General features: G+C 44.3%; 2 protein-coding genes across 2 annotated transcripts; one reads left to right on the top strand and one right to left on the bottom strand.

The window, feature by feature from the left end:
* Nucleotides 1-39194: 39194 nt before the first annotated feature.
* Nucleotides 39195-72854, bottom strand: CYB5A (cytochrome b5 type A). Its single transcript, XM_005904308.3, has 5 exons — nucleotides 72601-72854; nucleotides 48352-48480; nucleotides 46254-46283; nucleotides 42746-42780; nucleotides 39195-40879 (listed from the first exon to the last, which is right to left on the bottom strand). Exons 1-5 carry the CDS (start codon nucleotides 72727-72729, stop codon nucleotides 40798-40800), a joined length of 405 nt encoding a protein of 134 aa, XP_005904370.1. The 5' UTR covers nucleotides 72730-72854; the 3' UTR covers nucleotides 39195-40797.
* Nucleotides 72855-86611: 13757 nt separating this feature from the next.
* On the top strand, nucleotides 86612-115308 carry C24H18orf63 (chromosome 24 C18orf63 homolog). Its single transcript, XM_070361492.1, has 13 exons — nucleotides 86612-86745; nucleotides 89002-89080; nucleotides 92228-92284; nucleotides 95548-95659; nucleotides 96374-96415; nucleotides 98760-98836; nucleotides 101353-101462; nucleotides 102356-102452; nucleotides 102632-102717; nucleotides 103629-103812; nucleotides 109666-110670; nucleotides 113576-113610; nucleotides 115191-115308. The coding sequence occupies exons 1-13, from the start codon at nucleotides 86612-86614 to the stop codon at nucleotides 115306-115308; spliced, it is 2136 nt and encodes a 711-aa protein (XP_070217593.1).
* Nucleotides 115309-136813: the final 21505 nt, after the last annotated feature.

The raw sequence follows: 136813 nt of genomic DNA, 5'->3' as shown, positions 1-136813 counted from the left end.
ACGCCTGCCAATGAAAAGGACGGGTGCTGGCCTTTGTCCCACTCGCCTCTGCCCCAGGCTCAGGGCCAGCTCCGATCAGAGGGCAGTCAAGGCAGCTCTGAGCCCTGAGAGGTATCGGCTTACCTCTCTGTCCCCAGGAGCTCCCAGCATGGCAAACAGGGGCAGGGGAGCCTGGGGGTGCAGACCCCCTTGGAAAGCCATGTCTGACGCCAGGCTGTGGCCCTCAACTGTCAGAGCCATGGTCTGGGGTACCTCCCCACCTCCTGACCCTGCTGAGATTTGGGTTCTCAGCAGAGGGAGAGAAGGGCAGCAGCCCCTCGAGGCGGGGGTGAGGCCTCCGATCCCCTCAGGTCCTGCTCCTGAAGACTGCACAGGGGCAGGAGTCAGTCCAGTGATGAGAATGGGAGGGATCTAAGGGCACCAAGCTGAAGAGGATGAAGGGGCGTCCTCAAGGGGGGCTGGCTTCGGGCGCACTGTCCAGCTCCGTGAGTGCTGGGCCCAGCGCACTCCTCTCAGTGTTCAGGCTTGAAATCCCCATGTCCTGGGGAGCAGGGACTGGGGACAGTCACCTAGATACGCACACAGCTTTAGTGCTCAGTGGCTTCCCAGGTGACTGAGACAGTAAAGAACCCTCCTGCCAATGCAGGAGACATGAGTACCATCCTTGGATGGGGAAGAGCCCCTGGAGGAGGGCAGAGCAGCCCACGCCAGTGTTCTTGCCTGGAGAATCCCATGGACAGAAGAGCCTGGAGGGTTACAGTCCAGGGGGTCACACAGAGTCAGACACACCTGAGCACACACACAGTGCTCAGAAGACAGCGGTGACACAAAGAGCCACTGCTCCCAGCCCACAGGGACCCCAGGACGCCAGTGCCGCTAGAGGCACAGACCCCAAGTGGTCCAGGGGGTCAGACAGAATGACTCAGTCTGGCAGAAAGCGGTTCCTAGGGGCCAGCGGACACCACGTGGTGGGGGGGGCTGGGAAGGGACCCCTCCCACCCCCGCCACGAGGTACCCCGGCCTGCCACAGAGACCACTCACACCCTCCAGAACCTGCAGACAGTCAGGTGCTCTGGTGAGAGCTGGAGGGCCTATGTGAATGGGGGTCGGGGAGGGGGGTGGCAGAGGGGGCCAGGAAGGCCCAGGTGACCTATGTCCAAGGGGATCTCTCTGGACACAATGCAGAAGATACGCTTCTTAAACTCGGGATCCACGTGTTGTCCCTTTTGTGTTCCTTTGTCACCTTATGCAATTGCGCAGAGAGGAGACAGGCAAGGAGGCTGCTCCTCGCGCGGGCGGGGTCTGGAGGGTCGGTGGGCGGGACAGGAGGGGAGATGAGAGGGGAACGTGTGTCGGGAGGGGTGGTGGGCGGGGCTGGAAGGGCGGTGGGCGGGGCCGGAAGGGCAGTGGTCTGGAGGGTCGGTGGGCGGGCCGTAGGGGCAGTGGGCATGACCGGGAATAGGAGGTGGGTGGGGTCGGGAGGGTCGGCGGGTGGGGCTACCGTGGAGACCCGCCCCCAAAGAGGAGGTGTTCCTCAGCTAAAGGAGCAGGATTTGGTTTCTGAGAGAGCAGGAAGGTTGAAGGTTAATTTTAAAATGTCAGCAAGTTTTTGAATTTGGACAAGAAGGACAGATTGTGAACGAGGAGTCTGGTTTGGGAAACACTGAAGGCAAAGGACTGGACAAAAGATGATATGAAGCAGTAAAAAGTCGGAGAATGATAGTGACATATGTCAAGCACACATCCAGGGTGATCACTATCATTTATGTCTATATGCTCAGTCACTTTGGTCGTGTCCAACTCTTTGTGACCCGTGGACCTTAGCCCATCAGGCTCCTCTGTCCATGGGACTCTCCAGGCAGGAATACTGGAGTGGATTGCCATGTCGTCCCCCAGGGCTCTTCCCCACCCAGGGATGGAAGCCAGGTCTCTTGAGTCTCCTGCATTGCAGGCGGATTCTTTACCTGCAGAGCTGTTGGGAAGCCCTATGTCAATTACCTATAATAACTAAAATCAAGGTATGCCTACCAGTAGAGCTGCAGGAGACTGGAGCTGATGAGTACAAGTGGCACCCCATGATAAACTATGCTCTGACACCCTTGAGGGCACTTGCAAACATTCCATTAATCTCTTCAGTGTTAGAAACACCTTTGAAATTGTATTTACACCATTAGCGTGTTCTGTTGATGTTGACACTCTCCTAAAGGAAGCTCAGGTTACCTCATCCCATGAACGAGTTCATGATGGTTGAGTGTGACTGTCTAATACTCGACAGGCATCTTAATAAGGATGGTTCCAGGGCTGCCAGAGGTAAACTTTGGTGATGGAGCTAGGTGCCAAAGAGATAAAATGGAGATTGCTAGAAGCTACATTCCAAGGTTTAAAATAGCATCCTTATCCCTCTAACGATGGGCTCTTTGTTCCTGGGATTATTTTTTAATATTTCATCTATTTCTACTGCACTTTGGGGCAATCAAGTTCTAAAAAGAGAGACTTCCCTTGCAGCCCAATGGTTAAGACTCTGAATTTCCAATGCAGGGTGCATCAGTTTGATTCCTGGTCAGGGAACTAAGATCCCACATGCTTCGCAGTGCAGCTAAAATTTTTTTTAAAAAATGTTCCAAGAAGGGAACCTCCAAATATTTGAATTAGAAAGTACAGAGCAGAACTGGAAAAGCCTCATGCCCACCTGGGGCAGCCTTCAGAAGCATTTCCAGTCCATCGCTGTGTGGCTTTCCAGGTGGCGCTAGTGGTAAAGAACCCGCCTACCCATGCAGGAGACATAAGAGATGCAGGTTCAATCCCTGGATGGGGAAGATCTCCTGGAGGAGGAAATGGCAACCCACTCCAGTACTCTTGCCTGGAGAATCCCATGGACAGAGGAGCCTGGCGGGCTACAGACCCTGGGGTCACAAAAAGTCAGACGTGAGTGACGGAATGGAGCAAGCACTGAGCTGAAGAGGTTGCAGAACAGTAAGAGGACCAGAGCCCTCACTTTTACATGTCTGTCCTGCCCGCTTCCCACAAAGCTGGCACGCATGCCACTGATTTGAGAACTCTGGACCCACTGACCACTGTCTTCTCTCAAATCCAAATGCCCTGGGGTCAGGGGGAGGCGGGAAATGTCGCCTCTTCCTCTAGATTGCTCCCTCTAGAGCTCTGAGCTGGGGTTTTTATTGTCTGGATGGAGAACGAGAAGGCAGAAATGAATACAGGAAAAGGCAAACTCGACTGGTGTGCCATTCTGGAAACCTTCAGACAACCAACTCTAAACATCCCCTCGTAATTATTTTACTGGAGTGAGGAGGAGAGTGAAGCAGATGTCACCTCAGAGTTTGGGAAGATGTCACCTTCCTGCACGAGGAGCCTCGTACTCTTGTGACCTGAGAAGCTTGAAACAAGCTCCTCCGTCTCTGTTTCCTCATCTCTGAGCCAGGATGCTTACAATCCCTTCAAATCCTTCCGGGAGGAGGACGAGGACGGAGCAGGTATGCCGCAGTCAGAGGACGCCCAGCACAGCAGGTGCTAGCAATCACTGTTATTGTTACTTTCTCCCTGGAGAGAGAAGTAAAAGTCATCCCAGTCCTGTGTGCTGAGTGACAGTTGGCAGAAGGAGACAGGAAAAACGTGTCTTGGTGTAATAATCTTATTTCACAACAACCACATTCTGTGCCAGCAGTGCTCAGGCGCCTCAGACAGGCTGTGAAAGATATAAGCCCCTGATACTGGGGAGAAATGCTGGGAAAGAAGCAGGTCCAACCCCGTGGCCCAGGAGCAGGCGGCGGGTAGGGGCGCTCCATACAACAGCAGAGGCTGGGCGGATGGGACGGAGCTCCGCCTTCCGCTCTGGGCAGGATGCTGGCAGGTCTTCCTGCAGCTGGGGGTCTGGGGGGAGGCAGGAGGTGCCACTTCTATCTTTGTCCACAAAACTCAAATGCATAGATCTCCTGATTTTCTTCCTAAGTGTCTAATCTAAGTGAAGTGAAAGTGTTAGTCGCTCAGTCGTGTCTCTTTGTGACCCTGTGGACTGTAGCCCGCCAGGCTCATCTGCCCGTGGAATTCTCCAGGCAAGGATACTGGAGTGAGTAGCCATTCCCTTCTCCAGGGGATGTTTCCAATCCAGGGACTGAATGTGGATCTCCTGCATTGCATGTGGATTCTTTACCAGTGAATCAGCAGGGGAGCCTTCAGAGGCTTACTCACCTGTAAAATGATGGTAATTGTTGAGGTTAGTTGTGTCTTCCAAAAGGATATAGCTTTATATAGAAATGGAGTCTCTGCAGATGTAATTAACATGTAAATTAAGATAGGTCAGGCTGGATCAGGGACAGCCCTGTATCCAATGACTGGTGTCCTTATGACAAGAGAAGATGAGAGACATGGGGAGGAGGAGGCAGAGACCAGAGTGATATGTCTACAAGCCAAGGATCACCCAGGATTTGCCACCAAAAGTGGAGGAGTCAGAAAGTATCCTCCCCAGAGCCTTTGGGGGAGCCTGGCCCCGAGACACCCTGATTCGGGACTTCAGCCTCCAGAGTTGTTAAAGAGTGAGCCTCCCTGGGACACTTTGTTATGGCAGCTGTGAGAAACTGATGCAGTGACCTGATTCACAGGCTGGGTGGGGAGATTAATGGCGATTGCATAATTAAATGTTTACTGAGTGTCAACTTCCCTTTTCTTGCCTGTTCCCCAGGGACTGGGGCTCTAAATGCTTTCAGGGAGGGCTTTGATAGCCTTGAGAGCTCAAAGGTGAGAGCTCCAGGCTTGGAGCAATCTCATTCAAAATGCACAAGTTACATACAGCTGCCAGCTGCTTCTCCCCTGCCTCTTTCCCTACAGAAGAGAGTCCAGGTTAGAGCTGGTGGCCGAATGTTTCTATTGGCCCAAGTCCTGGCCAGCTTGGTGGGGAGTTTGGAGATGAGCAGAAGGAAGCTACTGAGCTGACTGTCCTCTCCTGTGATGGCAGAGGGACCTGGGGCCCATCCCCTCCCAGCTTCCAGTGACAGGTCTGTAAGACAAGGGATGCTGGCCTGATGATCTCCAAGTCCTCTTCAAGTGCTGGCTTCCAGGGCAGCAGGAGTCCAAGACTTGGGGCTTCCCTGGTGGCTCAGATGGTTGAGAATCTGCCTGCAGTGCAAGAGACCCGGGTTCAATCCCTGGGTTGGGAAGATCCCCTGGAGAATGGAATGGCAACCCACTCCTGTATTCAAGCCTGGAAAATCCCATGGACAGAGGAGCCTGTCGGGCTACAGTCTACCGGGTCGTAAAGAGGGAGACACAACTGAGAGATTAACATTTTCACACAGGAGCCCCCAAACACCACCGCCCCCGCAAACTGATGGCAGTTAAATAGTTTATAATTGTGAAAGTTTCCCCCAAAGAAAAGTTATTTTGTGAACAAAAGTCATGAGACAAAAAGCCACCACTGTGAGGTTACTGAAATTCAGGCCACAGGCAAATCTCTACATGAAGCAGCTTAACTTTGTGGATCTCGTGCACTGATGAGGGCAAGAGTCCTTCTATCGAGTTTCTATTAAAGAATACATCCAGATAAGTTGGAGTTTTAGATCCCTTTGCATTTGGAAGTGGTTTAACCATAAATCAATCTGAGAAGAAAGTTAGCATGTAGCTACGTATCAGGAAAAAGATCAAGTACCTTCTGAGAATATTTCTGAAAGAAAACTATCCAAGAAAGATAAGTTTAACATCTCCTTATATATCTTTAGGAAGCAATCATCTCACTTAAAATGCAATTTAAATAGTTGAATATAAAAATATATATTTTCACAAATTGCAGGATTTCCTTCTTTCTCATGCTTGAATAATATTCCATTATTTATGTATATAATGTATATTATATATGTACTATATTTATTATATATCATGTATATGTGTTATGTATACATTATATATAACATGTGTTATTATACCTCTCATGGCTCAGATGGTAAAGAATCTGTCTGCAGTGTGCGAGACCTGGGTTTGATCCCGGGGCCAAGAAGATCCCCTGGAGAAGGGAATGGCAACCCACTCCAATATTCTTGCCTGGAGAATCCTATGGACAGAGTAGCCTGGTGGGTTACAGTCTATGTGGACACAAAGAGTCGTTCAAGACTGAGCAGCTAATACTTTCACCTCACTTTTCATGTTATATATTATATATGTTATGCAATGTTTATATATCATGTATATGTTCTACATTATGTGTATGCATATCGTGTATGCATACATATGCGGTGTGCTTAGTCAGTGAGTTGTGTCCGACCCGTTGCAACTCCTTGGACGGTAATGGAATATTGTATGTATATACATGCCACATTTTCTTTATCCATTCATCCCCTGACAAATAGGTTTCCATTTCTGACATGTTGTGCATCACCCAGCATGAACATGGGGTGCAGACAATTCCCCCGTACCCTGTTTTCATTTCCTGTGGGTATATACCCAGAGCTGGGGCGGCAGCTCTATCCTTGTTTTTGAGGAAACTCCACACTGTTTCCGAAGTCGCTGCACCGATCTACATTCTCGCCAGCAGCACACCAGCATTCCCTGCTCCCTACATTCACACTGTCACTTGTTCCCTCTTTTCTCTCTGATAGTATTCATCCAAACAGGTGTAAGGTGATGTCTCACTGGGGTTTGGATTGCATTTCCCTGATGGTTAGTGATGCTGAGCACCTTTTCACGTACCTGTTGGTGACGACATGGATGGATTTTGAGGGCATTATGTTAAGTCAAGTCTAAGCCTAATACTACATGGTATCATGTATATGTGGAATCAAAAATGAAAAAGTCAAACTTACAGAAACAGAGCAGAAAAGTGGTTGTCAGGGGCTGGGGGTTGGGGGAAATAAGAAGAGGTTGGTTTTAAAAGGGTACAAATTTTCAGCTAATAAGATGAATGAGCTCTGAGGATCAAATGTACAAATGCTGACCACACTAAACAACACTGTTGTATAATTGAAATGTGCTGAAAGAGTAGGGCTTAAATGGTCTCATACACACAAAAGATAAATACATGAGGTGGTGGTGAATTAACTAGATGAGGGATGCCTTTCACAGTGTATATGGATATCAAGTCACTACTGTGTACACTTTAAATATCTAACAATTCTGTTCGTCAACTACACTGCTATAAAGCTGAAAAAAATTTAAAGTATGTTTGAAAAATATGTCTAAATTAAGAAGGCTGTGGTTGCACTAGGAAACGTGCTTAGGAGGGTGGTGAGCGGCACAGATTCTAGAGAAAGCCACACTGGAAGGTGAGAAGCGACGCAGGCCTGGGAACCACGGTTATCAGAGGCCCCGCGGCCGGGGTGCTGCACAACGCAGACCCCCCGCCCGCTCCCAATATCAGCTCACCTCCCAAGTGCTAACTTGTTTCTTGAGTGTTTGGATGCGTGCATGGGTGCTGCTCAGGAATAAACTGACACTGTGTGTAACTAATCTTGTGCAAGTCAGGCTTTAGGTTCGAATGTCTGGAACCAGATCAGCAAGCTTAGGCTCAAAAGAAACTGAAAAGGCCGTGCAATCCAGGCTTGAACAGCCAAATGATAGGGAGGTCACGACCCCTCCCACAGGTGACGGCTCCTCCTCAGCAGAACATCCTAGGACATGGCCTAGGCTTAGCTCAACATTCAAAAAACCAAGATCATGACATCCGGTCCCATCAGGGGAAAAATTGGAAGCAGTGACAGATTTTCCTTTCTTGGGCTCCAAAATCACTGTGGATGGTGACTGCAGCCATGAAGTTAAAAGACGCTTGCTCCTTGGAAAGAAAGCTATGACAAACTTGTTGGTGTATTAAAAACCAGAGACATCACTTTGCCAACAAAGGTCCATATAGTCAGAGCTATGGTTTTTGCAGTGGTCACATACAGATGTGAGAGTTCAACCATAAAGAAGGCTGAGCAGTGAAGAACTTATGCTTTCAAATTGTGGTGCTGGAGAAGACTGTTGAGAATCCCTTGGACTCCAAGGAGATTAAACCAGTCAATGCTAAAGGAAATCAGTCCTGAATATTTATTGGAAGGACTGATGCTGAAGCTGAAGCTCAAACACTTTGGCCACCTGATGCAAAGAACTGAGTCCTTAGAAAAGACCATGATGCTGGGAAAAATTGAAGGCAGGAGAAGGGGATGACAGAGGATGAGATGGTGAGATAGCATCTTCGGCTCAATGGACACGAAGTGGAGCAAACTCCGGGAGCTGGAGGGCAGGGGAGGCTGGTGTGCTGCAGTCCATGGGGTTGTAAAGAGTCAGACATGACTTAGCGACTGAACAGCAATAACAACAACAACAACAGTCATGTGTGGCCTTAATGGGAGCCCAGCAATTCTGCCAGAGACATTTGGTTGGAATGGGAATGGCACGGGAAAGGGGACCACCTCCAAGTAAGTGGCAAGTTGTTGGGTGATGGTGGGGATGGTTCTCACCTGCAAGACACAGACATCCATCACATGGATATCCAAGTTGCAAGTAAGCAAGCTGATTTGGGGGGTTATTTTTTTAAGACAACTTCTGGTGGTCAGATCATACATAACTCAGTTTTTTGTACCTTTTACTCAAGAGTATTCTATGTTGAGACCAGGGATTCAAAAACATCTTTCCTTCAACAGTCATTTAAGGCATGCCTATGATGAGCTTATGATCAGTGCTGAGGATCCATTGCTTATGATCAGTGCTGAGGATCCATTGCTCAGAAGACCTGGTCCTTTTTGGGAGCCTTCTTATACTGCCATTGGGTGACTTTGCCATTCAGAACTTCAGTTTCTTCCTCAGAGTGACTGAGACAGTTGACACCCAGCTTCTCCTTGGTAACAAGGAGACACATGGCATAATACCCATACTCTAAAACATCCAAGATCAGTTATGTTCTATTAACTGGTGATATTAAACATGTATTGTGAAAGAGTGTTTTAGTCGCTCAGTTGCGTCTGACTCTTTGTGATCCTATGTACCATAGCCTGCCAGGCTCCTCTCTCTCTCTGTCCATGGAATTCTCCAGACAAGAATACTGCAGTGGGTTAGCCATTCCCTTCTCCAGGGGATCTTCCTGATTGTAGGATCAAACCGTGGTCTCCTGCATCTCCTGCATTGCAGGCAGATTCTTCTTCCCATCAGGGAAGATCTAAGTCTTTGTACGTGAAGTTAAAGAGAGTCTTAAATTCGTATTTTAAATATTTTCCAGTTTTTTAATGTGAGTAATGTCACTCAAGAAACTTTAGATGAGGTGCAGTGAGGTAGAGTTTGACCTTATTGATATGTTATTTTTTAGATGAAACTTATTAAGCAATAGTTGGTCATGGTTTTAAGCTTTAAGAGCACTTTTAAGTTTCCTGGAGATTAAAAGCTCACATGCTTAAGTGAGTGAGCAACTCACTTTTTCTCAGAGTCATGAGACTAGTAAAAAATTTATCTTTCACTGGCTATGACTGAGTAGCTGGGAATCCATTCTATAAAATGCTTCCATGCAAAGGGCAGCAGGGTTGGGGGAATGGGAGGAGGAGGCAGAGGACAGTAGCAGGTTCACTGACACCAGGGTGTTATCAGCAGGAGTTGACTTGTGAGACGTTAAGTTTTGCTTTTCCAAAGAGCAATTGGCTTAAGATCTTGAGTATTGTCAACCAAAAATAAATCGGTATAGAAGAGTGAGAAATGGCATCTATCAGAAAAAATATACCATTTGTGTGATATAGGAATATTATTTCTAAGTCCATGACATATAATCAAAAGAGAGCAGCATGTCATTGAAATGGCAGAAATTAAAAAGCGGGAAAGATGAGACCCATTAGTTTGGTTCAGTGAACTGTGAAATCGTCCCTATTCATGTCTGTTCAATTCCACTCAGTGCTAGAAGCAAAAGTGGCTTCAGAAAATGAATACCCACATTTGATCATAAAAATGCTGAATGTTTAATAATTATTTTACTTAGTTTCTTATAAACATTCATTGGGAAGGTGATATAATTGTATTATGCTGTGTTCGTGCCAAGTTGCTTCAGTCATGTCTGACTCTTATTTGACCCCATGGACTGTAGCCCCCCAGGCTCCTCTGTCCATGGGATTTTCCAGGCAAGAATACTGGAGTGGGTTGCCATTTCCTTCTCCAGGGTATCTTCCCGACCCAGGGATCGAACTAGCATCTCTTATGTCTCCTGTATTGGCAGGCAGGTTATTTATCACTAGCATCACCTGGGAAGCTCGATTATGCTGCAAGCAGTCAGAAATAAAAGATCTTCATAGGAGAGATATAAAGGTGAATTACTACAAAATGTTTAATTGAACTAGTGCTTGCAGTGTAATTCATGTTACTTTGAAAATGCAATTATATATCAAAATAACCAGACATAGTTCTAACTGTGGGAAATGATATAGAAAAGAAATTCTATTTTTAGATATGCATGTCTGATAACAGTATTATTATTGTGATCTTAGCCAGGACTCCAGATTTAGAATATTTTCCACTCTCGAAATAGAACACCTATTGGCATGTGAACTATATCTCGATAAAGCTGTTAAAACAGGGCGTGTACCACGTTCAGAACACACATGAACAAAACTCACAGGTAAATCATGTATACTCTCAAGGACTATTTTCTAAACTATGATTCATTATTTAGATTTCATCAATCTGAACATGTTACAATTCTAGCCCAGAATCTGTGCCTATGTGAACATTACCTTACTACCAAAACCCAGGTAAGAGCTAACATTTATTGAATACCCACTAAATACAATAAGATGCTCCAAACACATTACATGAACTCACTCACCGAATTCTCACAGTGACATTAGGAAGTAGGAGCCGTCACCACCTCTGTTCTATCAGAGAGGAAACTCAGACGCAGAGTCTGTACAAATCGCCTGAGCTCACCCACTGAGAGACAGGGCCAACTTCTGAGCTCAGGCAGCCTGGCTCCAAGCTATTTAGTTGTTGTGTTTGCCTCTTTGCGACCCCGTGGACTGTACCCCGCCAGGCTCCTCCATCCATGGGATTTCCCAGGCACGGATACTGCAGTGGGTTGCCATTCCCTTCTCTAGGGGTTCTTCCCGACCCAGGGATCAAACTCAGGTCTCCCGAACTGCAGGTAGATTGCCTCCCTCCAACCCTAAGTAGAAACATGAACCAATAGAAGTGCCCGCCTTCTCCCCATTTCTGCTCTAAACACCAGCTGCTGCTAATTACTAGTTAACCTGCTTTCTCTTTTGCATTCAAATATTTTCATGTTAAGACTTATTAATAGTTTTCGTAATTTCAACCCTCCTCCCCAGGTGATGAAAACATAGTGTTAATCCACCTTCAAACCTTCTCAGGTGATGAATGGGCAGATAAAGGAAGTTTATCTGGAATCTCTCCTGTAAGGCCAGATGCGGGGGAGATGTGACCTACAGCCCTGAGTGGCACAAGGAATCAAGACAGTTGGGTGGCGATTAAGGTAATGTCCAATTTCATGCAGCCCACCTTCCTTTTTTAAAAAAAAATTGTATTGACTTCTAGTTGATTAGAATGTTATGCTAAACCCACAGCAAACATTATCCTCAATGGTGAAAAATTGAAAGCATTTCCCCTAAAGTCAGGAACAGGACAAGGGTGCCCACTCTCACCACTACTATTCAACATACTTTTGGAAGTTTTGGCCACGACAATCAGAGAAGAAAAAGAAATAAAAGGAATCCAGATTGGAAAAGAAGAAGTAAAACTCTCACTGTTTGCAGATGACATGATCTTCTACATAGAAAACCCTAAAGACTCCACCAGAAAATTACTAGAGCTAATCAATGAGTATAGTAAAGTTGCAGGATATAAAATTAACACACAGAAATCCCTTGCATTCCTATACACTAACAATGAGAAAACAGAAAGAGAAATTAAGGAAACAATTCCATTCACAATTGCAATGAAAAGAATAAAATACCTAGGAACAAATCTACCTAAAGAAACAAAAGAAAAAAAAGAAAGAAACAAACAAAAGACCTATATATAGAAAACTATAAAACACTGATGAAAGAAATCAAAGAGGACACTAATAGATGGAGAGATATACCATGTTCACGGATTGGAAGAATCAATATAGTGAAAATGCTTATACTACCCAAAGCGATCTATAGATTCAGTGCAATCCCTATCAAGCTACTAATGGTATTTTTCACAGAACTAGAACAAATTATTTCACAATTTGTATGGAAATACAAAAAACCTCGAATAGCCAAAGCAATTTTGAGAAAGAAGAATGGAACTGGAGGAATCCACCTGCCTGACTTCAGGCTCTATTACAAAGCTACAGTCATCAAGACAGTATGGTACTGGCACAAAGACAGAAATATAGATCAATGGAACAAAATAGAAAGCCCAGAGATAAATCCAAGCACCTATGGACACCTTATCTTCCACAAAGGAGGCAAAAATATACAGTGGAGAAAAGACAATCTCTTTAACAAGTGGTGCTGGGAAAACTGGTCAACCACTTGTAAAAGAATGAAACTAGAACACTTTCTAACACCATACACAAAAATAAACTCAAAATTGATTAAAGATCTAAACGTAAGACCAAAAATTATAAAACTTCTAAAGGAAAACATAGGCAAAACACTCTCTGACATAAATCACAGCAGGATCCTCTATGACCCACCTCTCAGAGTAATGGAAATAAAAGCAAAAATAAACAAATGAGACCTAATTAAACTTAAAAGCTTTTGCACAACGAAGGAAACTATAAACAAGGTGAAAAGACAGCCTTCAGAATGGGAGAAAATGATAGCAAACAAAGCAACTGAAAAAGAATTAATCTCAAAAATATACAAGCAGCTCCTGCATCTCAATTCCAGAAAAATAAATGACCCAATCAAAAAATGGGCCAAAGAACTAAACAGACATTTCTCCAAAGAAGACATACAGATGGCTAACAAATGCATGAAAAGATGCTCAACATCACCCATTACCAGAGAAATGCAAATCAAAACCACAATGAGGTTCCATCTCACGCCGGTCAGAATGGCTGCTACCCAAAAGTCTACAAGCAATAAATGCTGGAGAGGGTGTGGAGAAAAGTGAACCTTCTTACACTGTTGGTAGGAATGCAAACTAGTATAGCCACTAAGGAGAACAGTGTGGAGATTCCTATATAACTGGAAATAGAACTGCCATACGACCCAGCAATCCCATTGCTGGGCATACACACCAAGGAAACCAGAATTGAAAGAGACACATGTACCCCAATGTTCATTGCAGCACTGTTTATAATAGCCAGGACATGGAAGCAACCTAGATGTCCATCAGCAGATGAATGGATAAGAAAGCCGTTGTACATATACACAATGGAATATTATTCAGCCATTAAAAAGAATACATTTGAATCAGTTCTAATGAGGTGGATGAAACTGGAGCCTATTATACAGAATGAAGTAAGTCAGAAAGAAAAACACCAATACAGTATCAGTTCAGTTCAGTTGCTCAGTCATGTCCAACTCTTTGAGACCCCATGAATCGCAGCATGCCAGGCCTCCTTGTCCATCACCAACTCCCAGAGTTCACTCAGACTCACGTCCATCAAGTCAATGATGCCGTATACTAATGCATATATATGGAATTTAGGAAGATGGTAATGATGACCCTATATGAGAGATAGCAAAAGAGACACAGATGTATAGAACAGTCTTTTGGACTCTGGGAGAGGGCGAGGGTGGGATGCTTTGAGAGAATGGCATTGAAATATGTATATTATCATATGTGAAACAGACTGCCAGTCCAGGTTCCATGCATGAGACAGGGTGCTCAAGGCCAGTACACTGGGATGACCCTGAGGGATGGGATGGGGAGGGATGGGGGAATGCATTGCACCCAGGGCTGATTCATGTCAATGTATGGCAAAAACAACTACAATATTGTAAAGTAATTAGCCTCCAATTAAAAACAAACAAACAGAAAAGAATGTTGTGCTAATTTGTACTGTACAGCAAGTGACTCAGTTATATATATCTATGTGTATTCTTTTTCATATTCTTTTCCATTATGGTTTATCCCAGTTTATCACTTGTTGTTGGAAGTTTTCCTCTCTTGAAATAAGAACTGAAGCATCTAAACCAGCAGGTTTCAAAGCTGTGAGAACAGAAAGCAAGAACTCTTCTGTGGGTTATTAGGTCCCACCCTGTTGTTCCCAGACAGAGGGCCAAAGAGCATCATCAACCCATCTACTGGCTTAAGACATCGCCATGTCCTGTGGGATGGTACCCAGCATCCCTAGGGGCTGCCTGCCAGGCTGCTCTGTTCTTTCAGGGCCACTGATGGGGTGCGTGATAGTTGGCTGGAGGGTGAGAAGAAAGGAGCCCAGGGCTACATGTCTTCACCAGGAAGGAGGATGGTCCCCATGCAGGGCTCCAGGACCTTGGGCAAGGGGTGTCTGAAGTTCACACAAGCATTTCATTCAGGGAGGACAAATCCATACCCAGAAAGGATGCCTTTCCATTCATGAAGAACCAGTCGTGATGAGAGGAGCACGACATCAGTACCTCACCGCTAGGTTTCCGGCAATGCCTCTCATCTCTGCCCCCACAGTTACCATGCAATAGCATCCATCCATGGTTGTCCTGCTGGCAGACTGGGCCCTTGGCGGTGGTGGTACCCAGGTTGCCTTGAGAAAGAGGATGTCTCTGCTGAGCAGTTGAAAACCTCCATCTCTGTTCCCATGATGCAATGAGCCTCCATGGAGCTGGAGGAAGATTCTGGTCCACAGCATGGACCATCTCATCCATTGACTACTGAGTCTTCTCTGCAGTAGAGACCCTTTGACAAGCATTTACAGGGAACAAAAATCCTGGGACGCCCCGGGGTTATAGGTCTAGGGGCAAAGGCAGGTGATGAGAACAGACCTCAGCACACAGTCCTTATGCAGGAAAGCCTGCTTTCCTCAGACAGGGAGAAATCTAGTGAGACAGGCTGGAGCAATCGGAGTAGGGGTTGTCCGGGTTCTTAGTTGAGTCCACTCAGCTGTCTCCCTCCCAAATCCCCAGGTCCCTCCTCTTCCCCGCTAATGCCATAAATTTAACATAAGGGACTTACTGTGGTTGTCATTTGGTTTTCTTTTTTAAATATATTATTATTCACTTATTTTTGACTGAGCTGGGTCTTCATTGCTGCTCACGGGCTTTCTCTGCTTGTAGCGAGCGGGGGCTGCTCACTAGCTGAGGCTGGAGGGCTTCTCATCGCAGGGCCTCCTCCTGTTGTTGGACACGGGCTCTGGAGCTCAGGCTCAGTAAGTTATGGCTCACTGTTTTAGCTGCCCCCTGGCATGTGGAATCTTCCCAGACTAGGGATCTGACCCATGTTCCCTGTGTTGGCAGGCAGATTCTTAACCACTAACCAACCCCCCCAGGGAAGTCCTGGTTATCATTTCTTCTGGCCGCACAATTAGATACTGGGCCTGATCCACAGCCAGGCCCGCCTTGTGGCTACAAGAAATAAACCGTTGTTTTGACGCTGACCTCTGAGTGACCTCTTGGATTTGTGCCTAACCCAAGACTTCCAGCTCAGAACTGGACGGCTGTTTCAGAAGCTTTCCAGCACCATCTGCGTGATCATTATTACTGCACATCAGTGGAATGTAGCCTCTAGTTTGTATCCCAAACCCCTGAAACCCAAACCCAAACCCTTGAGCATCCTAACTCAAACAACAGGTGACGGTTTAGCCCAGAGAGGTGGGAGCCATGGCAGGCCTGTCCAACAGAAAGCCAGCACCAGAAAGTGCAGCCACTGCCTGAGACCCAAGGAAACATGGGGAGAAAAGCCCCTGTGGCTTGTCCCTTCTTCCTGCTCAGTCCTCCGACCCTGGTCTCCATTGACTGAATCACCTTTCTGCTGTTTTTGTTCAGTAGCGTAGTTGTGTCTGACTCTTTGAGACCCCATGGACTGCAGCACGCCAGGTTGCCCTGTTCTTCACCATCTCCCAGAGCTTGTTCACACTCATGTCCACTGCATTGGTGATGCCATCCAACCATCTCGTCCTCTGTTGTCCCCTTCTCTTCCTGCCTTCAATCTTTCCCAGCCTCAGGGTCTTTTCGAATGAGTTGGCTCTTCGCATCAGGTGGCCAAAGTATTGGAGCTTCAGCTTCAGCATCAGTCCTTCCAATGAATATTTAGTGTTGATTTCCCTTAGGATTGACTGACTAGTTTGAGAGTCTGGGAAATGGAGTCAGGGTCAGCCCCAAGTGACACAGAGCCAAACAGGGGACATATGAGGAAGAAATCTGAGGGCACAAACTGCCAAGGACCCTGCACGGCAGGCTTAGGGTGAGTAGAACCCAGGTACATAAAGCAGGTCATGCTCACAAAACGGGCTCCGATGGGCAACAACCCCAAGGACTCACCATGATGCATCTGAATGAACTCTTGTGACTTGTAAATAGAACTACTGAATGTGAATAAATGTCAAGGGCAAAGAAAACACAACAAAGGTAAAATCGAACAAGCAAATAACCATGTCAGATAAGGAGGTCACCACTCCCGATGTGAGGTTCTGGGTCCGGCGGATCCCTGTAGTCCACCTGGGAGGGGAGTGTGGACTTGCTCCGGGCAGAGCTGGAATGAGCTGGCCCCCTCGCCCACACACCTTCCAGATCACAGGTGCATCCAGAACTCTGCCCTGGCAAGCAGATTTCAAGCACCTCTTTTGCATCCCTCTACATATCTTTTCAAGACATACCAAGTATCTCAAGGAAGTCAAAACCATCGCTACTACCAGAGGTTAGACTGCGGGCTGGGGGTGGGGGAAATCAAACTTTTCAAGCTGCAAGAAGTCTTAGGGTGACCTCACCTAATAAGGAGCCACCTACAAGTGACATACCGTCTATCTTCAGGAGAAAGACGTCTCGAATGTTACATTCAAAGGCTGATGCAGCGTTGCGATTCCTGATTTTAAGTTGCCGTTTCTTCCATTTTGCAGAGGAGACCTGTTAACCCTGTTTTCCCTACAGAGGCCCTTCTGCAACAAAGTGTACTCATCACCACCCAGGGCTCTGCCACTGAAGAAATCTGCACCCAAAGAGGGGCGTGGCTTGCTGCCCAAGGTCACACAGTCAAGGGCAAAGCCCACATTGAAAACCCACCTTTCCTTGCTCCTAAGCCCAGCGCTCCTTCCTGTTTCAACCGGTGCCGGTTGCCAAGAAAAAGATGTGAGCTCTCACTTGAAGCCCAGGAGATTACGATGAGGCAACAGACCTCTAGCCCGGCCCGATGGCCCCCGAGGCCAGGCCGCCCTGCAAATGATCGATTGCACCAGCCCCAAGCTGTGTCGCAAGACGGCTTGAAATATCAATCCCAACTGTGACATATGGGACTTCAAATGAAAAATTTGAGAGGAAGCCAGACTTGGGGCAACCCAGGCTCTCATTTGGGTAGAAAGCACACAGTACTTTGAATCCTACATGTCACGCACATTTATTTATCTCTTGTCTGGCTCTAGTCCTGGGCTCTCTCGGAACACGGGGCAAACATCTGTGATGGCAGGGGTCCCACGCCCTCCCTGCCTGCACCTGCCCACCACCTGTGCTAAGTGCTCACAGCTCCAGGTCTCTAGAAACGAGTGGTTCCAACAGGGAGCAGCACTTGAAAAATACATGCTCAATAGATGAAAGCGCCAATGAGGAGAAGGTGCTGGTCAGTCATCACGCTTTCTAGAGACTGACGATTCCTATAGTTCCAAAGGTGATGTGCCACGTGCTCAAGTTCTGCTGGCATCTTCCATCCACCAGGCAATATATGTGAAGCAGTCACAAATTAATAGTCCTTGAAATCGATTTCTAAATAACCCAACAGCTGAGAAGTATAACTCCTAAAATATTTGTTGGAAGAATATTTACAGATGGCTTGTCATTGTCATAAAATAATATTACATAGCATTATGCCTTAGCACTGTATAAGGGCTAATATGAACATTCTGGCTTTATTTATTTCTTTTTGGCTGTGCTGGGTCTTGGTTGCTCTGTGGGCTTTTCTCTAGTTGCAGTGAGTTGGGGCTGCTCTCTAGCTGCAGTGAGCAGGCTTCTCACTGAGGTGGCTTCCCTTGTTGCTGGGCGTGGGCTCGAGGGCACACTTGTGGCACATGGGCTCAGTGGCGGTAGCTCCCAGTGCCCTGAAGCATGTGGAATCTTTCCAGACTAGAGATCGAACGCATGTCTCCTGCGTTGGCAGGTGAATTCTTCACTCCTGAGCCACCAGGGAAGCTCCCATCCTTGCTTTTAACTTCAGAGATGTTTCTTAAGTAGGTTAATATGAGCAATGATATCTTTTTAAATATGAATTAAGGTTTTATTGAGTGGTTTCCTTAGAAGACTATTCTGAAAAGGAAAATGAAAAGATAACTCAGTGAACATTGGCACAGACACAGATTGGATGGAACTTGAGTTCGTGAGCTTGGGTTTTTGCCATTGAAGCCTGTGATCTGAAACTGGGCTAGGAGGTCCCAGGAGGTCGATCCTGGGACAAGCCCACGAGAACAAGCAGTGCATGTGGGGGGTGAGCCAGGGAAGGGCAGACAGGCAGCCAAGGTTCTGACAGTGAAGCAGGGACAGGGCGCAAACATCAGGGCTCAGCGAGGGCATGGGGCACACTTCAGCCCTACCGAGAGGAAGAAGGGGAGGCGCTGGCCCCCCACTCCAGCCCTCACTGATGGAGCTGCTCCTAGGAGATCGCCTCCCAGGCGCTTTAAGCCTGCCCACCAGCTGGCCAGCCGCAGTCCAAGGCAGACCCAGAGAACATTCCAGAGGCAGAGAACGCAGGGAGCCGACAGCTCCAAGGAGAAGCAGCCAGGGAGGCTAGGAGGATATGGCCAGCTACTTGCCCTCTGCCCTCTGCTCTTCCTAGGCTTGGGAGCCCCAGGCCTCTACAAAGACTTGGTATCATGGAGGCCTCCTCACCGGTGAATATCTCCTGTGATGCCCAGTCATTCTCCAGAAAGTACAGGCCCCAGCTTCCCTGGACGGGTGTGGACACCCTAAGTGAGGGGTGCTGTAGCCTGGTCCAGTGATGACATTGCTGAAAGACAACCCTTTTATTAATGAAAACCACACGCTCCGATTATATACACTTTCTGCATCAGAAATGCCATTTCAGAAACAAATATGTTGAGAACCCAGGACACCGAAAGAAGAGACTCACTCATAAAAAACAAAGCCAGGGAAGCAAGTCATTACTCACCAAAGAAATGTCAAATGTGCTAGAAGAAAATATCCTCTAGCTCACCAACTGGCGGCCGATCTGCTAGGTAAGAGTGAGCAGTTTGCACCTTTCGGTGGTTCAGGGAGTCCTGGAGAAGAAGAGCGGCCCAGCTGGGGCTTGGCTGGGAACAGAGACACGACGAGGGGGTCAGAGGAGGGGAGCGTGGGGTGCAGACCTGGGCTGGGCAGGGCTGTCCTGGCTCCTGGCAGCAGCTCCGGCAAGCACAGGAGATCCAGTGCAAGCGGCATTCCCAGGCCCACCGTGACATCCCGCAGCCGCCGGGAGACACAGTGCATTCTCACTCGCCACCTCTCCTGCCAGGGCGCCATCCGGGTTCTGATTTTGCCAACAGACCCCTGACACCTTTTACCGCACTTTTCCCTTCAGCACAGTGAGCACCCAGGATCTGGTACTTCATTCATCTACCGTGTCTCCTTAGTCACCGTTACCCTGGAACATTCCAGCAGCTTAAAAAAAAAAAAATCTTTTATGGTATTTGGTTTCTGAAGAATAATTTCCTCCTCCCTTTTGAATAGAATTGCTCTCATTTAGGGCTGGACACCTTTCTTGCCTGTGAGCCACATAAGCAATGCTGTGTTCCCTGCAGACCTGCAGTGGCCTCTGGACCCTCTCTGACAATGCCCATCAAGCGTCACCCAGTTCCTATAGCGTGGTTCCTCTGTGGGCTTCCCAGGTGGTGCTAGTGGTAAAGAACTTGCCTGCCAGTGCAGGAGACACAGGAGATCCAGGTTTGACCCCTGGGTCAGGAAGATCCCCTGAAGGAGAGAATGGCAACCCACTCCAGTATCCTTGCCTGGAGAATCCCACAGACAGAGGAGCCTGGGGGCTTTGGTCCATGGGATCACAGAGTCGGACACGACTGAGTGACTTAGCACATACACATGGTCCCACTGGTTCCCCTGCAAAGGGTGCACGTGTGCTGATCTTCACAAACCTCCCCTGAGACTCAGCATCCAGCAGGAACTCTTGCCTGAGTCCATCTTTACCGTGACGGCTGCACATGATGCCACGGCTGACACTCCTCACACGTCACCAGCCAGCACTGGGCATTCCTGTAATCCTCCTTTCTCTCCTGTTTATTTATCGTGTAATTATCATTATGGACTGAAGGTTGCTATTTTTTAAATAGTCAATAAGTCTCTACTGTGCTTAATTGGCTGCTGAAATTGAGCTAGATTTGGCCAATGAAATCCCATCAAGTCGGCTTCCGTGTCCTTTCAACACGCCCCATCTTGATTTTTAATCGCTCCTTATTTTGTGGCATATGCCATCCCACACTCATGCAGTCTACGCCGTCCTAGCTCTGACATCAGCCATCTCTACGAGGAGTCCGCCTGGCTCCTTTTGGTGGGAAATAGTACTCGACACCAAGGTCTGGGTGCGGGTGTGCTCATTGCTCCGAGGCGTACTTGCTTCTAGGTCCTTCGATGGACACAGCGCTCAACAATGTCTTGAGTGACTGGACAAATTCGTGCATCCCTGTCTTAGGGATGTCCTTTCCAAGGGTCAGCTTTTATCAGAACCGGCATCATAAAACACAGTTCTCTCCCAGGAACAAAGGGTCCTAGAGTTCAGATGAAGAGAAAATCGATACAGACACCGTGATAAAGGACTGGGTTTCCGGTGCAAAGGGTGCGGCTCTGCGTAGGTATTGCCAGGATAAAACGTCCCTCCAGGATGGAGCTGTCAACATCTGAACCCCCGTACGGGTCACTAGGGTTTGAATCTTTCCCGTGACCTTGGACAGCAAGCCACCAGCATACTTTAACTAAAAAACAGAGCAGTGAACTTTCTGGGACCTTCATGGAAACCACGGGGGGCGCTCTGCTGTCATGTTGATGAGATGAATTCAAGGATGCCCACGCACACTCTGCGGCAGCCTGGCACCAAAGAGCATGTAGCCCTTGTCCACAATAAACATAGATACTTTACAAAAAGGCACACACAGGCCTATGGTTGCAGCCGTACACTGTCTTCTAGATGTGGGAATATTAGCCAAGAGCCCTTCCCCTCGCCTTCCTCTTACCCCTCCTCCAGCATTTCAGAGAGTAAGGACTGGACTACATCTAGCTCCAAGAGTACTCTTGGTTATCAGGATACTCATAGCTTTGGGGCTTTGAGATGGTAAATATTCATGATATGTGAAGCAGCATGATTCATAACTGTATGGTCTTAATTACATAAAAATGGATGCTTTGCTGTGAAAATACGCAAGTGAGACCTAGAGGGACACACCAAACGGTAAACTGCTTGTGCTTATGAATGAGTTCGTTTTTTGCTTCTTGTATTGTTTGGTTTCCTATTGTGCATGTGTCAACGTCTAAGAAATAAATGTCATTTTGAAAACCTTAAAAAAAAATCACATGGCTCATTGTGCTTTTTAAACCACTGTCTTCTGAAAAATTTCAAGTGCACACAACCACGCAAGAACCCGTGTGGCCTCACCCACCGTTCTTGGTTTGTTCACACCCCTTGCTCCCCCATACTTTCTGGCAAGAGAATTTTAAAGCAAACTTTAGACATTTTTTCATATGCATCTCCAAAATTGAGGACAACACCATTATCATCTCCAACAAAATAAAAAGCAATAATCTAATTATCTGATAGTACCCAGCTGATGGGAAGCTCCCTTGGAGGAGGGCATGGCAACCCTCTCTAATGGACACAGGAGCCTGGCAGGCTACAGTCCATAGAGGTTGGACATGACTGAAGAGACTGAACACAGCACACATGCCCAGTCTATGCTTAATCTTCTCCAGTTATCTCAAAAGTGTCTTTTCACACTTGATCTAAATTAAAATCTAAGCGAACATGACGGGTCTATCTCTTACGAGTATTTTAACCCATAATAGTTCTCCTTCCTTTTTGATCCCATTTAGTTGTTGAAGAAACTGGGTTCTTATAGAAATTCCCATGTCTTGGATATGGCCGATTGCCAGATTAACTCTTAATATATGAGAAACATTTAGTCCAGGAGAAATTCCCCAGCAACCCAGTGCGTGGTTAACCCAGTGGGTGACATGGTGATAAGAAGTGTGATTGAAAGGGCCCGTGGGGGCCATTCAGCAGGTGAGAAAAGCCCAGACAAAGGGGCAGGAAGAAGGAGGCATTCCTAACTCAGGAAAATGCCTCTAAGAATTTGACCTGGGTTCAGCTGACAGAAGGAGGTCCCCGTGGGTAGTTGACAGGTGGGGACCAAGGAACTGGTGTACGTTGGTCACAGGAAAGCCCAAGTCCTCTTTTCCAAAGCTATGGAGGGAGGGCCTTTCCATGGGCATCCACCATGAGGCTGCCAGCCTGCATTTCTGATCCTCTGCCCTCTCTGCACTGGTTCATATTACGGAAAGCATCACATTACCACCATTCTTATCGCCAACAAATGAAAACACGCCTCAGTTCATTTTACAACCATTTTACAAACAAACCTGAATGCACTTTTGATCTTTTAATGTGCACTTATTTAATTAACAGGCTTACTTGAATCTTTCCTACTGTTTAAATATCTGTGTATGCTATGAGGCCAAGGTCCACGGGCACACAGACATGCATGACCTGTGGGAGAACCAGGGCGGGTCGGCCTCTCTTAACCCGGCGTCTCACACGGGGCACCGCCCCATTTCTCCCCTGATCTAGTTTTCTGGAGATGCTGGTCACAAGAGGCCACACACCAAAGGGGCTGAAAACAACAGACACGGACTGCCTGGCAGCACTGGGGGCCGAAAGTCCAAAACTGAGGTGTGGGCAGGGCTGGGCCCCGTCTGAGCCCAGCAGGGCAGGGGCCCGCCTCCCAGCCCGGGAGGCTGCAGCAGCCTTTGTCTTCCCCGGCTTACGGTTGCATCGCTTTCTCTCTGCCTTCACCAGCACAAGGCATTCTCCCTCGGTCTGTCTCCCTGAGAGCATCTTATAGGGACACTGATCATACGCTTACGGTTGCATCGCTTTCTCTCTGCCTTCACCAGCACAAGGCGTTCTCCCTCGGTCTGTCTCCCTGAGAGCATCTTATAGGGACACTGATCATACGCTTACGGTTGCATCGCTTTCTCTCTGCCTTCACCAGCACAAGGTGTTCTCCCTCGGTCTGTCTCCCTGAGAGCATCTTATAGGGACACTGATCATACGCTTACGGTTGCATCGCTTTCTCTCTGCCTTCACCAGCACAAAGTGTTCTCCCTCGGTCTGTCTCCCTGAGAGCATCTTATAGGGACACTGATCATACTGGATTAGGGCCTACCCTGCTCTAGTAGACCACATCTTAACAATGGCATCTGCGACCACTCTATTTCTGAATAAAGTCACATCCTGAGGTGCTGGGGCTTTGGACTCCAACATGTCTTTTCCAGAGGACATAGCTTTTAACCCATCACATTCTTCTCACACATATAATTTCAATATAGATAAGCACACAGGTGTAGCTACAACAAAGTACAGATTATCCTGCCCCCCACAACTGAAAATCATACATCTGCCCTATCCAGACCGACCTATGGAATTCTCCAGGCCACCAGCGTCTGGAGACCTTTTGTTGTTGTTGTTCAGTCGCTAAGTCACGTCCGACTCTTTCACGTCTCCTTGGACTGTAGCTCTGGAGGTCTTTACGATGCCACTATTCTAGAAAGCAGTTCACCACGGTTCCTTTACCAGTAAAGAATAAGTGTACGAGCTCCTATGAGCCAGGACAGGGTGGAAGGAGCACAGAGATACCGGGAACCGGAGGGGGCAGGATGCCGAGAGCAGAGCCGGGTCCAGAAGCCTGCACGCAGCCAGAGCAGTGATTTAAGACACACACGCGTGGGTCCTCCGAGCTGAGTGACCTTCTGCAAGTCCCTGAGCTTTGCTGAGTCTCCTTGTCCTTCTCTGTGAGAGGCTAAGTGGGCTTGCAGGGTTGCTGTGAGGCTGAAGTGAAAGGATGGAGGTGTGATGCTCAGCAGGCAGTGGTCAGGAAACGGCAGCTATGGCTGCCTGCTTCCGCCAGGCACAGACGGCACAGAGGAAATGCTGGAACCCACCCCAAGGACTTGCACGCCCGGGGACTGTCTGAGCTCCCGCCTCCTTGCAGGCTTGTCAGGGTGACTCGCGCACTTCAGAGGCAGGCTCTGGGGCGGCAGAGGGGCCACCCCGCAGGGCTGCCCCATCAGGGACGCCTGGGGCTGAGAGAACCGTCGTGGGTGGTTTGAACCTCAAACCAACAGGAAGGAAGTTTGTGGTTCACAGAAGCAGCTCCTCGACCTGGTGTGCACGGGGTAAACTTTGACACAAACTCTGCTCTGTGGAGAGATGTGGAGAAAGGAAAGGTGACCCAAGGGTGCGCCTGTGGCATTCCCGGGGAGGCGAGATGACCAGCAGTGATATTCCTGCCAGCCAAGAGTCTCGTCACCGGGGCAAGGAGGGGAGGAATCGAGCATTGTCCTCGAACAGCTGAGAACTGGAGGTGCAGGTGTCCGCTGGGGCTCAGGGACGGGGGTCGTCACAAAGGGGCGGGGGTGCTCAGTTTAGGGACTGACACATGTTGCCCCATAGAATCATTGCCCCAAACACACAGAAATGAGCGAGAAGGCTCTGGGAATGCAAATGTGAGAATGCCATGTAGCAGAGGGACGGAATTCTGCACGAGATGCGTCCGCGGCTCTTCCCCAGTCCAGCAAATCACACCACTCTGAACCAGAGGTCATGATAATGTGTGACCAAGGGTTCTATCCAAGGTCTAGATGACGGAGCAGAAATCCAGAGCAAATAAACACCTGGCTGATAAGATAAAATCAAACGGGTATGCAGTCTCTGCCAAAGGCTCTTGGCTCACCTGGCTCCCCGGGTGCAGTCTTCCCCACTTGAGCTCAGCAGAGTGGCTACAAGGAACTTGTCTCACATCCCACACCTGCACCTTTCATCTGCACCCACTGTGCAGGAACACGGCTCACTACTTCCGTGTCGATTCTGGTGGAAGAGTCTCCCCAAAACCTGACAGGCGTCTCAAAGTTAGGGTCAACATAGGAAATATAAGGAAAGATGCAATCGTTCTTTGGAATGAAATGATTTATATTTATATGTTAGGAGACATGGGAGTTACAGGTTCTCAATGCTATCAGACCCTAAGTTGTTGTTTTCATTGCTACATCATGTCCAACTCTTTGCAACTCCACAGACTGTAGCTGCCAGGCTCTTCTGTCCATGGGATTTCCCAGGCAAGGCTACTGGAGTGGGTCACCATTTCCTTCTCAAATCAGACCCCATATGCACTCTTTTAAAACTAAGATTTTGTGATGCTATCCTAGTCTGAAATAATTCCTAGATGATAGCACTTACACACTCTTGGAAAGAATCATCATAACAACCTCAATCTAATATGAAGGGAAAATAAAATGGAAGCAGTTAATAATTAAACAGTAACATTTATTTCAATACATTGAATGCTTGAGGACAGTTTTGCCAGAAGACAAAAAGGGTCCACGCACGTGTCCAAAGTACCCGCAAGGCGGCAGTGCGCCGCCGCCAAGACGCACTGGGGCTGCGCTCTGCGACCAGGGCCACGGTTTGGACACAGATCCCCCGACCCAGGAGGGCTCATCCAGGAGCTGCAGAGTCGGTAGCCGACAGTTAGCAGACGCACACAGGTCCTCCCGGCATCTGTACTGGAGAACGCAAAGCAGACCGTCCAGAAGTCAAGACAAGGTCTGGGGACAAACTCACTGGGCAAATAATGGCACAAAAGGAGACAACGGTCGGAAATAAACAGGGAGCCGCGGTCCCCTAGAGACGTCTCTGATCCTGCCCCAGGCTCTCTGCCCGGGTTCCATCATGTGCACTCACTCCCATGCCTTCTCTTTGACACGCTCTGACTCAGCTCCTGCCCCGCAGAGTCAGCCTGGAGTGGAAAGGAAGTTTTGATGAGGCCTGTTTGTTTGAGTCTGCTCCAGTGCTGGCCTCAGAAGTGACAGTGCCAGGGGAGCTCCAGCTGTGAGGAGATGTGACTTCTAAATCTTTGTTCATTACAGACTCGACAGAGAGCTTGAGGCTCTATTTACACAGCGTCACATCTATTGCAAACGCCCCTTCTTCCCAGGTAAAGACTGAAAATTAGATCACTTGACTAGTGACCTTGGGACTGGAGCTGACACAAGCCTGTACCACACTTGCACAGAACAGATGTGCCCACAGGCCTGCCTGACTCCGCCCACAAGCCTCGCAGCACCTTTGGCCAAGCTCTCCTTCCAGAAGGTGCTGAGTCATGTGCACTGGGAAGGCAGGGAAGGGCACTGCCAAGCAGGGAAGAGGTTTTCAACTGAGAAGGAACAGCAGACCCTGACGAAATCACCTGAGGCCGAAACTATCCATGACAGTCACAGGGTTTCGTTCTGGGCTCCCATCTACTGTCAACCAACATTTCAGAAACTGAGACCTGATGGAAATAAAAAGGTGTTTGCTTTTGGAGTTTGTTCAGGCCATGGACTGCAGCCATGGACACACAAGTTCAAGAAGTACCTGGATCGCATTCTGCCAGACTAAAAACAGCGTGGGAAGTCTATAAAAGCAAAACCCACAAGATTTCAGTTACAAGAGTTATTTATCAAGAATTATCACTGGATCTGGCAAGAAGTGAGGGTACTTGTTAAGTCAGGGTTGGTGGGGGGCTGCAACGGTTGCAGAGTTACAAGAGGGGACTTTGAGACTGTCAGGTTGCAGCTGGCAGGTGTGACTGGTGGTGTCCTTGGTACAGGTCATAGAAGATGGCTTAGGCTCTCAGCAGTGCAGAGATGTGTCTGAGTCCGGATCCTCAGGGGCACGTCTGAGCTGTGATAACTCTGGTATAACTTCACTTTGTCATCACTGCCAGGTCCTTGCGCTTCACGTGCAAAACACACAGTGCTCCTGCTCGCCCGGGAGCCGCTTCTCCACCACAGCTCACGTCAGGCCCTGTGCTTCTCCTGGCCTTGCTCTTGGCTTCCCTGGCTTTCGTGAGGACATACATGTAGGAGCAGACAGAGCCCAAGGAGTCGGATAACCCCCGAACTACCCACATTAAAGAGGCGACATCTGGACCGGCTGCCTCTGGCCGTGTCCCTGCACGAGCTGGTTCTGGACGCTGCCCCAGTGCCACCTTCCCAGGACAGATAAGCCCATCTGGATCTAGTAGTCATTTCATTTTAATCGCTTTTCTTCCCCCAACGAGAAGTAAAACCAATTTCTGGCACATTACTTTTCTGCTCTAAAAAGTTAAAAACGTGGGCCCTGGGTCACAGTTTCCCTGAAATTCTGGCCCAGTGTTAACGTTACCAGCAGGTCGGGGTGCAGTGATTTCTCCCCAACTTCATATATTGAAGTCCTAACCCCCAGCGTGAACTTGTTTGGAAATGAAGCAACTAGCCAAGGCAAGGTCAAGCTGGAGCAGGCTGGCCCCGCATCCGGTTGTGGCTGCTGTCCTCACCAGATGGCCTGGGAGGACACACCCATGGTAAATACTGTGAAGACAAGGGCGGAGACGGGGTGATGATTCTGTGGACCAAGGCCATGGGAGCCAGCGAGCCCCCAGAAGCTGGGAGAAAGAAACACACGTATATACATCACATTAATATACACTTATTTAAATAAATAAATAAATAAAAAAATATATAGGATCTTTCCTGGTGGCTTAGTTGGTAAAGAATCTGCCTGCAATGCAAGAGACTTGGGTTTGATCCCTGGATCGGGAAGATCCCATGGAGAAGGAAATGGTAACCCACTCAAGTACTCTTGCCTGGAGAATTCCATGGATAGAGGATCCTGGTGGGCTACAGTTTGCAGGGTCACTTTATTATTTTCTCATTTGGTTATACTTAAGGACAACTGTTAAATCAGGCACACTGGGTATTAAATACATCATTTTCTTCTCTTCTGCCCACACAAGAATCAAAGGCAGCTTAAGCAGTGCAAGGGAAGGAGTTGGTTCCGCCTTTAAGGAGAAAAGATTACAATGAAAAGACTCATCTCATGTGACTATCAAACACTGCTGAATTCTAGGAACCTGTCTCCACTTCAGAAAGGGGAACACTGACAGATGCTTGGAATCTGACTCTCACTGTAACAGTATAATTCTTTGCAATTCTTTGTTTTGACTCCTTAGGAATAAACTGGGCTTCCCAGGTGGCGCTAGTGGTAAAAAAAAAAAAAAAAAACTTGCTTGCCAATGCAGGAGACATAGGAGACACAGGTTCGATCCTTGGGTTGTGAAGATCCCCTGGAGAAGGAAATGGCAACCCATTCAAGTACTTTTGCCTGGAGAATCCCATGGACAGAGGAGCCTGGCGGGCTACAGTCCATGGGGTCACAAAGAGTCAGACACGACTGAGAGACTTAGTACGACGCACAGGAATGAGGTGGTTAAAGACTTTAATAGTCCCCTGGTTGTCAGCCCTGGCAATGCAAGAGATTGCCTAGCAGGAAGTACACCAACAAGCTGAGCTGTCTCCTGTGTGTTTTGTCTCAGTAAGGAACATAGGCAAATTTTTTTTGAGACAGAGTGTAGAAACGACAACCTGATGTCATTGGGGGCAAGGGGACCATCTTCGACTAATAAACGAGTTTAATTCAATTTCCCTGCCTTGAGGGAAAGAACCATGAAATCGCAAATCCAAAGAATTCTTGATTTGAAATGTTAGGGCTCGGAGCTTTTGTCAACAATGCGTTTCACCCTGTGGTTGGGTTCAAGCCACCCTTTGACGACTGGGAGAGCAAGAAGTGCTAGAGCCTCCACAGACCTTGGCTGGACCAAGAAAAGCCCAGGACTTGCCTTCTTTGGCTTATGGAGCAGGCGTCATCCCTCCTGGACATCAGCTCCTACCCCGGCAAGGGGCAGGAGTGAAGAGGCCAGGGTGCAGTGCCCCACAGGGTACCCCACCTGCCCAGGGCCCCATCAGCTCAGCCAGGAATGGAGGAGGCGCTGTCAGGAGAAATCAGTAAAACAGACACACGTGACGGAGGAGCAGGAGGTGTGTAGACTCTGACTTACTAATTACTCTTCCCCTAGTTAAGCAAATGCTTGTTCCCTGAGGAAACACCATAGGTTAATAATACTAATTAACTACGGTCTCAAGTTAGTGAGCAATATGAGGAGGAAAGATCAACTGTCTGACGTATGCATGGTCTAACCCACAAAACCTTCCTTCAGCCAGCAAGTTTGCTGTTGGTCCGACTTACCTCACTGCACCGAAATCCCTTCTGGCTTTTCCCAAGTATTAACTTAGAGTTGAAAAAGCTGCGGGCACCTGGAGGCCCCGCCATCCATCCTAATACATTTCCAGAAGGCACTTGTTTTCAACTGGGCTTCCCAGGTGGTGTTAATGGTAAAGAAGCAGCCTGCCAACACAGGAGATGCAAGTTCGATCCCTGGGTCAGGAAGATCCCCTGGAGGAGGTCATGGCTCCCCACTCCAGTATTCTTGCCTAGAGAATCTCATGGACAGAGGAGCCTGGTGGGCTACAGTCCATGGGGTCATAGAGTTGGACACGACTGAAGTGATTTAGCACGCATGCACGCTCGTTTTCAGCCACGTAGGTGCTTAAGAGGAGGCAACGTGCATGGCAGATAGCTGTTGTCCCCCTCACCCTCTGAGTCTGAGGACGTTCCCCAAATGGAGGAGGACTCTTGCCAGTGAATTCACTCCAAGTCGCTGAGCTGGGCTGAGATCTGCTCTGAATCAAATTCTCCCAGGCAGGGACTCTCAGAAACCTGGGGTCGGTTAGTCCGAGCCTGCCCCTCATCTGCCCACCTTGGGCGTCCGCCAAGCAGCCTATGGCCATCGCTGCTGCTACTGCTACTGCTAAGTCGCTTCAGTCGTGTCCGACTCTGTGCGACCCAATGGACGGCAGCCCACCAGGCTCCCCCGTCCCTGGGATTCTCCAGGCAAGAACACTGGAGTGGGTTGCCATTGCCTTCTCCAATGCATGAAAGTGAAAAGTGAAAGTGAAATCGCTCAGTCTTTCTGACTCTAGCGACCCCATGGACTGCAGCCCACCAGGCTCCTCTGTCCATGGGATTTTCCAGGCAAGAGTACTGGAGTGGGGTGCCATTGCCTTCTCCGTGGCCATCGCTGCTACAGAGCAAACCGGTGCGTCTCTGTGTCACCTGAGTGTCAGCAGCAGGGGGCCCAGTAGCAGCAACAGTGCCACAGAGGCGTGCTGGAGTGGTCAGCGCCCGGCTTCTCCTCGGTGCGAGGCTCTGAGTTCCAGCCTGTCTTAGCCACAGCTCACCTCAGACCGACTTAGACATTCAAAGGGATTTACGAATGTAAACTCTCAGGATGAACCAAAAGAAACTGCCATTCTTATAGGTCAACATCTGTCAATTTATAAGCAGTACCATAGGCTTCTGACCTCAAGAAAAGCCCCATGATAGATCTGAAAGAGAGGCATGATCCTGCAGCTCAGCCAGTGTCTCTAAGAATGCAGATTTTCTCGGTCTTTTCAATCTCTCTTCCATGGGGACAGGCTCATCTCCAGACCTCATGAGTCTCCACCCTAGTAGGACCCAAGATACCTAACGATGCCAAAATGGCTACAGCAGCCCATGACATCTACTTTTACATCTATCATTCAGGAGAAGAGAAAGTCTCTTCTGACAGCACACACAGAGGGGGGAAGGAGTTTCACTTCCCCATTATCACTGGCAAACAGCTCTTCTGCCTCTTTGGTTCTGATAGTGCAAAATATTTTCCCACTGTGGCCAAGAGATGGGATTTTTTTTTTTTTTTTAGCTCAAGAAAATTAATCATCTTGGATTTAGGAGTTGGGTCAATCCTACCCATATCACATTGTGGAGAAGGATGAGGCTGGTCTCCTAAGAGACAGATCTGGGTTGTGTTACTGGAAGCACTTGAATTGTGTTTCCCAGGGCTATAGTTAAAAGCATATTAAAAGACATTTGCTTCTTGGGAGAAAAGCTATGACAAAGCTAGGCAGTGTATTAAAAAGCAGAGATGTCACTTTGCGACAAAGGTCTGAATAGTCAAAGCTATGGTTTTTCCAGCTGTCATGTACAAATGTGAGAGTTGGACCATCAAGAAGGCTGAATGCCCAAGAAATTATGCTTCCTAACTGTGGTGCTGGAGAAGACTCTTCAGAGTCCCCTGGACAGCAAGGAGATCAAACCACTCAATCCTAAAGGAAATCAGTCCTGAATATTCATTGGAAGCACTGATGCTGAAGCTGAAACTCCACTACTTTGGCCACCTGATGCGAAGAACCAACTCATTGGAAAAGACCCTGATGCTGAGAAAGACTGAGGGCAGGAGGAGAAGGGGATGACAGAGGATGAGATGGTTGGATGGCATCACCAACTCAACAGACATGAGTCTGAGCAAACTCTGGGAGACGGTGCCACAGTCCATGGGGTCACAGAGAGTTGGACATGACTCAGCTTTAAACGGAAGGGGGACATAAGTGAAGAGAGCTACACACTGACTCTGGCGGGAGCAGGTTCATGAGGAGAGAGATGAAAGTGTTACGGAATCCAGTTTGAACTTGAAAAGTAAAGAACCAATTAAGAATGGGCATAATGAGCAGAAGAGATGATTCTGAAACATAATAAGCAGTCACGGCATTGGAGATAAAGGCAATGATTTCCCTTAAAGCGTTTTGTTCTAATTTATGAAAAGTGAAAGTGTTAGTTGTGTCCAACTCTTTGTGACCTCATGGACCGTGACCCACCAGGCTCCTCTGTCTATGGGATTCTCCAGGCAAGAATACTGGAGTAGGTAGCCATTCCCTTCTCCCTTTCTCCAGGGGATCTTCCTGACCAAGGGATCAAACCTGGGTCTCCTGTACTGCAGGTAGATTCTTTACTGTCTGAACCACCGGGGACTTTAGCCAAAAACATTGAGCTGTTCCCAGTTGTATCTGTTGGGAATTCTCCTATGAGATATCCAGTGTTTCACTGTCTAAGTCAGTGACCAATCTCACACCAAGAGGAAAGAGAAATATGCTTTCTCTAGTTATCATCGGCCTCAGTGGTAAGTCTTGAATACTCAAATAATCAGTTTCCCCAGAAGGAGAGTGTCACTCGGAGCCCTTAAAACCTACAGCTTTTTGTTAAAAGGAAGGATTTTAGGGAGGGCTTACTGCCAAGTAAACTTTACCAGCTTGGAAGAGTCTACAGGCTTAGGTCTGGGGTGGCTTTGCTGAAGTCATGAGATACTGCAGCTCAGCATAGATAAACAGTAACTAGCAGAAGTTAATCAAACTCAGCTCCAAGAGCACAGAACTTCCCTGACCTCTGGGTGTGTAAGCAGCCTTGCCCTCCTGTTGGCACCTGATAACCTTCCAGCCTCCCTCACCCTCCATCTTTTGGACAGGCTCCAGGGCTAGGTACTAACCTCACTGGCCAACTGGTTCTGACATGCTAAGAATATCAGTGCTTTGTCAGATAACACCTTTCTCCACCTCTTGTCATTGCTGAGAAACTGCTAGAGCCTAAACATACCTGGGCTCCCCTGGTGGCTCAGTGGTAAAGAACCTGCCTACCGATGCAGGAGATGCGGGTTCGATCCCTGGGTCAAGAAGATGCCCTAGAGGAGGAAATGGCAACCCACGCCAGTATTCTTGCCTGGGAAATCCCTTGGACAGAGGAGCCTGGCGGGCTACAAGTCTCTGGAGTCACAAAGAGTCGGACACGACTGCACACCTGAGCAAAAATGCACCTGGGCTCCAGTATACAAAACTGGGAGCCTTCTGGCTGCAGCTCTTAAAGTTAATATCCTTACAGGCTGAAGAGCAGCCCTGCCAGGTGCCTTCAGCACTGCCTTAGACTTAGCGCCATCACTAAAGCTTTCGTGCAAGAGTGACATCAAAGTGGTATTTTAGAACAATATAATAAAGCAAACAAAAGATTAGAAACAGAGATGTGAGGTGGGAGACCAGCTAACGGACCTCAGTCATTTATTAGTTTAGTTAATCAGTCAACAGACACCTCCTCTGTCCGATGAATTGGACAAGGCTTAAAGGATACACCATGGAACAGAGCTAGTAGCGGGAAAAGGCAGGGAGCATTTGCAGCTGACGTTCAGAAGAGAAGAGCTGAAGGCCTGCGCTAAGGTGGGGACACTGGAGGTAGAGAAGGGAGGTGGCTTTGAGTAGAGAACAGACCGACCAATAGAGCTGTTTCTTATTTTTAACTGCACAAGTTATACATTTTCATTCAAAAAACATAAGAGAACACAATATTAAGTAAAAAGAAAGAGTCCTTTCTCTGTCTTCACACCCCACATCTTTCAAGAGGCCACTTCTACCAGAGTGCTGATTTCAGGAAGTGATGCAGTGTGTGAGTGCGATGCGAGTGACTCCCAAAGCTGGCATGACCGGATGGATGCTTCCAAGACGACAGACACGTGAAAGGACCAATGTCTTGGAGGCAGAAGGTGTTTGAGCTTCCCTGGTGGCCCAGCAGTAATGAAGCCGCCTGCCACTGCAGGAGATGCAGGTAGATGTGGGTTCAATCCCTGGGTGGGGAAGATTCTCTGGAGGAGGAAATGGCACACCACTCCAGTGTTCTTGCCTGGAGAATCCCACGGACAGAGGAGCCTGGTGGGCTACAGTAAATTCTTTACAGAATTAGTAAAGAGTTGGACAGGACTTAGCGACTGAACAACAACAGGGGCTGTTTGTGCTGAATTTTTTTATAATTTTATTTATTTTTGGCTGTACTGGGTCTTCGCTGCTGTGCGGGCCTTCTCTAGTTGCGGCGCATGGACTTCGCACTGCAGTGGCTTTTCTTGTGCAGCACGGACTCAACAGGTTGGCTCACGGTCTTAGTTGCTCCACGGCATGTGGGATCTTCCCGAATGAGGGATGAAATCCATGTCTCCTGCATTACCCATGTCCACGGGATTCCTTCCCACGGACCTACCAGGGAAGCCCCGCGCTGAATTTTTATAACAGCTTTATTGACCTATATTATAATCCCACACCATACAATTCACCCATTTTAAACCGCATAATTCAACGTTTTTTAGTACCGATACATTCACAGATATGTGTAGCTATCACCCTAATCAATTTTAGAACATTTTCATTACCCCCAAAAGAAATCCCATATGCATTATCAGTCACTCCCCACTTCTCCACAGCCGTAGGCAATCCCCTTCTGTCTCTACAGATGTGCCTGTTCTGAGCACTTCATATAAATGGAGTCGTACACAGTAGGGCCTTTTGTGGCCACTTTCACTCGGCGTACTGTTTCCAGGATTCAGCCATGTTGTAACACACATAGCACTTTTTATCATCCAATAATCCTCCATTGCATGGATATAAAACATCTTTTATCCATTCATCTGTTGATGAACAAATACTCGGGTTGTTTCAACTTTTTGGCTATTATGAACAACGCTGCTGTGAACATTTATGTACAAGTTTTTGTATGAGTTTTCTGTTGTTTTAGTCGCTAAGCTGTGTCCTACTCTCTTGTGACCCCATGGACTGTAGCCCACCAGGCTCCTCTGTCCATGGGATTTTCCAGGCAAGAGTACTGGAGTGGGTTGCCATTTCCTTCTCCAGGGGATCTTCCTGACCTAGAGATCAAACTCATGTCTCCTGTTTAGTAGGTGGATTCCTTACTACTGCGCCACTTGGAAAGTCCCTTTGTATGAGTACCTGTTTTCAATTTTATTGAATATATTGAATTTTGGGGTCATAGGTAATTCTATGTTTAATTTCTTTTAAACTGAAGTATAGGGTGGTACAGTGGTAAAGAGTCTTCCTGCCAGTGTTGGAGACGCAGGAGATATATGTTCAGTCCCTCGGTCAGGAAGATCCTCTGGAGTAGGAAATGACAACCCACCCCAGTATTCTTGCCTGGAAAATTCCATGGACAGAGGAGCCTAGCAGGCTACAATCCATTGAGTCCCAAAGAGTCAGGCATGACTGAGCACACACGCACATAATTGACTTACGATGTGTTAATTTCTATCATACAGCAAAGTGACTCAGTTATATATACATTCCCTTTTTAATATTCTTTTCCAAGATGATTTAGCATAGGAATGTTTTAACTTTTTAAGGAACTGCCGTCTTGTTTTCATCAGTGGCTGCACCATTTTACATTTCCACCAGCAATGCACAAGGGTTCCAATCTCTTCATATCTTTGTCAACACTTGCCACCATCAGATTTTTTATTATGGCCTTCCCAGTGGGTGTGAAGTGGTATCTCACTGTGGCTTTGACTTCCATTTCCTAATGACTAATGCTGGTTGAAATCAACTCATTTATGTGCTCATTGGCTTTGTACATCATCTTTGGAGAAATGTACACTCAGATCCTTTGCTTATTTTTCAATTGAGTTATTATCATTTATTGCATTGTAAGAATTCTTTCAGTTCAGTTCAGTTCAGTTGCTCAGTCGTGCCCGACTCTTTGCGACCCCATGAATTGCAGCACTCCAGGCCTCCCTGTCCATCACCAACTCCCGGAGTTCACTCAGACTCACGTCCATCAAGTCAGCGATGTCATCCAGCCATCTCATCCTCTGTCATCCCCTTCTCCTCCTGCCCCCAATCCCTCCCAGCATCAGAGTCTTTTCCAATAAGTCAACTCCTCGCATGAGGTGGCCAAAGTACTGGAGTTTCAGCTTTAGCATCATTCCTTCCAAAGAAATCCCAGGGCTGATCTCCTTCAGAATGGACTGGTTGGATCTCCTTGCAGTCCAAGGGACTCTCAAGAGTCTTCTCCAACACCACAGTTCAAAAGCATCAATTCTTCGGTGCTCAGCTTTCTTCACAGTCCAACTCTCACATCCATACATGACCACTGGAAAAACCATAGCCTTGACTAGACGGACCTTTGTTGGCAAAGTAATGTCTCTGCTTTTGAATATGCTATCTAGGTTGGTCATAACTTTCCTTCCAAGGAGTAAGCATCTTTTAATTTCATGGCTGCAGTCACCATCTGCAGTGATTTTGGAGCCCAAAAAATAAAGTCTGACACTGTTTCCACTGTTTCCCCATCTATTTGCCATGAAGTGATGGGACCAGATGCCATGATCTTAGTTTTCTGAATGTTGAGCTTTAAGCCAACTTTTTCACTCTCCACTTTCACTTTCATCAGGAGGCTTTTTAGTTCCTCTTCACTTTCTGCCATAAGGGTGGTGTCATCTGCATATCTGAGGTTATTGATATTTCTCCTGGCAATCTTGATTCCAGCTTGTGCTTCTTGCAGCCCAGCGTTTCTCATGATGTACTCTGCATAGAAGTTAAATAAGCAGGGTGACAATATACAGCCTTGATGTACTCCTTAGAAGTCCCTTATTAAATATATGATATGCAAATATTCTCCCCCATTCTGTGTGTAGTCTTTTCACTTGCTTGATGGGGTCCTTTAAAACACAGAGTTGTTAATTCTGCAGAAATTCAGTTTATTTCTTCTTTTGTAGTTTGTGGTTTTGGTATCACTATCTAAGAAATGATCACCTACTCCAAAATCATCAAGAACTATGCCTATGTTTTCTTCCAAAATAATTATGAACCTTGTACTGTGTTTTTGAACTGGTTAACTGAGAAAGTGAATGTGAGAGCAATGCTATGACTTGTATTAAATATGTCCATCTGACAATTCTCAGATGACTTCTTCCTGAAGAGCTATAACATGACAAGCATAATCATAAAGGTGAAATAAATTCAGTTAGGAATAAAATATAAGGACAATGAAACAAGAGTTTTCAAAGTGATTGAATGTTCACCACAGGATCAATGTTACTTAGACATATCATGTGAATTTTAAATTCTTTCTACCAGAACTTTTCTAATTGTTCAGTTATTACCACAATTCCTCCATGGCTCTAAGAATATCTAAAAAAATAGAATTTTCTTATCTAAAATGTCATTTTAATGGTTTCTTAAATTATTTGGATTGAAGGTAAACAATTTTTGCAGTTGTACCTTTTGTATCCTTTTTTTGGAGGCTGTTAGCTGCAGATATAAGCAAGCTTGTTTCACTTGAGGGCTTCTCCGGTGGTCCATTGGCTAGGACTCTGAGCTCCCAATACAGGGGGCCTGGGTTCAATCCCTGGTCAGGGAACTATATCCCACAAACTCCAACTAAGATTTGTTGCAGCCAAATAAATAAATATAAATAAGTGTTTTAAAATTTTGTCTCCAAGCATCCTTGGGATTGGTGCACTGGGATGACCCTGAGGGGTGGTATGGGGAGGGAGGTGGGAGGTGGGTTCAGGATGGGGAACACGTGTACACCCGTGGCAAATTCATGTTGATGTATGGCAAAACCAATACAATATTGTAAAGTTAAAAAAAAAATGAATTGTACTTCCCCTTGACTGAATATTTTTATTGTCTATGTATTGAACCTATAGATAAATGCAGAGCATGCATTCACCATTAATTTTAGCATTTTTGCAGTAACAGAACTAAAAAACAAATGAAACTGTCAAAAAAAAATTTTTTTGTCTCACTTGTTTCTTTCTTCTTTAAGGGAATGGTGCAGTCCACTCACAGCCCTACCCCAAAAGTATAACTGTTCCACCGCCAACCTGAAACATTGAGCCAACTTTAGTTGGAAAAGCCAAATACCACCAGGCGCAGAAACTGACCATGGGATCAGAAAGACCTGCTGCCCATTCACCCTCCTTAACAGCTAACCTTTATTTAAGAAATTCTGCCTCCGAAGTTCACAGGGGTGATTATCACGACTTAAGGGTTCTTTGCATCAGCAACCTCACTAGGAAAGTGGAATAACTAGGAAGATACTTAGGCATGAGGCAACAGCAGACAGAAGCAAAATGCAGGGTTACCTATTTCTCCATTTTTTTAGGACTTTCCTTGAGAGATGCATCATTGCCACCCACAACTTGGATTTGTTTTCTATCTTGATGGAAAGGTTCATGTTTGACTTTCAAAAAAACAAATTAAGACTGTGATTTATGTTTTAGAATTTAGAGAATGACTGCGAGATCTTTCAGGTTCTCAAACAACTGTTGATTACAAAACATGCCTCCAGGTGAGCCCCCCGCCCCTCCTCCAGTCACCATGGGAATCCCTTGAATCGCTTTCTACAGTTTCTAGAGATTGAGGCCAGGCTTCCTGCATAAAACAGCTTCCTCTCCGGTTGCCCTCCCCCCAAGTCAGTCCACCCTTGTGGCAGCTGGACACAGCAGACGGAGAAATCCAGCCCGATGCCTGCCATCACGTCTTCTCTTCCATGCCCACTCCTCCTAGGGCTGTGATCAGGCTCGCAGAGGGCAGGGGTGATATGAAAGCTTGTCTTTGCTAATGCTGGTGGCACAGGAGTGGACCCTGATCTCTAAGGGCGACTGTGGACTACCCCCAGTCCCAGAGCTCCCCACCCTGATATGGAGCCAAACCAAACTGGGCTTCCAGATAAGGTGACAGTGAAGACACAGCAGCCAGGGCAGAGCAGAAAGAGGCGTCTAGAGGCTGGGGCGACCCAGCTTCACAGATTCTGCACACGGACAGGACACGGCTTTTAACTGTAAATACTGCAATCACAGTCACTCTGCCCAAATTTCCCATTCCAAGTATCTCATCCTCATCCTAATTTAAAGCAAGCTTCTCTCTAAGTGATCCAGATGAGGGACATACAAATAATTCACTGGAGTGTGAGTTTGGTGGTCATTTCAAGCTTCACAGGAACCAGCTATGGGGCTGGGGGCCGGGGATGGGGGTCCTGCCTCAATCGCTTTGGTTATACTGTTTATTTCCAGACACACCATTCGTGATCATGCTGAAAACCACATCCGGAGCCGTGAACCAACTGCTCCACTATCCCAGAGGAAGAACTGGGGGACTCGACATGGAAACCCTTGATAGGTAGCATCAAAAAGCAGGGTGAAGGTCCACGGTTACTTTTATTTAGCTGACCTATTCATGACTATACAGTAATGACGGCACGTTACAGCAGAGCCTGCTGACTTGTCTGTGGATGTACCAACATGCAGAGGGAGGCGGGCGCTTCAAGTCCATCACGAGAGGCATGAGTTTTGTTCCAGGAATATGTTTATTAAAATCTGAACAAAGGAGTCCTCTGCCAGGCATTTTCCCATGTGATACAGACACCTCCCCCACCGCCCTCCAACACTCACTCTAACCTCCAGTCACAAAAGAGGCAGAGGGTGGTACATGTCGTTGATTATAAAAATCTATGTATGTTCTGAAATTTAAACAACGTCTTTAATGTGCTTTAGATATTTCTGATGAATGCCGTGGCTCGTCAGTCGGCTAGCACGCCAACGGACAATCATCGCTAACTATGATGTATTTCGAGTCTATAAATTCATCTCTCAAGTTTTTTGAGAGGGGAAAAAAAAGCACAGGGTAGAGAATAAACAAGAATGGGATGGTTGAATCAGAGTCACACCAGAGTTCCCTCGGGCCTGTCACTAGAGCTAAATTTCTTCAAAAATCAAGACTCCGAATGTCCCATAATCTCATGTGTGTTTGTACAAATTAGTGAATCACTAGTTCAAGACATTTTAAAAATTGTCTGGGACCTCTTTGACCCACATGCTATTTGGCAGTGTGTAGTTCCACCTGCAAATATTTTGATATTTCCAGCTTTTTTTCTTTTTTCCATTACTGCCTAGCTTCATTGATTTGCAGTCTGAGAAAATGCTTTGTAGGATTTCTTCTCTTTGAATTGTGACCCATAATGTTGTCTACCTCAATCAAACTTTCGTCTGAGCTTAAAAATGTGTATTTTGATGTAGTAGAAGAAAATATTCTATAAATGCTGATTAGATTCCCGCCCCCCGCCTCCCCCCGCCCCCCCCCAAAAAAAACCCAGACTCGGGAATCAAGATTTCATTATGGGGGCAGAAAAGCAGTTTTCACTTCCGAAGGAGAGTCTGTATAACCTGAGAAACTGTTAGCTGAGAATCTCTGTGCAATCAAAACCTTTGTGCAAACTGTTTAAGCTCAGAGATGGGCCAGCGGCAATGTTCTCTCATGGTTCTTAGGCTTCTTGTTGACATTGCTGGTGTTTTTAATCAAAGACGAGATAGAGTATCTTTTCTAGGTCTTGGAGGCCACTTTCTCTTTTTATCATCTATCTGACTGTTTTTTTGTAGAACAATTATTAGAAATCTTTAAGCTATTATTTCTGGGCCTTCTTAAAAAAAAAAAACAACACTAGAAACATGCAAAATCTGATGATTCAATTAGATGAAGCAGCACAAGAAACGACCCAAGGACACCCCTCCTTACCTCAGACAACTTGGGTCTGAAAGATGAGTGCATTAAACGACCGCCAAGTAATCAGATTCTAAACATTAAAGACAATCATATACCCAACAGACAGCTCAGCATGGTGGTATGTTTTAAAAGATCATGTCCACAATAAGCAAATGATGTAGTGATGGAACAGCAAAACAAAGTTGGTGAATAAGAAGGCACACTTTAGAAGTTCAATAGTCCAAAGAATGGAACAGTTATGGTTTGTTTTGTGTCTAATGTAGGAGGAAAGGAAAATAGGTGTATTCAGATTATTTTCAGGTGAAGGGTTTGTCAGTTGAAGTTAAGAGTGGTGGCTTCTTTCTCCCTGGATCAAAGCAGTCTTTTCTTCCATTGGCTTCTGAGAATGTGTTTAGTTCTCCGAAGTGTAGAGGTGATATATCAGGGCTACAAACAGCGCTGAGATAGCTGGGATCAGCCAGTTGGTCCACCAGCTGGAAAGAAAGAGCAATGACGCTTGCGTGATGTTCCATGCAGGAGACTCAAAACTCTGCTCCGTCTCCTTACCATGACAGTCACCATGGAGTGTTCTATTACCCCTCTAACCTTTCTGGATGAAAAGCTCACTCTAAATTGCTAAAAGGGAAGTGAGTACAACATATGTCCTGGTATAACACATGTCCTGGTATACCAGGACAACGGCTCCACCCCTCCAGCCTTATAAGAAACTGAATGCCCTTACAGTGCCACTTAGATCTATTTCTATAATTTTACACAAACAGCTATGAATCACTCCCTCAACAGATGCCACCAAGGACTAGTGACTTATCCAAAGGACATCAATTCTGGGTTTCATATCACAAGTTCAGAAAAGTAAACAGGTATTGATCTAGATACGCCCGTAAGTTAACAATGGCACTGAACTGTGAAGCAGAAGAGCAGGTTTCTCATTTAAAGAAAGCCATCAGCAGGCTCCACAGCCAAGGGCAAATTGTGTGCCCTGAGCTGCAAAGCTAAGGGATGTGAAGCACACGGTTACTAAGGTTGCTACCAGCACCGCAGCTCAACATTCTGTGATTCTGGTTAGAAAATCTAATTGCCACTTGTGTGCAGTAGGTTTAATGTGTTAGGAAACAGCATGCCCAAATGACTGAATCTGCAGTCCATAGATGTGAATTCACAAAAATCCTAATTTATATACTGTTCAGTCCCAATACATTGATCTACTATAAATGACAGATTAATCAGGGGCAGGGCTGGAAAGATCATTAATACAGATATGAACTTTTAGAATCCGGAGAAAGAGCAGGTAACAGCTGACACACACGTGACGGTTTCTGTCATAAACTTCCTGTCCTTTAATACTCTTCACAAATAGCAAGTTCTAAATCAAGATTTAAATTGCAAAAGGATTACGAGTGTAATTTGGTAGGTTTTCAGTTTCCATTTAGGAGGAGACGGACATTTCAGGGTAAAGCAAGAGGAAATACTGCGGGGAATGTACCAGAATATGAGCAGCCTGGGGGCAGCAAACTTAGGGCAGAATATAACAGGCAGGAGTGTGTGGCTTCGAGCTTGGGTCCAAAAAATTGTATTTGATGGCAGTCCATAAGTCAGGATGGTAGAACAGCCAAAAACGTCAGGATGATCTTGTGCATGCTAGGTCGCATCTGACTCTGCAACCCCGTGGACTGCAGCCCACCAGACTCCTCTGCCCATGGGATTTCCCAGGCAAGAATACTGCAGTGGGTTACCATTTCCTCCTCCAGGGGATCTTACCGACCCAGGGATCGAACCTGAATCTCCTTCTTTGGGAGGCAGATTCTTTACCACTAGGCCACCTGGGAGCTATCAATATGATCTTAAACTATATGAAGAAATCAAATGCCTAGAACAAGTGACTCAAGCTATTACTTGGATCACTGGGTTCAATTTCAGGACAGACTAGAAAAGGGACAAGGGGAAAACCGAACCATGCTTAGGGAGATATAATCATGACAATTTAAGAAACTGGCCACATATCAAATGAGGAAGGATATGGAATGTTCGCCTAAATAGAAAGGTTGTCCAGCCCACAGAGGGGAGAAGGAGCCTCCGTTTGCTCTGCTCCTCCAGGGAGGTATGGCAGCAGGGTGAGACGTGGGGTTGTCTGAAATGTCTGAGCCATCTGACAGTTTAGGAAGGAAGGCCCTGGGCAGTCTGGGTGCTAAGTGGAAAGGACCCCGACCTGTCCACAGAGAGGAGCATGGCGGGAGCTCAAGCAACAGAGATGCCTCAAGTGTGGGGAGAGACCCTCTAGCCCAACTCTGATTCTAGGAGCCTTCTGATCGGTCATACTTTTAAAGAAAACTATCACATACCTGGGATTTGAATCAATGGTAGTAATAATACTTTCCTGAAACACAAGAAAAGGTAAGTTAAAGGGAATATCTGAACGTTCATTCAATTGACTATAACCTGCTTTAAAATAAGATCATAACAGTTTGTTCAATTCATTAGTCTTATTCAATGCATTCTTCAAAAAAAAAGTCTGAAGGGAAACTGACATCATAATCTTCACTAATACACCCAAACTCACCATTTTTTCTGAAGAAAAAAAAATTTAAGAAGGGTCTCTATTTAAATTACTTATGAACATAACCTCAAAAATTTGCAAGAAAATGTTAAAAATTAATAGGCTACCTAATTCTGTACCTGACAGACATTTAAATGCTTAATGTAGAAACTGAACACAGGTATCACTTATACATACAAAAAATGTATCATTATCTTTAAGGAGACCAGTTTCATTCTTCAAAAGCAGGAATGAAATGTTCAATAAAACATCAGTTATTTCATCAAATCTCATAGAAGTAAAAGCTTACCCAGATTATATTAAAAAAGTGTCAAAAAAAAAAAAAGAAGTGGCATTTAAATTGTAACAGTCTGGACCACCTTTCCTGGTCTTCTTTAACTCTGGCAGGTTTTTTTTAAAAAAAAAAAAACACAAAAAAAAACTGGCGGCCTCGCAGGCTGACATCACACCCTCACCCACCAAGAAATCCTCAGATGCCAGGGGCATTCACAGCTGCCTCCTGGTTTACCCTCCAACACCTTCTGAGAGAGGTCCTTCCTATCAGTACCATGAAAATGAGCTGCAGATGGCTCTGGGAAGACACAGTCTGCCCCAAACAATGGGGTAACCAAGGCCAAGTAGGATGTAAGCTTTTTCGGGCTTGAAAAGTTGTTAAGAAGCACTCCTGAAGCTCCACACCAGCAAAGCATTAGTGCCTCACAGGAGGGTAGACGGAAATAATGCAGCTGTAGTTTCCCAAAGCACAAATAAAAAAGCATTAGCGAACATTCACTGATCTGCAGCAAGGCAATGCTACACACAGCAAAGCGCATTAAAGACATTCCCGTAAAAAGGCAGAAACCTTCCAGGGGAAAATCAGGCAAAGCAGTTATGACACCCACCAACCTGGAGACATGGCCTTTAAGATTCCTGACACAGGAGGAGGGAAAAACACAGTCATTCAAATAGAAAACTTCACAGTCATTATCTTTTGAAACAACATTAAATCTCAAGAGACTACAAAAGTATTCATAACTACTGCAAGATTAGTTTTCACATTTTGTATAGGCAAATAAAATGAACAAGGATTACAAGAGGTAACTGGACAATGTGAAAATATTATTTAGCTATTAGAGACATACAAAGACGTAATCAGTTCTGAAACAAATGCAATAGTCCATTTAAGGTGAAGTGTTATTGGCACACTAGAAAGCTAAGCCTGAAACAGTGAACAGAGGTTATTCTGTCACGCCCAGCACATGCACTGCACCAAACGTGCTAACAACTCTGCATGGAAACTCGCTGGCCTGCCTTCCTCCACCTTCGTTGCTACCATGAGTGGAATGCACTACTCGGGTGTGGTGACCACCAGCAACAACAAAGATCCTCCAGAGAGCTGCACTGTAAAAGACAATACGCACTTTTTGATGGCTTATTATCTGTTAGATAATAACCCAGGGATGCTTCAGCATTAAGACAAGTCTGAGTCACCACTTAGCATTGGGCCCCAGTTGGGTTTTAGTATGGAACTGACTAATCTGTCAAGGAAGATGGGGGAAAGCCTGCGGTCTTTATTACAGGCTGTGCCTCCTGTTCACACAGTGAACTTGAGGGGTTCAGCTTCAGGTAGGAAAAGGGGAGTGATGAAATCAACACGTGATAAGCTCTCATGCAAAGCTCATCCAAGTCATTTATAAGTTCATCTGACTAAGCCCATTCCTTCACTGGAAGGCTTCCCTAAAGATACTGCTGATGGAGTGATGCCTTTTATGCAAAGGTCGGAGCCTACAGAGGCTTGAGAGACTCACGAGCACTATGCCTTAAATGGTGCTAGCAGTGGTTCTACAGTGTGTGACCTTGAACAAAGTCAAAGCTTGGAACAGGTGGAATTTCATTCTTTACATTCTGGTAGGTCCAGGAGCTCCCCTATGATACCTTGAGAATCAAATCAACTCACTTACATAGCAAAGGTTTTAAGACGGCAACCATAGAAACCTATCAGTAGGTACTGCCATTACTGATACCCTCCATGTCAAATTGATAGATCTGGATTTGCTCACTTAAAACTGCACTGTCTCTGTATTTATTAACACAAATAGCTTAACTTGGTAACTCAATCTGTTTCCCTCTGGAGGGTTCAAGCTAATACTTGTTGGTACATCTTATTTCACAATTCAGTTTAAGCAGGCAGCATTTCAAAAATTCAGACCACAGTGTATGTTTATCAGCCTGGAAACAGATGGATAGTTATACAGACACAACAAAGAACTCTCTTCTCCTAGTAAGCTACAAGCACAAGAAAGATACACCTAGAAAAGTGTCCATGTGTTTGCTTCTGGCCTTGAAAACCAGCAAGTTCCAGCCCCGCACTCCCCCACTTCTGCTCTGCAGTAAGCAAAGCCATGTATGTTCTAGAGGAGGAAAGAGTGCGTCTCTCGGGAGTAAAGCGATTGTGTGGGAGACCTTAGCTCTGACTGGTGCTTTCTGCTGGCAGGAATCGTGGTTCAGGACACGGTTGGCTCTATATCAGTTCTAAGCTCAGGTGATGAGCCTTATCAAATCCTCATTTTACTATAGCTGAACGATATGTGCCAAGATAACATACTGAACACCTAACAGGAGAAATTACACTTATTCCCTGACAGACTTTGAAGAAAAAGCAAAAGACTTGAAGCACCAGAGAATTTCAGCAGTCCAAAAGGGAGCCTCAAAGAAGGCACTAGGTCATATAAATGAGCTGATCAGTTCAGAGAGAAGGCGGGTGAGCCTGGGCATAAAAGGAACATCACTGGAATTATTTCCTTTCCTAAGGAAAAATGCATCAAAAAGTTATTTAATTAGCATTCAATTCAACCAGTAAATATTTATTGAACACCTACTATGTCCCAGAGATGTGGAGATGAAGAAGACATTGACAGACACCTTAAAGGTTTAAGTATGAAGACTCTACTGAGATTTTAAGTTCTCTGAAAAGAAGACTTGTCAAATGTTTCAGTTCAGAAGCACAATGCTACTTATGTAAATAAAAAGTAGAAGTAGCCCTTCAAAAGTTATCTGCTGATAATGATGATGGAAATGTTATTTTAAGTATTGACAATCTTATGAGGAGAACATAAAGCTATCCTAATAAAATATACTGATGGATCTAAACAGACAAAAAATTTTGCTGGAGCCAACAGGGTACATATTCATCTAACTTAGAAAGACCTGTGCTGGTCTCAGGTAAGTAAATGACCTTTGCCCTCCAGTTTGACAGGTATGAAATACAATGAAGATAATGTAGCCACCGAGATACCAGAGATGGTCACACATACCGAAGGCTTGGTTATCTTTGATCTGTCATCCTGCAATAAAAAAACAAAGCCCATTACGAATGGAAAAACATCTACAAAATTACCATTTCTGAAGTGTTCGCTTTTACTGACATTTAAAACACTGCTATTCAATAATTAGCATTTTAGGTTCTACCCAAGTTATTAAATACCCAGTTTGATCCATCCGACTGCAACAATTTAAAGTGCTGAGACGTATTGTGATCTAGAGTTCCAAAATTTAAAATAGTGTTTTTGATAGTCATATTTATATGCTGATCTGTATATACATTTATTAGACTCAGATTCTGATCTGTAATTCAGGGAGCAGCTGAGATCTAATTAGATTTTTCCTTTCTTTCCTCTGAAACTGCCTTTCAGTTGTGTGTATATACGTGTATGGGTGTGCAATCTGTGTGGTATACTCAGTGAATTCCTGCAGTCTCTCAATTGTAGGGTCATAATCTACTCAAACTTCCATCTAAAATAAAGTGCATTAAAAGGGTGATTGGCTCAGTGGTAAAGAACCCGCCTGCCAATGCAAGAGATGAAGATTTGATCCCTGGGTCGGAAAGACACCCTGGGAAGGAAATTGCAGCCCGCTCCAGTATTCCTGCCTGGAAATCCCATGGACAGAGGAGCCTGGCGGGCTGCAAGTCCACAGGGTCACAAAGGGTTGGACATCACTTAGCAACTCAACAACAAAGGCTGATTACAGGTGAGGCAAACACGCTACAGCCACAGCCTGAAAACTCACCTGCTCCAACCCCAGAAGCTTCGGAAGGGAAAGAATAAGGACAGGAGGGAACATTTAAAGGGCAGGCCTCTCCGATTACCATAAAACTACATCACTTCGGTAAAATATGAAGATAAAGATGAAAACATGTGGGTGAATAAACTTTGCTGGGAAATGAAGATGCCTTTCTCAAAGTACCGAAAAGCCCACCTCCCCACTCAATGGAAACCACTCTAAGACAGCTCCAGGCCCTCCCCAGAGAGCCTGCTTCAACCCTCCTTCAACAGCGGCCATTACGAGAAGCAGCAACCAGACACAACACACATCCTCACGGGGTGTTTTTCATAGGGTTTCTCGGTGTGCTCCCTGGGGTCGAGGCTTCTTGCTGTGTTATTTCCTCGTTGGGGCCCACTTCTAGCAGCCCCTCCACCCCTTCAGGTGGGCCACTGGTACCATGTCCAGAGATGGGGGAGGAGATAGGCAGGCACCAGCTCAGAGGGGAGATCCACACCCTCGTGGAGGTGCAGGGTCCCCGGCTGCCTGCTCCACACTCCAGGTCTGCACATCTCCAAAGTTCCTGGCAACGCTGGCTGATGGGTGAGTGCAGCCACACGTGCACAGTTCAAAATGCTCCACAAGGGCCTCAACTCCTATTACACCCCTGGGTTTATAGAAAAGCTGAAATAAGCCTCTGTTTCCCCAAAGTCAGTCCATGGACTAGCACCAAGGGAGATGTTCTCAAAGGTCTCAGGTAGAGTGAGAAGGATGAGGACTGCGTGTGGGTTTTACAGGAGGCAGGGTTTATTCATTTAACAGCTGATCTTTTAAAAAATTTCTAAATCACATTTTAGAATTAAAATATCCTCAAACTAACAAAAGTAGAAAGGAGTTTCTTTTTATATATTTATTTTTCAAAATTTAATTTTTCATTATTTTATTTTTTAAAACTTTTATTTATTAAAATTTTTTAAAAATAAATACAAAGAAAGAAAAAAAAAGAAGCGAGCTTCTTAAGAAAGATATTTTGGTCCAAAAAAAAAAAAATTAAAAATAACACTGCTCTGGGCCAGCACCCCACCTTCTAAAATCCGCTGCTCAGGGGACTTCAGAGTCTGGGATGCACTGTCACCAGGACATGTCCCTGGATGAGAGGGTTCTGAGTGCTCATGAAAAATGCAACCAGGGAGTGCAAAGAAGTTTCTGGTCAGTTTACTTTTTGATGAAATGGTGTTCTGAAGTCAGGAGGAATTGCTTTTTGCTTTATTCCTTGTTACACTTTGTAATATGCAAGTCTAAAGGTTTGAGTAAGGTCAAGCCATAGCCTTAAAGAGAAACAAGGCCGCCCCCCCCCCAAAATGTACTTACCGGGTGCAGCTCCCCAATGATGAATGTTTTGGACAATTCTCGAGCATCTGTAGAGTGTCCAACATCCTCAAAGTTTTCAGTGGCATCACCTCCAGCTTGTTCCCTTAAGACTTCCTCCCCACCAGGATGCTGTTTGAAGAAGAGAGAGAAAAATGAATATTTTCCTCCAGGCAAATGAGTTAAAAGGAAGTGGCTGGTTTACTTAACCAAAAAGGCTATTCTGGCAGCCACAGTGTGGGAGTGTAACTTGTTCCTAAATGAAGCAATTCCTTTGTATTCAGTTTCCTACTTGTAAGTACAGAAAAACTTCCTCCAACAGTAAGATGTTCATTTCTAAGTTATTCACATGGCAACCAAAGCATTAGGCACACATTTGTATCCTTCGAGAATGTCCTCTTTGCTTTGCCATAAAACTCTTCTCAATCTTCAAAAGGGAAAGTATTAGTTTCTCAGTTGTGTCTGACTCTGTGTGACCCCGTGGACTGTAGCCCACCGAGTTCTTCTGTCCATGGCTTTCTACAGGCAAGAATACTGGCATGGGTTGCCATTTCCTACTCCTGGGTATCTTTCCAACCCAGGAATCGAACCCAGGTCTCCTGTATTGCAGGCAGACTCTCAATATTTAGCCAATCTATTTTCAACGTGTTCATATACCTTCAAGTTTGACTTCTTTTGCCTAATCATGGACTTACTACATCCAAGACAATTCATCTCTGAAAAGTGCTCTGTATGCCTGGCAAGTACAGCAACGTCCAGTCAAGCAGATCCCCTGCCTCTGGACAAACTCACTTTCTAGAAGGAAGAAAAAGCAATGCAAACGTGTGTAGGAGAGACCTGCTCAAGGTGGTGCCACGGGGACATATGACTGACAGGGAACAACAGAGGCAGAGAAGAAAGAGCCCAGCTCTACAGGGGGCAGGGCGGACAGAGCCTCCTAGGGAATCTCAGCAGCCCAGCTGCTTTAACTGGTGCAACCCAGGACGGCCGCCACGCAGGGACCGAGGACTAGCGGGGGCAGCTGGTCACAGACACGGACTCTCGGGTTGGGGAAGAGGGCTCTCAGACAAAGAAGAGGAGGTGCTTGCTCACGTCATCCTGAACACTTCTGCAGGGGGAAAAACCTTCTTAGATCAAATCCACCCTGCCCTGAGCCAATCACCCACAAGTGCCCAGTTATAGAACAAGAGGGTTCTCCCTTACCTAACTGACTACAGGCTGTTCTTCATCTCTCCCACTAACAGAAGGTGCAGAGGCACAAAGGCTGTAGAAGGTGGACTCCTACCATTTAGACATATCTAGTGCTACAGAAATTTACTTAATTTTTTCTCTACTACTTGTAAAACCTATCCATCTACAGTATAGAAACACTGGAAAGCACAAGAAAGAAAATAAAAATCACCTAAATCACCCATAATCTCAGCATCTAGAGAAGACTGGATATACACACACATGTGCACGCGTGCGTGCTAAGCCAATTCAGTCGTGTCCAACTCTGTGTAACGCCATGGACTGTAGCCTGCCAGGCTCCTCTGTCCATGGGATTCTCCAGGCAAGAATACTGGAGTGGGTTGCCACGCCCTCCTCCAGACATATACATATATGTATGAATAATTTTTAAAAGAAGATCATGATCATTACCTAAGGCATACAGTTTTGTTAGATTAAAGGAGACTATAATCAGAGACAGTACTGCCTAGCGTTGCTATGTGAACTTGGGAAAATAGTGTACTTATCTCATATAATTTTTGAAAAATAAGTGTGTTACTGTATGTGTTAATATAACCAATAAATATTATCCAGCATTTTTATTAAATACTTTGCAATGTCATTGACTATCTTTTCTTAATATGACTGTTTAAATGACTAATAACATTACATCTTGTATGCATTTCCACACTTATTTAAGTCTTCCACTGGGACACGGGATACTAGAATCCACTCAGATGTGGGAAGCTGCCCTGGAGGTAAAAGCTAGCTCAGTCTGAAAGCCAACCTGAAGCTTCCTCATGCAACTCCAAGGTTGTGACAGTAACAAACACGGCTTGTTAATCCTCAGTCTTTTTAGTCTTGGGCACAGCCTGAGAGGTACAGAAGCAACAATGTGGGAGACACAAAATGAGAAATTATGCAAATTCACAGACTGTTTCTTCCGTGTGGGTGGCTTCACTCATGAGTTCCTTAACTTTTGGGTCCTGTTAAGGATATGGGAAGAATTGATGCTTTCAAACTGTGGTACTGGAGAAGACTCTTGAGAGTCCCTTGGACAGCAAGAAAATCAAACCAGTCCATCCTAAAGGAAATAAACCCTGAATATTCACTGGAAGGACTGATGTTGAAGCTGAAGCTCCAATCCTCTGGCCATATGATGCAAAGAGCTGACTCACTGGAAAAGATCCTGATGCTGGGAAAGATTGAAGGCAGGAGGAGAAGGGGACGAGAGAGGATGAGATGGCTGGATGGCATCACCGACTCGATGGACATGAGTTTGAGCAAGTCCTAGGAGATAGTGAAGGACAGGGAAGCCTGGCATGCTGCAGTCCATGGCGTTGCAAAGAGCTGGACACGACTTCATGACTGAACAAACAAAAGTTAATTCAAGTGGTGCAGTGGTAAAGAATCTGTCTGCCAACGTAAGAGACATGGGTTTAATCCCTGGGTTGGGACAATCCCCTGGAGAAGGAAATGACAGCCCACTTCAGTTTTCTTGCCTTGGAAATCCCAAGAGGAGCCTGGCACGCTACAGTCCGTGGGGTCACAAAGAGTTGGACATGACTGAGCACACGCGCACAAAGTTAACCGACTCCACATACACATCCCGAGTGTCCCCACGTGCCAGACACCAAGGTATGCCAGACACCACAGTGAGCAAAGGAGACCAGGTTTAGGGGGTGGACTGTTTCCTGAAGCACCTCCCCCTGGCCCCGTACTCACTGTGTCCACATCTGGGAAGCCATAACTCCATATCTCCTTCTATGAAATCACTACTTATTATCAGGTCACCAGGTACCACCATGCACCGATAACATAGGAGAATCTCCAGATACAAACCAGGGAATATCAATAAAACAACCAGAATAGCTTTTGGGTTTTTGCACCCTTTTTGTCTTTAAGAGTTATTTGCAGGGAAATAAATACAAAATAGACTTTAAAAGATGAAAGACCGGCATAGTCCATAATTCAGAAGACATCAATCATCACAACCTTTACCCGTTCCTAAGGACACTTTCACAAAGATGTGGTGAATTCTTGTGGGATAAACAGGATGGTGGCTACTGGCACTGAGATCACCACCGGCTTCCTATCACTCACAGCATCAATGCTTCTGGGGACGCCAGCAGTGGATCTCTGCTCCTTGAAATGCTTTGTTAACGTGGCTTCCAGTACAACAGGCTCTCCCAGTTCCCCTTGAACTCTGCTGGCCACTCCTGACCTTCTTGGAGTCTCAGCCCCAACACTCAGTCCTTGGCACTCTCCCATCCTACCTGGATATGTTCCCCTGGTGATCATACCTGTTCTCCAGTACGTGTAGTACATCAGGCTGCTCCTGAGTCCAGACTCCTCCCACCTGCAACAGCCTTCTTGCCCGTGCACGCAACATCTAGGGAGCACCCTGAACATAACGTAACCCAAGCTTAATGTTGCCCTTTGTCCCCAGACACACTCCTCAGTCTTTATTCTCAGTGAACGCTGCCACCATGTATCCAGTTGTGTGTATGAGCTCAGTTTCTCAGTCGTGTCTGACTCTTTGTGATCCCATGGATTGTAGCCTGCCAGGCTCCTTTGTCCATGGGATTTCCCAGGTGAGAATATTGGAGTGGGTTGCCATTTCCTCCTCCAGGGGATCTTCCTGACTCAGGGATCAAACCCAGGTCTCCTGCATTGGCAGGCGGGTTCTTTATCATTAAGCCACTTGGGAAGTCCTTCTATTTGATTGCTGCAGCCAAAAACTAGAAATCAAACTTCATTCCTCTTTCCTTCTCATTCCCGTCGTCAGCAAATTCAGTTGGCTACCTTCAAAGCATACTGAGAATCTAACCTCCCCTCCCTACTTCCACCGCTACCATCTCAGACCAAAGCACCAGCACCTCCTGAACAGACGACCACAGCTGTCCTCTGCCTGGTCTGCTGCTGCGTCTTGATTCTTCCCACAGTCCACTCTCCTGACACCCTCACGCCATGAGGATGCTCAGATGTTAGCTAAGTGCAGGGGAGCTGGTCAGAGTAGAAGCGGGAGAGGTAACGGGTAAAGTAGAAAAGCCACACAGACACCTTAGTGACAACCTGAGGATGACACCGCCACCACTGCACTCAGCCACGTCTTCCCACAGCCTCCAAGGGACGCACCTGAGTCCTAGCCACACGGCCTGAGGACCGGCTCTCAGACTTGCTAAGACGGTTCCCCGTCTCAGAAACTCAAAGCCGCCTCCTGTGGAATGCTCGTCTCCCAGACCTTGACGAGATTCCTTTATCTCTGCTCACGTCAGCCTTCCACAGACCTTCACCAAGCTGCCCGTCCAGGAAGTCCACCCTGTCCCCCCAACACCATGGCCCCAGCCCCTCCCTGCCCCCCCACACCATGGCCCCAGCCCCTCCCTGTCCCCACACCACGCCCCCAGCCCCTCCCTGTCCCCCCACACCGTGGCCACAGGCCCTCCCTGTCCCCACACCGTGGCCCCCAGCCCTTCCCTGGGCCCCCCACACCATGCCCCCAGCCTGTCCCTGTCCCCACATGGTGGCCCCAGCCCCTCCCTGTCCCCTGACACTGTGCCCCCAGCCCCTCCCTGTCCCCCCACACGTGGCCCCAGCTCCTCCCTGTCCCCACATGGTGGCCCCAGCCCCTCCCTGTCCTCTCTACATGTGGCCCCAGGCCCACCCTGTCCCCCCCACACCATGGCCCCAGCCCCTCCCTGTCCCCACACTGTGGCCCCCAGCCCTTCCCTGTCCCCCCCACACCATGCCCCCAGCCCGTCCCTGTCCCTACACGGTGGCCCCAGCCCCTCCCTGTCCCCACACCGTGGCCCCAGCCCCTCCCTGTCCCCCGACACTGTGCCCCCAGCCTCCCTGTGCCCCCCACACCGTGGCCCCAGCCCCGGCTGCATTTTCCTGCACAGCACTTCGTAATCCTCATGCTCTATTTTATCAATCACTTGCAGGATCCAGGAGGATGGAGGCTTTTGTCTGGCTCACTCATCACTGTTGCCCATACCTAGTTCAGTGCCTGACACCTGGCAGATACACAGAAATACTTGTAATTTTGAAGGAAAGCATATGCACAGCTGATTACACACTGGTCTTAGAACTAGTATATACAACTGGTTAAGTGACCACAACTTTCCCATTGCAGCTATTCTCATTCACACAGCTTTCCTTTTTCTGAACTATACAATAGTTCATACCATTCAGAAAACATATAATTTCATATTCACTTGCTGTTTAATTCACTTTTAAAATTTTTATTTGGAGGATAATTGCTTTACAATGCTGTGCTGGTCTCTGCCATACAACAACGTCGTCCCCTCCCTCTCGAAGCTCCGGTCCACGCCCCGTCCCATCCCACCCCTCCAGATCATCCCAGAGCAGTGGCTGAGCCCCCGTGTTACACGGCAGCTTCCCACCAGCTGTCTAGTTCACACACGGCCACATGTGTCTCACATGACCCTCTCCTTCCCCCGCTGTGTCCACAGGTCTGCTCTCTTTGTGTCTCTATTCTTGCCCTGCCAATAGGTTCGTCCGTTCAATCAAAATATTTATGACTACCATGTGCAAAGCATTGTGTGCGACACCCAAAAGTGCACGAAAAATCGACATGATTGGACTCTGAAAAAGCATACAATGAATTTGAGGCTGAAGGAGAAAACATAGGAAAGACCTCGGCCTTCACTGATAAAGCCTCAGAGTTTTGACTATTCCTGAGTGACCCAAGCAACCCGACGGGGCCTACGCACACAGTAGCAAGCATCACTGCTGAAGCAGGAGTCTAACCACTTTCCCTGAGAGGCGGGAGTGAACGGGCACCCTGCTGCCGCCAGTGTTTCCCCAGCTCCCCTCGTTCACGTCACAGAGCAGCGTGCTAATTCTCAACCAACTTCTGATGCCGCGTCTTTTCTTACAACTGTGATGAAAGCTCCGTTTTCGTGTGAGTGACAGATGGCTTTTTAAAGTCACATTTGGTGAAGAAAAAATCAAGAAGTATAGTAGAGCAGGGCTTCCCTGGTGGCTCAGTGGTAAAGAATCTGTCTGCAGTGCAGGAGACCTGGGTTCAATCCCTGGGCCGGGAAGATCCTCTGGAGAAGGGAACTGCTACCTACTCCAGTATTCTTGCCTGGAAAATCCCATGGACAGAGCAGCCTGGCGAGCTTCAGTCCATGGGGTCGCAAAGAATGAGACACGACTGAGCGAATAAACAACATAACAGAGCGTGGTTTCGTTGGCATACATTAGAAATTCGGTTTCCAAGCAGATGTGAATTCAGAAGTGGCTGGGAGTTACAAGGTCAACAACCCCACCGATGTCATAGCTGTATGGACACAAGCCCACAAAAGTGCAGCTGTTCACGAAGGCTGCTCCAGCGGGCACTCCAGTCTGTGCTGTCCGCGATGGAGACACTCTAGGTCTACACTGTCCATACGGCAGCCACTACTCACAAGTGGCTACTGAACCGTTGAAATAGAGCTGAGAAACAACATAAATTGTATTTAATTCATTTAAACTTAAGTTGGGCTTCTCTTGGAACTTCCCTCATACCTCAGCCAGTAAAGAATCTGCCTGCAATGTGGGAGACCAGGGTTCGATCCCTGGGTTAGGAAGAGCCCCTGAAGGGGGGCATGGCAACCCACTCCAGTATTCTTGCCGGGAGAATCCCATGGACAGAGGTGCCTGGTGGGCTACAGCTCATGGGGTCACAAAGAGTTGGACATGACTGAGTGACTAAGTGCAGACTTAAGTAGCCACTTTTTGTCTATTAGCTATCATATCAGAAAGTGTAGCTGCGGACAATGCAAATATTTTTCAAGAGACAGGGACAGCCTAGGTGGAAACTGAAAGGGATTTCATTTGCAGTGAAAGACATGAGCACTTATTCATCGTGCGTGTGTGTGTATGAGAGACAGAGAGAGGAATGATGAGCTCTGTACATCAAGAAGGGTGCTCCTCTGCATGGTGATGATAGAAGAAGCGATGGCATGAGGGGCGCCCACAGCCATGTCAGCACCTGGTTTCAAGGTGGGGAGGCCTATAGTGAAGGGTCGCTGGACAGAGGAGGAGCTCAACACAAACCAAACTGTCTTGCAAGAAAAAGCTTCTGTCAACAGACTCATTCAAGGAGAGGCCACTGCAAAACTGAAGATGATCACGGACCAAACCACTCTTCTTCCCTGTGGCAGGTTTCAGGATCCAGAATGACCTGTTTGACCACTGTACCAACCTTGGGCATAACAGGGTCAGAGTAGGAAGCTCTTATCTGTATGATGACAGTGCAATAAAAACTGTCATCTCATACAGAACTGTGGTTTGTATTCATTTAACAAATGTTTTATGGCTTTAGCCTTCAATTTATAATCACTAAAGGTCGGAAGTGGTCTCTTAGGCTTTTCGGTTACACTTTACCTAATAACATAGTTGTAACTGTACTTTTGGATTTGAGGATGTATCAAAGTCAAGGGTTTGCCAGATGTACAAAAATGAGAGGAATGCAAATAAGGCAGAAAACAAAAAGTGTTAAATGAATACCAAGGAAACGACAGCTCATTCCAGTTGGAGGACAGGTGACAAGGGAACCCTCAACATGTTAATGTGACACGTGATGGCCAACAGAAAGCAAAGGGCACCCTTCCCCGTTACCTGGTCACCTGGCAGAGTCTGTACAGTACTCAATGATCTAAAAGGGGCATCCCTTGATTTCTAAAGAATGAACTCAAAAAGGAAGAAAATACTATGAACTTGGTAAACTTTTCTTCACTGGGCTCCAAATATCCATGATGAATTAAGCCTTATTTATAGTCTTTTGCACGTCAAGGCTGTATATTATCACCCTGCTTATTTAACTTATATGCAGAGTACATCATGAGAAACGCTGGACTGGAAGAAACACAAGCTGGAGTCAAGATTGCCGGGAGAAATATCAATAACCTCATATATGCAGATGACACCACCCTTATGGCAGAAAGTGAAGAGGAACTAAAAAGCCTCCTGATGAAAGTGAAAGTGGAGAGTGAAAAAGTTGGCTTAAAGCTCAACATTCAGAAAACTAAGATCATGGCATCTGGTCCCATCACTTCATGGCAAATAGATGGGGAAACAGTGGAAACAGTGTCAGACTTTATTTTTTGGGGCTCCAAAATCACTGCAGATGGTGACTGCAGCCATGAAATTAAAAGACGCTTACTCCTTGGAAGGAAAGTTATGACCAACCTAGATAGCATATTCAAAAGCAGAGACATTACTTTGCCAACAAAGGTCTGTCTAGTCAAGGCTATGGTTTTTTCCAGTGGTCATGTATGGATGTGAGAGTTGGACTGTGAAGAAAGCTGAGCGCCAAAGAATTGATGCTTTTGAACTGTGGTGTTGGAGAAGACTCTTGAGAGTCCCTTGGACTGCAAGGAGATCCAACCAGTCCATTCTGAAGGAGATCAGCCCTGGGATTTCTTTGGAAGGAATGATGCTAAAGCTGAAACTCCAGTACTTTGGCCACCTGATTTGAAGAGTTGACTCATTGGAAAAGACTCTGATGCTGGGAGGGATTGGGGGCAGGAGGAGAAGGGGACGACAGAGGATGAGATGGCTGGATGGCATCACTGACTCGATGGATGTGAGTCTGAGTGAACTCCGGGAGTTGGTGATGGACAGGGAGGCCTGGCGTGCTGCGATTCATGGGGTCGCAAAGAGTCGGACACGACTGAGCGACTGAACTGAACAGAACAGAAACAAGCTCAGATTCTCACTTCATTTTTTTTTTAATTGAAATATAGTTGATTTGCAATGTCGCGCTACTTTAGAGTCTCACTTCACCTTTAATTAACAGTGCCACTCCAGTGTTTCCAGGTAAACACCACTGATTACCCGCTGTGAAAAACCCACACACTTAAACCAGATGACCAGCATGTCACCCTTCACTTACAAAGCCAGACCAGCCATGATCCCATGCACCCTACCTCTTTCCAAATACTCCCACTGGTAAGAATTTGTTTTGATCTGAAAAAAGTGCTCAGTGCAGGTGGAGCTCAAGTGTTCGTGGGACTACTTCTCTTAGGAGAGATAGCAAGGCTATCAGGGTTACCTCCACACTGACAGAAACTACACAACCAGCTTCATTCACAACCAAAGTTCCAAGAATCTCACCAAGAAGACACGTGGCCTGGTTAAAGCTGCGGAACTCCATGGCTTATTCCAAGTATGTGATCAGTCGTGTGTGCTTTGCCCACAGGCTGTAGCACACTGTAGCCTATCAGGCTCCTCTCTCCATGGGATTTCCCAGGCAAGAATACTGGAGTGGGTAACCATTTCCTTCCTTCCTTACCCAGGCATTGAACCCATATCTCCTATGTCTCCTGCATTGGCAGGTGGGTTCTTTACCCACTGAGCCATCAGGGAACCCACCTTCCTCGGCCTCACCAACTAAGGAAGCCTACAAAGACAGACCTGCTTCTATCTCAGGGCTCCATCTGGCTATGAGGTTTTCCCAGTAAAAAAAAAACCCACAAGGTATGTAGACTCACACTGCAGTACCAGTTGGGTCAAAGTCATTGCCTTTGAGGACTCGCTTATCTGAGAACAAACAAACACAACAGCAGCAAAACCCTTTCCATGTAAATGTAATGTTATGTGGATCCAAAGTCCACCAGTTCTGGAGTTTTAAACAAGACCTTTCAATCCAAACACTTAACACTGCCAGAAAAGATGGCACAAACAGACCATCTATAAACAATGACTAGGCAAAAAAAAAAAAAAAATTATTTAAAGAGATTGTCCGTTATCTTCAATAGTTAAGCCAAAAATGAAAACAATCATTTGGAGTGCAATCAATTTATATAGGATTTAGAAAAAAAATAACAAGATAGCTGAATGTTCCCTATCATTTCTAGATGTTTTTCTGAGAGGGCAGAGGGTGATGGCCTTCAAGCCGGTGGGACCCTCAGACCTCTGTGCGGCTCTGCTCCCTGGGGACTGAGGCCTGTGCAGCTTCTCACTGCAAAGCCCCAGGCCAGAGGCTCACAGGCATCATTTGAATTCAGTCAGTTCAGTTCAGTCACTCAGTCATGTCTGACTCTTTGCAACCCCATGAACTGCAGCACGCCAAGCCTCAAACCCATGTCCATCAAGTCGGTGATACCATCCAACCATCTCATCCTCTGTCGTCCCCTTCTCCTCCGGCCCTCAATCTTTCCCAGCATCAGGGGCTTTTCAAATGAGTCAGCTCTTCACATTAGGTGGCCAAAGTATTGGAGTTTCCGCTTCAGCATCAGTCCTTCCAATGAATATTCAGGACTGATCTCCTTTAGGATGGACTGGTTGGATCTCCTTGCTGTCCAAAGGACTCTCAAAAGTCTTCTCCAACACCACAGTTCAAAAGCTTCAATTCTTCAGTGCTCAGCTTTCTTTATGGTCCAACTGTCACATCCATACATGACTACTGGAAAAACCATAGCCTTGACTAGACAGACCTTTGTTAGCAAAATAATGTCTCTGCTTTTTAATATGCTGTCTAGGCTGGTCATAGCTTTTCTTCCAAGGAGTAATTCTCCTCATTTCACTCTGAAGATGAGAGATGAAATGTAATACAAACCCATCTTTGCATTCACCCGGCTGGCTTATGAGACGTGCCTGCTCACTCAAATATCTGCCAAGCGCCATGCCAGGCTCCGTCCTTTCCAAGGCGGGTAAGTCACGGCCCCTCCCCTCAAGGAGTCACACCGCAGTGATGTGCAGACAGGGAGAGCTAAACACTGTAAGCGCCAGGTGCCGAGCCAGGACACAGGGAGGGAGGGCTGAGCGCTCCTAGACCTGAGGCGAGAAGCGGGGGGCTTCTGCACTCTGGAGTGGAAGGTTCTCTGGTGCGAGGGGAAATGGGTGGGGAATGGTCCATGCAAAGAAAACGGAGAACACAAAGGCCCAGAGAGAGACACAGCAGCACTTGGAGGAACTGCAGGTACTGTAAGTAACTGGATTCTGAATAAAGACACCCTGTGTGACAACCTTCTCATTTGTTTTTGTTATTGGATTGGGGGGGGGGCGGGGTGCAGGCAATTAGAAAGGAACTCAAGCACGTCACCTCCCAATCACTTTATAAGTAACACTGCCAAGTCCCTCGTCAAAACGTTAAGTCAGACCCTCCCGCGGTCCCCTGTTCGTCCACAAGCCCCGGCACTGTGGCTGTGGTTTGGTCTTCAGCTGTCTCAGCCCCTAAGCCCAGGCAGGCAGTATATGCTATGGAAGGACGCCTGGGCTGGAAGCAGAGGAAGCCGGATTCAAGGTCCAGCCCTGCCAAGTCTTGGTAGAGCGACCCAGGAAAGTACCAGCTCTTCCTGAGCTGCCTTTTCTCCATCGCAAAATGCCTCTCCCACTTAAACTTCAGAGATTAAATCACATAACCAGCAGAATGCCTGGCGTGTAACAGGCATTCACCACACCAGTCAATGCTGCCAGAAAGAGCCTCGCACAGACCTCACACAGGACCCAGACCCTGCAAACTCAAGTCCAGTAACAAACCCCAAACCCCAAAAGACCCCTTCTTTCCATCCTGCCTTTCAAGAGATTTCCGCGGAATAATTAACTGACTTGATCCTACTGAGCCACAGAACCAATGACAAGAGTTCACAGAAACAACATATCGTAAGGACAAAGAACACTTTCTGCCTGAAACAATTCTTAAAGGTCAGCAGGATGAGGAGAGATAAGCAATGCAGCTGTGAGCTGCAAATATAATGCTATTAGTTTCTCTCCTCGAAAAAATGAAAAGAAAGCAAAATCATTCATGGTTACTTTTAGCATTGAGACAGGAAATGTGTGGCTCCAAATTTACCATGAATCAGAGGTAACTTGGCATAACTTGACATCGGTCAGTGTGCCTGGACCGATATTTTTAATTCTACCATCACTAAACATGTCTCAGTAGGAAATATAAGTGAGTTCACTGGAGACACAGCAACTCCTTTGGCCCCTGAAGGGAACGTTAAGTCCCTGATGGAGAGGTCATGATCTTGGACTAGAGGATGGGGCAGGGCACATCTGCCTCTGAGAGACAAGAGCAGGGGACACTGAGACATGGAGAGGGGCTGGAACACACACCACATGCCGCGTGAGCTGACTCAACCCAGCGTTCCCCGTAAGAACAAGCAAAGCCACTGAGGCTGAGAGCCCAGCGGCAGATGGGTCACGATCTAGAAGGGGCTGTTCCTCTGTTTCCTCTGGGATCCACCTGGACTTGGAACGGCCAGAAGATGAGAGGACAGGACAGGCGACGGCTGAGACCCAAGGCGGACAGAGAGGGGGCCTGAGGGCGGAACCAGTCCTCCTCAACACCAGATCCTCAGGCTGGTCTTTCCTTTTACAGCTAGCATAAAAAAAATTTTTTTTTAATGGCTACAGCAGGCAACTAGAGGTAAGAGAGAAATAAAACAAGCTGTCAGGAAATTATCCAAGCTAGAACAACAGCCATTCCACATTGATTTTCTAATATTTTACACTTATAAACTTCTACTTATTCATTCAATAAATATTTATTGTGCCAGCATTGTTCCGGTTGCTAGGATATAACCAGGGAATAAAGCAGAAAGAAACTCCTGTACTCACAAGTATACATTCCAGAGGAGGGCGACAGATAAGCCACAAACATGATAGGTAAATTATACAACATGTTAGAAGGTGATAGGGAAAAAGAGAAACCAGAGCAAGGTGGTGGGGTCAGGAACGCAGGGGGCTGGGGAGATGGCCAGTGGGAAACAGAGGTCAGGAGAGGCCTCTCAGAGCAGGTGAAGGAGGAAGCCTGCTGGGATCTGGGGGATAACTTTCCATATGGGGGGAGGGGTCCTGACAAGTTCACAGAAGAGCAAGGGCATCAGCATGTGTGATGCAGGATGTGCCGGCAGCCAGAGGAGACACCAGAGACAGAAACAGGTGCAACTGGGTGCCAAGTGACGCAGGGCCTTGGAGATGCCTTGGTGGTGGTGGTGTATTCACTCAGTCGTGTCTGACTCTTCGCAACTCCATGAACTGCAGCCCACCAGGCTCCTCTGTGCATGGGATTTCCCAGGCAAGAATCCTGGAGCGGGTTGCCATTTCCTTCTCCAGGGGACCCTCCCAACCCAGGGATCGAACCCGCATCCCTTGTGTCTCCTGCAGCAGCAGGTGGATTCTATAGCACTGAGCCACTGGTTGCTTTGTTCCCTTTTTATTGCTGAGTGGTATTCCCTCCATGCATCAACCAGTCTAACCAGGAACCCACCAAGGAACATGTGAGCTATTTCCAGTTGGGGTATTCCCTCCACAATCTACCAGTCTAATCAGGAACCCAATGAGGAACATGTGAGCTGTTTCCAGTTTGGGGCTTTACAAGTAAAGCTGCCAGCCCAACAGCCATTCTGTATCTATTGTCTGACATTGTTTATACTTATCGACTTTTAATTATTCATTCAATTAATCAGTGTCAACTCCTCTTTCTGTGCCAGCATTGTTCTAGTTGCTGGGATCTGCATATAGGCTTTTATGTGGATGTAAGTTTTCCTTTCTCTAGGACTACTGTCAAGGAGGCCTACTGCTGGGTCACATAGTAAGTCTACATTTAGCATAGATTTTAAAATGTGTACACTGATTCCAATGTGTCTGTATCACTCTGTATTCTCACTAGCAATGCAAGACCAGTTTAGGATTTCCACGTCCTCACCGGCATCCGGGTTACCTGGAGTTTTTTTTTGTTTACTGTAGCCAATCTAACAGGTATGTTGTAGTAGCTGTGGTTTTAATTTGCATTTCCCTAACAGCCACTGACGGAGAAGGCAATGGCACTCCACTCCAGTACTCTTGCCTGGAAAATCCCATGGACAGAGGAGCCTGGTAGGCTGCAGTCCATGGGGTCGCTAAGAGTTGGACATGACGGAGCGACTTCACTTTCACGCACTGGAGAAGGAAATGGCAACCCACTCCAGTGTTCTTGCCTGGAGAATCCCAGGGACGGCAGAGCCTTGTGGGCAGCTGTCTCTGGGGTCGCAGAGTCGGACATGACTGAAGCGACTTAGCAGCAGCAGCAGCAACAGCTAGTGATGTTGGACATCTTTTCACGTTGACATTTGCCATTCATATGTCTTCTTGGAGGAAATGTCTGTTCAAGTCTTTTTCGCCATTCTTCTATTTGGATTATTTGTTTCCTTATTGTTGAGGTTAGAAAATTCTTTATATATTCTAAATATATCTTCTGTCAGATATGAGATTAGAAAAAGATTTCTCCTGGTCAATGCCTCTGTCATTTCATTCTCTTAACAGCGTCTTTTAAAGAACAGAAGTTTTTCATTTTTATGAAGTCAAATTTATCCACTTTTTCTTTTATGAATCATGCTTTCCCTGTTATGTCTAAGAACTCTTTGCCTAATCGTAAGTCTCTTGAAAGTTTTAAAAATTTTATACTTAGATCTATGATCTACCTGGGGTTAATTTTTGTACAAAGTGTGATGTTTGGGTCAAGATTTATATTCTTGACTACTGATGTCCAATTGTTCCAGCACCATTTGTTAAAAAGGCTGTCCTTCCTGCATCAGATTGCTTTTGCATTTCCGTCAAAAGTCAAAAGCATCCGTGTGCATCTATTTCTGGTTTCTCTACTCTGTTCCACTGATCTGTGTACATGTCTCTCTGACCAGCACCACACTTTTTTGATTATTGCAGCTATATCCAAAGTTGTAAACTGAGTGGTGTAATTAGCCCCTGAAGATGTTTAAACAGGAAAGGGACATGATCTGACGTCTTTAAATAGCACTCGACTATAAGACAGTAAAAGTCAGGGGCGAAGGCCGCCAAGCGGGAGGTGATGGTGCTCAGAGCCGGGAGACAGCACAGGGGAGAAGACAGACCAGTCAGATCTGACTTCATTGTAAAAGCTGAGCACACAGAATGTTCTGGGGAAAGTGCGGGTGTGAGAGAGACAAAAGGATCAGACAGGACGCAAACAGATGGGCCTGTCATCACTGAGATGGGGAAGGTGCCAGTGGAGCACACCGTGAGAGGAAAGGTCAGCTCGGTCTTTAACACGCTGGGTCTGAGAAGCGTGTCAGAGATCCGAGAGCAGACATGAAGGGGGTTTCGGATGCAAGAATCCAGAGTGTAGGAGGGAGGGAGGTCTCTGTAACCTAGAGGTAGAAATCCAGGAGCTGTCAGCACAGCTGAAGTCGTGACCCTGGCTGAGTCAGCAGAGCCAAAGTGGAAAACACAGAGCCCGGGACTCTCTGACACTGCAGGCTGAGGCAGGAAATCCCTGTGTCAGGAAGAGACACTGGGCGGTGACCTGCAGTGTGTGATGAAGGAGGGCGCACCAGGCAGAGGGAAGCCGCACGAAGTCTCTGGGCAGAAACAAGCCCCGCTTGTTAGGGACACAGAAAGGCATGGAGGGCGAGGTGGTGGTAATGCAACAGCTGAGGTTCCTGCACCAGGAGAGGGGCGGCACCTTATTCTACATGCACTGGGAAGAGAAACGACAGTCTGTTTCCAGAAAATGAAGCTCTTTACGTCCTTCCAGAAATTATATCCTTTCATATAATAACAACCTAATAATTATCTGAACTGAAAACTCATAAAGCAACAACCAATGTGATGAAAGTGAAAGTGTGAAAATGTTAGTCACCCAGTCATGTCTGACTCTTTGTGACCGTACGGACTGTAGCTCGCCAGGCTCCTCTGTCCACGGAATTCTGCAGGCAAGAATACTGGAGTAGGCGGCCAGTCCCTTCTCCAGGGGATCTTCCTGACCCAGGGATTGAAACTGGGTCTCCCGCATTGCAGGCAGATTCTTTACTGACTGAGCCACGAGGGTTGCAGGACACGTGCTCTGAAGGGGAAGACAGTCTAAGAACTAGAGTCATAAGAAAGGAGGATGAAGACAGGAAATGGCATGAAGGAAGGAGGGAGAGGCCTGCCCGAGGCGCCCAGGAGCCACGTGTGTGTGGGGGAGGCGCTGGCAGTCAAGGAAACACGGTGCCACCCAGAGCACAGAGGATCAGCAAGCGGGTGGGAGGGGCGGGCAGGGTGTCCACTGAACCCACAGAAGGGCTTTATCAGAGCAGAAGCCGCATCCGATTTCCATGCAGGACAAGCCCTTCCAGGCCAGTTATTTAAGAGGGCGTCCAGAGAACAACAATAACCCTCTGCACCCGAGCCCAGCAATCTCCTTCCTGACTGAAATTATACGGCTTCTTAAGATCATCCTGAAGTCATCTGTGTGAGGAACAAATCCTAACACGAGGAGTCATCCTTGAAGACTCCCCCAGAATCTACTAAAAAACTCCCCTGAGGAAACCTGGAACGGCTGGTTTCGCCACCTTCTAGAAGGCGACACTGTAAAATGACAGCAGGGGTGGAGAGAAAAGCACACTTTTGCCTTTTGCCTTACAAAGGTTTTCTTTTTATTCTTTCACGACTTTCCTTCACTTTCTCCCTGCTTCCTACGGAGAACGCCGGGATGGCGGTTGCTGCGGAGGAAATCTCAAGCAAATAACAGCGACTGTGTACCACCTGGATGGCTCTTTTCCTTTAAAGCTGTACTAGTTACCTTAGTCCTCACACCCTAATCACAGAATTAGCAAAATCCCTGAGTCCTAGTCCCAGATTTAAACCCTGGCTGGATCGTCACTGGTGGAATGTCTTGAGCAGGTTACTGAACATTCCAAGCCACCTTTTTCTATCCTTTAAAAAGGTGAATACCACGACCACCACCACCACCAACCTGCTTTAAAAAGGTGAATGCCACGACCACCGCCACCACCAACCTGAAAAGATGGTTTCGAGGAGTAAAAGTATCAGTGTGAAGGAGGGGTGTACACACAAAGAGCATTTAGAGTTCTATCAAGCACACACTGAGGGTCAGCCAACGTTCGCAAAGTGTCCACTCCGTCACTGTTAACCCACTGAGGACTTCCACCAGGGGAAGGCGTGTGACTAGCATGACTTAACGCTTTCTGAGAGCAGGCTGGATCTGTTTGGTGTCCTGGCCAGTTTGTGACAGAGTTGCATGAAGCTCAGTCAACAGCCTGCCCATGGTTAGCAAGAGCAGGCTCTCAAAGAAGCAGGTAGACGCTGGACAGGCCAGGGCCTTCACCACAGAAGGGCCGCCGGTTGCTGGCCTGCACGCCAGGCACGGGGACGCCTGACACCTTAGGCAGTTAGGCCGCCCACTCCCTGAACCACGCAGCTTCCAGATCCTCCCAGCATCAGCACAGGCCACCTGCTCCCTGCCCAGCACAGACTGAGCCCCACCTCTCCAACTCACCCTCCTGGTCCCAGCTCACGACTCTGTGCAAGACACAAGCAGCTCTCAAATAAACACAGGGAAGCAAATGTTTCCAAGAAAACCGACTTCAAAACTGTGGCTTTGAGCCACTGCTTCTTAAATCCTGAGCTAGTCTGCTGTTACCTCAGGCCAATACTTTGCTCCAATACTTTGGCCACCTGATGTGAAGAGCTGACTCACTGAAAAAGACCCTGGTGCTGGGAAAGACTGAGGCACAAGGAAAAGGGGGTGACAGAGGATGAGATGCTTAGATGGCATCACTGATTCAATGGACATGAGTTTGAGCAAGCTCTGGGAGATGGTGAATAACAGGGAAGGTTGATGTGCTGCAGTCCACGGGGTCCCTAAGAGTCGGACATGACTGAGTGACTGAACGACATACTTCTAGTGAATATTTGTATTTTGAACCATTTCTATTTACTGGCTAACACTGCAATTTCTGTATATGTGCTGCTGAAGCGAGCACATCATTGTAGATTCTGAGATGTGTTCCTACGAAGTAAATATTGGTCCTACCGCAGAACAAAAAGTAATTATGACACTTATTTCATAAGAAAACTTTAAGTGAAATATTAACATACTTTTCCAAGTGTTTTCACACACATTCTTCTTCCAGTGTTCACAAATCTGAAGTATAGGCAGGTGCAGGATATTCCCCACGGAGGAATGAAGAAAACGATTTAAAGTATTCACCTGCCTTGCCTGAGGTCACCTCAAAAATAATACTAGGACTAGATCTGGCTTTCCTCACCCCCAACCCCCCACAATACATCCCCATGAATGTCTAATGCGACAAGGGCTGTTCTGACTCCATGATAATAACTGGTACTTACTGGCTGTCTTCTGTGGCTTTCGAGGACTTTTAATAGATATCTGTACTAAGTAGAAATGACCATTATTTATTCTTTGACTTATCTAAACTGGCGGGCATAATCTGTTCTCCCTTAGTCAGAACTATCCATCTTAAAGATAAACAAAAACCAGAAGTCAACAATGTTAAATGTTTGATTTTTTTCTTTTTACTGTTTCAAAACAAAGTAGCCTCACAAGCACTCTTGGGCCCTCTTCTCAAAAGCACCAGAAAGTTCCACAGACACAAGCAGAAACTATACAGGAGGCCCTGCCCTCAGGCTCACACCACCATGTGAGCTGAGGCTCTGATGCCCGTTTACCAAGAAGCCTACGCTACCTTTACCACCAGGGCTCCCTTTTTATTTTCCGCCTAAGGATTTCACATTTTCTGAGTTCTACTTACTAAACTACATATGTTGAATAATAATAACCTTTCTGTTTCATACTCAAAGACATAGTTGCAACTGTAGCTTTTTAATAGTATAAGATTCAGAGTATTATCAAACTTCCTTGAAGAAAGGCAAAGGCATTTCGGATTTTAGTACTAAATATGACAGTCCTACCAAGGGTAAAGATGTAGGGTCTTTTGTGTTTTTCAAAATTAAAGACACTGAGTTGTAAGCACCCACACCCACACTCTGTTCCTGGACCCCCCAGGCCTGGAACCATTTGCCTCTGCAAAGTGGGTAGCCATATTCGAGGAAAAATCACAGAAAGTAAGTCCCTAAAACAAAAACTGCTATAAAGTACACTGCCTAAGACTCCAAAAGCAGAAATGAGTCGGGGACCGATAGCTCCGTGAGGCAGAAGCTGTGAAAGGACATCTAAGGTGCAGAAACAGAGCACCAGAGCCCCAAGCTCACCAGAAAACATTCTGTAGAAATGTTTCCATTTTGATCATATAAAGGAAGGGGTGCAACTTGACACTAAGTATTATGCTTCTTAATATTTTTCAAGATGCTTGTTTTACAAATGAAACATGTAATGACTTGAACTGAAAGCAATATTACTGCAATCTATTAAGTCATACTTTCTTCTCCTACAGTACTGGTAAAACCTGGATAAATGCTATTGCCTCAGCTGCAGAAAGGGGAAAGCAAATCATTTCTCTCCCTGGCCCCAAAGTTCTATAATCATTAACCTTGCTAACAACACAATCAGAAATGACAAGACTCAACTTCACAAATATGAATTCAAAAACTAGAAATCAGAATTGAAAAAACACAAACCACCTTTTTCAAAATACGTGGGCAATGAGGCTCACAATGTGGTAGCCAGTGTCAGATAGTAACTGAACACCTGCTGCTATTCAGATTGCCAGCAAACGCGAGCCAGTCTTCCCTCTCAGGTGTCTCCTCTTCTCTGGAAAACAAAACAGCCTTATAAGACTATTATTCCTGGAGATGGAGCTCAATGCACAACTTAGAAGCTTCACTGGTATTCTTGACCAGACGGTATAACTTTCGTAACACTCTCTTGTTTCAACTCAGTGTCATGTGCCAAATTTACACCTTCACCTACAATCTCATATTCTCACTCAGCTACGTATGGTGCTACAGAATCCATGCCCGTCCGTGACTTGCGCAGGTACAGGGGTTTGCATTCACTGTGCAGACCACACGCTTGCTGTCGTGCTGTTTGTTTAGCCAGCATTATTTTAATTCTTATCTTAACCCTTAGAAATTGGTACCATTGTCATCCTGCTGTTTTACATTAAATAAGGCACATGAGGGACAGAGAGCACAGGCACAGACTAGGACTCCCTTCCACGCATCGCAGTACATACTTTCTCAACTGGAATGCACACGTGCCTATAAAGCTATGATATATAAGGAGATCTAGCCCATAAAGACTGAAAGTCCACTTTAGCGGTAGGAAGGCAAAAAACAAAAAACAAACTTCTTTCATATTTGGGTAAATTAGGGAGAGCAAAATATTCTTTGATGGAACTAAGTGGTAAAGAATCCGCCTGTCAGAGCAGGAGACGCGAGATACAGTTTTAATCCCTGGATTGAGAAGATCCCCTGGAGGAGGAAATGGCAACCCACTCCAGTATTCTTGCCTGGACAACTCCATGGACAGAGGAGCCTGGCGGGCTATGGTCCATGGGGTCACAAAAGAGTTGGACGGAGAGACTTAGCAACTGAACACACACACAGAGAATATTCTTTAGTTAGCATGCAGAACTTTGATGAATTTCTGGAGTTTTAAATGACAAAGAAAGGGAGCAGGGCAAGCAGGGAGAAACAGATCTGCCGGGCTCTTTGTTTCAGAAGAAGGGATGGAATTAAACAGCACTGGAATAATAAAGTGATGGAACAGGAGGAATCTAGAAGAAGTGAAACACCAGCAGGGCACCCTGCAGGTCTCTGAATGAGATGTGTGTTTAAGATGCAGGAAGTCACGGGGAATCTTAGGATGGCTGTGCTAGGGGGCAGGAAGCCAGAGACTGACACGGCATTAATCAGAGATGGATACAGAAGGGAAACCAGTGGTAACAGCAAATAGAACAGCTGGCCCCTCCAAGGTTCTGGGAAGGCCGGCCTGCCGATGACCAGCTCGAGCAGGCTGGTGAGCCTCTCTCCTCGCTGCATGCCTTCACCCTTCTGAGAGCTCCCACTGCACAGCCACTGTCCTGGTTCTTACCTTAACCCAGACCAGGTCTGGGAGCCCATCTGTTACCACTGACATTAGGCCCCACTCACCAGAGCCCAAGCCTGACACCTCACACAGCCACTCTGGGTCTACTCCCCATCACTGAACCAGACTCTGGCTGATGGAGCACAGCTTTCTGTGCTTAAATCCCCGCCCATTGCATTGTTTACTGTGTTATTCCTGCTTCCTCAAACGGAAGCTTTTGAGAATAGAAATGGTATCTCTTTCCTCTCAGGTTCCACAGTCTCCATGATAAGAACTCAGCAGATTCTGGACCACTGATCAAAAGGAACAGTGTTAGTACCAGAGGGTAGTGGTATTCCAAACTCAAGTTAAGGTAGGCTAATTTTTTTTTTTAATTGGAGGATAACTGCTTTTTGATGTTGTGTTGGTTTCTGCCACACAGTGATGTGAATCAGTCATAGTATACATATGTCCCCTCCCTGTTGAACCTCCCTACCACCTCCCACCTCATCCTCTAGGTTATCACAGAGCACAGGTTTGAGCTTCCTGTGTCAAAGAGCAAATGCCCACTGGCCATCTACTTTACATATGGTGATGTGCATGTTTCAAGCGGCTCTCTCAGCCTGTCCCGCTCTTTCCCATTCCCGAGTGCCCACAAGTCTGGTGTCTGTCTGTGTCTCCATTCCTTCCCTGCAAACAGGTTCACCAATACCACTTTCAAGATTCCATATATACATATATATATATATGCATTAATATACAGTGTTTGTTTTTCTGACTTACTTTGCTCTGTATAACAGGCTCTAGGTTCATCCACCTCACTAGAACTGACTAAAATGCGTTATAGGTAGGTAATACTCTCTGAAAGAGCACTTTACCAAGTAGCAATTAAGAAAAGTTTGGTATACATGAAACGCTAAAAATTTGTTTTTATTTATCTCACTACAAACAGTAGTTTTGAGTTACCTAGCTACAAGTATTAGTTATCAAATATTAGTGATAAATGTGATTCATCACATTTTTTTTCTTGAGAGATGTTCTCCCCAAGCTCCTTTTAAAGAGGGTCTTAAAAACTGAGTGAGAAACAGAATCTGCTGTCAGCTGATTCACCCACTGAACAGCTGGTCTGCATCTCTTCCGGTTTTGTTTAGAAACTTTGTGCAATTCCTTTTCTGCCTCATAAGAATGAAATATAAGAGTAAATGGTTTATAGTACAGTTTAATAATCTCTTATCTTCTGAGAAATGTTCCATAAAAAAAGCCATGCAAGATATACCTTAGGGCAGTGATTCTTGACTGGGAGTGACTTTGTTATCCCCAAGGGAACATTTGACAAGAGTTGGAGACATTTTTGGTTGTCTTGCGGAAGGGGGTGAGGGGGTGGAGATGATACTGACATCTGGTGAGCGAGACAGTAATGAACACGACAGACCCCACAAAAAAGAAAAAATGTCAAATGCTTCATCAAATAAAATATCCTGGTGGCTCAGACGGTAGAGTCTGCCTGCCGTTCGGGAGACCCGGGTTCAATCCCTGTGTCAGGAAGATTCCCTGGAGAAGGAAATGGCAACCCACTCCAGTACTCTTGCCTGGAAAATTCCATAGATGGAGAGCCTGGCGGGCTATGGTCCATGGGGTCGCAAAGAGTCGGACACAACTGAGCGACTTCACTTTCACTTTTTCACTTGATAAATACTATTTTATAGACACCAATAAAGTATGTACACATTGGATTTTAAAATCCCACAATTATACATACCCTGGGAATGGGGATGGAACAGTTTTAAGTAGACATCTGGCATCAATTAGGCCTGATGTTATGATACAAGATTGTTCAAGAAATTCTAATAGCAAATAAGCTCTGTCGCTCAGCAGAAGGGATAGGACAGATCTGACCCTCTGCTATAAACCACTCTTGACCACATCAAGACACTATTTTACCTTCTGGTACATCACCTGGTAACAATTTAACAGTAAAATATGTTACTAATAAACAACTTCAACCTTTAAAAAAATTAAGCATTCTCTGCAAAACAAATGTCTTTTGATACAAATTGTGATCCAGCTCAGATCAGGCCTCTATCTTCATTTTTCTCACAAACTATGTAAAGAATTCCCATCACTAAACATTCCCATTTATTGTCTGGGGGAATGAAGGAGAGTGTTACATGTTGACAGAAAACAACAAAATTCTGTAAAGCAATTATCCTTCAATTAAAAATAAATTTAAAAAAGAAGGAGGGGATGTATGTATACATATAGCTGATTCACTTGGTTGTACAGCAGAGACTAACACAACATTGTAAAGCAATTATACTCCAATAAAAAATTGTTTAAAAAAAATTTTATGACTGAACCCCGCCCTCACACACACACACACAAAGTAGCAAACAAAAACCCCTTAGAATTTATTGCAAAAAAGTATAATCAATGCAAAGAATCAAGGCTAAGGATTGCTTTCCTCTAAGTTACCCAGCTACTTTACAATTCCCAAAGCTGCCTAAGGGTGAAGTCGCACTGGCTCTTTTCACTTGTCTGTCCCTCCCCCCTTCCTCACTGCCACTCGCCCCTCACCCCCGACCCCCACCCCAGCCGCTCGCAGGAGTCCAGGACTGCGCCTCACTGAAGTCAGCACTGGATACCTTAAATATCACTGGGCGCCTTCTAGGTGAACAGCAGGTGACTGGACGTGGATGGTGGAGTGGCACCGGCTCCAATTAGGAATCCACTCCAGGAATAATAAGTGGCACGACCCTGGTCCTAGATGAAGACCTGGCCTATGCAAACTCAAGATAAAAAGGACCTTCAAAAGTCCTCCCTGGTTGCGCCCTCAATTCCACGTGCGACTTTGCTCCCCACTAAGTGCGAAGCGCGGCTCTCCCACCTGCCCGCGCAGGGTCCGGGGAATCTGCTCCCGCCCCATGAGGGCGTGCCGCGGTCTGCCAAACTGGCTCACCTGGCCGCAGCACCTATGCACCTCCGGTCGCCCCCAGGTGTTCGCACACGAAGGTGCAGCCTCCGGGGACAAACACGCGGGCGCACAGACTCAAGGGTACAAACTCGGGGTCCGCTCCCAGGTGTGCACTCAGGCAGCGCGCACACAGAGGGAGGCAGAGACACAGGCGTGTGGATGAGGGGAGTGCTCCCAAGTGTGCAGAGCCCGGTGCTCCCGCGCGGGTGAGCACACTCAGGTGTGCACGAGGAGTCGTGCGCAGATCAATCCTGCCCCGCAAGGTAAGTCTCGGCAGGGAGCCCCGCAAGCCCCGATCGGCATCCTGCCTCCATCAACTCACCTCCTCCAAAAATTTGGTCAAATCGTACACTTTGTAGTGCAGGATCAGCCAGGTGCTCTTGCTGTTGTTGTGCTTCTGGATCTCTTCCAGGGTGTAGTACTTAACGGCTTTGCTGGACTCCTCGGCCATTTCTTAACTCAGCGAGCCTAAGGCCCTAAAGGCAGCAGGAGAGCTGGACGGAGAAGAGCGGGCGTCTCTGCGAACTCGTCCTGGGACATTCCCCGCTGCCCGGCTCGGCTCCGCTCCTGAGGAGGGCTGCCCGCACGGAGGAGGGGAGCGGCCGAAGCACGGCCTCTGATGATTGGCCAGAATTCCTGTCGCTCAAGGGCCCCGCCCCCGCCCGACGCTCTCCACCAACCCGGCGGGCCCCGCCCAGTGAGCGGGTGTTGATTGGCTGCAGAAGATGCCCTTCACAATCACTGTTAAGGAGAGCGCGGGGGGGCGGGGTTTACTCGCGTCTGCGCCGAAGGCGGTGGCCCGGGGTCAGAGCGTCCGGGATCGCGTGGACCAGACCGGGTGACCAGCGCAGAGTCCACCTTGTGCAAGGCAGCGACCCTACATCAAAATCGCCGCGGTTTCCCAATCCGGTCAGACCTGGGCGTTCGTTAATTTGTAACAGAGTCCTTCCGCAGCGAGTGTAGGCGTTCACTGCGAGGCTGAGCGATGCAGAGCAACCTGGTGGACGTGGCCGGACGAGTGTGCTGCCCGGAGCAGGGCTCTGTGACTGCCTGGCCCATCCCCTCCCGCCCCAGAACTAACCCATTCTCTCAAGAGAAAAAAAGAACAAAACAAAACCCGGAAACTGTTCCAAAAAAGCAAAAGCGGCCTCAAGTGTAGGTTCTGAGGACGTCGGTGGCTCTGAAGTTATTCTTTCTTCACCCCTGACTAGGCGAGTACTTGTATTAGTGTCTTATGTCTTTTCTCACCAATATATTGTTTAAGGTAAATTCTAAATGATTGATAGCTCTTGGAATAGAGTCTGGAGCAGGGCCTCCCCAGCTGAGCATCCATAGGAAGATTTACAAATGTTCCATTTTTAAAAGGCGGGGGAGAGAATTCCAGCACGTTAAAAAAAAAAAAAAAGACTATGATTTTTGTTAAGGCCTTTTTCAGCAATGGTATTTACTTCCAAAAAGAACGACACAGTGGATTACACATGTAGGTCATCCTCCAGGAAACAGCACAGTTCTTTCCACTCGCTGCTGCTAGTGTTGGTTTCCTACCCCCTTGCTTACCTCCTCCGTAGGAATGCAAGGCCAAGAAGACAAGTTCCCAAACATTCCAAATACTCTTTATCCATTTCACATGATGGAATGCTTTGGTTTTCAAATACTGCACCAGCCTTGCATCTCTGGAATAAGCCCTACTTGCTTATGATATGTAATTCTTTTTGTTTTTTTCCAATGTGCTTTTTAAAAAAATTACAAAGGAGGCAAAAATATACAATGGAGAAGAGATAGTCTGTTTACAAGTGGTGCTGGGAAAACTGGTCAACCACCTGTAAAAGAATGAAACTAGAACACTTCGTAACACCATAACAAAAATAAACTCAAAATGGATTAAAGATCTAAATGTAAGACCAGAAACTATAAAACTCTTAGAGGAAAACATAGGCAGAACACTCTCTGACATAAATCACAGCAAGATCCTCTGTGATCCACCTCCCAGAATAATGGAAATAAAAACAAAAATAAATAAATGGGACCTAATTAAACTTAAAAGCGTTTGCACAACAAAGGAAACTACAAGCAAGGTGAAAAGGCAGCCTTCAGAGTGGGAGAAAATAATAGCAAACAAAGTAACTGACAAAGAATTAATCTCCAAAATATACAAGCAACTCATGCAGCTCAATACCAGAAAAATAAATGACCCAATCAAAAAATGGGCCAAAGAACTAAACAGACATTTCTCCAAAGAAGACATACAGATGGCTAACAAACACATGAAAAGATGCTCAACATCACTCATCATCAGAGTAATGCAAATCAAAACCACAATGAGGTACCATTTCACGCCCATCAGAATGACTGCCATCAAAGAGTCTACAAACAATAAATGCTGGAGAGAGTGTGGAGAAAAGGGAACACTCTTACACTGTTGGTGGAAATGCAAACTAGGACAGCCACTGTGAAGAACAGTGTGGAGATTCCTTAAAAAAAAAACAAAAACAAAATAGAACTGCCATACAACCCAGCAATACCACTGCTGGGCATACACATCAAGGAAACCAGAATTGAAAGAGACATATGTACCCCAATGTTCACTGCAGCACTTTACAATAGCTAGGACACAGAAGCAACCTAGGTGTCCATTGGCAGACAAATGGATAAGGAAGTTGTGGCACATATACATAATGGAATATTACTCATCTATAAAAAAGAATGCATTTGAGTCGGTTCTAATGAGGTGGATGAAACTGGAGCCTATTATACAGAGTGAAGTAAGTCAGAAAGAGAAACAGCAATACAGTATATTAATGCATATATATGGAATTTAGAAAGACAGTAACAATGACCCTATATGGAAGACAGCAAGAGAGACACAGATGTAAAGAACAGACTTTTGGACTATGCAGGAGAAGGCAAAGGTGGCACGATAAGAGAGAATGGTATTGAAACATGTATATTACCATATGTAAAACAGATTACCAGTACAAATTCAATGCATGGTGCAGGGCACCCAAATCCGGTGCTCTGGGACAATCCAGACGGATGGGGTGGAGAGGGTGTGGAGGGGGGTTCAGGATGGTGGGACACATGTACACCCAGGGTTGATTCATGTCGATGTATGGCAAAACCCACCATATATTGTAAGTAAGTAGCCTCCAATTAAAATAAATAATTTAAAATAATAAATTTTTAAAAAGTATAATTTACAGTGTTGTTGGTTTACTGATTTGTTTCCAAGAGCTCACTTCTGCTGCTACTGCTACTGCTGCTGCTGCTGCTGCTAAGTCGCTTCAGTCGTGTCCGACTCTGTGCGACCCCATAGACGGCAGCCCACCAGGCTCCTCCGTCCCTGGGATTCTCCAGGCAAGAACACTGGAGTGGGTCGCCATTTCCTCCTCCAGTGCATGAAAGTGAAAAGTGAAAGTGAAGTCGCTCAGTTGTGTCCGACTCTAGCGACCCCATGGACTGCAGCCTACCAGGCTCCTCCGTCCATGGGATTTTCCAGGCAAGAGTACTGGAGTGGGGTGCCATGGCCTTCTCCAGAGCTCACTTCTGGCGTCTGATTTTCTCCACTGTTTTTCTTTTTTCTTTTTTGGTCACTGATTTCTGCTCCTGATCGAGTCTTTCCTTCTGCTTGCTTTGGGTTTCTTTTTTTTCCTAGTTTCTTGAGGTGAGAGTTTAGATTATTGAATTGGGATTTTTCCTGTTTTGAAATACATGTATGTAGTGTTATAACTGTCCTAAATGCTTTAAAAACAGTAAATCAGGCTATGTATACCATTACCCTAACAGTTCCCAGGTCTGCTGAATCTCCGCATGACTCTGGCAGAGCAGTGTGTCAGTGACAACTGCCTCTATAATCCAATGTCAAGACTGTTTCAGATTTCAGTGCCAGTTCCGAATAACTCCAGAAGTGATTAAAACAAAACTTTGGTGCCAGTGACCTGGATCCTATTCCTGGTTTAGTAACTTACCAGATGCATGACTATGACCTAATCAGTTAACTCTCTAAGCCACTGCTTATAAAATGTTTAGCCAGGGTCTGGCACAAAGAAAGCAATCAACAGATTTTAGCAAATGCTATTATCAAACAAGACTTCCTTACTTTAAAACACTGGTATAAGGAAACATCCTACATGGCAAGTGCTCCGAGGTGATGTGTGTGCACTTCAGTTGTGACCAACTCTGTGCGACCCATAGACTGCAATTCCCCCAGCTCCTCTGTTCATGGGATTCTCCAGGCAAGAATACTGGAGTGGGATGCCATTTCCATCTCCACCAAGGTGAAGTAAATTTAGGCAAATTTAGAAACAAATCTAAGAAATTAAAAGGAATACAGATATTTACAAACTTCCTGATGTTCCCTCCAGCAAAGACATTTTAATAAACATTTAGAAAACCAACTCTACTCCTGAAGTTCCTCAGGTGAAATATACTGTAGTAGAAGTTCACTCTTCTACTAAGAAGCAAAAATAAGCAAATATCATTACAGTTTTTATTCCTTTTCTACTTCCTCCTGCCACTCAAGCACAAGACACACTTCAGCAGCTCTTTACTTCCCATTGACACATCATTATATTTGCTAAACCATAGAAAGCAGGTTCCCTTGACAAATGGGCACTCTACAAAGATGGACTCCAATTCAAATTATCTACATGGATAATTTGCATTAAACCTATGTCTTTTAAATACGTTAGCATAGGTTAGCTGTTCCCTTCTAAAAATATCTATTTCTCTAGTATACATGTCCTATGTAGTTGATTTCCAAACAAGTCCTCATCTATTAGCAATAATTTCCAAAGCTTACTAAATTTTTTACATTTTCATTCATTTTAAAATGGACTTGAAGTTGTTTTACCCATGTATATTTATAACACACCAGAATGTCAGCTGACAATCTCTAATCAATTGAATATCAGAGGCAGAAATGAGGAGTAGAGAGCAACAGATATCATCTGATCACAAAGAATACAATGTCATATGTTCACTGCTGAGGAAGGGCAACATTCCTCAGTAACTTCAGACAAGGCAAGCTGATTATATGTAGGAAATCTTATTATAAATACATTCTTAGGCGTATTTCCTTTATGTATTCCTATATATTTCCTTGTATTTAATATGTCCATCTTTAAGTAGAAGCAGGTAAATAAAAAGATTAAATGTTTGATTGTACATGATTGCAATATTAAATTTATTTTTAAAAATCTTTTTGTCTTCAGCACAAGTAAATAGAACAGAGTAAAATGGTATCAGTTCAGTTCAGTTCAGTCGCTCAGTCATGCCCGACTCTTTGCGACCCCATGAATCGCAGCACTCCAGGCCTCCCTGTCCATCACCAACTCCCGGAGTTCACTGAGACTCACGTCCATCGAGTCAGTGATGCCATCCAGCCATCTCATCCTCTGTCGTCCCCTTCTCCTCCTGCCCCCAATCCCTCCCAGCATCAGAGTCTTTTCCAATGAGTCAACTCTTCGAATCAGGTGGCCAAAGTACTGGAGTTTCAGCTTTAGCATCATTCCTTCCAAAGAAATCCCAGGGCTGATCTCCTTCAGAATGGACTGGTTGGATCTCCTTGCAGTCCAAGGGACTCTCAAGAGTCTTCTCCAACACGGAAAATTCCAGATATGCTATTTAACTTTGTAGAAATTCAGGGTTCTAGACAATTTTATGAAATACAGCTGATGGTGTTATCATCATCAGGTCCGCCAAGTCAGAAGACTGGGAATCATACAGGTCAGTCTCCTCTTTATCCCTACTACCATTGCCCCAGATTTGCCTTTCATGATTAGCTGCCTATCTGTTTACAGTAACTCCCTTACATGTTCTTCCAGCCTTTAGTCTTGAACTTCTCAGACCCATCTTCCATCAATAATGAACCCCAAATTAAAATCTGATCACATCACTACTTGTCTGTATTAGTATCAGTTGCTCAGTTGTTTCTGACTTTTTGCAATCCCAAGGACTGTTGCTTGCCAGGCTTCTCTGCCCATGGGATTTTTCAGGCAAGAATACTGGAGTGGGTTGCCATTCCCATCTCCAGGGGGATCTTTCCAACCTAGGGATCAAACCTGGGTCTCCTGCATTGCAGGCAGATTCTTTACCATCTGAGACTACTTGTCTAATACCTTCCAATGTCTCCCAATAACTAAAGTTCAAATTCCTTGCTGAGAATTTGAAGATCATCCAAATCATTCAAAATCTGCTTCCTCTCTCTAGCTTCATCCTTTGTCATTTCCCCCCTCAAGCCTCATGGCCTAGCAACAGTGAGCTATTTTAGATCTCCCACATGTAGCATTCTTTCCTCTCTTTCACATCCTTGCTCAAGCCCTGTCCTCTGCCACTTACCTTAAGTTTACCTCTTACCCCTTATTCTCCTTACCTCCTTTATCCTGGCCAAAGACTCAGGACTCTATTTGACTCAGCTTAGAAGGCAATGGCACCCAACTCCAATACTCTTGCCTGGAAAATCCCATGGACAGAGGAGCCTGGTGGGCTGCAGTCCATGGGGTCGCTAAGAATTGGACACGACTGAGCGACTTCACTTTGACTTTTCACTGTCGTGCACTGGAGGAGGAAATGGCAACCCACTCCAGTGTTCTTGCCTGGAGAATCCCAAGGACAGAGGAGCCTGGTGGGCTGCTGTCTATGGGGTTGCACAGAGTCAGACACGACTGAAGCGACTTAGCAGTAGCAGTAGCAGGAGTCAACTGTGGTTAAGGCATGTGCTGAGCACACCCTTCACCTCCAAGTAATGCTCTCTGCTCCTTTATTCTCCAGTCATGCTATCACACACTCACTACATCACCAGTCTATGTGTCTGCCTTTCTCACTGGACCAAAAGTTCCTCAAGGACAGGAATGGTTAGTCACATCTGTATCTTCAGAGCCTAGCACAGTGCCTGGCACTCAGCACATGCTCAGTAAATGTTTTTGAATGAATAAGGGTATAAAAGTGATACAGAAGAGAGCAAGTAAGTACTTGGAAAAATCATAATTATACAATAATCATACTGAGAAATGTGGATTAATTTATCTGTCACTAGCAAGAACATCAGCCAAGTTTTTTATGTTTCCATGGACATCTACTGAAACTGGGGGTAATCATCAGTTAGTTCTATTACACCTGTAACCTGCTATCACTGATCAAGTTTGCTTTGTTTTTACAAAATCTTGTGTGTTTCTAAGTGTCACATGGCCTAAATAATAGGAGATATTTGCCAAGTTGTTTATTAGGAACTTGGAGTCAGCTGTGTGCAGTTCAAGCTCCAGCCAGTTAAGACTGGTTAAGATGGTAAAAGTGTCCACTTGGTGACCTTTGATGCCTGAAGGCCAAAACCTCCACCCTAAAAACATACTAATACCACCATTTTCTGAGCACGTGTCCCAAGAAGAAGTCTGGGGCTTAGCTGCACAATGATGATTACCTCATTTTTCTTGCCTCCAATTTCCCCATGCTCCTGCCACCTCAGATTTATTCCATAACTATCCCAAGTGCCTTGCCTTTGGGGAAGTGGATATGAGATTTGTTCTCCCATCTCCTCACTTGGTGGCCTCGAGAATAAACCCTTTTTCTGCCTAACCTCATTTGGCTTGCTGCATGTCAGACAAACCTGGTTTGTAACACTATTAAAAGTAAAACTGTTTCATTTCTTTCTAGGCCTAGGAAATTAGGGGGAAAAAGCTAAAAGCAAACAGCAGCATGTAAAAAAATTTAAAATGAATGAGTGGATCTAACACTAGTCCAAGGTGCTCAATGCAGCCACCTAAGCGTACAAGTAACATGGATGACAGAGAGGGCAGTAGAGTTCTCAAAAGTTGGGAGCCCATGTCAGAAACACAGCTTCCTACTAGAATAAAAGTGCCGTATATGACCTCTAGGGCTTCCCATGGAGAAGGCAATGGCACCCACTCCAGTACTCTTGCTTGGAAAATCCCACGGACGGAGGATCCTAGTAGGCTGCAGTCCATGGGGTCGCTAAGAGTCGGACACGACCGAGCGACTTCACTTTCACCTTTCATTTTCATGCATTGGAGAAGGAAATGGCAACCCACTCCGGTGTTCTTGCCTGGAGAATCCCAGGGATGGCGGAGCCTGGCGGGCTGCCGTCTATGGGGTCGCACAGAGTCGGACACGACTGAAGCGACTTAGCAGCAGCAGCAGCAGCAGCAGCAGCAGGGCTTCCCAGGTGGCGCTAGTGGTGAAGAACCCGCCTGCCAATGCAGGAGACGTAATGAGACACGAGTTTGATCCTGGGTTGGGAAGATCCCCTGGAGGAGGGCATGGCAACCTACATCAGTATTCTTACCTGGAGAATTCCTTGGATAGAGGAGCCTGGAGAGCCCAGTTCATAGGGTCAAAAAGAGTCAGACATGACTGAAGCCACTTAGCACGCATGCACGTGCAGGACCTCTAAGGCTGATGCTAGAAGGAAGTAAATGTTCGTTTCCCGGTACGCAACTGCATCCCTCCATATCCTTCTGTCCCTGATTCTCTCTCCGATTACTGATACCACTCCCCACCACCTACTATGAATACTACGTTATCTCCTTGACTCTCTGGCATCCGTGTGGATAGAACCCTTTCTTTGCTTTTTACAGCAGGGCCAGGATATTCAAATGAACTTTACTAAAGGGTAACATAAAAGAATTTTCCACTATGAGAACCTGACATGGTTCCTTCACCTTTAATAAATGAAGCAGTGATGCCAATTCAAACAGTCTGTCTGATTGTCAAACCTCAAGTGATTGTGAGGTGCACACCCAGTGAGGACCCTTTTTAGGGACCCACCCTCCAGAGTCCACCTCTCCCTCTGTGTGTTTGAGGGCAGCGGACTATATTCTACCCATAAATACAATCTTAGACATCCAAATTCTTCAAATTCCAGACAAAGGTACATGCTGAACTCAGCCCTATCATCATCAAGGTTTCGTCATCTTAGTTCCAGTTTCCTGTCTAAACAGCTGACTCTTCCCCAGGTAATTTTTCTAGAAATGACCTTCATCTTCATGTGGTACTTGGCTACTCACAAAATATGGTCTTATCTTGCATGTCCTGACAATTTAAACATTATATAAACCAACACAACGATCTTAATCTTCATAAAAGAGATATATACAGTCAAACTATCAGGCAGAATTCTTAGGATTCTTTCCCATCTTGAATGCCTGTGAGATAAAGGGAAACTTAAGTAACTCTTATCTGGAAAACTGAATAGGCTTGCCAACAAGCTTGTCATCAAAATGTATCCTGTGAGGAAAGTTTTTCCCTGAAGGAAAATTCTTGCCATGCTAAGTCACTTCAGTTGTGTCTGACTCTTTGCAACCCTATGGGCTGTAGCCTACCAGGCTCCTCTGTCCATGGGATTCTCCAGGTAAGAATATTGGAGTGGGTTACCATGCTTTCCTCCAGGGGATATTCGGATAGTCCTGACCCAGGGATCTAACCTGTATCTCATGTCTCCTGCATGTCAGGTGGATTCTTCACTACTAGCGCCACCTGGGAGCCCAGGTGGCCACTATTATGTATGAAACATTACATCCTTATGTATAAAACATGATATCATTACTTATGGATGTAAGTGGATGTGCATATATATTTTGAAGCATATCTAAAAAACGATGGAATGTGCATATATATATATATATTTTGAAGCCATCTCAAAAACTACAGAATGATCTCAGTTCATTTCTAAGGCAAACCATTCAATATCACAGTAATCAAAGTCTATGCTCCAACCACTAATGCTCAAGAAGACGAAGTTGAATGGTTCTATGAATACCTACAAGACCTTCTGGAACTAACATCAAAAAAAGATGTCCTCTTCATCATAAGGGACTGGAATGCAAAAGTAGGAAGTCAAGATATACCTGGAGTAACAGGCAAGTTTGGCCTTGGAGTACAAAATGAAGCAGGGCAAGGGCTAAGAGAGTTCTGCCAAGTACTATAAATAAATACCAATGAACACTTCACTTGACTTGGAGACTGTGGGCTCTTCCCATATCCCATTCTTCTGCCTCCCCAAAATCATTGTTATCCTGAATTCTGTTCATCATGTCCTTGCTTAGTAAAAGAAAAAAAAAAAAAAAACCATATGGATATATCAACAAACAATTTATTCAGCTTTCTTGGAGAATGATTGAGCTTTATAAAAATGGGATTATACTGTATGTAGTCTTCTGGAACCTTCCTCCCCATTAAAAATCATGTTTTTAAAAATTCATCCACGTTGAATAGAAGGTGAACATAACAAGTGAACAAGAATGGTCTTAGCAGCATTCTTCATAATAATTCTAAACTAGAAGCAATCTAATTGTCCTTCGACCTCAGAAAGGATAAATATATACACACAATGGAATCCTATCCAGCAATGAAAATGAATAAAATACTGCTACCCTCAACAACATGGATGAATCTCATGAACATAATATTTACAAAGAAGCTAGACACAGGAGAGTTTGTGTTGTATGATTCCATTAATATAAGGTTTCAAAACAAGCAAAAGTAATGTATGATATTAGCAGCTGGGACACTAGTTACCTTGAATGAAGTGGGTAAGTGGCTAGGAGAGGGCACCAGGAGCACTTCCTAGATACAGATAATGTTCTACTGTTAGATCTGGGTGGTAGGTATATAAGGATGGTGATTTTTGATAAACCATCTAAGTGTGTACTTATGATATGTTCACATTTTAATTTTGAAAGGTTTACCCATGTTGCACATAACTGTAGTTCATTATTTTTTGTTTGCCATATAATATATAATTATGTAAATATAATTCAGTTTATCTATCAATTCCCTTGTCCCTGAACATTTGGGATTTTGTTTGCTTGTTGTAGCTACTTACTTTATTCAACAAACAATGCTGCTACAAACATATTTCTTGGTGCATATATGCAAGAATCTCTTTAAGGGAAGTGTATAGAAGGAATTTCTAAGTCTAAGGGTATGTTACAGCATTCAACTTCAGAAGATTACATCACATTATTTTCAAATTTTCATTCCTGCATTCCAACAGTGTATGGGAGATCTAATCCTGCATCCTTACGATTTTGTCAATACTATGGTATCTCGTTGTGGTCTTATTTAGATTTGATAATTAACGATGTTGAGTATCTTTCCACAGGCTTATAAGCCATCCTTCTTCTTTCTGCAAAACATCTGTTCATGACTTAACTGCTTTTTTCTATGACACACTGTCTTACCCTAACTGATCTGCGAGAGTTCTTTATATAGTCTGGAAAATAACCACTTGTGGATTACTTTCATGAAAATATCTTCTCCCAATTTGTGACCTGTATCTTCAATCTATTTTACTTCTGAAAAACATACTTTTCCAAAGCTTTTTATTATGGACAAGTTCAAACAAACACAATGAAAGTGGGAAGGCGGCCAGACAGCCCATCTTTTAGTCAGCGCAGGACTCAGTCACTGGCCCTCCCCAGCGGCCATACCCTGAGGATGCATCCTACCTCTGTTTGGGAGACAGCAACGACCTCGCGCCGGCCACACCAACGCCAAAGCCAGCTCTCTCTCAGAGAACCGTGGGTGCAGGACGAACGGCTCATGCCAGCAAAAGCTATGGCGGGAAAAACGGGTACACAGCGGCATTCTGGGAACGTTCAGAGCATGCTGGGAGCACGCAGAGTATGCTGGAAGCCCTCGGGGTAAGCTGAGAGAGCTGGGGTACGCTGGGATAAGTTGGGGTAAGTTGGGGGCGCTAGGGGTGGTGAGGGGAGGTCTGGGATGGCCAGGCATGCTGGACACAGTACCCCTGAGCCACGGGGAGGGCGCTGAGGAGCGAGAACACGCAGGCCAGGAGACTGAGGAGACTGAGGCCGGAAGACAACTGCTTGACCAGCCCGAGAGGGAGAGGGAACTGCGGAGGTTGCTCCAGGCCTGGCTTCCAGCCTGCCCCCGCGAGGCTCGAGCGTCGCCTCCTGAGCGGTTCTGATGGCCTTGCTTTGACAGGAGGCGCCTGCTGAAGAGATAGTTGTAGGTTTTGAAAAGGAAAGGAACCAAGAATCGTTCTTTCACGAAGGCCCACGGGTTCCAACATTAGGGCATGTAATTTAATCAGTAATGTATAGAATCGCCTTTTAAATAAGGCACTTACGGTAGGTAGAGACCTTGGAGATATTTCCACCAATTCCATGCGGTGCGTAAGAAAATGAGGCCCCAGGGGAGGAAACTTGCCTGTTGACCTTGGAAGCGGTGGGTAGGGCCGGTGGAAATCCGACCCCCAGTGAGGCCTCTTCCCACCAAGGCCCCACAGAGGCAGGCCCAGTGAAGCTCCGGCGGGGCTGGACGCTGCTTAGACGGCAGGTCACTGACTTCACAGCCTGGGCGCTCACCATGACCTTGGTTCTCTTGGGGTTTTGAGTCATCAAATGGACAATTTTGTAGGTACCTGTTCCTTACTGTAATACTTATCGCCAGGGCAGAGATGTGGTCAAAATGTTATTTTGTAGTCAGCAAGTTTTCCATTAATCAGCTTGGATGTGACAGGTGCTACTCTCTAAACAATCTGTTAACTGATCATCTGAATTTCGAGCCTTCCAATGCAGTCCTTACACAGTCTAGGGCAAGAAATTTGTACGTTTTAATTTGTAAGTTTTGCCAGTTATGTATTGAAAAAAAATTGTTTTCATGTAATGCTAAGTAATAAAATTAAATAAATTCCTGCCTATTCCCGAAAAGGTCAGAGTTGTTTACTCAGTTTTCTGATCAGTCTTTGAAGTTGACAAGAGAAGGGGAGGACCACTCACAGGAATTTTTTGGTGAATTTGCTGATATTTAAAGGAAGAATGAGGCAGAAAGTAATTTTAGTGGGAAATGTGTTTCAGAAATGAAAGCAACAATCTCTAAATTTCAACTGTCTAACCTATTTACACTAACGTGCACTTTTGTACTTCTGGGCCCAAGCTGTAATCAGTTCTTTGTTTTTTATTTTACTTCATTCATTATTGACGTTCTTTACTTTGGTGAAGTAGATTGAGTTGGCCTTGGAACTTTGTACTTCATTAAATTTTTTTTTTCCACAACAGCATTTAGCATAGAGAGAGAGTAGAAAAACAGAGAGAAGGAAGGAATGTTTCTATTTTTACTATCAGCAATCATCTTAATTAGGTACACCAAATTAATTAACACCTTGTGTGACTTTGTGTTAATCTTTCTAAGAGTACTGCAGTTTTAAAAGAATTCCATGATCTTTAATAAAGAAAATTTCAAGCACTGTGGTACTTGAGTGAGAAAGACATGTGGGAGCCAGAAGGGCAATGCCACCATTGGTCAAATGGCACCACAAGGGTATTTGGTTACTGAGATCAGACCTAAGGCTGGTCACACTCCGGATTCCAGGACTGTGTTACTACTCCTCTAAAAGAGAGATAATATGTGGATGCTTAAAAGATTGAAGTACCAGAATACCAGTTACCTTCCCTGGATATGTTTGTGTATCCTAGAGAAACTGAGATTAAATCATTTCACATTGCAGTTTTCTTTTCTGTTATATGTAAGATAGACCCCAAAGGTATGCCCTGTGAATTATCAACTGTAAAATGCATCCCACAGAGAAGTTGGAAAGCCAGAGAATTAGTGGAAAGGGAAGCTAGATAACAATTTAAAGATCTCAGTGAACAATTTTCTTTAGTGTAAAATGGTGAAAAATATATTCTTCAGCTTTGAAATGCTTTATAGAGATAACTTAAAATAACAGAAGGCTTTGCTATACATTTTGATTTTTTAAGAAGTATTGTTGTCATAGGCAAGATTTTGTTTTCCTGAAAACAAAGAGAAACTTAATAGCCAAAAATTTTAGAAAGAATTTGTTAAATAAAAACAATATAGCAGAAACATATCTAGTATCCAGAACAGAGTATGCATTTAATACACATTGCTGGTGGTTCTTTGTAATATTTGTACTCAAATTATTCTATTTGTTATATAGAACTGCAGGTTTAAAATTCTAGATTTTATTTTTGGGGTGGCAGAGTGTTCTAAAGTGTATTGTGATGGTTGCAACTCTGTGAATGTAGTAAAAGCCATTTAATTATACACGGTAAATAGGCAAATTGTATGTGATATGAATTATATCCTAATAAAACTTGTACCCCCTGAATTCTGGATTATCATTAGAAAACCTCAAAGGTAAAATGTTAAGTGGTATTTAACTGCTAATATTTGCTAAACTTGTTTTTGCCATTGTATACCAATGCAATATCAAATATTCTGTGATGGATTGAAATGCTTTACCCTATTGGTAAACTGAATACAAGTTTACTATGTTTTTATTGTTGTTTGTTTTTAAAGGCCTGATTACTGAGGCATTCAGTCAACAGGAAAATATGAATGATTCTAAGCAGCAGTCACTATTCTTCATCACACTTCCTGATTTACACAAACTCTGTGCTGTCAAGATAATATTGAGTAACGGAGTGGCAGACACTGAGATTAGGAGTAGACAAATGAAGATATGCAGGTAAAAAAACACAATCTTGTAACTAATACTTTCCAAAATTTTACATCTGGAAGAGCTGTTTTAATACTATCTCCTTTAAAGCAAGATACTCATTTGCTAAATCTGTTTATACAATTTTAGAATAAAGGAATTCAGTATTGTTCTGACCAAGTATATTGAATTACATTTAAGGGAGGACTTAAAGTACTTCAGATAGAATATATCACTGTTGAGTCTTTATATTTGTGGCTTCTTGTGTGTTATTTTAATTTAAAAATTTTATAGACATTTATGAATTAAATCAATGGATTAAGTCAAAACTTAGTCTTGGGAGATAGTCATTAATAACTGTTTACCTACTGTTTGTGAAGCACTTCAGGAGATACTGTAAACATCTTACAATAATATAATTTTTAGATTTTCAGATTGATGTAGGAGTATTTCTCCAAGAATTATCTTGAAATATCTAACCTAAGATAGTCTTTGGAAAACACTTCTGGAAGTTGACGCCTAAAGTATAACACTGAAGACCCACCATGTATTAGTCCCTTAAATTGTTTGAGACACTCAAGGAAGAACTCTTAGAATACATAACAAGATTATATCTCTAGTTGAATTTCACAGAGAGGGGCAAACACTTACAAGATGGCTAGGAGTCAGAAGTAAAATACTCTGGAGTGTCCTCCATTTTGCTCTTATTTATAAAACTTGTCTTCTGACCACTGTGTATTTTCCCACTCAAGTACATCCAGGAATCGGAACCCTTCCTGCTAAGGCATAATTTGATACCCACTGAACATTTACTTGTGACCCCTTACGGAAGCAAATAAGTAGAAAACCTCAAGAGAGCTTTTCTGCCATTTACTCTCATATTGAAGGTGGTCTTGCCCATAGAGAGGGGAGCTTTGACTCATCGTCCCAATAACTGACAAAGAGGCTAGAACAGGACAAAGACGTGGTTGTGTCAGACAAAGGCACATCTTATACAAGCATGTCCTGGGAATGTCCCTGGTGATCCAGTAGCTAAGACTCTGTGCTCCCTGGGCAGGGGGCTCAGTTCGATCCCCCCGCTGGGGAACTAGATCTTGCATGCTACAACTAAGTTCACACTGCAACTAAAAGATCCTGTGTGCCTCAATTAAGACCCAGCACGGCCAAATACATAAACATTAAAAAAAAGTAATAATAAGCCTGCTGCACCACAGTTCCAACAAAGATGAGCCTAGCAGAAACACACTGACCCATCTCACGTTTTGACGTAACCCCACACACACACATGCACTCCTAGCCTTTAAAATTTGTTTCCCTGATGATTAATAATCTTGAAAATTTTTGTATTTCTACCTCTATTCCCTTTTGGGTTTTTCCCATCTTTTCTAATAAAATTATTGATGGTAATTTGAATTGTAATGATTGTTGCTGTAAGTTCATTTGTCTTTTGAAAACTAAAACCACTACCCACTTCATTTTCCTCCAAAAAATTTCCTTTTTGAAGGAAAAGAATCTAGTCAATAGTTCTGACACTGAAGTAGTTGATAACTACACTGTTCCTTAGACTCTTTTCTCCAGTACTTCTGACCACCACTTTAAAAAAAAAAAAAAGGAAAACGGAAGAAATAGGACTTAGAAGAGCTGAAGTCTTCATAGTGCTTAGACTTTTTCAAGTCTATACTTAAAATAGAAATGAAGTTTTAAAAGAGAAATTTTAGTTCACAGATGAAAAGGTTAGGAAACAGATGTGCAGACAAGTTTTTATATTAATATCATATCTAAAACTTTATAGTTCTCTCAGTTCAGACCTTGGCTGATGCTTACAGTATTCAAGGTGCCATGCTAAGTGTGGAGAGACATACGGAAATCTGTAATACAGTCCCTGCCTGCTACTGCTGCTGCTACTAAGTCGCTTCAGTCGTGTCCGACTCTGTGTGACCCCATGGACGGCAGCCCACCAGGCTCCCCCGTCCCTGGGATTCTCCAGGCAAGAACACTGGACTGGGTTGCCATTTCCTTCTCCAATGCGTGAAAGTGAAAAGTGAAAGTGAAGTCGCTCAGTCGTGCCCGACTCTTAGCGACCCCATGGACTGCAGCCTACCAGGCTCCTCCATCCATGGGATTTTCCAGGCAAGAGTACTGGAGTGGGGTGCCATTGCCTTCTCCGAATCCCTGCCTAGAAGAAGCTTAAACTTTTATGGGAACTAGCAATTTCTAAATGTTCTGATAAAATGAAAACAGAGGGTGGGCAGTCCGCTTTAAAATGAATACATTTCATCTCCACAGGCAGCTGCTGTTTTTGCACCAAGATATCCTTACATCACCTGTACCTGGAATATTTACCCAAATCTGGGCGGTGATGGCGGTTAGTATTGTAACATTTTATACAGTATCATTTATAATTATTTAGAGCAATATTGATAAGCATTAATTTGGGTATTAATTATAGCTCAAATTGAAGACAGTTTATGAAGACTAATTACATTGTGTTGTAGGTTGATCAAAACATTAACAGACTTTAACTTTGATATACCTCATGTTTAAGATCCATTTTTGTGGCTCTAAATTCATATTTAGTTTTCTCTGTCATTGATGTTAAAATAAAGATTATCAATGAATAAAATATGTTAACGGCATGGTTTTTAAGATAGCACAGACTTAATCCTTTTTTATATTTTATTCTTTAGAATTACATTTAATATAAAAGAAGTTCCTTGTTCCAACAGATCTCCAGTTATGTTTAAAGAACTGGGGCCGACTGTTTTTTTATTTTGGAAATTTCATTAAAATGTTTTTCTTAGTAAAATTAGAACAAGAAATATATTTTCTGGTGCTGTATATAGCTCTTATTCTGAGATTTTAATTTCCCAGAAATTAATATTTATTAACAATGCTGATAGTTCAAAATCTTTAGTTTTTCAATTTTTCTCTAGGTTTTAGGTTTATATCTATTTTTTATCTTCTTATACGTAATATGGTTTTTAAGAAAGACCAGATGTTAGTGAACAAGTAGGCAGTAATGTCTCTGTATTCTTTTCTACCTGAAAAACTTAGGAAATGAGTATCCTAATCTTAGCAAGAAGAAGAAGAAGAAAGTCACCATATAAAAATATGTTTTGAACTTTCTCTTGATCTTCCACTTGTGTCCATTTTCCTTATTCATGTCTAAGAAATTATTATTTAATAAGGAAGGTATTAAATATTTATTACATGAAATTTACTGACCTTTTCCTATATGGTTTCTGGATTCAGGTCATTTCCAGAAGGGCTTTCCTCACTTAGAAATGTACCCATAGATTCTATTGGGTTTTCCAGAAAGTTCATTTGGTTTTTTCTGTAAGACGACACTTGTAGCACTTCATTGTCTTTAACTTCATTTGAAACAGCTGTTAGACTGTATTGTGACAGCTGTCATATCAGTATGCATTTTTTAAAAAATCAAAATTGATACATTTTTGTGCAGCCATTTTAATGTTGAAGATGGGAGAAAAAAGCAACACTTTCAGTAAATTATACTTTATTATATGAGAAAGGTGGGCTTCCCTGGTGGCTCAGATGGTAAAGAATCTTCCTGCAATGCAGCAGATGCAGGTTCAATCCCTGGGTCGGGAAGATCCCCTGGAGAAGGAAGGCAACCCACTCCAGTATTCTTGCTTGGAGAATCCCATGGACAGAGGATCCTGGTGGGCTACGGGGTCATAAAGTGTCGGACGTGACTGAGTGACTAACACTGTACCAGAAAGGTAAAAAGCAGCTGAAACAGCAAAAAGATCTGTGCAGTGTATGGAGAAGGTGCTATGATTGACCGAACATATCAAAAGTGGTTTACAAAGTTTCATGCTGGAGATTTCTCACTGGACAATGCTCCACGGCCAGATAGATCAGTTGAAGTTGATAGTGATCAAATCGAGACATTAATTGAGAACAATCAATGTTATACCATGTGGGAGATAGCTGACATACTCAAAATATCCAAATCAAGCATTGAAAATCAGTTGCACCAGCTTGGTTATGTTAATCACTTTGGTGTTTATGTTCCATATAAGTTGAGCAAGAAAAACCTTGACCATATTTCTACATGCAATCCTCTACTTAAACATAATGAAAAGCTTCTGTTTTTAAAACAAATTGTTATGAGTGATGAAAAATGGATACTATACAATAAGGTGGGACTGAAGAGACTGTGGAACAAATGAGCCACCGCCAACCACAACTAAGCCTGGTCTTTATTCAAAGAAGGTGATGTTGTGTATATGGGGGGAGGGGGTGTTGGAAAGGAGTTCTCCATTATGAGCTCCTTCCAGAAAACCAAATGATTCATTCCAACAAGCTGCTCCCAATTAGACTAACTAAAAGCAGCACTCGACAAAAAGTGTCTGAAATTAGTCAACAGAAAAGGTGTAATCTTCATCAGGATAATACAAGACCGCATGTTTCTTTGATGTCCAAACAAAAGCTGCTACAGCTTGGCTGGGAAATTCTGATTCGTCTGCCATACACACCAGAACCTGGACTTTAAGATTTCCTTTTGTTTACAAAATTCTCTTAATGGAAACAAATGTCAATTTCCTGGAAGACTGTAAAAGGTACCTGGAATAGTTCTTTGCTCAAAAAGATAAAAAGTTTTGGGAAGATGAAATTATGAAGTTGCCTGGAAAATGGCAGAAGGTAGCAGAACAAAATGATGAATACATTGTTCAATAAAGTTCTTGGTGAAAATGAAAAATGTGTCTTTTATTTTTGCTTAAAAACCAAAGGATGGACATGTGTACACTGCTATATTTAAAATGAATAACCAGCAACGACCTACTATATAGACACAGAACTCTGCTCAGTGTTATGTGGCAGGCTGGATGGGAGGGTGTTTGGGGGAGAATGGATACATGTATATGTATGGTTGGGTCTCTTTGCATTTCACCTAAAACTATCACATTGTTAATTGTCTATACTCTGATACAAAATAAAAACTTAAAAGAAATAAAAAATAAAATTATCTTGATATTGAAAAAAAAAAAAAAAAAAAAACCAAAGGAGCTTTTTGGTCAACCCAGTATTTCAGGAAGAGAATGATTATCACTTGCTTCTTTCTCTGCTGCTGCTAAGTTGCTTCAGTCATGTCCGACTCTGTGCGACCCCATAGATGGCAGCCCACCAGGCTCCCCCATCCCCGGGATTCTCCAGGCAAGAATACCGGAGTGGGTTGCCATTTCCTTCTCCAATGCAGGAAAGTGAAAAGTGAAAGTGAAGACACTCAGTTGTGTCCAACTCTTAGCGACCCCATGGACTGCAGCCTACCAGGCTCCTCTATCCATGGGATTCTCCAGGCAAGAGTACTGGAGTGGGGTGCCATTGCCTTCTTCAATGCATGAAAGTGAAAAGTGAAAGAGCATAGAAACTGTTAGGATGATGGTCCTCTGCTGTGTTCTGCTGTATACATGTTTAAATTCTTTATGTAGTGCATTATTTAATAATACATTTAAATCATTTTTATAAATATGGATTTTTTTAATAGATAACATTTTATAAAGCTGGAAAACTTAATGCCTATATGGAAAAATATGGAGCTAAGGTAAGTTTTTAAAAAGATAATAATTCCAGATGTTGTTTTATTGATTTTGTATATTCAACTTATTTTGTTAGTAAACAAAAATTGGAATATCTTTCTCATAAGTTGTTTCTGTGCATGTGAAAAAACTAATATTTTCTCTCAGGACAATTTTTTTGTGGACATTTAATAGAGAAAGGGGGAAGAGGCTTAATTTTGTTGGGTACTTTATTGCAGGCATTTTATGTGACATAATTTCATTTGTCATCTCTATTTTCCAAGAAGTAAATATCCCATGTTTACAGATAAAGAAACTGAAACCCAGAGAGGTAAAAAAAAATTGTCCACAATCATATAGCTAGTAAGTAAGGGAATAAAAAAATATAGACTGTATTCCCCATGGTGATGAGTGTCTGGATCTTAGCAAAGAAAAAAGAAATGAATACTTGAAGTAGAGCACCTCTTGTGTCTCAATACTCAGGCTGCTGAGACTTTGCTAGAGCTCCCATCATGTCTCTGCGCAGGTGTCTGAGGCGCTGTATCCTTGGTTATTCTAGCAGCCTGTCCTGGTATCACTGCTGGCCTCTGTTCCTCGATCTAGTGGAGTTTGGAATGATGAAGTTTTTGGTCATCTTCAAGATGAAATGCCTTAAGTTCTAGGAGAATGATGAGGTCTCAATAATACCCAGAGATGCTTTGCAGTTCCCTGAGAAATACTCGAATAACCTGAAAGCTGATTTTAGCCATCATTTACCATCTGTGGGAAAGCAGTGTTCTTCTCACCTGTGTTGAGCCTTCACAATTATGCTCAATTTGTCTTTATCTGGATACTTTGTACATGAGTAATAATCATGGCAGATAGTTATTGAACATCTATGATATACTGAGCACTTTGCTTGTTTCTGGAGATGAAGCTGGGGACCTGATAAACTTCTTGCCCTTGGGAATCTTAACATAGAAAAATATTTTCCTCCTTTTTATTTATTGGGTGATAGTTCTTGGCTCGGAGAAGGCAGTGGCACCCCACTCCAGTACTCTTGCCTGGAGAATCCCATGGACGGAGGAGCCTGATAGGCTGCAGTCCATGGGGTTGCTAAGAGTCGGACACGACTGACTTCACTTTCACTTTTCACTTTCCTGCATTGGAGGAGGAAATGGCAACCCACTCCAGTGTTCTTGCCTGGAGAATTCCAGGGACGGGGAAGCCTGGTGGGCTGCCGTCTATGGGGTCGCACAGAGTCGGACATGCTGAAGCGACTTAGCAGCAGCAGCAGCAGCACATGACTGAAGCGACTTAGCAGCAGCAGCAGCAGGGGTTCTTGGCTCTCTCACTTTTGTCTTGCTAACAAAGGCCCTGGCAGTGTTTTAGTCTCAGCTGCATTTGCAAGAATGTTTGTATAGCAAACAGCCCCAAGTGTTTGCTCATATGAATGTGCTACTCCATATGCAACTGAATACTCAAGGAGGGACTCTGCTGATGTCAGAGTTTTCTCTCTGTGCAGCTCTCTTCTCTCAATACTCTGCCCTCCAAACTCTAGCTCCCGTGGCCTCCATGGACTGTCAGTTCTGTCCATTCAACCCAGGGAGCCTGCTGCCTCTTCCAGGATTCCCCCTCCCTGCACTGCAGCCTGGAAAGCCTCTTTAGTCAATATGCTGGGGTCTCATGAGTTTCCCAACTCCTAGGGGTTTGTCTTTTTTTGTTGCTTGATGGCCTGTGTGTTGTGAAACATTGTTTCATTTAACATTTACCCAGTGTTTTAGTTATTTTAAGTAGGACAATGTGTCTGGATCCCATTGGTCCTAAGTGAATACTTTGACCTTTGAAATTGTGTGCACCACTCCAGTGTTCTTGCCTGGAGAATCCCAGGGATGGGGGAGACTGGTGGGCTGCCGTCTGTCTGGTCGCACAGAGTCAGACACGACTGAAGCGACTTAGCAGCAGCAGCAGAGATACTTGTTGCACTATATCTGGTACAAACATATACAAATTGCCAGTTCCATGTGTGCTCATGTAAACATTTAACTTTTCTGATATTGGAGTAGAGTGAACAGTAATGGATCATGTTACAACATAGTTCTGGCCGGCTTCCTTTGTACAGAGCAGAGTACAAAGTGTAAGGTTCTAGCACATGAGATCCAAAGATTTAGGCTTATTGAGGCAGGATCAGATCAGAGATCAGATCAGATCAGTCGCTCAGTCGTGTCCAACTCTTTGCGACCCCATGAATCGCAGCACACCAGGCCTCCTTGTCCATCACCAACTCTCGGAGTTCACTGAGACTCACGTCCATCGAGTCAGTGATGCCATCCAGCCATCTCATCCTCTGTCGTCCCCTTCTCCTCCTGCCCCCAATCCCTCCCAGAATCAGAGTCTTTTCCAATGAGTCAACTCTTTGCATGAGGTGGCCAAAGTACTGGAGTTTCAGCTTTAGCATCATTCCTTCCAAAGAAATCCCAGGGCTGATCTCCTTCAGAATGGACTGGTTGGATCTCCTTGCAGTCCAAGGGACTCTCAAGAGTCTTCTCCAACACCACAGTTCAAAAGCATCAATTCTTCGGCACTCAGCCTTCTTCACAGTCCAACTCTCACATCCATACATGATCACAGGAAAAACCATAGCCTTGACTAGACGAACCTTTGTTGGCAAACTAATGTCTCTGCTTTTGAATATGCTATCTAGGTTGGTCATAACTTTCCTTCCAAGGAGTAAGTGTCTTTTAATTTCATGGCTGCAGTGACCATCTGTAGTGATTTTGGAGCCCAGAAAAATAAAGTCTGGCACTGTTTCCACTGTTTCCCCATCTGTTTCCCATGAAGTGGTGGGACCGGATGCCATGATCTTCGTTTTCTGAATGTTGAGCTTTAGGCCAACTTTTTCACTCTCCACTTTCACTTTCATCAAGAGGCTTTTGAGTTCCTCTTCACTTTCTGCCATAAGGGTGGTGTCATCTACATATCTGAGGTTATTGGTATTTCTCCCGGCAATCTTGATTCCAGTTTGTGTTTCTTCCAGTCCAGCGTTTCTCATGATGTACTCTGCATATAAGGGCAGGATAAACTGGTAGAATTTGGCCATTACAGTCATAATGTCAACGTGAATATATTTTAACACTTCTTTAACTTCAGAACCAGATAGAATTAGCTGGAGTGATGGCTGTAACTTCTACTCAGGATAGCCCAGTTTTGTTGGGAGGTGATCTAAGCGCACAAGCATTTTCTCTGAGTTTCTAGGATAGCATAACAATTACTGTGAACTTGCCCATATTTTGTGCTTTAATATTTTTAGGTGGAGGCTCCACAACAAGTAATTCCTATAATTCTTCAAAACTGCCTTTCATATTCACTCACGGCTAGACTTGCTCCAGCCTGGAATAAAGCTGGCCATCTCTTGATACAAGGTGACTTTATCTCTTTCAATCATTAGGGCTTTCTGAACCAGATTACTTCTATTATGTACGTCTGTTTTTAATTTCAAAATATATTGTTTTTAGGGAATGTTTTTTCAAAAAAAATCTTTTTATTTTGTATTAGGGCATAGCTGATTAACAATGTTGTGATAGTTCAAGGTAAACAGCAAAAACATTCAGCCATACATATATTATACATGTATCCACAGGGAATGGTTTTTAAAGCATAGCCCCAACCAAACATTCTTAAGCAAGGCCCCATCAACAAAAGTGTCGTCTCCTTCCTTTGCAATTATATCCAGAGGAGGTCTCCTAGTGTTTCTATGGAAAAAAGTGGTTTTATTATAGAATACTTGATGTTTAAAAAGGAACAAATATAAGTTATGGAGCACTATAATAAAACAAACACGAATTATTAGTGTTGTTGGAACCAAAAGTCTATTCTGAATTTTGTGTTGTGATCTGTTTTCTAAATATTTTATACCAGGAAAAAGTATTTGCAGGAAGAATTGAGTATTTCTGTCTTTTTAATATAAGAGATATTTTTGAGTGTTATATTTTTTCTCTGAACTATCATCATATATTCATTTGTATAAAACTGCATTGTAAAGCATTTCTGCAGCTTTGATAACTTTGCATAAGGAAGTTATATTAAGCATGATTTATGAGTTTTAATAATATGGTGTATTCTATGAATTTTTTAAGGAAGAGAATTTCTTTCTCAGATGGGAAAGCAAAGTGCTGTTGGTAAGTAAAAATATAAAAGTTAATAGATGAAACATTAATAAAATAGTTGTTTAAAAAGTGTTATAGATTGTTGGGTTGTTAAAATCTTGATGATTAGCTTGTATCAAAAGTTAATCAGATACTGTTAAATCACAGTTTCACTCAGAAAATCACTTTTTATTCAAAAATATATATTCTTCATGAGAAAAAAATTCACTTTTCTTAATTGAAATAAAAGCATTTTAAATTTCACTAGTTAAAGAAAATTAAAACTAAAAAAGAGTTTAATTTTGTAGGTATTTTATAATATATAGTCTCTAGAACCACATTATAAGAATTCTTTAGTACTGTTGTAAATAAAAGCTTTGATTTTTTTTTTATGAGTACATGATTCTTGTTTTTAGAAAAAGATTAAAGCTCAACATTCAGAAAACTAAGATCATGGCATCTGGTCCCACCACTTCATGGGAAATAGATGGGGAAACAGTGGAAACAGTGTCGACTTTATTTTTGGGGGCTCCAGAATCACTGCAGATGGTGATTGCAGCCATGAAATTAAAAGACGCTTACTCCTTGGAAGGAAAGTTATGACCAACCTAGATAGCATATTCAAAAGCAGAGACATTACTTTGCCAACAAAGGTCTGTCTTAGTCAAGGCTATGGTTTTTCCAGTAGTCATGTATGGATGTGAGAGTTGGACTGTGAAGAAAGCTGAGTGCTGAAGAATTGATGCTTTTGAACTGTGGTGTTGGAGAAGACTCTTGAGAGTCCCTTGGACTACAAGGAGATCCAACCAGTCCATTCTAAAGGAGATCAGTCCTGGGTATTCTTTGGAAGGAATGATGCTAAAGCTGAAACTCCAGTACTTTGGCCACCTGATGCGAAGAGTTGACTCATTGGAAAAGACTCTGATGCTGGGAGGGATTGGGGGCAGGAGGAGAAGGGGATGACAGAGGATGAGATGACTGGATGGCATCACTGACTCGATGGACATGAGTTTGAGTGAATTCTGGGAGTTGGTAATGGACAGGGAGGCCTGGCGTGCTGCGATTCATGGGGTTGCAAAGAGTTGGACACGACTGAGCGACTGAACTGAAATGAAAGAGACGCAGATTGGTCTAATCTAACTGTTTGGTTGACATGCATGGCTCTATTGCAGGTAGACACATTCCTATCAGTAGTCCAGAGATGGCAGATAGAGGGAAATCCTGAGCCAGACAGACATTGTCAATCATGGTGGTTTTCACCAGCATTTGACCATAGCCTTAAATCTACATGTAATCCACAGACTGTTCCATCTGAGTTGACTTTCAAGCTGAAGCCCGTTTGCCCCTCTTGCTCTGGGTTTGTGTGTAAGTTGGGCAGTGGCAGTCACTGTGCTTCAGCTCTGGATGAATGAGTTCTTTACCTGTCCCCAAACAATATCAGGAGACTAAGCTGTCGGAGAGTAAAGAGAACAGTTTAGGACAGCAAAACTCCTCACTCATGTGTTAGAACTTTTTCTTTTAGTTTTATTGAATGTAATATTCTATAGCAAAACTTACAAGCTGTAGATGTATAGCTCATTGGATTTTCACAAACTAATAATATCCTTATAACCAGTTCTCAGATCAAGAAATGAACATTACCAGTACACCATAAAAATAAACAAATAAAGCCCCCGCATGCTTTATTTCAGGTAGCACTATCTGACTTAGAGGTTGTGGAGTCACTAAATCAGGTCCGATTCTTTGCGACCACATGACTGCAGCACACCAGCCTTCCCTGTCCTTCACGATCTCCTGGAGTTTGCTCAGATTCATGTCCATTAGTCGATGATGCTATCTAACCATCTCATGCTCTGCAGCCCTCTTCTCTTTTTGCCTTCAATATTTTATAATTATGAGAAAGCAAGATAGATGCCTTGGGGCTCTGAAAGATTTGAAATATATCTGCCATTATATTTGAGGACATTTGTTAGTAAGTCAAAAACATGGGATGGTACCTATTCTAATTTAAGAAGAGTCTTCATTTTTCACATATAATAAATGTCAGGCCTCTAGGAGGTGTCTGCTGAGTTTTCCTCTCAATTGTGGGATGTCTCATTTTTCTCATTGTAACCGTGCCCTACACATTATACCCACATAAGTACTGTTCTGTGCGTTTGTCTTCTTTTAGATGTCTCATCTGTAGACCATCAAATAATATAATATATTCACCATATAAGGTGACTATTTGAATGTTACCATGTGTGAAAAAAATCAATTCCTAACTGAATTTCTAACTTGAATAAATTGAGTTGATTTCTTATGTTACTAAAATACTTAATTTGTTAGGTTGGAGTAATAATTCCAGAAAGTTCATGGTTAATAATTTTATTTTCAGTGTTAGATATCAATGTAACATCAACTCAAGTTTGTCTAAGCATAGAAGTTCACACAGTCAGACTGCCACCACCTCAGGTACCACATATTTTCATTTCTTAATATATAATTAATGTATTTTTATTACTATATAATTAATGTATTTATTATCATTACTGATATGCTAGGAGGTTTTAATTTTTAATAAGAGTGATGATAAATTTTTTATTATCAAAATCCATATTATTAAATACTTGACATACTGATATTGTCTTAAATCTGTTTACCAAAGAAAACATCATTCTGTCAGTTTAATACAGATCTACTTATGTTACTACTTTGCTCAAAAATCTTTTTAGGTAGCGTTCAAGACTCCACAATGCTGCCTTGCCTCAGCACCCGCTCTTTGCCTTTTCTTTCACCTCCAAATGTTAAAAGTGCTCTATCAGCTCATACTAAATATATTAATAATAAACCCACATTGGCATTACTATAGTTTTTTTATCTTTTTTTTTTTTACACCTAACACTTTTTGCCTTCTTAGTAGAAGGATATGTCTTCTATTTTGCTTATTCTCCTAGCACCCAGTATAGAAACTTTCACATTAACGGTAACTCAGTGAATGTTATTTTTCTTCTTCTGTGACAGTGGTTCTGAGCAGAGAGGGGTGGAGGGTGAAATGAGTGATTTGTTCCCCGTGAGACATCTGTAACGTCTGCAGAAAACTTGGCTGTCACTAGGTGGGAAGGTGTGTTGCTACTGGCGTTACGTGGATAGAGGCCAGGATGCCGCTGAATCTTCTAGAGCACACCGGAGCACCTCCACTCCCATCCCCACCAAGAGTTTTGCAGCCCAAATGATCAACAGTGGCCACACTGAGAAAGCCCAGGCACGGGACAGAAGACTCCTCTTTGCTTAGAGTGCCCCTTGATGTGCTGTACACTCTGCTTGTTCTTCGGGGACCAGCTCAAATGCTGCTCCATTCGTCTCTCTATAATTTTTTGATTACTTGTTATGTTAAGGCAATAGACAAGTCAAAAATGAATAGGATCTCCATTCTGGCCCTCAAGAGTTATGTAAGCCACTAGGAAAGCTGACCTGAATATACGTAGTTGGAGTTGCTGCTGAGTCCATCCTCTTACTGCTTGCTCCATGGCAGGCCAGTAGATTGAAGCACGAGGTGTTTGGGCAAAGACCTGTCAGCAGCTGGAGAGCATGGTGGACTAGCGTTCCAAAGAACCGTCTTACCAAGTTCCAGCTCAGGTTGCTGTTATACTAAAGAGGGAGCGGGTGTGGCTAGTTGTTACAAACTCCTTGGTGCCCAAATCCTTTGTTCTTGCAGCTGTTGTCCATGTCGGTCAAGTCACAATCTTCCTATAAACCTCCAGCAAGACAAAGTTTCCACAACTTTCTATCTCTATCTGAATGAAAAGTGTTACACCTTTCAAGGTCAGGCCTGGGAGGCAGGGCTTGAGAATGGGCTATCGCATATATTTCAGGTTGGTTCTTCTCTGTCACAGAGACAGTGGCATAATGTGAATATCTTGTACTGACAAGGAACCTCCCTAAAGCTCGAAACCTGCTGTAATCTTTCACCCACTAAAACCTCCACACTGTCCCTCACCACATATATTCCTAGTATCTCCATTCATCTCAGAAACGCAATGGAAATTCAGAGCACAATTAGTCATTGAATGTGGAGGGAAAGGGTCTAGATCTAGGCCTGTAAGGTTTGTATTGGCAGAATGCAGATAAATCAGTGTGGGGGCAGTGCTTTAAGCCAGGGCCTTGTTACAATGCTGATGGCTTGTCCAGGAATTGGAAAATTGGCTGGGTCAGCTGGAGTTCATTGAGAAGCAGCAGGCAGTAGAGTTAGAATGTTGTTTCCCCGAAGATGAATGAATAAGAGCGAGAGATGTGAAACGTTCTCTATGAACGCAGTGTCCTCCACCCTTTAATATTTTATTTTGCACCTCACTTGAGGCCTCTCCAACCTCTGCCTCACTATAAGAAAATGGCCCACACTACCCAGAGTGAGGGCGCTGTAAGTGGCGAGTAGTTGCCAGACAGGGCACCTGAGGACACAGGAAACAGCACTCCAGATCCTGGAGAAGGGACATGAAAAGAGCACAGGGGCTGCTTCTGCCCCCTTGCCTCCAGAAGACCAGAGGAAGGCATAACTCCCTAACACATCCTCCTCCTCCACTTAAAAAAATGTGTTTAAAATTTAATTAAGAAGTTATTCTGACAATGTAAATATCTTCCTTTGGACAGAGATTCAACTCCCACTTAACATAATTAAAGAAACTGAAAGCCAGTTCAAATAAGTACAAAATAGGAGTTTGGCTTTGGACCATAAGAGGGAAAGTATGAAATACTCGATAAACTGTGTAGAGGAGAAACGGGCGCGCTGAAACACTGATTACCTTGTGTAAAGTGGTCATACATGATTCAATAACAGGCTTTGAAACTGTTTCTTAACTGATGGTGTATGTGTGATAAATCTTTATTTCTTTTTTTTTTTTAAAGAAATCTGTGTTTTTAAATGTTTCCTTTTGTTTGCCAAATTCTTTGGCGGACTTACTTATGCATTAAATTCTTATTTCTATCAAAAGCTAAGAGAATTTGATATTTCTCAGAGTATTATAAAGAGTTTTGAGACTAACCAGAATGCTGTTATTGAGGAACAGTCCATTTTAAGCAACTGGTGCTACGTTTTGCCAAGGTGAGATTTCAGTTTGTCATATCTGGGGTGGGTTTGGGATATAGTAGTTTTCTCTTATTTTGCTTCAACATTGATATGTGCAAAGTATAAACCATTTTTGTAAATTTTGGAAACTGAATTATAACTCTAAAAAGATATTGAAACAATATTGTCATACTTGGAGAAGCCATCAAATTACTAAAATAATTTTATTATACATTTTATCTTTATTAGACCTCATTTTAAAACAGTAAAATTTATAGATATACAACTATATGTAACATCAATAGAACCTTATAAACATGTACATATAATTAATGATTCAATATCATTTGATATGAGCTAAGTTATAAGTTTATACTATTTTCAAGGGAAAAAATGACTTGTTATTAATATAAATATGACTATTAGCATGAAATTTTAACCAGATTAGAAGTTTAAGTAGTGGCATCTGCATTATGACTTGGTCACTGAAGCACAGAAGAGGTGGATAGGGAACATAGATTGGCTTCCGATTCATTCAACTCTTAACAAACTTTCCCCTAAAGTCTAAAATTACCAGGCATACCTCTGTGTGGCAACACTGTATTTATTAGTCACTGTTCTGTGTTTGTAACTAGCATATTGTTTGCATCAGTTCAACTTTGTTTTTCCTAACATTTCTTTGTTAAGAATTTAATACAATGTTAATTTAGAACTGGGAGCAAATGAGTAGCTTATTACTTATATGTTGATAGTTGCTATAATTTTTGAATGCTTTCCAAATCACATAGTTGACTTAAACCAACCCGGGGTCAGAACCAGTTCTCTTACATCTCTTGCATCAGCAGGTGGTTTCTTCACACTAGTGCCACCTGGGAAGCTCCATGTCTAAGCACTGGCTCATAGTATTTTACCAACTGTATTTTTCGTAGCATGAAAATGGGACGAATGATAAGTATTCTTCACACCATACCCCCTGACTGTCCTTTTCACTCGTATGAAGATTTCCAGATGCACTGGGATGGCCTGGTAAGGAATAGAAATATATATTACATTCAGTTCAGTTCAGTTCAGTCGCTCAGTCGTGTCCAACTCTTTGCAACTCCATGAATCACAGCACGCAGTAGCTATTTAATTTTGCTTCTTGTAGTTTAACCTCAAGTTTAGCTTTCACTCAAGACAATTTCAACTTTGTTCTTAACTTTTAGTATGGTTATAAGCTTCCAGAAGACCTTGGAACTATTAAAATATACTGCTGCATCTACTTCAAAATGATAGGAGAAAGGCTCTTCACATATCCTTTACAGATGCTCTCTGCCCTCCCTAGGATCCAGGCAAGACTCCCAGTAGAAAGGAACAAAGAAATTGTATAGGATTCTCCTTAGCCAAGGGCTCCCTCCGGTGGCATATTGGACACCATTGAAAGGATGGAATTGAATGTCACTTAATGAAAATTTCTTTTTTGGAGAATAATTTCACAGGCAAAGTTTAGAGGATTTAAATTGCACTTAATGCACCTCATTGATTTGAGAAAATATTTTTCTTGGTGTTATTTTTAAAAATCTATACACAGAGCACAAGTGCTCAGGTGAAACTCTCCCATCTTAATTAATACTGGTTTCATCATTTTTGTTTCTTTGTATTCTGACCAGCTGGTCCCTAAAAGGAAGAGAGAGGAGCCTAGTGTTCTCTTTCTGTATTCTATATTTCCTAACCCAAATCTTAATATAAAGTTGAAGTTAACAGCTATCAATTATTCCCCTTCATTAGATGCCGAGACATTATTCCAAGTCTTCAGAATGTTTTATATCAGAAAAAGTTAACTGCTTTGCTCAAAGAACCACGTTCAGAGCTTGAATGCAATTCATATGTGGTGTTTCTCTGTGCTGAATTTTTACTGTTCTTGGAGATGCAACCTGTTTATTGTTTACTGTGAATATTTACATTTACAATCTATGAAGATCATGTCTTTTTTATAAATCTTTTTTTGGATAGCGTAGTTTGCCGGTCTGTGGCAAGAGCCATATGGTAATAAGGGTACTACTGTGAGTTGTTTTTATTGTGAAAGTTAAAATTTAAAGTAGTTAGGATTTAGTTATTTGTACCTTTTCAGCAGTTACAATTTTCAGACCTTTTTACATCAGTTAAAAAAAATGCTGTCTCCTATCTGCAAAAAAAGTCCCATTGTTCTTTAACAATGCTCAGGTACCCTCTCAGTTGCGTCAGAAGCCAACCCATACAGTTCTTTCCAAGGGTAGATATGGAAGGTGTGCTGAGAAGTTTTCTTTCAGATTTAAAATCTAAGCTGCCCCATATATGTGGATTTCCCATAAAGATGACAACTAAACCGTGCTACTACACACAAGAACTAACCACACTGCATTTGCAGGTGAGTAGTTTTTCCTGTCCTACCAAGTTCTCTAAGACATGCTCTGCACGTTATTCCTCGGATCTTTGCCGTCAGTGATGGACAGCCTAGCCCACTGTGCTGGGTCCTTTCCCTCAGTTCGGTGTTTCCCTGCTGCTGTTTGTTTTTGTTGTACTGTCGTTCCTATTATTATTGCATTTACCTTGGTATCATGGTAGTTGTTGGTCTATTTCTTCTAATTAATGTAGCGTGACTTCCTAGAAGGCAGAGAACATATCCTAAGTTCCCGGTACTTAATACATGTTCATTACATGTTTTTTCAAAGAATAAATGATAAATGATAATTACAGGATAATTTGGAAACGTCTGCCTCATACAAATCCAAGTTTTCTTTGAAGTTCTGTCATTTAAAGTCCAATTGATGAGAAAGCCTTTGAATAATTGATAGAAATTGAATTAACTTGAGAAAATTTTTATTGTAAGATGACATGCCAAGTGAAATCTTATTTATGAAAAAAAAAAATAAGTAGTGGTTTAAGCAGTACTGATGAAGAAAATAAGATGGCCTGTCTTCACACTCAATAGGATACAATTTCTTTGTCAAAAGGCAACAAAATCAAAAGGGAAGCTTTGGAAGAACAAATGGAAATTTAATTTAAATTTTTTAACAAGATCTTTCTTTTAAATGACAGATATAATATGTTTTCATCAGAAGGAAAGACAAAGGTTTGAATAATTTGAGCAGTTTGAAATATAATATGGATTACTGGAATATTGCTGAGTCTCCTTTCTTGACTTACTAGCGCCTTGTTTTATTGTAGCCTCCACTGCTCAAATGACTTAGGCTTTCATGTATGTTGACTTGCTATGGCTCCAACAGTATGCCTCATGACATTTTTTGCTTTATGTTTTCAAGCCAGATCACATCATCTGTCACTAGCCAGCATGGGGGTCTGGTGTCCTTGGGTTAAGGGTCAACACCTCATATAAATGCTATAAAAACATGACAGGCAAGATATCAGGTACTATAGGCAAGGCCATTTCGCTGGGAGTGTGGGTAGAGAGTATCAATTGACTTCTTTTTGAACTTTATGCATCTTAAAATTTTGGCCAGACATAACATTTTAAAGGGTTTAGTTGTTGGCCAAGTCTAAATCTGAGGAATTTAGAAGACATGTCATTACATCATGCACTTTTTTCAAATATGTTTATATATTTATTGACTACCTAATATTTCCAGCCCATGTCTATTTTGGAAATGGTGAATGCAGACAATGTATTTGTGAAAATTTGCTTCTTAAATGTAAAATAACACTTATATGGAATTTCTGATCTTTATATTGCCTCTGACAATTGGAACATTGACAATAAGAATTTCTCCTACTCAGTTTTATTGAGCGCCTTCTGTATGCCTTCTCATTTAATTACCAAAATAGACCCTTGGGGTAAAAAATTGTTTTCTCAATTTTGCAGAAAGGGAAACTGAAGCTTACAGCATTCAAGTAATTTAGCCAAAGCCACACAGTTAAATACATTGCAAAATTAAAACTGAAACCTGAAGAATCAGATTCTTAGTTCTAAAATTGGAAAATTTAGATTTGTAGTTAAGAGCTCAGGCCCTGGAGACAGGCTGCCTGGGTTTGAACCCCTTATTACTTATATAATCTTGAAAGTGAAAGTGAAAGTTGCTCAGTCGTGTCCAACTCTTTTTGACCCCATGACCTATACAGTCCATGGAATTCTCTAGGCCAAAATACTTGAGTGGGTAGTCTTTCCCTTCTCATCCTCCCAGCTCAGGGGTCAAAGCCAGGTCTCCTGCATTGCAGGCGGATTCTTTGTCAGCTGAGCCACAAGAGAAGCCCATGTATAATCTTGGACAAGTTATTTGATCTCTCTGTGCCTCTGTTCCCCCAGCTGTAAAATGGGGCACCACAGTAGTGGTAATGCTAGCGCTCATCACAAATTGGGCTCTCCAGGAAGCCTGCTCTGAGACAGAGTCCAGTGTGTGTGATGATTGTTGAGAACTACCCTTGGAATCAACAGCTATGGAAGGCAGGGAAGGAAGATTGGGTGAAGGGAGAAGTCAAAACCAAAGCAGGTACTAAAATGGCCAATCACGGTGGTTTTGCATTGGCCAAAGTAGCAGGCCTTTATACCGTCTTCCAATCTGTTGCTAGATTTGGGCGACCTCAAGACAGGCAAATTCTAGGGTGAGATGGGCATCCATAACCAAGGCCGTCTCTGCAGGGGCTGACTGCCAAAGGAGGCTTGCTGATAGCACCCAGCAGCAAGGATCCCCCTTTCTGGAAGGAGCTCTATGCAGCACATCACCGTTTCCTTCCCAGCACCAGACTACACAGGGTTTTGTGGTTTTTATTTTTAGATTAGATAATCCTCCTTGGAACAGTTGCTTGTATTTAAGCCTTCAGTAAATGTTAGTTTATGTTATTGCTACCACCTTGTTAGCTCTAAGAGTCATGCAGTAGTACTAAAAAAGAATAAATTAAAAAAATGAAAAATCAATAGATCAAACTGCTTGAAAAAACTCAACTGACTTAAAAAAGAGTTTCATAAATTAGCAGGAGTACCTAGCCCAATTAGCTTAAAAAAAAATTATGAGAATTCTCCAAGATACATAAAAGTAATTACTATAGTATAATGAACTCTTGTATACCTACCATCTGGTTACTCCTTGACATATTTTTGGAGTGTGGGATAAACTGTAATATTTTACAACAAATCCAGGATATACTATTATTTAATTTATAGAGATTTTAGCATTAATATATGTCTTATTCTGATGAGAGCTTTTTAAAAAATTATTTAACAGTAGTTCCCGTGTGTGTGTGTGTGTGTGTGTGTGTGCTTAGTTGCTCAGTCATGTCCGATTCTTTGCAACCCCATGGACTCCTCTGTCATGGGATTCTCCAGGCAAGAATATGGAGTGGGTAGCCATTCCTTTCTCCAGGGGATCTTCCCCACCCAGGGATTGAAGCCGGGTCTCCTGCATTGCAGGCAGATTTATTACCATCTAAGCCTAGTTCATACTCTAATTCCCTATTTATCTCAAAGATTTATTTTAGAGGTTTTGTTTAAATCAGAATCCAGGAAAGGTCCACTTAATTTGGTTGTTATATTTTTTTAGATCTCTTTTATTATATAACATCCCAAACTGTTTTCCCTTTTATTTATGCCAGTTATTTGCTGGGGAAAATGGATTTTTTACCCTGGAAAATGTTCCATATTTTGCATTTGAATGATGGTTTCCTTGTTGTCATGTCTTTTAAACTTAACACTTTCTTCCAAGACCCATATTTCCTACAAACCTCTAGCTAAATCTGAGCTTAACTGAATCCTGGTTCGACTTTAATTAAAGAAACACTCAGGTGGTGCAAGGCACAGAACCAAATTTTAATAGACAAAGCACATTTGATGCATCATTTTGGTTAGTCTTCAAGCTGTATTAAAGATTTCCTTAATTCTAGGCCTCTATTAGATATCTATTTAAATATAGGTTAAAGCTTTTGGTTTCCCTCTGTAATTTTACGTTAATGTACAAAGATATAAACTGTATACAGTTCTAGAAGTTAAAAGTCACCTAAGCCACAGTGACACCTGGCAGAATAGTGGTCATAATGTGGTAAAGCGTATGTTTTCTCTTAGGTTATTATTTCACAAAGCTTTGGTTTTTTGACCATTTATGTATTTTAAGTTCTGTGAATTATTTATGATTTCATCTGCTGTTTACATAAGCCCTTTTTGTAGCCTTTAAAATTTTTTTGAATATAAACCTAGAGGTTTCCCCCTTTGGGCTGTTTACTATATTTTAGAAATTGAAAGAATGTATAAATAATATATTGAAGGGCTAGGGGGCAAAAAAAAAGCCCCTGGAAATTATTTCCATCAGAGGTATATTCCTGGAAAATATTCAAGTATATTTAAGTATATTCCTGAAGACAAAACTGGACGTGAATGTAAACGTTTCAGATACATATTCTAGATGAGTTTTATATCAGAATACAAGTAACCTATTCTTATATAAATCTGCCTAGATTGAGTTTTTCTTTTTGTATCCCAAGTAGTATGTATGCTGTTTAACAGTCATTACAGTTTATAAAAACCAAGAGTCTAAAAGTGTTCTTGGATTTTCTGTAATTGATTTCAACTTAATTCTTGAACCATATTTTCGTCAAACAAAATATTCACTCTAGGCAGTTTAAGATGATTTAGTCACTTCTGACAGAGCATCTTTTTGAGATAGAATTTTATGCAAATTTAGACATCATTCTCCCCGTGGTAGCATCTGTGTACAGAGGGAAGCCTCGTAGGGTGAGGTTGGTGGTGTGTGGTGAAGTGCATGTGGTATGTTTACCTAATATGATCCACACCCGGAAAGTGACTGTCCTAAGCTCTGTTTCCAGACATCTACAAAGCTGGTGAATGGACACTTGAACTTCTGCTAACTCTGCCACCAAAATTCCAAAGTCATCCATAAGTAAACCTTTCAGCAGAAACTACAGAAGTATGACTTTACCTCACTTCTCTCTTCCAAATATTGTATGAGTGCATCTGATTGGTTGATCTTAAATCACATCCTGAACCCTAGATGCAAAGGAGAAAATGTTCATTTTAGATTTCTAGGCTCTAGAACGGAGAAGGCAATGGCACCCCACTCCAGTACTCTTGCCTGGAAAATCCCAAGGGTGGAGGAACCTGGAAGGCTGCAGTCCATGGGGTCGCTGAGGGTTGGACACGACTGAGCGACTTCACTTTCACTTTTCACTTTCATGCACTGGAGAAGGAAATGGCAACCCACTCCAGTGTTCTTGCCTGGAGAATCCCGGGGATGGGGGAGCCTGCAGGGCTGCTGTCTATGGGGTCGCACAGAGTCGGACACGACTGAAGTGACTTAGCAGCAGCAGCAGCAGGCTCTAGAAAGAGTGCTAAGAGAAGGAAACGGAGTTATTGTTTAAAGCCTCCAAAGTTCCTGTTTGGCATAAAGTTTTATAAATAGTAGTGATGATTATACAGCAGAAGTACAGTGGGGGGTATACTTAATGCCACTGAATTGTATGCTTAAAAATGGTTAGCATGGTATATTTGATGTTTTATATATATATTTTTTACCACAGTTTGTTTAAGAAGACTATGAACACTTGTTTCTCCTTGATATATCTGACAAGTCAGTTTGACAAATATTTCCAAAACGCTTCCAAGTACCAGGCACTCTAGTAGGCAATGAAGAGACAAAATGATTAAGACGGTCACTGCCCTATAGTCAATGCGGCACTTACTCTGAAAGGCCCAGTGTAAATGCCTCTTCCGTTACTTTAATTTCTTTGAATAACGTGTTTTGTTAGTAACTGTGTGGAGGATTTAAGAATGTGAAGGCTGTAAGAAGAAGTAACACGTGGTTTTCCTACCCTCAGAGTCGAGTATTTACTTAGGGAGAGTGAACATGCATACTAACAGACAAGAGCGCTACACTGTCCTCTTTTTTTGTGTGACAAATACTGACTGATAAATGATCTTTGGGAAGCTGAAAGGGAAAAAAATGGAGAGAAGAGAGATATTCTGAGGGAGAAGGACGCATGAGCACGTTTGAAACACAACGGGAGTAGCTAAGTGTATAGTTTTTACAGTTTAGAGCGCAACTTCATCTTAAAACATTGTCTTGAATGGATAGTATCAAAAGTAGGATACAAATCATAAGAAACACACACATGTCCTCAGTAAGGCCTGTTGGCTTTTTGTTTTTCTTTAACTGTTCTATACATTGTAGTGTTACTTTTTATTCTTATCTTGATGATATTTTATAAATTATTTATTTTCCTTTAAGGATAGTTTTACATTTTCTAATGTTTATCCTTTCAGGGAAACAAAGTCAAGCCGCCCAATCTAACTGCTCAAGCCAAGTCCTCTCCAGCTCACACCCCTTCCACAAGAGCCGCCCGGGCCCCGAGCTTCCCGCCGTGCTCAGCAGCTGCGGGCCACAAGGGGGCGCGCTCGGTCAGCCCGCCGAAGCCCTCGGGGTCCTCCGCTCTGCGCCTCCAGCCAGAGTCTGTTCTGAGCAGCAAGAAAGCGCCGTCTGACCAGGCCGCACAAGTACTGGAAGTACCCAAGCCCACCAGAGGAAATGCTCAAGTTCAAGACACAAACTTTAGCTCCCAACATAATATTGCCCCTAGATTCATACCAGTTTTCAAAAGTCGACCGCTACAGACGACCAAAAGTATTTTAGCACCTGAGAACCTGAGAAGAAAACGTGTTGATACAGAATCTAAGTTGTTTTCACTGAAATCTAGTGAGATCCAGGACGATAAACCAAATTTAGATCCAACTACTAAAAAAAGACCTAGTCATAGCATTCAGATGAAGGCTAAAAATCTGAATCTCAAGACTTGTAGATCTCTGCAAGAAAAAAACACTGAATCCTATGGAAATATGACAAAAAATCCCCTTTCTAGTGGAAAATCATTGATCACGAGTTTAAGTGAAAGTAAACAACTGTCTAATAGTTCAGTATTTCAGATGCCAACTAGCAATTTAGATGTACTAAAAAGTGCTGTTGGCTCCCAAGTGAATGGAAAAGAGAATTTGACAAGCAAATATATAACACAGGTTTTAGGGAAAAGCCATGAGTCACTAAAAGTAAAAAGACAACCACATATTTTTGAGTCAGACACAGATCCGGAAGATTCCCAACCGCTACAGCCGCAATCAGTTGACCAAACTAAAGAAGCTGATGTAACTGACCACCAATTAACAGTAAGCAGAACAGCCCCCAAGTCTAAGAAGTTATGTCAGGACTCTCTAAAAACGTCAAAGAAGCCTCACTCCAATACTGTCCTTTGTGGACAATCCCGTGCTAGGAAACAGGTAAAAAACCAAAATGCAATTTTAATCTGGGGCCACTCATCATGTGATACACTTTTAAACCCCCTAAATAAAGATTTAAATGATTTGCCAAAGATCTCTTAGAAACACACTGAGAATCAGAGTATCTAACACACCTGCAAGTATATACAATTAATTTATAATAAAATGTGATTCTTCAATCTGGTTACAGATACATCACTTGGACAAATCAAAACCCAAGAAGTCTCTCATTCCTAAAGCTTAGGACATGGATGTGAAAGAAGGAAATATCCACCAGGTAACTTCAGTAATATCTTCTGAGTCGTTTTTTATGACATTACCCAAATTGGAATCATCAAGATTAGGGGTCCCCAATCTCATGTACCAAAGGAACTACCTTTAATTCCTTGAAGCCTTAAAATCTAGGAAATAGTAAATGGTGGGGACAGTACAGCCCTTGACGAAGGACTGTGTGCAACAGCTGTGGTGTGTTGTAAGAGGGCCCTAAAGAGGGGTGAAGTAGAGGGGTCCCATCACTGGCTCCCACCCACTGTGGGGTCTCAGCAGACTAAGAGGAGGGCGCTGCAGCAACTGACTGCCTAAAGATGTAGGATTTCACAGCCGCTAGAGCACCTACCTTTTGGACTCTCACCCAAGATAACAAACTTCAAATGATATTTCCAAAGTTAATCATTGAGTTCAAGTTTACTCCAAAGAATTTTACAGTGCTGGCTGGAGTTAAACATGAGATTTAGCTGAAAACGCTGAGTCCACAGCTCTGAAATCACAAAACCATGCATTTGGAAAAAGCATTTTATTTTGTCCTGCCATCTGGTTAATCTAAGAACAAACATATTACTAAAATATACACAAATACTTTTCTGCATAGAACTGCTGGAATATTTTCAATTCAAATTTACTATAAATGAACTAGAAAGCATTTTCTCATTTTCTCTTCCAAATGCTATTTCTCTCCATAATTAATAGAATTTTAGCCTGATTTGAATTAACCAAGAGATAATTAAGTCTATTTCCATTTATTTTATAATTTTATGTTTCATGTAGTGTTTGATGTCTTTCTTTAAACAACCAGTAGATGGTTGAGGAAAAATTTTTATTTCCATTGTTTAAGATAATGACATCTACTCTGGGTTTCATGTTGTTTTAGAAGTATAGCACTTTGCCACTTTGAATTTTTTTATTGTTTAGTCTCTAAGTCCTATCCACCTCTTGCGACTCCATGGTCTATAGCCCTCCATGCTCTGTCCATGGGGATTTCCCAGACAGGAATACTGGAGTAGGTTGCCATTTCTTTCTCAAGGGGATCTTCCCAACACAGAGATCAAACCCACGTCTCAGGTTCTTTATCACTAGAGTCACCTGGGAAGCCCTCTTTGAATTACATAAGACCTAACACAATTTTTAACAATTAAATAATCATTCCATTAGCTAGGAAGAATAACATGATGAGAAAAACCATAGGATATTATTATAGAAAACAATATCCCCAAATATAAAATTAATATATATGCCTGTAAAATTTTTGAATAATACAAAACAGGTTCAAGAAAAGGTAAAAAATAAAAATAAAAAACCACCTGCAATTCCTCTTTGCAGAGATAACCACTCTGAACAACAGATGGACACGCACACACTCCTGTGAACATGGAATCAGGCTCCATATGCTGCTGTGGAAACTCTTTTTTCACTTAACAGGCTTTTTCATCATTGGATAGGATTCCATTGCATGTGGATGTACTATATTTGACTGTTCCTAATGATTGATGTTTAAGTTGTTCCCAACCTTTCACTATAACAACGAGTTACATAATTAGTCTTAGTACAGATCTTTGCAAAATGTCCAGTTATACAGTAGCTTTTTTATTATTGAAACTTGGTTGGATTCATTATTTTTACTGTTAAAATTTTCAACCACAGAACATACAGATAATAGTGTAAAAAACCTCTGAGTACCTATCACCCTGCTTCAAGAATTATTAATATTTTGCCACTCTGTTTCATCTATTTCTCACTGGTAACACTTTTTTATTATACTAATTTAAAGCAAATTCAGCACATCATTTGGTTTTACCCAAAATATGTTTTCTCGTACGGATAAAGCATAGAATATTTTTAAAGAAAAAAAAGAATGTGTTTATATACATTACATTTTGAAGGTCTACCATATCTTTGTTGAGTCACTAAATTTCATTTTAGTTTAATAGGCAAACCAACAGGAAGACCTCAATAAAAATAAAATAAATTTCACAGAAGAACTAGAGCCTTCAGTCATATAATCAGGATACTGGAGGGTGATTTTATTCGTTCAGTCTTGAAATGATAAAACTGCAGTTGACCGTGTGGCCTCGTGTCCAGCAGTCCCATTCCATTCTGGGTTCCTGGCCAAGATGCAGAAGTATAAATACATCGAAGCAAATGTCAACAACGACATTTGGTCTAATATTTAAAAAGAGGGAAACTGAAATGGAGCTTCTGTTCTAACAAGTATTATTCTGGCTTTCAAACATTTTAGATATTTAATTTAAAAAATGTGATATAATTGTTGTGGTAAGATATTTAAAGAAACCAAAAATCCTTATTGATGTTCCACTGAAATAATCCTTCATTAAAAAAGAGCAGCAGAGGGTCAAATATAAGTTGAGCTTAATTTTATAGTGTGACTTACTGCTTTTACTACTTCCCTAAACCATTGCAATTAAAGGCAAAAGTGAACACAGATTTTATTTCAAAACTGTAAATATAAAAATAATATAATTAAAATTGTACCTTGTTAGTTTACTGTATACCTTTGCTGTAAACATTTCTATTGTCCAGAGTTATCTTTATAATTATTTTACCATTTTCTTAGGGAAGTACATCTGGTTTAAACCCTATTTTGAACATGCCTTTCTCATTCTAAAACTAGTATGATGGACAACTAGTAGACTGCAGTAAAAAACGGTATGTCACTTTGTGAGGCTATGGTGGAAATATTTGTTTATGAAAGTGCTGTTAATAAGGATAAATATTTGATCACTTGATCAGTCATCCACAACACACTCATTCCTGAAACCAGCATTCCTTCTGTTCCATGTATCTCTAGACTGCCTTCCTGTTACTGTTCTGTTATCATGCCTCAGGTAGGTAAAACTTATTTTACTATTAGGCTTAGCAAAATAATTTAAAAAGATAAATCCACTTGATCAAGTAGTGTATTATATCTTCCTGTTCATTATATAAAAAATCTTGATAGCCCCTCCTCCACTCTGTTAGTGTCTAAAACTTAGAATTTGTAGGAAAGTATTTCTTTAGATAAATATTAACCTACATGGCAAAAGCCTGCTTATGTTAGGATCAGTATATTTTCTGGTGTAAAGTAGGTTTATTTTTCATCTTGTAATATTTATAATATCTAAATGAAAATTTACCAAATATATATATACACATATAACATATAAATGCATATACATATATGTGTATATATATGATTTACTATAAAGATAAATTGATTGATAATTTACTAGTCCATATTCAGACCACATTGTGCACAAATTCACTGGAGAAATCAGTGAAGTTTTTTATTCATTTTAAAGATTATAATTTTGAAAGCCAGAATAATTCCAAATCTAATTAAGGAAAACTTAATTATTTTCTTGTTTAAATTTTTGGTAATCTGTATGCATTGTGGGATACCCCTACCTAACTCTGCCCTCAAATCATTTTTCACATTCCAATTGTATGTTGTTAGCTTTAGTACCATTACAATTTCAAAACCATAAATAAATGATTTTGTTTGTCTAAATACAGAATCTGAAAAGATCAGCCATTGCATTTAAAAACCAAGTATGCTGAAATTAATGATAAAAATCACCTTCATAGACATTAAAAATTTTTTTCTACCTTTTATATTTTAAATTTCACAATATTGCTTACTATATCACTATTTTATTTGTATTTTATTATATATTACTATAATTTTTATATCTCATTTTATTTATATTTTATTTATTGCTTACATAGCAAGTAAGAAATATGAGTTAGTCAGTGATTAGCTTTTATCTGACTAGCCAGTTGACTACCCAGTTTTTGCTCTTTTTCAAATTTCACATCATCTGCTGCTATGCTGAAACTGACAATATATTGAGTATTTGCTGATACTTAAGAATGGTCAGTATTGATAAGTGCTTAAAAATGTCATGGTCTTTATTTATTGATGCTTAAAATATTCATGTTGTATCCTACATGGTGTCATAGTGTCTTATTTTTAATGAAAATAATGTATTTCAAATAGATGTATTTCCCTATGTCAGAGTGACTGTAAGTAGGACTGGAAAGGCTTGGATAAATAATAAATTCCTTTACCTCTGTGGTTCTATTTCTTCGCATGCATTTACTGCTGGACCCATGTAAAACAATTTTAGGTTCTCACCCCTTAACAAAACCTTTATTCTCAAAGTTGCACATCCCTCTTTTTAATATAGTTTTATTTATTTCAGCTGTGCTGGGCTTTGGCTGGCGTGTGGGCTTTTGTCTCGTTGCAGGGAGTGGGAGCCCCTCTCTAGCTGCGGTGTGCGGGCTTCTCGTTGCGGTGGCTTCTCTTGGTGTGGAGCAGCAGCTCTGGGGCCCATGGGCGCAGTGTGGCAGCTCCGGGGCTCGTGAGCACAGGCTCAACAGTTGCGGCCCGGGGCTTAGTTGCTCTGTGATATGTGGGGTCTTCCCAGATCAGGGGTCAAACTCATGTCTCCTGCGTTGGCAGGTAGATTCTTTACCACTGAGCCACTAGGGAAGCCCCAAGTCTCACATTCTTTCATTCAACAAACATTTATTTAGTATTTGCTGTGTTCCAAGAGCTATTGCAGATGCTTGGGATATACCAGTGAACACTGGCAGAAAGAGACAAACAGTAAACATAACAAATAAGTTATGTTTTAGAAGGTGACAAATGTAGGAAAAAAGAAACACATATTCCTATATAAAAATAGAAACTGCAGTCATATTCAAGGAGAAATCTGGCAAAATTATTGGCTTTGTGGTTTATGATATATCTACTTATCTCACCATTAGAGTTGTTTGGGAATAAAATATTTAAATCTCTGAGTTAAGCAGCTTTTAAAATAAAATCCTGGGTCTGCATGTAGAGGGAACACATGTCAGTATAATCATTTAGCTAAGATGAATAACATAATGGAATTTTAAAAACATGCTATTTAAATCATTATAAGGTTTTATTTCTAAGAGTAAGGATTTTATATAAATTGCCTTTTCCAAATCCAGTTCTAGGTCTGCCCCTTACCATTACTACCAAAAAGAAAGAAATATGGGACTTTTATGAAGAAAATGCAGCCTCACTGCCCTCATTTCCCTTTGGTTCTCAGCTTGGTGAATGCTTGTTTTGGTCTGGATCAGAAGTTGAAAACTATCTACCTTTTTGGAGTTCCTGTTTTTGATAATGGCACGCTAGGTTATTCAAGCTAACCCTCTCATGGAAAGCAACTAAAAATGCTGGATGAATTTTCTTAGAGTTTGTAGAAACATCGAAGAACCCAAGTGACGTATGGAATTACAGTCAAAAAACACTAAGAAAAAACCAGAAAGGTAAACAGAGAATTCAAAATCACTTTTGCTCCTAAGATATGTGATAATCCAGACTTGACATGGAGCTGTGTTTCCACGACATTGAAGAGTGAAGGGAGACAAATGTCCAAGTTCAGAGCCCACAGAGACAGAGAGCCCAAGGGAGATGCCGGCACGCCCTGCAGCACAGGCGCTTTCCTGGACCCTGAAGGCTATGCCCACAGTGAAGGGACGCCCTTGTAACTAGCTCCATGCTCTCTTCCCCCAGGGACCTGTAAAGGGCCCCCCAGTGGATTTCTGCCCAAATGTATATCACCAAGGTGATCTAAGAAACCTCAAACCAAGAATTAGCTTAAAATACCAGACATATAAAACTATTGGAAATGCCAAAACCTTTGGGAAGAAATGGAACTTTATTGAATTATATTAAAAAATACTATCCAAGTAAATGGAGAACTATGTCACGTTCATAGATTGGAACTCAATCTATGAGAAAAATTGAAAGAGATTTCCATCCAAATTTCAACATATTTGTTTTAGAACTTGATAAGCTTCTTATAAAATTGATATGGAATGTAAAAGTCAAGAATAAGCAAAGACTCTTAGAGGAAAAAAGATAAGAAGGGAGCACTTGCTCTCCAGATAGCAAGATTTATACAAAGCTGTAATAATTAATACGGTATTGGTATGCAGACTAACAAACCACTGGAACAGAGTCCAGAAAGGGACCGATACATATAAGATTGCATACTATCCCAGTTCATAATAGCTCAAACACAATCTAAATGACTGGTATGAATTTTACAAACATAAAGAAGCAAGGTAACAAAAGAGCTTCCATTCATGGGTAGTCCAAAGAGAGGACAAACTCAACCGTGTTGTTTGAGGATGAATGCTTACCTGTGTGCTAAGTTAGTCGTGTCTGACTCTGCAACCCCATGGACCGTAGCCTGCCAGCCTTCTCTGTGCATTGGATTCCCCAGGCAAGAACATGGAGTGGGTTACCATGCCCTCCTCCAGGGGATATTCCTGACTCAGGGATCGAACCCGAGTCTCCTGCATCTCCTGAGCCACTGGGGAACCCCTCAGGGATGACTATATAAGTATACACATTATAAAGGAAAACAAAGAAACTGTTGTTTAAAAATCCAGTACAGTGGTGCCTCCCAAGGGAGGGGAGGGACTGTAACCTGGGCAGGTAGATGGTGGGAAGTCCTTCTGGAACAGTGGTAATTTCCATTTCATTTCTTGTCCTGGGTGATATTATACAAGCATTGACTTTATAATTGTCCATTAAACTCTATCTATATGTTTATGCACTTTTGAATGTGTAGGTTATATTTCATGGGGTATATGTGTGTGTTATTTTGAGAAAAATAATACCAAAAAAAAAAAAACCTTCACACAGCGTAAAAGCCGTAAAGGTCTTACCTTTGGGGCTGTAAGGTAGTAAAATGGGGCTGTAGTTCATAACGATTGCATTCTGACAGTTCTCTGAAGGATGGTGGGCGCCCAGGGCTCCCAGAATGTAACAGCAGCTTGAAAGCAGAGTGAGCTGCCTTTGGGGGCATGAGGGTGAGCGGCGAGGGCAAGGGCAGCAGCAATACCGCCTGGGGTGTGGGATTCACAGGGCAGTCCCGTGAGGCTCGTCTCGTCCTGCGCAGAGGGATGCACTGCTTCAAGCTTCTCCACCCAGCACTTCAGTTTCTAGAGGTTCATCCTGACAAAGTTACTGGATAAGAAACCAACTTCATGTACACATGCGTGCTAACATTGTTAGCACTACAGACCCTAACACTTCAGACACTCATCAAAGCAGCATCGCGTCCTTCTAATGGGTGCCTACACACTATTACGGAGAAGGAAACGGCAACCCACTCCAGCATTCTTGCCTGGAAAATCCCATGGACAGAGTGGCCTGGCGGGCTACAGTCAGACGTGACTGAGCAGCTGAGCGCACACACACACACATAAAAAGCAGTTAATGATTATGACCTAGACTTTTACGGCGTATCTATAAAACAAAGAACTTTTATATATTATAACATTAAGCAAGCTATGTTTCCCAGAGCAATAAATCCAGCCTGCCTTTTCTCTCCTAAGAACTAGTTTTCATACTTCATAAACTAAAGAAAGCCACGCTATACATGCGGCTGCTGAGATGAAACAAAGGAAAGTATTTTTAGTCATATTTCTCTTTAACCAGATTTACCACATTTCATTACTTTGCTGCCTACTATTGCTCTGCAGTCCCTGAGGAAATAACTAGATGAAACTGAGAGTAAAAACAACATGAAGTAGGACATTCAATACCCCAGGTTGTATACACCCAATCCGGTTGCACAATGATTAAATTTAGCTCTAGTTAACCTGATTTCAAGTGCAGTTCAAATCTGGGGCCTATGAGAACCAGAATGCTTGCTCTACGTGATCAGAAAACATTTATATTGAAACATATGGTTTTGAGTTTCCCTCGCATATAGGAACATTAACAGACACCAGGCGGGTTCTCCTTTGAGAGATCACTGAGTTGTATTTGTACTGCCAACGTGACAGAGATTTTATTTGGCCAAGAAGAGCATCAGCCCCGCAGTCCCTGCCGCTCCCCTCTGTACACCTCCGTCTCCCTCTGTGGCGTCTCCACCCCGCGGTGCTCGAGGAATGGGTAGACGGCTCCCTCTGGATTTGGGGACCGTGACGTTTCCAACAGGCGGCTCTCGTTAGACTCAGTCTCCCAAAGCTTTCCAACTTTGAACGCGTCATCTCACTGTTTGAAAAGAGACCGCAAAGCATAGAGCCTCTGGGTAACTCAAAAGGAAGAATTTTCAGACATTTAAAGTTGATTACATAACAAGGCTGTGTAATCTCTTCCTGGAGAAGGGGAGAGTGGAATTTCCAAGTCAAACTGGGTCACTTTTGCTTGGACTGGCTTTAATTAACTGGCAAATCTTCTGGGAAGTATGGAAATAGACCAAATGTCCCCTCAAGTTTCCTTCAAACCTGCCTGCTCTTTGCTGAAGGACAGAACATAAGACCAGAAAGAGATCATGGCCGAGGGGTCCAAGTCCTCCTCAGAGCAGTGAGGGAACTGAGATACAGAGTAAATGCTGTTCACGTTATTATTATAATGATGAGGAAAAAATAACTGTTGCTTTCTAGTCCCATCTTGCTCTTTAAAAAATCTAATTGTGAAAGATATCATGGATTCAAAAGAGTTTATAAAGTATACATGCGAGGTTCAGTACCTCAGAAGCTTCTCTTCTTTTTAAAAAAAATTTGTTTTAATTAGAGGCTAATTACTTTACAATATTGTAGTGGTTTTTGCCATGCACTGACATGGATCAGCAATGGGTGCACGTGTGGCTTCTCTTCTTTAATATTCATTCACTTACTTGGCTGCGCTGGATCTTAGTTGCGACATGTGGAGTCTTCCGTCTTTGTTGCGGCTCGCAGGTCCTAGTTTTGAGCTGCAGCATGGACGATCTTTAGCTGTGCCATGCAAACTCTGAGTTGCGGCCTGTGGGGTCTAGTTCCCCAACCAGGGATTGAGCCCAGGCCCTCCACACTGGCAGTGCGGTGTCTCAGACACCGGACCACTGGGGAGTCCCCCTGAGAGCGTCTTCAGTGTCTCTGCCTGACCTCATTCCTTCCCTGCCCCCAGAGAAGCAGCACAGGGAACTCTCCTCGGCGGTCTGTAACAGCCTGCGTGGACGGGAAATCCGAAAAGGAGGGGATACGTGTGGCTTCCCTTGTGGCTCAGCCAGTAAAGAATCCGCCCGAAGTGCGGGAGACCTGGGTTCGATCCCTGGGTTGGGAAGATCCCCTGGAGAAGGGAAAGGCTACCCACTCCAGCATTCTGGCCTGGAGAATCCCATGGACTAGACAGTTGCAAAGAGTCAGATATGACTGAGCAACTTCACTTCCATAGCTGATTCACTTTACTGTACACCTGAGACTAACACAACGTTGGACATCAGCTATACTCTAATACAGGTTTTTTAAACAGTTAGAGCAAGACAGTATTTTTCTCTCTTGGCCAGACAGCCTTTTCCTTTTGCTTTATATATACAAAATATCACGGGAGCGACGCTGTTTAGGTTAATTCCACTTGGTTTTCCTCTTTTATTCTTATCTGTTTCATCTTCTTCACGGCATCAGGCATGCTTCCCTCGGATGTGTGCCCAGTTCTGCTTTTGCTCTTTCGAGGATACTGGGTGACCCCCCAGGCCCTCCCAAACCCCTCCTCCCAGGAAGCATGAGAGGGGCTCTGCCAGACAACGTCACACACGCCAGCTCTCAGCGCGGGAAGACGAGGAGACGGGAGAGCCCTGGAGCCTCAGAGGGAGTCCCAGTAACTCAGAATTGAGAAACTGCAGATTCAAGCAGTTGAAACCACAAGAGCTGATGAGCTTTCTCAAGGGTGAGTATTTAAGTAATTACTGGAGCAACGGTAAATGTACACTTCCTGGGAACCACGTGGATCCCCAAACAGAATTCAGGGCCCTTGTTAAGCTGCAGCAGCAAGTGGGTGCTGGGAAATAACCAATGCTGGCTGCAAGCTGTAACCCCAGAACCCTGACCTCATTGACCTGTAACCAAAAACTTAGTGGTCATATTTCCACTAAAAATGGGCTTTCACTCATTCATTTGTCAAATATTTAGAAAGCACCTACTATGTGCCAGGACCCTGGAGAAGGAAATGACAACCCACTCCAGTATTGTTGCCTGGAGAATCTCATGGACAGAGGAGCCTGGCAGGCTACAGTCCATGGAGTAGCAAGAGTCGGACACAACTTAGCGACTAAAAACACAACACAAATGTGCCAGGAACTGCACTAGGGGCCAGATGTGTATCAGATGTCAAAGACCCAGTCAGTCCTCCCCGAATCCAGCAGGGAAGAGAGGCAATCAGGCTGTGAAGAGATGTTAAATGCTACCAGAAAGGAAGTGTTGGGTTGGCCTAAGAGTTCTTTCTGCAACAGTATACAGAAAAAACAGAACGAACTTTTGGCCAACCCTATATAATGAGCTATTATGGAAGCTATCTAGAGCAGCAGCACAGCTTCCAGAAAGAAGAGACTTTTAAGGATATTTCTGTGGGTGAGAATTTGTAGTGTGCCCTGGAGGTAAAAGAGTGGTCTGCTTGTGTGCTAAGTTGCTTCACTCATGTCTGACCCTTTGTGACCCCATGGACTGTAGCCCGCCAGGCTCCTCTGTCCATGGGATTCTCTGCAAGAATACTGGAGTCAGTTGCCATGCCCTCCTCCAGGGGATCTTCCCGACCCAGGGATTGAACCCTCGTCTCTTACGTTTCCTGCATTGGCAGATGGGTTATTTACAACTAGCTCCACCTGGGAAGCCCAGAAAGAGTGATCTAGACAGAGGAAAACCTGTGTGTGAGAAGACCAGAGAAAGGCGTGGTAAGTCTAAGGAACTAAAGCAGGTCTGTGAGGCTAGCAGGAGGCAAGGAGGAAGGAACACTGAGAGACGCTGCTGGACAGAAGGGATGGGGGATTTGGGATTAGACAAAGACAAGGCTGGATACGAGGGTTGCTGTTGGGAGGCTGTGCTAGCATGATGCAGAGAGTAAACTGATTCAGAACACTGATGTTAGAGCTTTCTCTTTTCCAACACAAGCATTTTTAGCATTTATAAATGTCCCTCTAGGCAATGCTTTAAGCACATCTCATAATTTTAACATGTGCTTTCATCTCAATTCAGTTTAAGTTGAGTTTTTCTAAATTTCTCCTTAGAAGCTTGATTAATTTTCAAATATTTATGACTTTTCCAGATGTTTTTTCTATTTTTGCTTTCTAGGAAGTCTACTGTGGTCATTTATTTTAAATTTACTGAGACTTGTTTCATACAAGACTTGTTACATCCCGTGTATGGGATACATATGGGCCACCCCAAGGCCAGTTGACACTTTCCCCTTTTTATCTGGCCTTGCTATCCGGACTTTTCCTTCTTCTTTCTCTTTCTTTTTCAATGATCTCTCCTCCGGTGCAGAGACGTGAAGGTCAGACCTGCATAGATTTCCTACAGTGTGGGGATTTTTCTCAACACTGCCTTTGAGGAACAATGTAGCAACTTCACAAAAATAAATAATAAAATATTGGCATGAATGTGAGAGTTGGACCATAAAGAAATCTGAGCAGGGAAGAATTGATGCTTTTGAACTGTGGTGAAAGTTCAAAGACTCTTGAGCTAGAGAAGACTCTTAAGAGTCCTTTGGACAGCAAGGAGATCCAACCAGTCAATTCTAAAGGAAATCAACCCTGAATATTCATTGGAAGGACTGATGCTGAACCTGAAGCTCCAATACTTTGGCCACCTGATGCGAAGAACTGACTCACTGGGAAAGACCCTGATGTTGGGAAAGATTGAAGGTAGGAGGAGAAGGGGACGATAGGATGAGATGGTTGGATGGCATCATCGACACAATGGACATAAGACTGAGCAAACTCTAGGAAATGGTGAAGGACAGGGAAGCCGGGCGTGCTGCAGTTCATGGGGTCACAGAGAGTAGGACACGACGTAGCAACTGAACAGCATGTTGCAGTATAAACCCATATTTGGGAAAGAAAATTACTCTAAAGGATCACAATCTGCAGAAATGTGACGGGCCACAGTAATTACAACCTTCATATTACTATGCAGAGGGGTTGGAGCCAGAGCCACACGGCTTCAAATATCTCCTTTCCCAGAAGAGGGTCTTTCCCCATTGCGGTGGCTTCCCAGAAGAAAAAGATATTCAGCCTCAAGGACAAATTCAAATTCTCATCTCTCACAAGGGAGGAAATCATTGCATTTTTTCTGTTCTCTCTCCATTCATCTCTCTTTACAAAGCTGGTCTCATGCACAGTCATTGTGTTTTATTGCTATTTTTCAGTGAGGAAGAGAATCATTGAATTAGAAATTACAGATTCTGCCTTGCTTTCCATAAGTGGTTAGAACATAAAAATAACCTCCAAACTCAGGTGGGTACCTACTGATCTCTAATGCCAGCTCCTATCCCCACTACCTTCTTCCTTTCGTAATTGTAATAGTGTCTGGGAATTTCAGCTAAGAACTTATTCCACTTAGTTCTCATGACATTGGAATTCTAGTAAGTTTTAAGACACTGGTCAGTTCTCTTGCTGCAGAAGACGGAGTCCCTTGAGTTGGATCATAAATATTCTTGTGCAGGTCTCTGCCTTGTAAATTAACAAAGGAGCAGCTGATAAAAGTAGGTGAAGACACTGTGGCAGAGGTAGTGTGAATTATTTTAAGTCCTTAAAGTCACAAATTCTGAGGAATCTAGTGATATTTAAAGGGAAGAAAGCAAGGGACATGTTTTTTTTTCCCATCATTCAGAATTTTGTGCTTTAAAAGAGGAAGTGGGCTACAGAAGGAGCTGTGAAATGGGTTACGGAGTCATGTGGCAGCCGGCATCAACTTTAAATAGAACAGCTTGAGGGCTCTTTTTAAATCTCTTTTGATGGTTGTTTCTTCTTGGGGTACGTAAAACCGTCTCTCTCCGCACAGCTTCACTAGAAATGGTCAGCCGCCTCCACCCCACATCTGAGGTCGTACCGTGCCTCTGCTGGCACACTAAGTTCCACTCTAGCCATCACCCTCACGTTTGACTTATATTTCTCCTCCAGGCTCCAGTTTGAGTTCCACAAGTCCTGATTAACCACAGCCTAATGAGAGGAGATGTCATGCATTCCTCTAGTCTCTCTAGTGAACACTGGAAAGCTCCACATCCTACAGGCTGGGGAGCCAGGGCAACAACTCAGCTTCTCTCCAGATGCGTGTCTGTCACTGTCCGTAAGCTGCTGGCCCAGCAGTTACCAGCTGCTCATGGCTTCCCTGGTGGCTCAGGCGGTAAGGAATCCGCCTGCAATGTAGGAGACCCAGGATTGATCTGTGGTTGGGGAAGATCCCCTGGGGAAGGAAAGGGCAACCCACTCTAGTATTCCTGCCTAGAGAATCCCGTGGACAGAAGAGCCTGGTGGGCTACAGTCCAGGGGTCAGATCACAGGGCTGCTCAGCCTCCACAATTTCATGATGCAATTCCCCATAATAAATCTCCATACTTGTGTGTGTATGTGTGTGTTTAACAGAAGTACATATACCCAATGGGTTTTGTTTCCCTGGAGAGTGTTGACTAATACAACACCCTTCTTCAAAAGAGTTCTGAGTTCTTCCATGAACATTTTGCATTTATTTATCTCCACCCTATCTTGTAATAGGAATTGTGAACAGATGAACTGTGTGAGCCTATCTAACCTCTCTGGTGGGCGGAGCACCCGGACCTACAGGGAGGTGAGGCAGGACACGGGGAGCGAGCCCCAGGCTGTGCAGTGCTCACAGCCCTCTTGGCCTCACGGTGGCTGCCTCTGCCCGCTTTGACAGCACTCGCTCCTCTCCATGGCCTGGTACCCATCGGGCTCTCTCTGCCAGGCCCCAAGCGAGGACATTCCTAATCCAAGCTGAGAACATTGCACTTTCCTCTTTATGTGGAGCTTAAGGTCAGAGGCTGCTGGTTCTCATGATTTCAGAAACTCACACACACATTCCTCGGTGTGAAGCACTCCTGATTGGGCCTCACGAGCACAGGGAGAACAGGGAGGGGACTGGCAGGGCCAGGCAGGTGTCAGAGCCCTCCCAACCATCAGCACCGCTCGATGCCCACAAAGAACAGCTGTTCTTCTGTTCCATCTTCCCCCTTGAACTTGGGCATGGCCATCCTACAGACGCCAAGCTAAAACAAGAGGGGAAACCAGGACCGGCTTTGCTGATGAGGGGCTTCCCTGCAGGCTTAGACAGTAAAGAATCCGCCTGCAATGCAGGAGACCCAGGTTCAGTCCCCGGGTTGGGAGTATGCCCTGGAGAAGGAAAAGGCCACCCACTTCAGTGTTCTTACCTGGAGACTCCCAGGGACAGAGGAGCCCGGTGGGCTATAGTCCATGGGATTGCAGAGAGTCGGAAATGCCTAAGCAACTATCACTTTCACTTTTCATATTGATGAAATGCCCATATTTTATTTTTTTTATAGGGCTTAGTTCTTACTCAATTTTATTTACCTTGAAACTTTACCATTGTGTGTTTTTAAGCATTATTCCTCAAGCATTATTTTTTCAATTTATTGTTTTATTGAAGGAAATAAAAACAAAAGTAAACAAGTGGGACCTGATTAAACTTAAAGGCTTTTGCACAGCAAAGGAAACTATAAGCAAGGTAAAAAGACAACCCTCAGAATGGAAGAAAATAATAGCAAATGAAACAACTGACAAAAGATTAATTTCCAAATTATACAGGCAGCTCATACAACTCAATACCAGGAAAACAACCCAATCAACAAGTGGGGAAAAGACCTAAACAGACATTTCTCCAAGGAAGACATACAGATGGCTAACAAACACATGAAAAGATGCTCATGCGTTAATGAGACCCGGAGACACCAGACAGCACTGGGGTCTTCTGCGGGCCGACGGCGGGGCAGTGGGAACTCAGCAGAACTGCCCTCCCGCTGACTGTCCACAGCCGGCGCTCTCAGCCGCTGGCCGTGGGCTTCTCATCCCTCCTGAGGCTCCGGGCACTTGGCTTCTCCGCACTGCCTCGTCTCCCAGCCCTGCCTCACCGTTCAGCTTGCAGTGGGGACTGCTCGAGCACACAGCTCACACGAGCATCGCGCCCTTGCTCCTGGATCAGCTGGGGCTCGCCAGGGGCACGCCAGAAGCACGAGGGACAGAGCCCAACACCACGAGACGCGAGGGGAAGAGACATGCTCCAGGACTGTAACCTGCGACACTGTCTTATTTCTCAGGCTTGCAAACCTTTGCCCAGCCCCAGATTTCTGGGCGTATTCTCAAGAAACGCTGCTACTTCCATCTCTTATAAATAAGAGCTCCAAAGGGAGAGCGGGGGCCAGGACGGAGGATTCCAATTTATGTTTTATGGCCTCAGATTTCCCAACTTGAAATACCACAGTTAATTATCCACATTACAAACGCAGCATTCAGGGTATTTACTAAGGTTTCATTTAATCTCACAGGTCTCTGGCACCTGGAGAAATTAGGAGCCTGGGGAAAACAGTAATTAGCAACCATTCAAGACTTAAAGGGCCCTGCAGTTGCAAAAAGCACTTTTAAATGCTTTTCAAATATGTATTTATCAGCACCTCTCCCCTGAGAAGGTAGCTCAGCTCCAGAAAAGGTAACCTGGGCAATTTTTACAGACGAGGGAGATTAGAACTCTCCAGGTTTTCAGTCCAGGTTGTCCTCTTTGTGTAAAACGTAGGGGACACTTCCTCAGCACAAAGCCAGTACAAACCTGCAATCAAGGGGTCTCTCTCTGCAGCTGTCCACCCTGTGAGCAACAGAGGAAGGAAACCCCTCACGCAGGTAGATGTTTGTATACAGAAAATGCAGATTACTTGTGTTAGTTTTCTGACATGGTCAATCCCAACCTCCTCATACTTTTTCATCTCATTCTATGACATTAAAGGAATTCAGAGGGCCAGAATCTTTGAAATGACACAAGATGTCCTTGCAGGAGCTGTGACTCTCTTTGGTTGTACAGTCAAAATAGCCCTGGGTCTGAGGAGGCCCAGCAGCCACAGAGAGAGCACAGTATAAGTGAAAGTGTTTCTCAGCGTCCTTTTTTAAAAAGGGGGCAGTAATGCCTAACCTCAAAGTGCTGCAGTCCATGGGGCCGCAAAGAGTCGGACACGACTGGGCAAAAGGACCACACCGCTAATCGTGGAACTGTATGTCCTGCAGGGGTTATGGAGGCTGGGAGAGGGATCCTGTCCATGAATGTCTCAACTCAGACAGTGGAAGCTGGACCTAGGGATGACAACGGTTCCTGCAGACTAGGCTCCTTGACTGTCCCAGAGGAGGACGATTCTCAAATGTACGACTCTGGGCTGGGAAGCTGCATCTCCTGCAAGCTCCCAGGTGATGCTCCTCTGAGAACCACGGGGCTGGCACACCTTCCTCAGGTAACCTCGTGTGCTTGTAAAAGCATCTAAGCCTGCCTTCACTCTTTACTCACTGTTGTGTTGACAAGCACCAGATTTGAACCATCGTGTGTGCCCCAGGGCCCGCTGGCAATATTGTGCTTTATAGCAGAGATACGGGCTTCCCAGGAGGTGTGGTGGTAAACACCTGCAATGCAGGAGACACAAGAAAGGCAGGTTCGATCCCTGGAAAAGTGTATTTGGCCATTCAGATGAGAAATAGTGTGAGACATATGTGCTTGGTCATTCATCCACTGTTCCTGGCTCACAGCTCCCCAAACTCTTGGAATTCCCTGAGCAATAAGGGCAATGAGATAATATGTGGCCTCCTGTCTTTAGTTCCTGAAAACATATCAGGGAATCCCACGCAGGGGAGGGGCTGGTTGCCATGAGAACCATATGATTAGAGAATGGAACCCTCAGTCCCGCCCCCTTATTTCCAGGAAGGGAGGGGGCTGGCTGTTGAATCAATCACCAGTGGCCAACGATGTAAGGAATCACGCCTGTGTAGGGTTCGGTTCAGTCATGCCCGACTCTGCGACCCCATGGACTGAGCATGCCAGGCCTCCCTGTCCATCACCAACTCCCAGAACTTGCTCAAACGTATGTCCAGTGATGCCATCCAACCGTCTCATCCTCTGTCGTCCCCTTCTCCTCCTGCCCTCAATCTTTCCCAGCATCAGGGTCTTTTCCAATGAGTCAGTTCTATGCTTCAGGTGGCCAAAGTATTAGAGTTTCAGCTTCAGCATCAGTCCTTCCAATGAACACCCAGGGCTGATCTCCTTTAGGATGGACTGGTTGGATCTCCTTGCAGTCCAAGGGACTCTCAAGAGTCTTCTCCAACACCACACTTCAAAAGCATCAATTCTTTGGCGCACAGCTTTCTTTATAGTCCAACTCTCACAACCATACATGATCACTGGAAAAACCATAGCTTTGACTAGACGGACCTTTGTTAGCAAAGTAATGCCTCTGCTTTTTAATATGCTCTCTAAGTTGGTCGTAGGTTTCTTTCAAGGAGCAAGCGTCTTTTAATTTCATGCCTGTGCATTGTTATTTAGCAACTAAACAACGAGTAAATCAATGATCTAGTGAGAAAACAGGTGTCCCGAGTTCTGGGAGCCATCCTAGCACATGAATGGAACCTGCAGTGGGGTGGTGGGAGCCTCTGATTTATAGCCGGTGGGTCAGAAGTGCAGGTAACAACCTGGCCTTGAGATTGGTATCTGACACAGAGGCCGCCTTCTGGGGCTGAGGCCTTGGCCTGTGGAATCGGAGTCTGTCTCCGGGTAGAGGGCCTCAGAGGTGAGTTGAATTCATCACCTGGCATCTGAGAATGGTATGTTGGTGTGAGGAAGCCTGCACACACGTCCTGGAATTGGGTCTGGGGACCCAAAGGCCATCCCCACCCCCATCCCACCCCCATCTTTTCTGTTTACTGTATTGAAAGTGATAGAAGTCAAACAATTCAAGGGAAGAAAAAGAAAAAAGCTTTTAAGGTTAAAAAAAAGAGAGAGAGAGAGACTATGAATTGCTTTGGGTTCTGTGTTTAAAGAAAATTCCTAGGCTTTGGCACGGTCACCTTGAAAATGGAAGCATGCCCATCTATTCCTGTTGAGAGTCTCGAGTTTCCCGAGCAACGTGTTCCTTTCCTGCTTCCTAATCTTAAAATTCACACTTCCGAAACAACTAACTGCTGAGCTTATCTTGTCTGTCCAGCCACCAAATTATGTAAGGGCTGTTATTGTTTCAAGGAAAGAGAGAGGGATATTAAAACGCCACATCTAACAGAGGAAAAAGATGCAGAAATGATGTGAAGTTCTAGCACATTTCTGTGCTTACGAAAACCCAGTTCCAGGCTGCCTGATTTGTTCCAAAATCCCCTCCTGACTCTACTCACAGCTGCGTTTGGAGAATAAAAGAAACATTGCCTTGCCATTAGCCGTCTTTCTCCTCCCTTTCCTCTGCTAAGTCCTGGAGGCTTCTCACGTAATCAAAAAATAAGAAAATGAGGTAGAAGTTAATAATAAAGAATAAAGAAGGTGATAATAAAGATAAAAACCAAAGAAGGTGCAGGTGTGTGTGTATGCACCCTCCGAAGATGGGGCTGTCATCCTTTTATGGAGCAAAGTCAATGTCCAAGGGAAGCCTTGTATCAGACCGTCAATGAACACTTAGCAAGCATCCAGCCGGTGGAGGCAGCGCTGCCCGTGCCGGACTTGAGGGCGAAAAAGGTGGGAATGAGAAGGACCAATACCGCCTTACTTCAGCGTCCCACAGTGTACGGGGCGGGGCCAGAATGGAGACCTGGCCAGATGCACCAACCCAGTTCACAGAGACTCTGAGTGTGTCACCCTGTACACGTGCACGTGTGTGTGTATGTGTGCACAATTGTGTCCGATTCTGCAACTACATAGACTGTAACCCTCCAGGCTCCTCTGTGCATGGGATTCTCCAGGCAAGAATACTGGAATGGGTTGCCATTTCCTCCTCTAGGGGATCTTCCTGACCCAGGGATCAAACCCAGGTCTCTTGTGTCTCCTGTATCAGCAAGTGGAGGCTTTACATGTCACCTGTGTGTGTTTAAGTTGCTCAGTCATGTCTGACTCTGTGCGACCCCATGGACTGTAGCCCACCATGCTCCTCTGTCCATGGGATTCTCCAGGCAAGAATACTGGAATGGTTTGCCATGCCTTTCTCCAGGGGATTTTCCCCACCCAGGGATTGAACCCAGGTCTCCCACATTGCAGGCGGATTCTTTACCGTCTGACCTACCAAGGGAGACTCATGTCACCTTATAAGCCATAAAGTGCTTTGCAGGCATGATTAAGTTGAAGATCTTGAGTCTGGGACATCATCTCGGAATATTCAGGTGGATCCAGTGTAATCACAAGGGCTCTTCTAAGGGCAAGAGGAGGACAGGGGAGTCAGAGAAGGAGATATGAGGATGGTTATGTTTCTGGCTTTGAAGATGAAGAAGGAGCCAAGGAATGAGGGGCTGGAAAGACCAGGGCTCCCAGAGCCTCTAAAAGGAATCTGATCCTGCTGACACCTTGATGTAGCCCACAGGACCCATTTCAGACTTCTCCAGAGCTGTCAGATGGCTAATACGTGTTGCTTCACAGAATAAGTCAGTGGCGATTTGCTACAGTGGCAACAAGAAACTGATCAGAGGGAAAGGGAATTAGAAAACCCCAAGCAGCCTGGGTCCCCCACTCCTGGCCCTGATCAGGGCCTAGACACAGGAGTCTGTTCCCAGGTAAGGGGAACACGACCTGGGTTTCCATCTGTAGGGTGAGCAGCCCTGCCCAAGGGGTTTCTTCACCCCCAAAACATATAGTTGGCTCCTTTGCCTCCATTCTTGACGAAAATATTTTAGAGACTTAAAAGGCCTTATGCTAATCAGTTCAGTTCATTCGCTTAGTCATGTCCGACTCTTGGCGACCCCATGCACGGCAGCACGGCAGGCCTCCCTGTCCATCACAAACTCCCAGAGTTCACCCAAACTGATGTCCACTGAGTGGGTGATGCCATCCAACCATCTCATCCTCTGTCTTCCCCTTCTCCTCCTGCCCTCAATCTTTCCCAGCATCAGGGTCTTTTCCAATGAGTCAGCTCTTTGCACCAGGTGGCCAAAGGACTGGAGTTTCAGCTTCAACATCAGTCCTTCCAATGAACACCCAGGAGTGATCTCCTTTAGGATGGACTGGTTGGATCTTCTTGCAGTCCAAGGGACCCTCAAGAGTCTTCTCCAGCACCACAGTTCAAAAGCATCAATTCTTTGGTGCTCAGCTTTCTTCACAGTCCAACTCTCACATCCATACATGACTACTGGAAAAACCATAGCCTTGACTAAGACGGACCTTTGTTGGCAAAGTAATGTCTCTGCTTTTTAATATGCTGTCTAGGTTGGTCATAACTTTCCTTCCAAGGAGCAAGGGTCTTTTAATTTCATGGCTGCAGTCACCATCTGCCCTGATTTTGGAGCCCAAAAAAATAAAGTCAGCCACTGTTTCCACTGTTTCCCCATCTATTTGCCATGAAGTGATGGGACCAGATGCCATGATCTTAGTTTTCTGAATGTTGAGCTTTAAGCCAACTTTTTCACTCTCCTCTTTCACTTTCATCAAGAGGCTCTTTAGTTCTTCTTCACTTTCTGCCGTAAGGGTGGTGTCATCTGCACACCTGAGGTTATTGATATTTCTCCTGGCAATCTTGATTCCAGCTTGTGCTTCCTCCAGCCCAGCATTTCTCATGATGTACTCTGCATATAAGTTAAATAAGCAGGGTGACAATATACAGCCTTGATGTACTCCTTTTCCTATTTGGAACCAGTCTGTTGTTCCATGTCCAGTTCTAACTGTTGCTTCCTGACCTGCATACAGATTTCTCAAGAGGCAGGTCAGGTGGTCTGGTATTCCCATCTCTTTCAGAATTTTCCACAGTTTATTGTGATCCACACAGTCAAAGGCTTTGGCTTAGTCAATAAAGCAGAAATAGATGTTTTTCTGGAACTCTCTTGCTTTTTCCATGATCCAGCGGATGTTGGCAATTTGATCTCTGGTTCCTCTGCCTTTTCTAAAACCAGCTTGAACATCAGGAAGTTCACAGTTCATGTATTGCTAAAGCCTGGCTTGGAGAATTTGGAGCATTACTTTACTAGCATGTGAGATGAGTGCAATTATTCAGTAGTTTGAGCATTCTTTGGCATTGCCTTTCTTAGGGATTGGAATGAAAGCTGATGTTTTCCAGTCCTGTGGCCACTGCTGAGTTTTCCAAATTTGCTGGCATATTGAGTGCAGCACTTTCACAGCATCATCTTTCAGGATTTGAAATAGCTCAACTGGAATTCCATTGCCTCCATTAGCTTTGTTCATAGTGATGCTTCCTAAGGACCACTTGACTTCACATTCCAGGATGTCTGGCTCTAGGTGCATGATCATACCATCATGATTATCCGGGTCGTGAAGATCTTTTTTGTACAGTTCTTCTATGTATTCTTGCCACCTCTTCTTAATATCTTCTGCTTCTGTTAGGTCCATATCTGTCCTTTATTGAGCCCATCTTTGCATGAAATGTTCCCTTGGTATCTCTAATTTTCTAATTGGAAAATTATGCTAATCAGGAGGGATTAAATATTATGGAAATCCTAGTACCGTATTTTTCAGACCATCCCCCCACCACCCCAGGAAATGGAATCTGAGAAGCAGTTCCTCCAGGGGAGAACCACTTAGGATTCTCCATCAGCCTAGGCGAACAGGCTGCACAGCACCCACGAGGAGGGTGCCAGCTGAGCGACAGAAAGATTTATTAACAAGGGACACTTTGCAGTAGTACTCTGAATACTACATGCAGACAAGCCCTAAATTAAGCACTCGGGACAGAAGAAGTTGATTTAAAGCCATTCACTGAATGAGCCAAAAATAATTGCCCAATAGGCTTGGGATAAAGCCAACAAAAGCAGGGAGCAAAGCCCACAGAAACACATGAAGCCCTGACATACATTTGCTTCAAAATTGGTAGCTTACCAACCATTTGAAGTTGGTTCTCCCTGTCCTGCTTCCTACTAAAAGGAGACCAAAAGGAGGGAATACACGACCCCCAAGTGCAGGTCAAGAGGAATGAGGAACTCCCAGTGGCTTGGAACATAACCTTGGTTTAGCCAGTTTCTTTACGTGGCAAAGAGATCAGCAGCGTGATAGAAGTGCGGCCACAGGGAAGAGAACGAGGTGTCACTGAGCTGAGCTCCTCAGGCATCCATGCCACCAGCTGCTCGATGCCCGGGCAGTGGGGCCACGGAGGCAGCTGAGGCCCTGTGCTCTCTAGAATCCTGCCGGTGAGGAGGGGTGGGGAGTGGCGCGGCTGGAGGTGTAAGCCATTAACTAAGATCTGAAATGTGGAAGAATGATGTGGGGCCCTACAGGGAGGGACTGGGTGAGCAACTGGTGGTGTTGTCTTGCTCTGGCCGGGCCAGAGTGTGCAGGTTGACAAAACTTTGAGGCAGAGTGGGAGAAAAGAATGGTTGGCCAAGCTTAAGAGGAGATAAGAGGGAAAACAGAGGAGATAAGGGGTGGAAGAGAAAGAGGAGTGAACAGCTGCTACAGGAAAAAGGATCTTGGAGAAAGAATATTTTAAAGAGGATTTTTATGAATTTGTGTGATTTGCGAGGGCTTCCCAGATGGTTCAGTGGTAAAGAATCTGCCTGCCAATGCAGGAGATGTGGATTTGATCCCTGGGTTGGGAAGATGCCCTGGAGAAGGAAATGGCAACCCACTCCAGTATTCTTGTCTGCAAAATTCCGTGGACAGAGGAGCCTGGTGGGCTACATAAGTTTCCATCAAGTTGGTGATGCCATCCAACCATCTCATCCTCTGTTGCCTGCTTCTCCTCTTGCCCTCAATCTTTCCCAGCATCAGAGTCTTTTCCAACGAGCTGGCTCTTTGCATCATCTGCCATCTTTGCTCTAAAGTTTTGGAGCTTTAGCATCAGTCCTTCCAATGAATACTCAGGGTTGATTTCCTTTAGGATTGACTGGTTTGATCTCCTTGTTGTCCAGTGGACTCTCAAGGGTCTTCTCCAGCAACACAGTTCAAAAGCATCAATTCTTCAGTGCTCAGTGTGTTTTTAACCCCCAATTTAACAAGGCAGAGACTGGAACCCAGTGAGATTAAGTCACTTGCCCAAGGTCACTCAGCCAGAAATCAGCAAATTCCATCTGAGAATTCTATCTGAGGTTTGTCCGAGCCCCTTGTTCCCCCTACTGCTCTCTGGAAACTTCTCAAATGTTTGCCAAACAAATGAGTGTAGAGGAAGAAGAAAATGTATTCTGCACAGTCTCCATGGTCAAATGAGGTTAATGGGCAGAAGCTAAATGGAAATTGACTTTGACTCATATGAGAAATTTTTATACCAATTAAAATGACCAAATGAGCCTCCTAGGAAGGTAATGAGCTCCCGGGCATTAGAAGAGCTGGGATGTTGACTGGATACCCTGCTGGGATGTTGCCAGACAGAATTCCAGCAGTCGGCTGAGCCGAGCGGTCCTACAATACTGGAAGGTTTTGTTTTCGGTCCTGTGTGACCCCTGGATTCTGGGACTCTGGGACTCCAGCAAAAGCAGTTTTCACATCTATTCAGAGCGGGCCATTCACTGGACTATAATGCCTCTTTGATCTAACTGATGACCCAAATCGCTCTGAGCAGCTCTCAGCAGGTGGCCCAGCCTGTGTGCAGGGTATCCAGTTGAGGGAGCGGCAGACCGAATCGTGGGCACAGGCCGGCGCCCCCCAGGAGCGCTGTAGCTGATAGGGCCCCAGCCTGTCCCCACAACCTTACCAGGAAGCCGGTACGTGTGCTGACTCAGTGGCTCGGGTGACAGCATTGATGCACAATTAGCCCCAGTCCAACAAGACAGGTTAGCTCCTGGCTCCAGGGTCCGCAAGGCAGGACATGCCTGTTGTCCAGGTGGAGGAGCCCCGAGCGTTACTGTCCTGCGGGCTTTGGGTGCCCAGGGCTGCTAGGTCCAGTGACGGCACTTCCTCTCAGCCACACACAGAGCTCAGCACCCTGGATCTGAGCCTGGATCAGGGATCACCTTTGTGGGAGCAGATAGAGTCCTCCCCCACGTCCTCCCGTGCCAGCTGAGCCTCCATGCAGCTCCATGTAGTACCTTCACCATCGTCCTCCATGGCCCTGGCCTCCAGCCCTCCTCTCCCCTCCAGGGTCCTTGACCCTTGGCAATGTGAGAGGAAAGTAGTAGATGCTGCCATGGCTCTTGTCTTAGGAAGCTTCTCCTTCCTGGAAGCTGCACGTGGACAGAGGCTTCCAGGATGCTTGTTTGAAAAAGGATACTGAGGTCTGAGGTCCCCCGAAAATTCACACATTGACACTTCACCTTCAAGGTGGTGGGGTGAGGAGGTAGGGCCTTTGGGAGGTGAGAGGGTATGAGGGATTCCCAGGTGGTGGTCGTTGTGAAGAATCCGCCTGCCAATGCAAGAGATGTGGGTTTGATCCCTGGGTTGGAAGATCCCCTGGAGAAGGAAACGGCAACCCACTCCAGTGTTCTTGCCTGGAGAATCCCATGCACAGAGGAGCCTGGTGGACTACTGTCCACAGGGTCGAAAAGAGTTGGCCATGACTGAGCATACACACACACACACACACACAGGTCATGAGGTTGGAACCCTCGCAGGTGAGATTAGCTCCTCATCAGAGACTCCAGAGAGCTCCCGTCCCCCCGCGTCACGTGGACAGTCAGAGGACACCACCCAAAAACCTGCAGGAGGGTGCTCACCAGACACGCCTGGACCGTGGACTTCCAGAACCGTGAGAAATAAATGTCTGCTGTTTATAACCCTTCACACGCACCCCGCCAGTCAGTCAAAGTCTGCTACTGTAGCCGGGATGGATGAAGACGCATAAAGTGCTGACCGATCTATCCTGAGCATTGCTCACAGGTAGGCCGAGGGCTTCCTCTAGAGAACTGTCACAACCACTGAAACATTGAACATTTCCTTCCACTCGTTGAGCTGAAGATCTCTGCACTAGAATCAGCCTTCCCCTGTCACCCTGGTCTGAGCGCTGGGACAGATGGGAAGGAAGAACCCTGGAGAGAAGTAGACACCCCAGGTGCCAGAGATGGAGAGCCCGTCAATCCTTTGTCTTACAGCCACAGGGGTGCAGCTGCTCTGGGAATGAGGGAGTGAGTGAGAGTTGCTCAGTCGTGTCTGACTCTTTGCAACCTCATGGACAGTAGCCCGCCAGGCTCCTCTGTCCATGGGATTCTCCAGGCAAGAACACTGGAGTGGGTAGCTGTTCCCTCCTCCAGGGGATCTTCCCCACCCAGGGATCAAACCCAGGTCCCCTGCATTGCAGGTGGATTCTTTACCAGCTCAGCTACCAGGCAATTCCTGGGGAGCTTGAAATCTTGACCGAAGTTGCTTCCGGGCCCAGGTTTCCCGTAGAAAGAGGAGAGGTCCCCCGAGTTCACCGGCAGGCCCCCACGGTCAAGGTGAGGGTCCCTGTGGCCTTTGCTGCCCTCGGGCTGGCGGGGCTCCTGGTAGTGGTGCCCACAGAGCCCCTGGGGCCTCGGAAGCTGTGAGGCCTCGAGGGTGGGAGTTGGTTCATCTCTCAGGAGGAGGTCAGGTCGATTCTGAGGTCAGCGGAGGTTAAGCCCGTGGACGGGGCAGGCCTCCTGGGAACCAGGGCCCACTGAGAGCATTTCAAATGCTGCAGGGCTCGGGCCCTGGGGGCCTGCGGGGTGTGTTCCTGGCAAAATGTCTGTTCCTTTTGCTTCTTCCAAGCAGACGTGGTCTTGTGAACCACTCACAAGCCTTTCAGGTTAGATTCCTCGGTAACCCAACCTGGCGCTGCCCCAGCTCCTGACAGGTGCGGATGGGGCCCGAGCCCCTGCAGCCTCTCGGCGGCCGGAGCGGCCCTCTCGGCTCCTCCCGACCCCGCGGCCCCGGGTCCGCTTGGCCCCGTCTCGGGCGTTCAGCCTGAACGAGGACCGCCCCAGGCCTGGCTCCTTTGTTGGTGCCCAGCCACAGGGCCGCTCTCTGGCCAACGGCGGCCTGGGTGCGG

The sequence above is a fragment of the Bos mutus genome, chromosome 24, assembly GCF_027580195.1.
Source record: "Bos mutus isolate GX-2022 chromosome 24, NWIPB_WYAK_1.1, whole genome shotgun sequence".
NCBI classification, from domain to species: Eukaryota; Metazoa; Chordata; class Mammalia; order Artiodactyla; family Bovidae; genus Bos; species Bos mutus.
This window is presented reverse-complemented; position numbering and strand designations above follow the sequence as displayed.

What these genes read in the sequence shown, in the direction of transcription:
- CYB5A (XM_005904308.3), bottom strand. Translation starts at nt 72,729, where the DNA reads ATGGCCGAGGAGTCCAGCAAAGCCGTTAAGTACTACACCCTGGAAGAG. An exon ending in TGACCAAATTTTTGGAGGAG is followed by an intron (nt 48,481 to 72,600) that starts GTGAGTTGATGG and finishes TTCTTCAAACAG; the next exon opens with CATCCTGGTGGGGAGGAAGT. An exon ending in CAAAGATAACCAAGCCTTCG is followed by an intron (nt 42,781 to 46,253) that starts GTATGTGTGACC and finishes CTTGTGTTTCAG; the next exon opens with GAAAGTATTATTACTACCAT.
- C24H18orf63 (XM_070361492.1), top strand. Translation starts at nt 86,612, where the DNA reads ATGAATGATTCTAAGCAGCAGTCACTATTCTTCATCACACTTCCTGAT. An exon ending in TGGCCATCTCTTGATACAAG is followed by an intron (nt 95,660 to 96,373) that starts GTGACTTTATCT and finishes GAATTTTTTAAG; the next exon opens with GAAGAGAATTTCTTTCTCAG. An exon ending in AATCCCGTGCTAGGAAACAG is followed by an intron (nt 110,671 to 113,575) that starts GTAAAAAACCAA and finishes TTCTAAAACTAG; the next exon opens with TATGATGGACAACTAGTAGA.